Source organism: Lynx rufus, unplaced genomic scaffold (assembly GCF_022079265.1).
Source record: "Lynx rufus isolate CCGP_SWC_20201006 ecotype Redwood Valley unplaced genomic scaffold, mLynRuf1.p SCAF_13, whole genome shotgun sequence".
In the NCBI taxonomy this organism is placed as follows: Eukaryota; Metazoa; Chordata; class Mammalia; order Carnivora; family Felidae; genus Lynx; species Lynx rufus.
In genome coordinates this window covers 43,453,984-43,598,162 of record NW_025814827.1, presented here as the reverse complement: position 1 = coordinate 43,598,162, position 144,179 = coordinate 43,453,984, and the positions used below count along the sequence as shown (strand labels likewise).

The 144,179-nt window shown below is 39.1% G+C and overlaps 3 protein-coding genes and 3 pseudogenes across 12 annotated transcripts in view; 2 read left to right on the top strand and 4 right to left on the bottom strand.

The window, feature by feature from the left end:
• Positions 1-30,886: 30,886 nt before the first annotated feature.
• HNRNPC (heterogeneous nuclear ribonucleoprotein C) lies at positions 30,887-86,416 on the top strand. Of its 10 annotated transcripts, XM_047075405.1 has the most exons (11): positions 30,889-31,015; positions 31,643-31,688; positions 35,044-35,207; positions 35,538-35,563; positions 57,834-58,111; positions 63,564-63,678; positions 64,275-64,322; positions 84,730-84,890; positions 85,431-85,544; positions 85,787-85,947; positions 86,047-86,416. In XM_047075405.1, exons 5-11 carry the CDS (start codon positions 57,871-57,873, stop codon positions 86,128-86,130), a joined length of 924 nt encoding a protein of 307 aa, XP_046931361.1. In that variant the 5' UTR covers positions 30,889-31,015; positions 31,643-31,688; positions 35,044-35,207; positions 35,538-35,563; positions 57,834-57,870; the 3' UTR covers positions 86,131-86,416. The 10 variants fall into 10 exon arrangements, with proteins under 10 accessions (XP_046931368.1, XP_046931366.1, XP_046931361.1 ...); XM_047075412.1 differs by lacking the exon at positions 35,044-35,207 and having other exon boundaries at positions 30,887-31,015; positions 63,564-63,639; positions 85,790-85,947; XM_047075410.1 differs by lacking the exon at positions 35,044-35,207 and having other exon boundaries at positions 30,887-31,015; positions 85,790-85,947.
• A 13,781-nt stretch (positions 86,417-100,197) lies between these two features.
• On the bottom strand, positions 100,198-100,425 carry LOC124508181 (small nuclear ribonucleoprotein G-like; annotated as a pseudogene).
• Positions 100,426-112,419: 11,994 nt separating this feature from the next.
• Positions 112,420-113,370, top strand: LOC124508180 (olfactory receptor 5AU1). Its single transcript, XM_047074594.1, has one exon. It carries the CDS (start codon positions 112,435-112,437, stop codon positions 113,368-113,370), a length of 936 nt encoding a protein of 311 aa, XP_046930550.1. The 5' UTR covers positions 112,420-112,434.
• A 20,147-nt stretch (positions 113,371-133,517) lies between these two features.
• Positions 133,518-133,825, bottom strand: LOC124508179 (cytochrome c-like; annotated as a pseudogene).
• A 214-nt stretch (positions 133,826-134,039) lies between these two features.
• On the bottom strand, positions 134,040-134,146 carry LOC124508969 (uncharacterized; annotated as a pseudogene).
• Positions 134,147-141,808: 7,662 nt separating this feature from the next.
• Positions 141,809-144,179, bottom strand: part of TMEM253 (transmembrane protein 253) — a 2,680-nt gene continuing 309 nt past the window's right edge. The window contains exons 2-7 of the mRNA XM_047074683.1: positions 143,921-144,031; positions 143,772-143,828; positions 143,341-143,451; positions 143,076-143,222; positions 142,637-142,713; positions 141,809-141,890 (exon numbers count right to left, since the gene is read on the bottom strand). Of these exons, the coding sequence (XP_046930639.1) occupies positions 141,809-141,890; positions 142,637-142,713; positions 143,076-143,222; positions 143,341-143,451; positions 143,772-143,828; positions 143,921-144,031 (585 nt within the window). The remainder of the gene's footprint in view (positions 141,891-142,636; positions 142,714-143,075; positions 143,223-143,340; positions 143,452-143,771; positions 143,829-143,920; positions 144,032-144,179) is intronic.

Genomic DNA, 144,179 nt, shown 5'->3' with positions numbered 1-144,179 from the left:
GATAAACCTCTAGCCAGGCTTCTCAAAAAGAAAAGAGAGAGGACCCAAATAGATAAAATCACGAAAATTGAATTATTACAACAAATCCCTCAGATATACAAGCAATTATCAGGGAATACTATGAAAAATTATATGCCAACAAAACGGACAACCTGGAAGTAATGGAAAAATTCCTAAACACCCACACACTTCCAAAACTCAAATGGTAAAAAATAGAAAATTTGAACAGACCCATAACTAGTGAAGAAGAAATTGAATCAGTTATCAAAAATCTCCCAACAAATAAGAGTCCTGGACCAGATGGCTTCCCTGGGGAATTCTACCTGACATTTAAAGAGATAAATGTCTGGTAGATAATACCTTTCCTTTTCAAGCTGTTCCAAAGAATAGAAAGGGAAGGAAAATGTCCAGACTCGTTCTATGAAGCCAGCATTACTTTGATTTCCAAACCAGACAGAGACCCAGCAAAAAAAAGAGAACTACAGACCAATATCCCTGATGAGTATGGGTGCAAAAATTCTCAACAAGATACTAGCAAATCGAATTCAACAGCATATAAAAAGAATTATTCACCATGATCAAGTGGGATTCATTCCTGGGCTGCAGGGCTGGTTCAGTATTCACAAATCAATCAGTGTGATACATCACATTAATAAAAGAAAGGATAAGAACCATATGATCCTGTCAGTAGACACAGAAAAAGCATTTAGCAAAATACAGCATCCTTTCTTAATAAAAACCCTCAAGAAAGTCAGGATAGAAGGAACATACCTAAACATCATAAAAGTCATATATGAAAAGTCCACAGCTAATATCATCCTCAATGGGGAAAACTGAGAGCTTCCCCCCCCAGATCAGGAACATGACAGGGATGTCCGCTGTCACCACTGTTGTTTAACATAGTTTTGGAAGTCCTAGCATCAGCAATCAGACAACAAAATGAAATAAAAGGCATCAAAATTGGCAAAAAAGAAGTCAAACTTTCACTTTTCATGGATGACATGATATTCTAGATGGAAAACCCAAAAGACTCCACCAACAGGCTGCTAGAACTGATCCATGAATTCAGCAAAGTCGCAGGGTTCAAAATCAATGTACAGAAATTGGTTGCATATCTATACACCAATAATGAAGCAACAGAAAAAAAAATCAAGAAATTGATCCCATTTACAATTGCACCAATAACCATAAAATACCTAGGAATAAACCTAACCAAAGATGTAAAAGACCTGTATGCTGAAAACTATAGAAAACTTATGAAAGAAACTGAAGAAGATACAAAGAAATGGAAAAACATTCCATGCTCATGGATTTGAAGAATAAGTATTGTTAAAATGTCAATACTACCCAAATTGATCTACACATTCAATGCAATCCCAATCAAAATTGGACCAGCATTCTTCTCAAAGCTAGAACAAGCAATCCTAAAATTTGTATGGAACCACAAAAGATCCCAAATAGCCAAAGTAATGTTGAAAAAGAAAACCAAAGTGGGAGGCATCACAATCCCAGACTTTTGTCTCTACTACAAAGCTGTAATCATCAAGACAGCATGGTATTGGCACAAAAACAGACACATAGACCAATGGAATAGAATAGAAAACATAGAATTAGACCCACAAATTTATGGCCAAGTAATCTTTGACAAAGCAGGAAAGAGTATCCAATGGAAAAAAGACAGTCTCTTTAGCAAATTGTGCTGGGAGAACTGGACAGCAACATGCAGAACAATGAAACTAGACCACTTTCTTACATCATACACAAAAATAAACCCAAAATGGATGAAAGACCTAAATGTGAGACAGGATACCATCAAAACCCTAGAGGAGAAAGCAGGTGACAACTTCTTTGACCTCAGCTGCAGCAATTTCTTGCCTGACACATCTCCAAAGGCAAAAGAATTAAAAGCAAAAATGAACTATTAGGACCTCATCAAGATACAAAGCTTCTGAACTGCAAAGGAAACAATCAACAAAACTAAAAGGCAATTGACGGAATGGGAAAAGGTATTTGCAAATGACATATCAGACAAAGGGCTAGAATCCAAAATCTATAAAGAACTCACCAACCTCCACGCCTGAAAAACAAATAATCCAGTGAAGAAATGGGCAAAAGACATGAATAGACACTTTTCCAAAGAAGACATCCAGTTGGCCAACAGATACATGAAAAGATGCTCAACATCACTCATGATCAGGGAAATACAAATCAAAATCACACTGAGATACCACCTCATGCCAGTCAGAGTGGCTAAAATGAACAAATCAGGAGACTATAGATGCTGGTGAGGATGTGGAGAAACGGGAACCCTCTTGCGTTGCTGGTGGGAATGTAAACTGGTGCAGCTGCTCTGGAAAACAGTGTGGAGGTTCCCCCAAAAATTAAAAATAGAGCTATCCTATAACCCAGCAATAGCACTACTAGGAATTTATCCAAAGGATACAGGAGTACTGATGCATAGGGGCACATGTACCCCAATGTTTACAGCAGCACTTTCAACAATAGACAAATTATGGAAAGAGCCTAAATTGTCCATCAACTGATGAATGTGGTTTACATATACAAGGGAAAACTACTTGGCAATGAGAAAGAATGAAATCATGCCATTTGTAGCAACATGGATAGAACTGGAAGGTATTATACTAAGTGAAATAAGTCAGTCAGATAAGGAGAGAGATCATATGTTTTCACTCCTATGTGGATCTTGAGAAACAACAAAACCATGGGAGAAGGGAAGGGGGAAAAATAGTTACAGAGAGGAAAGGAGGCAAACCATAAGAGACTCTTAAATACTGAGAACAAACTGAGGGTGGATGGGGGTGGGGGAGAGGGGAAGATGTGTGATGGGCATTGAGGAGGGCACTTGTTGGGATGAGCACTGTGTGTTTTATATAAGCGATGAACACGAGAATCTACCCCCCAAAACCAAGAGCACACTTTGCACACTGTATATTAGCCAATTTGACAATAAATTATATTAAAAAATAAATAAAATAAATATGGAGAACAAACTGAGGGTTACTGGAGGGGTTGTGGGAGGGGGGATGGGATAAATGGGTAAGGGGCACTAAGGAATGCAGTCCTGAAATCGTTGCACTATACGCTAACTAATTTGGATGTAAATTAAAAAAAAACAAAATGAGGGTTGATGGGGGGTAGGAGGGAGGGGAGGGTGGGTGATGGGTATTAAGGAGGGCACCTTTTGGGATGAGCACTGGGTGTTGTATGGAAACCAATTTGACAATAAATTTCATATATTGAAAAAAATAAAATAAAACCATTTCCAAGGCAAAAAAAAAAAATTAAAAGAAAAGAAAAAAAAGTTAAAATAAATAAATAAATAAATATTTGGAAAAAAATAAAAGGAAAAAAAAGAAAGTGAGACTTATTTTATTATACATGTATGTATATTATACATATATATTATACATACATTATACATATGTATGTTATACATATGTATACACATTATACATATATCCATATTTTATTATACATATACATATTATACATATTTTATTATATATATACATATATATACATACACAAGGCGCACGGGCATGTGTGCATGCATACATACATACGTACAATGTATACATATATATACACGTGTGTGTGTGTATATATACATACATACATACGATGTACATATATATATCTTTATTTATTCTTTAGAGAGAGACAGGGCGTGAGCAGGGGAGGGGCAGAGAGAGAGGGAGACACAGAATCCGAAGCAGGCTCCAGGCTCTGAGCTATCAGCCCAGAGCCCGACGTCGGGCTCAAACCCACAAAGAGCAAGATCATGACCTGAGCTGAAGTTGGACACTCAACCAACTGAGCCACCCAGGTACCCAAAGACTTATTTTATTATAAAAAATACATTTGTTATTTCATTTTATGAATGCATATCAATGTATATTCATTTTCTGAACTATGGACATTCATGTTGTTTCCATTTTTTTGTCTTATGAATAACACTGCTATGAACATTCTGGTATAGGTCTCCTGGTACACATATGCAAAATTTTCTGCAAATTTTTTATCCAGAAGTAAAGTCCTATGTTCAACTTTACTAGATAATGCCAAGCTTTCATCCAAAGTGACTGCATCATTCATACACCCATGGCAGTGGGTAAAGCGCCCTACCTTTGAAAAAAAAATTTTTTTTTAAGCTGTCTTTCTTTCTTCTGAGAGAGACAGAGACAGCACGAGTGGGGAAGGAGTAGAGAGAGATGGGGAGAGAGTGAATCCCAAGCAGGTGCCATGTTGTCAATGCAGAGACAGATGTGGGGCTTGAACTCACAAATTGTGAGATCATGACCTGAGCTGAAACCAAGAGTCAGACACTTAACCAACTGAGCCACCCAGGCACCCTTTTTTTTGTTGTTGTTAAATGTTTATTTATTTATCTTGAGAAAGACAGTGAGAGCATGAGTAGGGGAGGGGTAGAGAGAGGGAGAGACAAAAAATCCCAAGCAGGCTCCACGCTGTCAGCATAGAGCCCAATGAGGGGCTTGATCCCACAAACCACACCAACCATAAGATCATGACCTAAGCTGAAATCAAGAGTCAGACACTTAACTGACTGAGATGCCCCTGAAAATTTTTTATAGAAGTAAAATCAAGTGAAAATAAAATCAATAGTAGCTATGATTAAGATTGAGGGGTGGGAAAGTAGGAACAAAGTTAACAAAAATATCTTAAGGTGTGTGTGGAAGCTCTTGTGGGCTGTGCTATTTCATCTCAAGTCGCCCACCTCTGCTCAGTGAGACTGAAGGACTAATTACATGGATAGAGGAATGAAACCATTCATTTGTTCTCAGCTTTTGTTGTGGTGGCATTTAGCTTTACCTCCTAAATCCACACAGTAAAACTTTTATTATAAGAATTAAGGAATAAAATTTTAAGAAGATTGAGGAAAAGAGTTAAGAGCAAAGCAGTCACTATGAAGGCTAGCAAGCTGCCCCACAATGACAGACTGAACATTGTTTTAACTCTAAAAGGTTTCCATCTTCAGGCACTGAATTTACCTTTTGATGCTGGTACCATCAGAGGTGTCCGTCTATGTCTGTACTAGGTCCTTTGATGTATTGTCCTCAGGAGATATGATGTCGTATCAATTCCCAAGATATAGGAGATCCCACAGGACACTGAAATAAATGAAAAGTCCAGTCAATTATATGCAACTTTAGGATGTCTTCTGTAGGCTGTACTTAGGTTGTAGGAGGAATTTATCAACATTTTCATGATGGTACAAGACACACTAGCATTTTGCGGGGATGGTGTTGACCACTCTTTACTAAAGAGTAAGACTAAGTGGTGCCTGGCTGTCTCAGTCAGTAGAGCATGTGGCTCTTGATCTCAGGGTTGTGAGTTCAAGCCCCACATTGGGAATAGAGATTACTTAAAATAAAATAAAATGAAAAAAATACTTTGGGGTGCCTGGCTTGCTCAGTTGGTAGAGCATGCAACTATTGACCTCAGGGTTGTGAATTCAAGCCCCATGTTGGGTATGGAGTATATTAAAAAAAAAAAAAAAGAGTAAGATTAAGCATTCAGTAATAATGATGTTACTTACTTAAAATGAAATCAATTTTTCTGATTATAGAATTGATGCATATCATTTAGGGTCATTTTTTTAAGTGTCTGCTCATCCTGCAAGCCAATGATCATTGCTTTCTCTAAGAAATAAGCCTCTGACCCCGGCCTCCTGACTCCATTTATAGGGATTGACCCTCCAGTAACCAGTTTATACTCTATGATCCAGTACCCATTGTCACTGTTCATTGGACTAGGGGTAGACAACTGACCAAACTGGGCCAATCAGATTCTCTTTCTCAGGTGGTTGGAAATGGGACCAAGAGAGTTAAATTAGCCTCTTTGGATGGCTAGAACTATTATGTCAACTTGCAAGTTCTGGTATGGCCATATTCTGCTCTGTAGCCTGAGACATAGCATGAGTGGGGGAGGGGCAGAGAGAGAGGGAGACCCAGAATTCCAAGCAGGCTCCAGGCTCTGAGCTGTCAGCACAGAGCCTGACGCAGGGCCAGAACTGATGGACTGCAAGATCATGACCTGAGCCGAAGTCGGCCGCTTAACCAACTGAGCCACCCAGGCGCCCCCACAGTGACCTTTATAAAACAATCCAGGTCATAGCATTTCCTGATTAAAATTCCCTAATGGATTTACCTTACAATTAAAATAAAATCTAAACTCCTTACCATGGCTGACACAGCCCTCCACTATCTGACCTTCTTCCTATTTCTCAGATCCATACCTTGAACATGACCTCCTCTAGCAAACAACACTCCTGGACACTGGCCTCCCCTCAGCTCCCACAACTGTCCAGCTCCTTGCCTTAAGGCCTCTGTACTTTAGAGTAATGCTCTTTCCCTTGCTCTTTACATGGCTGTTTCCATCTCATCCTTTAGTCTCTCAGCATCTTTTCCTCTGCCAAGAGGACTTTCTATGACCTTCATAACTAAAGTGAGCACTTCCTCAGTTATAGTCTGTTGTGTGTCCCTGTTTATTTCCCTTGTAACACTTACCATACTCAAAACTACCTCCGTCTTTTATATTTATTGTCTGTCTCCTCTCACTAAAATAGGAGGACGATGAAGGCAGAAAATTGGTTTATTTTGTTTACCTCTATTTCCCAGTGCTCAAATAGCTCCTGGAACATAGAACGTTTCTAATAAATATATGTTGAATAAATGAATAGATGAATGAGTAAACAGATCAAGAAAGAGAATGACACTGAGCGGCTGAGATAAGTCAAAAAGTCCTGGAAGCTTTCTGTTCTTGATTCTAGTCTTTTACAAGGCCAGTCTCTGTTCTTGCTCTTAGGTTCTGGAGGAGAGTCCAATGTCCTGTACAAAAAATACCCACTTTTTGCTGAAGCTAGCTTGACTTGTCAACTAAAGAGGCTTGTTACAAGCTTACTTTGAACTGAGAATTGTAATAGAGAAATTCTATCACTGGGAGATAATATTGATATTTGTTGATCTACTTTCCAAACAATTTAACTTGAACTGGATCATTCATATTCCGTTCTGTAATGTTTTATTTTTTTAAAACCATAATAAGTGGAGAACATTTTTCTAATGACATAATTTTAAATGAATCTATACAGATTTTATAGCATGCCTATTTTAAAGAAACCAAACAATCACCCAAAAGTTGATGTGTTTTCACAAGTTAGACAATAATCCTAAGATCAGGACAAAATGGAAGCAATCAAGGAAACCATTTTGTTTTAAAGTAAATCTCACATTTAAGTAGCTTTTCAAGTTTGCTAAATTATCTCGTCTTCCCAGCCTCCTATTGTAGAGAAGTAACATGAAGGAAAAGGTGAGGTGACTGCATTAGAGGCCTTGTTCTCTGGACCTAAAGCCATTTGTAAAAATATAACTATAGTGGAAGATGAAATGCTGTAGTTCTTTACTGAGTTCAGAGAAGACTGTCCTCATTTATGATCATTCCAAAATACACCACCAAAGACTTATAGCATGGTGGATCAACTGAAAAGTACCAAAATTAAAGTAAAAGAAGCTCCAATAAAGAAACACGGGTTCTCAGAATGCAGTAAAGAAAACCCAGGAGAGATGGTCAGTAGAGGTGTGATTAAAGGAACATCCAAATCCAATGAAGTCACCAGAGTTAATCTCTCAGGAAAAACGGATTGGAGAGTAGATATAAGTAAGGAGGGTTTATCAGTTGTTTGAACCCAATGGAATGAAAAACTAAAAGAATTACCTTGAAGTAATATTCAGAATTGCAGTGCACTGGGACAAAGGTAGGGTGAGGGAGAACAAAGAATACCCCTTTAACAGTGATAGATGCATGAAGCCAGCTCGATGACGCCAGCAATTAAAATTAAACAGCCGGCTCCTCTACCTCTGATTTTATCCTCACCTCTGATTAAATTTGGAGGGAATGAACTGTAAATAGTGGCTATAATCAAAAGTGTAAGAATAAGAAAGACATGGATTCACATCTGTCCATTATGTGTGACCAGGGACAAGTTAGTTAACCTCTTTCCTTAGCTTCCTTATCTATAAAACAGGGATGAAATACTAAACTCATATGGTTATGAGGATCCACAAAGATGATACCTATAAAAAGCGAAGCATAATGGTTGGCATTTAGTACAGGCTCCGAATCAGTGAAATGCTAACTGTTTTGTTGTGTCCACTGAACTAATCTCTGGCCAATTGGTAAGTGTACATTGTATTTATCTGTATATGTTAATGATTTATATGATGGTATATGTTATTTTCTTGTGTGTTGACTAATAGGAGTCAGTTTTCTATAGTGCTTATATACCATGTCTCTCCTCACTAGTCCATAAGCTCTTTTGAGGACACTGCTGTATACAGAGTACTTAATACAGTGCCTGGTACATGCAAATGTATAATAATTTTTCAGCAGATATTATGACATTGGATTGTAGCAGAAATTGTTTCCCTTTCTGAAATTATTTTTAATAATTTCACGAAGTTTTGTATTAATTCCCTTCCATACTCAAGAACATAGTGAAGTGAAAGCCACAGTGGTGTCTCCCACTTGAGTAGGAGAGGGGAGGGATAAGAAAAATTCAAAAATCAAGTGAAAAATCTGCTCCAAGGAAAAAAATAATCTGCTCAAAGGAATGCCAGTATCATTTCAGTAGCGATAGGAAAAGATGCTGCAAAAACATTCCCCTCTTTTAAAAATTAATGCATTAACTAGGCCTGCATGACAAAATATAGAAGTAGGATTTTAACTAGTTCAAATTGAATATGGATTGGGAATCCAAGTCTTCTCACATTATAAGGGACTAACTTTAGCAGGCCCCAAATAGTCAAGTCCCTGAAATGGGGGCTGCAGTTGGGCTCCTTTGAGTTCAAAGTCTGGAGGAAGGAAGAGACAAATTATGAAAATACCTTTATTTATTTTAAGTTTATTTAAGTAATCCCTACACCAGGGGCGCGTGGGTGGCTTAGTCGGTTAAGCATCCGACTTTGGCCCAGGTCATGATCTCATGGTTTGTGGGTTTGAGCCCTATGTCAGGTTCTGTGCTGACAGCTCAGAGCCTGGAGCCTGCTTTTGATTCTGTGTCTCCCTCTCTCTCTCTGCCCCTTCCCTACTTGCATTCTGTCTCCCTCTCTCTCTCTCTCTCTCTCTCAAAAATAAACATTAAAATTTTTTTTTAAGTAATCCCTACACCCAATGTGGGGCTTGAACTCACAATCCTGAGACCAAGAGCCACATGCTCCTCTGACTGAGCCAGCCAGTGCCCCAATAGACTTTTATTTATTTTTTAATATTTATTTATTTTGAGAGAGAGAGAGAGCATGCATGCAAGAGCGGGAGAGACAGAAAAAGAGAGAATCCCGAGCCCGACTTGGAGCTCGATCTCACACACTGTGAGATGATGACCTGAGCTGAAATCAAGAGTTGGATGTTGGGGCACCTGGGTGGCTCAGTCAGTTAAGCGTCCAACTTCGGCTCAGGTCATGATCTCATGGTTTGTGAGTTCCAGCCCCACGTCAGGCCCTGTGCTGACAGCTCCGAGCCTGGAGCCTGCTTCAGATTCTGTGTCTCCCTTTCTCTCTGCCCCTCCCCCACTCACACTCTGTCTCTCAAAAAGGAATAAATGTTAAAAAAAAAATTAAAAAAAAGAGTTGGATGCATAACCAACTGAGCCACATAGTCTCCACCACCTCCATAGACTCTTAAATACAATATTTTTACAGTGAGTGAGAGAACTCAGGAGAAGCTAATCTTTTACGTAAGAGGATAGAAACAAATGAGATGTGTAAGTATTAGAAAGAAACTTGGAACAGAGATAAAGGGAGAAATGTACAGGCTCTGTAACTGTAGCATTGGTTGTATGAGTGCTCAGAAAAGATAACCAGAATTCCTGGAATTTGGATTGAACTTAATTTGACAAGTATTACCGTGTGCCCATTTTGTGTAGTTGCTACAGGGAGAAGAAAAATTGAGCTCTTGCTCTTAGGAGATGAATAATTGAGACAAAAAATGAGAAAAGCACACACTTAACTAAGGCAAAATATAAAAAGTCAATCAGAGAAGAACAAAGCAAAATGAGAATGTAAAGAAGACTGAGATTCCCATTCACTAGAAGGATCAGATAAAGCTTTGTGGAATGGGGATTGTTGGCGTCTGGGAGAGATTTTGGCAGGTAGAGATAGAGTATCCGACACACAGAGGGCAGTCTGAATAGTGTCAGGGGTGAGCAAAGAGCAGGGTGGTCTTGGACAGTAGTGGGTAGCTGTGCTGAGCTGGAGAAAGACAGCTGTGGGAATTTAAGTGAAAGGAGGCATAGTTTGGAAGACCTTGCATAGAAGTCAGAGGAGTTTTATTCATTCTGCGGACATTTGGCAGCAATTATATATTTTGAGCACAAGAGCAGTAGGGTTAGAGCTGTGGCAGAGCTTTAGGAAGATTTCTCTGGTATTAGTGACTTAGTGAGACTGGCAGAGGGGAGGAAAGGGATACTGCTGTGGTTCAGACAAGTGGCCTTGAAATAGGAAGGAGGATGGCAGGGGGATGGAAGAGTGGGATGGATCACAAAGACACTGAGGGAGGAGAATGAAAAGTCTTGCCAACTAGTTAGATGTGGAATGGAGTCAAGAGGGTGATAGGATTAAAGATGACCTAGTGACATGATGCCTGCATGCCTGGGAGACTGGCAGAATAATATCCAATGAATAAACTTATTTTACTGTTCTCAAAACTACCCTAGGCAAAGAAATGGGAGACTACGTGTATTACATATAAACTTACAGTTCTTGGGCGCCTGAGTGGCTCAGTCGGTTAAGCATTCGACTTCAGCTCAGGTCATAATCTCACAGTTTGTGGGTTTGAGCCCCACATCGGGCTCTGTGCTGACAGCTCAGAGCCTGGAGCCTGCTTTGGATTCTGTGTTTCCCTCTCTCTCTGCCCCTCCCTTGCTCACACTCTGTCTCTGTCTGTCTGTCTCTCTCAAAAATAAATAAACATTAAAAAAAATTTTTTTTAACTTACAGTTCTTGCTTCCTCCAGAGAGTTCACTCTAAATTCTTTTCTGACTGTTCTGGTGTCCTCTGGTCCTCTAGAATCCTCTTGTCCTCCTGGCTCATTAAGAGAGGAATTAATACAGTTCTGTTCAGCTATTAAGATATTAACCCTTTGTAGAACAGAGCTTGAAGGCTGTGCTTTTTCTCTATGCATGCTGTAGCTGAAGAAAGTATAGCTACCAGATTCCTTAACGTACCAGTTTCTCAACTAAAACCAAAACTGAAAACATTTATCTGATTTGAGATTAAACAGAAATTTGTTGGTACTGGGAAAATGATCTTTAAATCTCTTCCTAAAGGGCAACCGCAGTGGGAGAATTTCTGAATCCCTGAGATCTCTTTGAAGAGAACAAACCCTGCTCCATTGGTGGAATCAGTATCTGCTCAATCCACATATGCCAGAAAGTAAAAGAATGTATATCTCCCATTTCAGTGTGATGATAGTTTCCAAACCAAACATTGGGCTGTGATTATGCAACAGAACTTGATATTTGAAAATAGATGTTCTTAAAAATTCTGCATGGACGGTCAGTGCATTCATACCATATATTAAGTGGTATACGGTCCCAATTGTCACGTGAAATCCTCTCCTTCACATACACTGTGTGTAGGCATTGGGAAATTCCATTCTGGTTACTGTCATGAAGTACAGGGATTCCCGAAAGAGTGAACTCATGATTAGTGGTCCTTGTGTGACTTCCCCTATATCCTATGAAATAATTAATAATAAATTAAATTAAATTACATTAAATTAAATTAAAAACGAAAATGAGGGAGGAGCACCTGGGTGGCTCAGTCAGTTAAGCATCTGACTTTGGCTCAGGAAATGATCTCACAGTTGATGAGTTTGAGCCCATATCAGGCTCTGTGTTAGCAGCTCGGAGCCTGGAGCCTGCTTTGGATTCTGTGTCTCCCTCTCTCTCTGCCCCTCCCCTACTCACACTCTGTCTCTCTCAAAAATAAACAAACATTAAAAAAAAATTTTTAATGAAAATGAGGGAGATAAATAGTAAGTATAGAAATAATCTAGAACAGGGGTGCCTGGGTGGCTCAGTAGGTTCAGCATCCAGCTCTTGGTTTCGGCTCAGGTCATGATCTCACTGTCCCTGAGTTCAAACCCCAAACTGGACTCCATGCTGACAGTGCTGGAGCCTGCTTGGGCCTCTTTCTCTCCCTCCCTCTTTCTCTGCCCCTGCTCTGCTCTGTCTCTCTCTCAAAATAAATAAATAAATAAACTTAAAAAAAAAAAAAAGAAATGATCTGGAACACACAAATTTCCCAGTGAAAATAAGAAAATCAACAATGTTTTCCCAGGTTTTAAGCAACAGAGTTAAAAACCGGCCTTTTTTGTACCTAAGATTCCTTCCTGCCCAAGCTATTTCACAATAAATCTTAGGTTTTCTCTCCTTTTTTGGATGATCTAACCAGAGATAATGCTGGGCAAAATTCTGAAGTAGGCTAAGTTTGTGTTTGGTGATTTTGCTCTCTCTTTTCTGTGTCTCTGATTTTTGTTGTTTTTTAAATTTTTTTTTTAATTTTTTTTTTCAACATTTATTTATTTTTGGGACAGAGAGAGACAGAGCATGAACGGGCAAAGGGCAGAGAGAGAGGGAGACACAGAATCGGAAACAGGCTCCAGGCTCTGAGCCATCAGCCCAGAGTCTGACGCGGGGCTCGAACTCACGGACCGCGAGATCGTGACCTGGCTGAAGTCGGACGCTTAACCGACTGCGCCACCCAGGCGCCCCATGATTTTTGTTGTTTTTTAAAACATTTCCTCCTGCCCCTTTCAGGCAACCAGTTACCTCCTGCTTTTTTCCTTGATATCCTCATTATATCTTAGAGTGAATTTAGACCATTTGATATTTTTTTCACCAGGATTAATGTACTTTTAAATGTGGAATGTGGGGCACATGGTGGCTCAGTCAGTTAAGCTTCTGACTTCAGCTCAGGTCATGATCTCGTGGATCCTGAGTTTGAGCCCCGAATTGAGCTCTATGCTATGAGCTCACAGAGCTAAGCCCTCCTCAGATCCTCTGTCTCCCTCTCTCTTTGCCCCTCCCACACATGTTCTCTCTCTCTCTCTCTCTCTCTCTCTCAAAAATAAATAAATAAACATTAAAAAAAGTGGAACGTAAAGCCTTGTTGTTAAAGGAATCTCAGTCATCACAAAGGAGTTGGACAGACATTTTTCTCATTACAAAAGTACTATGTGTCCATGGTAGACATGAACAGAAAAAGGAGAAACTGAAACATACTAATAATCCTATCACCCAAAGATAATCATTGTTATCACTTTAGTTTGTGTATGTATAAAAGTATACATTATATTTAAAATAAAAATACGATCTTTTTTAATATTTAAAAAATTCTAACTGTAATAAAATACACATAAAATTTACAGTCTTAACTGGTTTTAAAGGTACAGTTCAATAGTGTTAAATAATGTTAAAAAACAAAATTTGAGTAAATTTTGAAGATTTTACTTATGGGGCGCCTGGGTGGCTCAAGTCCATTGAGCATCCAACTTCAGCTCAGGTCAGGTCATGATCTCGCAGTTCGTGGGTTTGAGCCCTGCGTCAGGCATGCTGTTGTCAGTGCAAAGCCTGCTTCATATCCTCTGTCTCCCTTTCTGCCCCTCTCCTGTGCTCTGTCTCAAAAATAAATTTTTTAAAAAATATATCTATTTCATAGATGATAATATGAACTCACTGTCCTGTTAATTTGCATTTCTTTGCTCTTTAATGTGAACTTTAAAAGTATTATTACTGTTTATTTCTTTTTTAAAATATTTTTTGAGTATACACAATGTTACATGTTTCAACGATACAACATAGTGATTCAACATCTCTATACCTTATGTTTACAAGTATAGCTACCATCTGTCATCATGCAAGGCTATTACAATACCATTGACTACATTCCCTATGTTGCACCTTCTTTTCATGTGACTTACTCATTCCATAACTGGAAACCTTTTTCTCAGAATTCCCTTCCCCCATTTAACCCATCCCTCCTATTTTATGTTTAAGAGTCCCTGATGTATTAAGGATACTAAATTTTTGCACGTTTCTGCTTGGGTTATTTGTTTTAAGTGTAAGTATGTTGAAACAGATTTAAGAATGTATTCTTTAAAAGCACGGAGGGGAGCCTGGGTGGTTCAGTTAGTCAAGCGTTGGACTTTGGCTCAGGTCATGATTTCACAGTTCATGAGTTCCAGCCCCATTGGGGCTGTCTGCTGTCAGCACGGAACCTGCTTTGTATCCTCGGTCCCCTTCTCTCTCTGCCCCTCCCTTCTTTATTCTTTCTCACTCTCTCTCAAAAATGAACATTGAGGGGCGCCTGGGTGGCACAGTCGGTTAAGCGTCCGACTTCAGCCAGGTCACGATCTCGCGGTCCGTGAGTTCGAGCCCCGTGTCAGGCTCTGGGCTGATGGCTCGGAGCCTGGAGCCTGTTTCCGATTCTGTGTCTCCCTCTCTCTCTGCCCCTCCCCTGTTCATGCTCTGTCTCTCTCTGTCCCAAAAATAAATTAAAAAACGTTGAAAAAAAATTAAAAAAAAAATGAACATTAATAAAAATAAAATCATGGAAAAGTTTTATGTACTAGATCTATGCTGTTCAAAACGGTACTCACTAAGCCACACGTGCTTATTAGGTACTTGGAAGTGTAGCTAATGTGACTAAGGGAATAAATCTTTAATGTTGTTTCCCTTTTTCCTTCCAGTTTCAAAAAATAACTTTATTGAGGTATAGTTTACACATGGCTACTTCAGATGTAAAATACGATGTTTTTAAAACAATTTTTTAAATGTTTATTTATTTTTGACAGAGAAAGAGTGCGAGTTGAGGAGGGAAAGAGAGAGAGGGAGACACAGAATCCAGAGCAGGCTCCAGAAGCTCTGAGCTGTCAGCACAGAGCCCGACAAGGGGCTCAAACCCATGGATTACGAGATTATGAGAAGTAAGATGCTCAACCGACTGAGCCACCCAGGTGCCCCTACTTTAAATTTAAATTCAAAGGGCACCACACTGGCTCAGTCAGAAGAGCGTGCAATTCTTGATCTCAGGATCTACTCCCCTGTCGGGAGTAGAGACTATTTACTTACATACATATATAAAAAAGCTTTAATTTTAATTTTGAAAAGTGATACATGATTCAGTTATCGGAAACCTTACTCACACAGGCTTTATTTTACTTTTTAAAAAAAAATCTTTTAAATTTTTTTGTCTTTTGAGAGAGAGTGAGCGTGAGCGCACAAGCAGGGGAAGAGCAGAGAGAGGATGAGAGGGAATCCTAAGCAGGCTCCAGGCTGTCAGCACAGAGCCTGATGCATGCCTTGATCTCATGAACTGTGAAGGCATAACCTGAGCTGAAATCAAGAGTTGGATGCTTAACCAACTGAACCACCCAGATGCCCCACTTACTCATTGTTTAAGTAGGCTTCACACTCAACATGGGGTTCCAACTCACAACCCTGAGAATAAAAGTGGGATGCTCTACTGGCTAAGCCAGCCAGGCACCCCATGCACACACTTTGTAAGTCTTTCTTTTTCTTTTGAGGACTCAAATAAAAGGGAAGGGAGTTTTGCCAATTTAAAAATTGAATTACTTCATTTTTTGGTGTTGGGTTGTATAAATTGTTTATATATCTTGGACACTAACCCAAACCGGATATGTCATTTGCAAACATCTTCTCCCATTCAGTAGACTGTATTTTAATTTTATTGATTGTTTCCTTCACTGTGAAGAAGCCTTTTATTTTGATATAGTCCTAATAGTTTATTTTTGCTTTTGTTTCCCTTGCCTCAGGAGACAGATCTAGAAAGAAGTTGGTATAGTCAATGTCAAAGAGGCAGTTGCCTATGTTCTCCTCTAGGATATTTATGGTTCGAGGTCTCACATTTAGGCCTTTAACCCATTTTTAGTTTATTTTTGTGTATGGTGTAAGGAAGTGGTCCAGTTGCATTCTTTTGCATTTAGCTGTCCAGTTTTCTCAACACCATTTAAGAAACAGTCTTCTTCCCATTGCATATTCTTGCCTGCTTTGTTGAAGATTAATTGACCATATAATTGTGGGTTTATTTCTAGGCTTTCTACTCTGTTCTATTGATCTAAGTGTCTATTTTCGTGCCAGTACCATACTATTTTGATTACTACAGTTTTGTAATGTAACTTAAAGAATAAGATTGTGATACCTCCACTTTGTTTTTCTAGATTGCTTTTGCTACCACAAAAACAGACACTCAGATCAATAGAACAGAATAGAGAACCCAAAAATGGACCCACAAACATATGGCCAACTAATTGTTGACAAAGCAAGAGAGAATATCCAATTTCCGAATAAAGACAGTCTCTTCAGCAAGTGGTTCTCGGAAAACTGGACAGTGACAAGCAGAAAAATGAACCTGGACCACTTTCTTACACCATACACAAAAATAATCTCAAAATGGATGAAAGACCTAAATGTAAGACAGGAAGCCATAAAAATCCTCAAGGAGAAAGCAGGCAAAAACCTCTCTGACCTTGGCTGCAGCAACTTCTTACTCAACATGTCTCCAGAGGCAAGGGAAACAAAGGAAAAATGAACTATTGGGACCACATCAAAATAAAAAGCTTCTGCACAGTGAGGGAAACAATCAGCAAAACTAAAAGGCAACCGACAGAATGGCAAAAGATATTTGCAAACGACATATCAAAGATTAGTAACCAAAAATCTATAAAGAACCTATCAAACTCAACGCCCAAAAAACAAATAATCCAGTGAAGAAATGGGCAAAAGACATGAATAGACACTTCTCAAAAGAAGACATCCAGATGGCCAACTGACACATGAAAAAATGCTCAACATCACTCATCATCAGGGAAATACAAATCAAGACCACAATGAGATACCACCTCACACCTACCAGAATGGCTAACATTAACAACTCGGGCAACAACAGATGTTGGTGAGGATGCAGAGAAAGAGGATCTCTTTTGCATTGCTGGTGGGAATGCAAGCTGGTGCAGCCACTCTGGAAAACAGTATGGAGGTTCTTCAAAAAATTAAAAATAGAACTACTTACAACCCAGCAATTGCACTACTAGGCATTTATCCAAGGGATACATGTATGCTGTTTCAAAGGGGCACATGCACCCCAATATTTACAGCAGCACTATCAACAATAGCCAAAGTATGGAAAGAGCCCAATTGTCCACCAATGGATGAACAGATAAAGAAGACGTGGTATATATATACAATGGAGTATTACTCAGCAATCAAAAAGGATGAAATCTTGCCATTTGCAACGTGGATGGAACTAGAGGGTATTATGCTAAGTGAAACTAGTCAGAGAAAAGACAAATATCATATGACTTCACTCATATGAAGACTGTAAGACACAGAACATATGAACACAAGGGAAGGGAAGCAAAAGTAATATAAAAACAGGGAGGAGGACAAAACATAAGAGATTCTTAAATATGGAGAACAAACAGGATTACTGAAGGAGTTGTGGGATGGGGGATGGGCTAAATGGGTAAGGGGCATTAAGGAATCTACTCCTGAAATCAGTGTTGCACTATAGACTAACTTGGATGTAAATTCAAAAAATTAAATTAAAAAAAAAGGTTGCTTTTGTTATTCGGGGGCTTTTGTGGTTCTATACAAATTTAAGGATTGTTTTTTCTTGTTCTGTGAAAAAAGCTGTTGGTATTTTTATAGGGATTGCATTAAATGTGCAGATTGCTTTGGGTATTATGGACATTTTAACAATATTTGGTCTTCCAATTCATAAGCATGGAATGTCTTTCCATTTCTTTGTGTCATCTTAAATTTATTTCATCTTTTTTTTTTAAGTGTATTTATTTATTTTTGAGAGAGTGTGTTTGGGGGAGGGGCAGAGAGAGTCCCAAGCAGGCTCTGTGATCTCAGTGCAGAGCCCAATGTGGGGCTCTATCTCACGGACATTGAGATCAGGACCAGAGCCTAAATCAAGAGTTGGATGTTTAACCAACTGAGCCACCCAGGTGCCCCCATCATTGTTTTATAGCTTTCAGAGTATAGGTCTTTCATCTCTTTGGTTAAGTGTATTCCTAGGTATTTTAGAAAGACAAATACCATATGATTTCACTTTGTGAAATCTGTGAGATTTAAGAAAGAGCAAACAAAGGGGGAAAAAAAAGAGACAAATCAAAAAACAGACTCTCAATTACAGAGAACAAACAGATGATTTCCGGAGGGGAGGTGGATGTGAGGGATGGGTGAAATAGTGAAGGGAATTAAGAGTACACTTATCTTGGGGCGCCTGGGTGGTGCAGTCAGTTAAGCGTCCGATTTCAGCCAGGTCACAATCTCGCGGTCCGTGAGTTCGAGCCCCGCGTCGGGCTCTGGGCTGATGGCTCAGAGCCTGGAGCCTGTTTCCAATTCTGTGTCTCCCTCTCTCTCTGCCCCTCGCCCGTTCATGCTCTGTCTCTCTCTGTCCCAAAAATAAATAAAAACGTTGGAAAAAAAAAAAAAGAGTACACTTGTCTTAATGGGCACTAATACATGGAACTATTGAATCACTATTTGTGCATCTGAAACTAATATAACACTGTATGATGACTACACTAGGATTAAATAAAAAATATTTTTAAAGGGAAGAAACTTTTTTTTTAATGTTTATGTAGTTTTGAGAGAAAGAGAGACAGAACGTGAGCAGGGGAGGGGCAGAGAGAGAGGGAGACACAGAATTTGAAGCAGGCTTCAGGCTCTGAGCTGTCAGCACAGAGCCCAACACGGGGCTTGAACTCACAAACTCGTGAGATTATGACCTGAGACAAACCAAGAGTCAGACGCCTAGGGCCAAAACCAAGAGTCAGATGCCTAACTAAGTGAGCCACCCAGGCACCACAAAAAGGGAAGGGACTTTAATGATGTCTCCTCCATTGCTCAGATCTGCCAATTCAAATTCATGCTACCTTTATGATATATATATATATATATATATATATATATATATATATATATATATATATATATAAAATCCCAAATTCAGCATTTTTTTATTTCTAAAATTTACCATTTTTTAACTCCTACTATCTATTTCCACCACTCTTTAGAAAAGAGCAGCAGTCAGGGTTCTTTGGACAATGAAGAAGTGAGCAGGGGAGTGTGTTCTGAGGTTTTAGGCATCTGAGCATAAATGGAAATGATGAAAATGGCAGGATTCTGGGGGTGGAGTTGTGGAACAGGTAGTACTCAAAGATAAGAGTACACATTCTATTGGAAACGTTCCTCAGGCATTAAGAGACATCTCTCAAACTGTGTTTTAAAAAATCCCTGGGTAGGGGCGCCTGGGTGGCGCAGTCGGTTAAGCGTCCGACTTCAGCCAGGTCACGATCTCACGGTCCGTGAGTTCGAGCCCCGCGTCAGGCTCTGGGCTGATGGCTCAGAGCCTGGAGCCTGTTTCTGATTCTGTGTCTCCCTCTCTCTCTGCCCCTCCCCAATTCATGCTCTGTCTCTCTCTGTCCCAAAAATAAATAAAAACGTTGAAAAAAAAAATCCCTGGGTAAACTTTAAAGTGGTCAGTAGTGTGAAAGATAATTACTATGTAAAATATAATTTCATAACTGAAAGGATGTGGGCCAGTTCACATGGTATTTTTATAACATTTTGATGGGTGCTCACAAGGTTAATTTCTACTTTAATAGTAAAATAAGTACTAATGATGAAATGTAAGGCTTGTCAACTGAAATGTACTCTGTACGCTGTATAAAGATTAGCCTAATGAAACATTACCAGAGGATAAAATCTTGTGCTTCAGAGCCAGAAGGAGAACAGATGGCGAGTGTGTTTAAAGAAGGCTTAACCTACAAGAAACCAGATTCAGGTCATTGCTGGGATGAAAATTACAAGAGGAGCAAAGACGACAAAGGAAAAGATGGAGAAAAATATTTGGTAGGAGGGGAAAAAAACAAATTGAGGAAACAAAGAAATATAAAGTTTTTTTTTAAGGAAGTTTTTTAAGTGAAAATCTTTTCACAATATCTCCTTCAAGAGGCGAAGGGCCTATATTACACAGGTTCCAAAGCACCCCATACTTATCTTTAGTAGCACTTAATACAATTTACTATAAGTAATTAATAATTCACATAAGACTTGACTCTGTTCTGTAGGTCAGGAACCACAGCTATTTATTTATTTCTGTGTTCTTATGACCTGGCATAGTACTTGGCACAATGCTTATTACATAGCATGTACTTCATAAACATTTGTTGAATAAATGGATAGGATTTTTCCACCTTGGCAAACTATGAATAACTGTATAATGGTTGTATGCACACACTCAAGAATCAGACTTGCTAGCATCAGAATCTTAGTTCCAACAAAAACTGGCAGTGCCACCTTAGGCAAATTACATAACCTCTTTTTAGTTTCCTCATCTTTAAAACGGGGATGAGATGGTGCACCTGGGTTCAGGTCACGATCTCACAGCTCATGAGTTCTAGCCCCACGTGGGGCTCTGTACTGACAGCTCAGAGCCTGGGGCCTGCTTTGGATTCTGTATCTCCTTCTCTCTCTGCCCCTCCCTCACACACTGTCTCTCTCTCTCAAAAATAAATAAACATTATTATTTTTTTTTTAAAGAAGGGGTACCTGAGCGGCTCAGTCAGTTAAGCATCTGACTTTGGCTCAGGTCAGTAGCTCATGGTTCATGAGTTCTCGTGGTTCATGAGTTCAAGCCCTGCGGCGGGCTCTTTGCTCTGTGCAGAGCCTGGAGCCTGCTTCAGATCTGTCTCCCTTTCTTTGCCCCTCCCCCACTCCTTCTCTCTCTCTCTCTCTCTCTCTCTCTCTCTGTCTCTCTCTCTGTCTCTCTCTGTCTCTCTCTGTCTCTCTCTCTCTCTCTCCTCCTCCTCTCCCTCTCTCAAAAATAAACATTAAAAAATAAAAAAAATGGGGATAAGAAAATCACCAAATGAATTAATTTGTGTAAAACACTTAGAAAAGTACTTGACACATGGTATCTGTTCAATAAAAGCTATCTTTTATTATTTTAATTTGAAGTTAGCCAATGACACTCAAAATCAAATGCTACTCAACCTCAAAAACACTAAAGTGGATGTAATGATTTAAAATTTCTTTAATCTAACTTTTTCAAGCTTTATGAGTAAGCATTTTTCCTTGTTTATTTTTTTAATTTTTAAGCTCAGGGTTTTGCCTGTTAAGAAAAAAGGTGAGGGTGCCTGGGTGGCTCAGTCAGTTAACCGTCTGACTTGGTTTCAGCTGAGGTCATGATCTCATAGTTTGTAAGTTCAAGCTCCACATTGGGCTCTGTGCTGAAAGCGTGGAGCCTGCTTGGGATTTCTTTCTTTCTCTCTCTCTCTCTCTCTCTCTCTCTCTCTCTAAATAAATAAATAAATAAATAAATAAATAAATAAATAAAGCATTAATACATTTTAAAAAAGGATAAAAACAAGTCCTTGATTACAGATTATGATAATATTTATGTAAAAATAAATTCATACATACATTTTCTTTAGGAATGGATGCTTTTAGAGGATGGATCAAATAGAAACTTTAACTTTTTCTGTATTTCAAAGTTTTACAAAAATTACATATTCTTAGAAAAAAGAAAAAAGCTTATTTCCATATGGAAAGCTTTAAAATAATAAGATAGGGGAGAAAACACTGGAAGCCTTAAGAAGGCATATATCCAACTAAAGTGACCAATAATTTTATCAGCATGCATGAAGTCTTTTTTGTAGAATTCAGATCATCAATAATCTATTCACTGGAGTCTATATTCCAAATTCCCTTAGTATGATTTTACCCACTGCCAAAGGCATTTGCAATGAAAACAGAAATAGATATGACAAGATGCTATGACAGTCAAGCCATCAATCTATAAAATTTTGTGATTCACACATACATACCAAGTACAAAATGAGGTCCATTAATAAAAGAATTACACAACAAAAGAGTGCTATCTTGTTATGGGGTAAATAATAACTGAAATGAGTTTGAGTAGGGGTACAAGGCTTGAGGACTAAAACTATGTTATATCTGGTTTTGTGATGTCAATACATTGAACACAGAAAACACTTAAAAAATACATGAGGTACTGGTTGATTGAATAAGCAATTGAATCAATCATCATATATTCTTTGAAAGCATTAATTGGGACTTGAGTTCTGTTTTAAAAAATAGGTGGGCAACTATGTGGATGCAACTGGAGGGTATTATGCTAAGTGAAATTAGTCAGAGAAAGACAAAAATCATAGGACTTCACTCATATGAGGATTCTAAGAGACAAAACAAATGAACATAAGGGAAGGGAAACAAAAATAATATAAAAACAGGGAAGGGGGACAAAACAAAAGAGACTCATAAATATGGGGAACAAACTGAGGGTTGCAGGAGGGGTTGTGGGAGGGGGAATGGGCTAAATGGGTAAGGAGCATTAAAGAATCTACTGAAATCATTGCTGCACTATATACTAATTCGGATGTAAATTTTAAAAAATAAAGTTAAATTACAAAGTTAAAAAAAAATAGTTGGGACTATGGGGAAAGAGAATGGCCATGTGGCCTGTTGGAGAAAAAGGACTACAGGGGCTGCCTAGGCATAGGGTCTTGTGGAGGGGATAACATTGACAGGTAAGGCGGGCTCAGTCAGGGAAGAGCTGTGAATGAAACAATGAAAATGTAGGACTGAAATAGAGAGCTATTATAGGATTTTAGTGTGGGAGTCACACAAAAAAAGCAAATGCTTTTAGATGATTACCATGACAGTAATTTGCAGAATGAGCTTGGGGGACAGATTCAATGTGGGAGAAACAGAATGCAGCCAAAGAGGAAGGGTCTTGAAAGTGATGTGTAATATCTTTATCATATTTATTTTTCATATAGACTAAAGTTGCCTGTATAAGATACACTGTGAACAGTCAGAAAGGTTTCCAAATTAGTGTAAAGAATTATAAAGTAGTGTTAGGTAAATCAGGGAGCTCTGGAAGTTTAAACTTTTTTTTTTTAATGGTTATTTTTGAGAGACAGAAAGAGCATGAATGGGGGAGGAGCAGAAAGAGAGGGAGACACAGAATCCAAAGCAGGCTCCAGGCTTTGAGCTGTCAGCACAGAGCCTGACACAGGGCTCTAAACCATGAACCTGAGGTGAAGTCTCAACCAACTGAGCCACCAAGGCGCCCCTCTGTGAAGTTTAAATTAAATGCTTTTTCTGGATTCTTCAGAGACCATGTCCTCACTCTCCAGTAGGAAATGCTTATGACAACCTTGGATGATGGAGGATGCAGAGGAAGAGAAGCAATGATGATTGACTAGTAAATTCCTGTTTGACTTGTTGAATATAATAAGGTAGAGAAGTACAACGAGGGTATGTAATATGATAGACATAGAGTACAACATTCAGCTAATTACTTAGGTAAAAAGTAAATTAGGCATTTCACAGATGTTGCTGCTTTTCCTTTCTCCTCCTTCTTCTTGGCAGGTGGCTTGGAACTGGGAGGTGGGACGGTTGCAGGGGATATATTACTCTGATAATAACTCCAAGCCACATAAAGCCTTCCTCAAAGAGAATTACTTCTTGAATGGAAAACGAAAGTTCAGGGGCACCTGGGTGGCTCACTCAGTTAACTGTCCAACTTCAGTTCAGGTCATGATCTCATGGCTCCTGGGTTTGACCCCCGTGTCAGGCTCTGTACTGACAGTTCAGAGCCTGGAGCCTGCTTCAGGTTCTGTGTCTCCCTCTCTTTCTCTGCCCCTCCCCTGCTTGTACTCTGTCTCTCTCAAAAGTAAATAAACCAAAAAAAAAAAAAAAAAAAAAAAAGTTCAGTTTTGTTTTCTCTTTAGCCCAAGGTAAGGAGTTACTATTTTGTTTCCTTACCTCTTCCCCAACTCTTCCTCCACTACTGGAGTCTGGCTCCTGGCTTGCTTTCTACTATACACCACTACCAACAGAAGCATTCAACTTTAGAACTATAAGGTGTTTAGAGTAAGCAGAAGAGATCAAGGGCGCTTCCTACTTTTCATCTCGCCTACCTAGGTTTACAAAGCTTTAAAACCAGAGTCATAAATGTGTGTCTTCAGCATAGTGCTTAGTAGTTTGCCTTGTATTATGCTATTTTTGCATTGTTTTCTCACCGTTAGTAAATTCTAAGTTACTTGATGGAGGGACTGGTTGTCAATTCTTCTTGTATTTTCTAACTCTACCCCACCTAGCAAAGGGATGAACTCCTTGAAAACATAAATGGTCTCTTAAGTACTTCTCTTGCATCATATACAGTGGTTAATAAGTAGGTCGTGATAAAGATAATGCACTAAAACAGATTTCTGGTAAAATGAAAATAAGCAGGTTTTGTTAACATTTTATGGATGTATTTATTCTATGAGAACAATGAGTAATAAAACATGTTAGTGTTGTGAAAAAACAAAATTCAATTGAGTAAATTTGAAGATCTAATTGACTTCATTCAATGACTCATGAATCAGGCAGCACCATATCTAGCAAATAGAAAGGAGCTCCAAAGAATTATAGTAAGGAAAGGTTTTCAAAGGCAGAGAGCGGGTGAGATAAGGAAGACGTAAATGGCGGGGGCGGGGGGGGGGGGGGGGGGGAAGGATTATTTCAGACAAGGTCACCTTCCTATGGAGGACAAAAGGGTCTATCAGGCAGATTACCTCACTGGTGCTGATCAGGAATTTCAGAGGGACTGGTTAAGATTACACTCCTGGAAGAGAATCAAACTGCAATTAGGTAAAGTATTAAGTTTCACCTTGGTAGTGTGGGCATAGCACAGGTGATTCCATCGGGGACTGTTGTTGCTTTTTAAACAGTGACTATTTTTATTTACTTAAATCAATAGTTACATGCATTGCAGACCAAGGAAGCCTCACAGCCTCTGGGTCCCTCTGAGTAAATGCTATATAAAATATATAATGAAGAAAAGACAGTCTACCTGTATGTCCTGGGAAAATAACAATTTCTCCTGATAAAATTACTGATTAATACAAATTTCAAATACACTTTGTGTAAGATCCTGGAATATGCAGTAAGCCAGGGGAATACAGAGAGTAATATGAAACTCTGCTATCAAAAAAAAAACTTACCATCCAAAAACAAAGCCCAAAGTTAATAAAAGGAAGGAAATAGTAAAGATCAAGGTGGAAATGAAATAGAGACTGAAAAAAAAAAAGCAATGAAACCAAAAGCTGGTTCTTTATCAATTTTGTTTATCTTTTCAAACAGCCAGGAAAAAAAGAAAACTTTTTTTTTTCAAGAAAAAAAAAAGAACTCAAATAAAATCAGAAATGAAAGGAAGAAGCAACAACCAACATCAAAGAACAACCAAGGATTACAGTGAATACTACAAAAACTTATATGCAAAAAATTGTACAACCTAGAAGAAACAGATAAATTCCTTAAAATATATAATTTTGCAAAACTGAATCAGGAAAAAATAGGAAATCTGGGCAGACTGATTACTAGTAATGAAATTGAGTCAGTATTCAAAAACCTCCCCAGAGGCCCCTGGGTGGCTCAGTTAAGTATCTGACTCAATTTCAGCTCAGGCATGGTCTCATGGCTTGTGAGTTTGAGTCCCACATTGGGCTCTGTGCTGACAGCGTGGAGCCTGCTTGGGATTCTCTCTCATATTTTCTCTCTCTCTCTCTCTCTCTCTCTCTCTCTCTCTCTCCCTCTCTTTCTTTCCCCTCCTCCCGTGCTCTCTCTCACAAAAAATAAACAAAACAAAACCCTCCTCAAAACCAAATGTCCCTGACCCGGGGGCTTCACAGGTGAATTCTACAAAATGTTTAAAGAAGAGTTAATACCTATTTTTCCCAAGCTATTCCAAAAAAAAAAAAAAAAAAAATAGAAGAGCAAGGAAAACTTCCAAACTCAAGCCAGCATTAACCTGAGACCAAAACCAGAGAAAGACACCACAAAAGAAAAAAAAAAAAATACAGGCCAATATCCCTGATGAACATAGATGCAAGAATCATCCACAAAATATTAGCAATCCAAATTCAACCATACATTAAAAAAAATCATTCACCACAATCAAGTAGGACTGTGGGCACAAGGATGGTGCAACATCCACAAATCAATCAACGTGATACATCACTATAACAACATGAAGGATTAAAACCATATGATCATCTCAGTAGATGCAGAAAAAGCATTTGACAAAATTCAACATCCATTCATGACAAAAAATTCTCAACAAAATGGATTTAGAGGGAGCATACCTAAATATAATAAAGGACATATATGACGAAACCATAGCTAACATCATAAAGGACATATATGACAAAACCAGAGCTAACATCATATTTGATGCTGAAAAATTGAAAGCTTTTCCTCTAAGATTAGGAACAAGACAAGAATATCAATTCTCGGGGCACCTGGGTGGCTCAGTCGGTTAAGTGTCCGACTTTGGCTCAGGTCATGATCTCGCAGTCCGTGGGTTTGAGCCCCGCATCGGGCTCTGTGCTGACAGCTCAGAGCCTGGAGCCTGTTTCAGATTCTGTGTCTCCCTTTCTCTCCAACCCTCCCCTGTTCATGCTCTCTGTCTCAAAAATAAATAAATGTTAAAAAAAATTAAAGAATATCAATTCTCACCACTTTTATTCAACATTATACTGGAGTCCTAGCTGTGACAATCAGACAAGAGCTAAAAGGCACCCAAATTTGTAAGGAAGAAATAAAACTGTCCCTATTTGCAGATGACATGATACTACATAGAGAAAACCCTAAAGACTCCACCAAAAAAGCTGTTAGAACAAATAAATTCAGCGATGCTGCAGGATACTACGTTAAAAATACAGAAATCTGTCGCATTTCTATACACTAACAATGAACTAGCAGAAAGGAAATTAAGAAAAAAATCCCATTTACAATTGCACCAAAAAGAATAAAAGACCTAGGAATGAACTTACACAAGGAGGTGAAAGACCTATACTCTGAAAACTGTAAGACATTGATGAAAGAAATTGAAGACATAAACAAGTGGAAAGATATGCCCTGATCATGGATTGGAAGAATTACCATTATTAAAATGTCCAAACTAGCCAAAGCAAACTATAGATATAATGCAATCCTTATCAAAATACTAATAGTATTTTTCGTAGACCTAGAACAAATAATCCTAAAATTTGTATGGAACCACAAAAAACCCCAACTAGTCAAAGCAATCTTGAGAAAGAACAAAACTAGACATATCACTATCCCAGATTTCAAGATATAGTACAAAGCTATAGCAATTGCAACAGTATAGTACTGGCATAAAAACAGACACACAGATCAACGGAACAGAATAGAAAATTCCACAATGATCCCACATGTATATGGTTGATTAGTCTATGACAAAGGAGGCAAGAATATACAATGGGAAAAAGACCATCTCTTTAATAAGTGGTACTGGGAAAACTGGACAGCAGTGTGCCAAAGAATGAAACTGGGCCATTTCCTTATACCATACACAAAAATAAAATAAAAATGGATTAAAGACCTAAACATGAGACCTGAAACCATAAAACTCCTAAAAGAAAATACAAGCAGTAATCTCTTGGACACTGGCCTTAGCAACATATTTATGGATAATGTCTCCTCAGACAAAGGAAACAAAAGCAAAAGTAAACTATTTATACACCAAAATAAAAAACTTTTGCACAGCAAAGGAAACCATCAGCAAAAGAGGTAACTTATTGAATGGGAGGAGATATTTGTGCAATATATATCCAATAAGGAGTTAACATCTGAAATATAGAAAGAACTTATAGGGGTACCTGGCTGGCTCAGTCAATAGAACATGTGACTCTTGATCTCATGGTCTGGAGTTCAAGCCCCATGGTGGCCATGGAGTCTATTTAATTAAGAAAAAAAAAAAAAAAAAAAAGAACTTAGCTCAACACTAAAAAAAAAAAATCCAGTTAAAATTGGGCAGAGGACCTAAATATACATTTTTCCAAAGAAGACATACAGATGGCCAACGGACATGAAAAGATGTCCAACACACTAATCAGAGAAATGCAAATCAAAACCACAATGAGATATCATTTCATACTTGTCAGAATGGCTAGTTTCAAAAGGACAAGAAGTAAGTGTTGGTGAGGATATGAAGAAAAGAAAACCCCCTGGGGTGCCTGGTCAAGGCAGGTCAAGATCTCAAGGATTCTGGGATTGAGTGCCTTGTGTAGCACTCTGCTTTGTGCTGACAGTAAAGAACCTGCTTGGGATTTTCTCTCTCTGCCCTTCCCCCACTTGTGTGCGTGTTCTCTCTCTCTTTCTCTCTCTCTCTCAAAAATTAAACTTTTGTGATTTCACTACTGGGTATTTATCCAGAGAAAACAAAAACACTAATTGGAAAAGATCTATGCACCCCTATGTGTATTGCAGCATTATTTACAATGGCCAAGATATGGAAGTAACCTAAGTGTTCTTCAATAGATGAATGGATAAAGGTATATGTATGCATATACACACACAATGGAATATTTATAAGACATTAAAAAGAATGAGATCTTGTCATTTGCGACAACATGGCTGGGCCTAGAGAGTATTATGCTAAGGGAAATACATCAGACAGAGAAGGCAAATATCATAGGATTGCACTTATGTGTGGAATCTAAAAAATAAAAAATAGAAAGAGACTGATAAATACAGAGAACTGGTGATTGCCAGAGGGGAGGGAGTAGGTAGGATAGGTGAAACAGGTGAATGGGATTAAGAGATACAAACTTCCAGTTATAAAAGAAATAAGCCAGAGATTTGAAAAGTACAGCATAGTGAATACAGGCTACCATAATGGAAAAACATTGTTTGGTAACTATACTTATTGTGGGTGGTGAGCACAGCATAATGTATGGCACTGTCAAATCTCTAGGTTGTGCACCTGAAATGAATACATTGTCAATTATACTTCAATAATAAAAATTAAGAAAAACAAAACAAAACAAAACAACTTACCATCCAGGACAAGACTGTAAAATTAACCACAGCACTATGAGAGAGTTTCAAATGCAACCTCAGCTTGAGCTGAGGCTTCAAGCACTTGTAGGATGTTTTCCTCTGGTTACTTGTTTAAAGTTGACAATTTGGAAAATACAGAAAAGAACAAGTAAAACAAACAAACAAACAACCCAACAAATAAAACAAAAAGTGCCTGTAATTCTCCCACCAGGAAGAGAACTATGTTAATAATTGAGTATGTTTTTTTACATGCTTAGATTGTTTCCAAATTTGCTTAAAAGCATATAGCCAAAAAATTCAAGCAGTATAACAAGGCATACCACTGAAAAAGATAAAGTTTGCTCCCCAAGGGCATGTTGAAATAAATTTCTAGATCCAAGATGGCGTCCCTCCTTCCAGGTGTACCCTATAAATTCTGCTTGACCGGAAACGCTATATACCCTGTTAGCCAATCCCCAAACGTCAAGCCAGCTCTGGCCTCTAAACTTGTTTCTTTTTCCTTGACCTTTGTAAATAAGGTCAGAAATGCAACCCCAATCCTGTTTCTGAGTTGCCTCTTCTAATGCTAGGTAAAAGTCGCTGTTGCCCAAACGTCCCGGGTAGACATTGCTTGTGAGGCACCGTATTCTCCCAATCCGTGGATTGTTTTCTCTTGAAGGAAAGACATCAAGCTAGTTAATAAATTGTTTTGTCATTTGACAGGTTAACAGCTAGCTTCATTGTGAATCTCTCTGCAATTCAGAATTAATTCAAAACTAATGCATAAAACTGCATTCACTTATACATTTACCCCTTAAGATGGATACAGATGAAATCACATTATCAGGTGTTCTGCATCCTCCTTTCCTTAACTGTGTAAAGAAATCTCCCCCATTCTTAGTAGAGCTGGAGCTATTTTGATTGCGTTCATGGCTGCTATAATACAACCAGAGGGACTGGCAGGCGGTAACCCCAGGGAGTAGGTGGTAGGCCATTTCAGGATGAGGGGACTTGAGGGACCAGATTTGGATGATGAGGGGAGATGGAGGGATAAGCCAATTTGGTTGGCACTAGGGTATCAGCAGGATGACTTGAGGCCAGAGGGTGGGCCTAGTATTCCAGGCCAGCACTTTGGACTTCTTTACTTTTTGTAGTGGAAAGGAATAAGGAAGTTAGTTGGTTTGGCTGAGATATGGGTATGGGTTGTCTGAAGCAAGGCTTGACAGGCTGACAAGTGGAGCTGTCCAGGAAAGGGCTGACATTCGGGTCTAGAACTGAGAAGGGACTTGGGTTGGAAAAACTGCAGGGCTGGTTTGTTTTCGGCAGGCTGGTCCTCATTGCTCCCTTTCCTCTCTAAGAAAAGTCCTCTCTTTACCCACAATCGGTGGAGGATTCAGTAGGTGCGTCACCTTTTTCCTTGACCCGAGGCTAGGGCAGTTCCTTCCAGCCTGCTATCTAAAAAAATCCCTCAATCCTTCCCCGCCCCCACGCCGCGGGAATTCCGAGATCTGGGCGGGCCTTCTACTTGGAGATCTAAGGAGCAGAGATAGGAGAATGCGGCCGCCAATCAGACCTCCCGGATACCCGGATGTGAAGCGGTGCGCGATACAAAGACGAGTTTCCACCCAGCGCTTCGTCAGGTACAGTGACCAATAAGCACTTCTCAGATGATAAATGACAGGAAAAGTAGCCATTTACAAACTAGTTTCTCCCACGCATGTGGAAATTCTCCCGAATAGTCTAACCCACTACTGGTTGTGATTGGGCAGCGTTGTGAAGAGCAGTAGAACTGTCTAATTAGAAGCGGGAGCGAGAAAAGTCGCAGCCAATAGCAGGATTTTCGGGAGCGGGGCGGGGGCTAGGCCTTCGCCTCGGCGGCAGAGGAGACTCGGGGGCCATTTTGTGAAGAGACGAAGACTGAGCGGTTGCGGCCGCGTTGTCGACCTCGAGCAGCAGTTGGCTTCTCCACGTAGAACTCGGGAGTAGGAGATTCAGAATCGAATCCCTTCTCCCTCCCCCCTCCTGGTAAGTGGAGGGGGCGGAAGCAGGGCAGGCGCTGGGTTCCTCCCGGAGCGCGAAGGGGTGTGGGAGAGAAGACGAGGGAACCCTACCCTCGGTAGAGTAACTAGGCCCCCATTTATTCAATTTGCGTTGGGCCATTAGGTTTTATGCAGGACAGAGTTTTATAGGCCTCAGCCCTTGCGTAGATTTAACCTGGTGTCCTCTGGGCCACGATCGGCAGGGGAAATATCCTTTTTCTTTTTCGCTCTTTCTGTGTTAACGGCTGCTTCCTTTCATTTTCTACGACCATGAGGACTCCAGGAGAGATATGAAAGGGAAGATCGAGATGCTTCTTACTGCAGTGGAAGTTCCTGTAGTGTCGATGCCTCCTGTTAAATTTAAAAATTGGGCGGGGGATGGGTAAGGGTTACCGAGTAAATCTTGTACCGCAAACCTTTAAATTCTGGAGCGTGCCGCAGGGTATGAGTGGTAAATACAACAATAGATTTAACGTTTTGCCGATTACTTTTTTACACCTCTCTGAGCAATGGCGGACCTCGAAGTAGTTATTTTCAATTCTATTTTTTTTTAAATTGTGATCGTTTGCATATTAACAGTAATAATTAAAGCTGGCTTACTTTTTATCTGCAGGTTACAAATCACTTGAAATATATAAGTTAGTGGAACTTTGCTTGAGGTAGGTACTACTATCTTTCTCAGACAGAAGCTGAGGCTCTAGAGTGTCGGTTACTAGGGTCATACTAAATCAGTAGCGGAACTAAGGAATTTGACCACTAGGTTGGTTAGTCAAGTGGCTTTACCTAGCTATTAGAATAGTAGGTATTAAAAGTACTATATTTGAATCTTTACAAGAAACTAATTACAGCAACCACTAGCGGTAACTGGAAATTTCCAAACTGCACTTGGGGAAAATATTAGTTACGAGAATTGCAGCTGTTATTAATTTAACATTCTAAAATAAACTTAAAATTTGATTTTCAGGATATTCTGGCAATAATTTTTCCCAAATATCTAAATCTTTTATTAAGAAACTATTATAGTGCCTACTTTTTAGATCCTGAAATTTACTAAAAATGTTCACGAAATTTATAAAAATTACATAGGTTTCTAGGTATCACATTCACTTATCCAAGAAACCACTTTGTCTTAATACTGTGGGAAGGGGAAGATTTAGTTGATTTTATTTTTTATGATGTGTTACAAAAACTTACTAAGCAAAATTTAAACCAATACTGCAGGGTAAATTCATCCTTCAGGAAACAGAAGGTAAAAGTACTTTTACCAGGAATAATGATGCATTTGTTAATTCCCTCACTCTGTAGATACTGTAATAGGGATTAAAAGCATTGCCCATTAAAAATGTAAACGTATATTAAATGGGCTTAAAACTAAAGTTTATAACTGCAGAACTGTTAGAAATGAGATAAGGGTAGTGATTGGTTAAGTCGTTGACAAATAGAGAAATGTGAAGAATTAATATTTAATAGCAGTTATTGGTAAGAAGTGAAATTAATTGAAGGGCTCTTTTCTTGCCTTGAGGTGTTAGAAATATGGGGTTTCTTAGGATCAGCATGTACCAAGGAAGCAATTACTTTAGTATCCAGCTGGAAAGATTTGACCCCAGAATTCATGTCTGAAACAATTTTAGAGGTGTTTTTAGATTCGTAGGATTTAGTAGCATTTTCATATGGCTAAAGAGGAAGGGTTTAAGAAGGGTGACTAAGTTGCAGGTCTCCTGACCTTCTGGTGTTTCCCATGCCCGTAGCAGGGGAATGCTTGGTGGTGGTTGCTGTTTTCTTCTGTAGAGAATTTAAACATTCCTTGTTATTTGTGATGAGGTCTTCACTGGGTTTAATATAGCATGCGACTTTGTTTTGAATGGGACTGCTGTAAGAACAAAAGTATAAATCCAAAATAGTTCATTATTGTAATATTAAGGATTACACTAAGTGGTTATTGTCTAATGTGTTAACTGGGGAGTGACATAGTTAAGAGAACTAGACTTTATTCCCTATCTCCCCCACCCTCTTTATTGCGTTAGCAAATCATTTAAACCTTATGGCTTTCAGTTTTATACTTAACAAGGGGGCTTAGACATCTTACCTATTTTCATGTCTGATTTCTACTCGTAATTTGTTGTACGGAGGCTGAAAAATGTACAGAAGGTTTTATTAAAAGCAGTTTTTGTATATTAGTAATTGTTTTCTACCTTACTAACATTTTTTTTGTCTTGAAAGAGTTTCGTTAATTATCTGGAGTGCATTACTCATGCTTAATAAGTATACTCCTAGGGATCAGGGAAGATGATGATTTTGTACATATTAGATATGTTAGAGAATTGGTGAGAACTGCTAGTACTATTAGTTATTAGATGTAGTATAACTGCATGTATTTTCTTAGATAATAGAAAGTTGGGGTGTGTTAAGGGGAAAAGGATTACTATACAGTTTTTTAATTCTCTTGGTGCAATTACTATGATAGGTTATGATCTTAGATTTATTTTATAGTGCTCATACCTAAAGGGGTACCCGTTAAGCTCTCATAGTGGTTCTTAAATATGAACTGACATTAGAATTAGCGAGGGGAAGAACAGTTGAAATAGTTTTCAAGGCTCTCCACCACCAGAGTTTCTAATTAAGTCTGGTGTGGGCCCTGAGAATTTGCATTTCTAATAAGTGCCATTTGGTGCTGGTTCGCAGCCCTCACTTTGAGAATAGTCCTTTAGAAGAAGGGATCCAAACCTCCCAGAGGTTGGACAAAGTATTCTCTAGGTATAATTAGGCACTAAAGTTATTTATTTTTTTATGTGTTGATAGCTCATCTATTTAACATAACATTTTGGAAGACTTTCAGAATTGTGAATGCTTTTCATATTAACTTCTGTTTTCATAGTTTGTGTAATTTTTTTTAAAAGATTGTATTTTTAATCTCTACACCCAATGTGGTGTTTTCAACCCACAGGCCTGAGATCGAGAGTCACATGCTCCTCTGACTGCGCCAGCCACACACCCCTGTAGTTTGTACAATTTAACACATCAGTCCAAGTATAGAAGTAACTTCCTTGTCATGCCTCAACTAGTCTGCTTTGAAAAAGTTAAAATTTTAGAGGTTTAGTATCTGTTCTGTTGCTGTAGTCATTGACACATAATTGATGTAAGGAACACTTTAAAAGCTCAGCATAAGATGTTTTAGTTTACTGACATTTGGCTGAATACTGAAATGTGAGGGCAACCAGTTCCTTATTTGGTCGGAAGATCTACAATCTAATTTCAAATCTTACCTGATGAAACAGCCAATCTGGTCATGTATGTTTCAGTGGGTGTTATGTATCAGATTCTTGGATTTCATATCTTGGAATTAGCTATGTATACTGGCTTATAAACAGTGGGACCACAGAAACAAATTCCTCAAGGGCCACAATTTATTTTTCACCTATTTTACGACATTAAATATTCAGTAACTCTAATAATCTTGTCCTTCATTTGTGGTTTTTCTATTGTCAGTGAGTGGAATGATGAGCTCCTTATTTATTTTTATGATGTGCTTCTTATTTAAAACATCTTTCCCCTTTTTGTAGAATCTACCAGGTCTTGTAGTTCGATCATTTACTAGTTTTGAGAATAGGTGTCATCTCTAGTATGTATCTTCATGGTAGACCATTCCCCCTTCATAATCTTGATATTTGACTTATGCTCACTTCTTCATCTCTTTTGGCCTGGTTTTTCTATAATTTCTTTGCCCAAACTGCTGATGTTCAAGATGAACATTCAGTTGTAGATTTTTGTTTTTTTAGACCCTTTTGGGAATATAGGCATATATTTAGTAAATTTTAGTCACCTACTGATAATTGAAGAATTGTGAAGACAGTCACTGGAGGAGGGGATGGTTCTGTAGAGGCTTTCCCATCCCAGTGTAATGTTATGCTTTACCAAAATGTTTTAGATGCAGTGGACAGATGTTTCTGTCTTGGGGGTTTAGGGCACAACATTTCTGAGGAACTCTGACTCAATCTGTCCCTTCTCCTTTCACAGGGCAGCAAGGCGAACCCCATCCCTACTCACTGGAGCTCAGCTTTGATTTTTAACCTCCCTTCCCCACCCTTCCAGAACACACACATTCCCATTCCAAAACTGATTTTATAAAGACATTTTAAACATAATGATGCAACTTGGTGTGCACTACGGCAAATTTACAGGTGTTTTTTTTTTAATTGTTTCCAAAAACGGGCCTTGGATTTAAGATGTAATTTTTAAAATTTCTATTTCTATTTTTTCTGCAGCAGTTGGGTTAGAGGAGGAGGAGCCTTTTAGCCTCTCATAAACTGACCTCTCTACTTCCTCGTGTATTTTTAAGATTGATTGATGATGTGGAAAGGGCTTTGCTTGTCTGCTACTGAGAACTTTACCCTTGCGGTTTTTGTGGAAACTGCTTTTGGAGAAAGAAAAGAAATGAACTTTACTGACTTGACATTTTTGCACCTCCCGTTTTTCTAATCTGGGCTATTTTTATTTTTGTTTTTTTACAGTGAGATTTTTTTGATCTTCAGCTACAGTAAGTTATTCCAATTTTTTTTTTACATTTTTCCTGACTTTCCGCTGATTTCCTTTTTATTGTTGTTACTAGTTACTATTATTATTTATTATTATTATACTTATGATGGTGATGATGATGATGATGATGACACTGATGATTTTTAACCGGATTAAAATCGAGTTTTTCTGAATGTTCATAAGAATTTCTCCGGCCTCCTGATTGACTTTGGAGTTTTACATCTTGGGAGAGAAAGTGAAGGCATTAGCATTTTTAAGTGGATTGATCACATAAACCTTTTCTCTCCCAACCCCACCCTTGCCCTCATCCCCTTCCCCACGCTCGAAAGAATTTTACTGGCTGTTAAGTCTGTGACCTTATTTTTCCTGATCTTTAACTTAACTGTTTTAGAGCATCTCTGGACGTCTGTATTTTTAATTTTTTATTTTTGTTTTTTTATTTTTAATCTTTCATTTGTTAAATTTTTAAACTGTGCTGCAATAAAATGTGTGTGGTACTACTTAACACCTATAATGGTGATGGCATTTTCCCAGAAAGCCATCTTCCTCCTGTTTCCCTTGAAATCCCATCCTGCTTTTCCTGTACACTACTACCCCTCACAAACCACAAGCTGCAGCAACATGGATGCCCAGCCTGGAACAGCAGCAGCCAGGATGACCTGGAGCCAGGGGGGCCTTCGGAACAGATGCACACCCTTCCTGGGTGATGGTAAGAGGTGTGAGGTCCACTTGGTTTCATTGCAAAGACTAGGAAATACACCCCTTTAAGTCTAGTTGATACGGTGTAGGTGGTAGCTTCTGGAAATGCTTAGGTTGAGATTTTTGTGTATCTCAGATGTTTCCCAAGGGATGCCATCTCAGTTTTTTGTAAACTATGATGGAATTATGAGTTTTTGTAATTGGGCTGACTGAGAAATTTTGATAATTGGAAAGAGCAGCTGAAGGTTACATATACTTTAGAATGAAAATGGCTTGTTTTTATTAGCAACAAGACATGGACATACTACGTGTTTTTTTTTTCCTTAGATTATTGCAAATTAGTGTCATTCGGAGTAATCTTCCTTGGGTTGTGGATTGTATTCTGTTTATTCTTAATAAAATTTAACGTGAATCAAGCTGTAAGAAACATCCTGTAATGATAAATGCTGTCTCACTGGGAGTTTTTTTAAAAAAGGATAGCTAGGCTTTTTAATCTCAGAAAGTGAAATCTAACCTGTATCCAAATTAGGAAAGATCTGGGGCTGACCTCTTTCAGTGATAACTTGGGACCCAGCTAAATGTTGAGGAATCTGGTGTGTTCCCAAGAGTACTAGGAAGGAATGAGAACCTAAAGACTTAAGAAATTTAGCATCGTCTAGTATTTTACTGACAACAGTGGAATATTTTGATAACTCACTTTAGAGTTGCTCTAGTAGATTTTGAACTGAGGTTAAAAAGTAAAATGGTTTTTAAAGGCATTATTGAATGCTGTGTGGTACTAGGGTCATTAACATACATCCCTTGCTTGTACTAAAAGAATAAAGTCCAATTAAAGTGAACACTGAAGACATCCTCAAAGCAAACCAGAATGGGAGAAAGTTCTATGAACTGTCCTGAGGTTATACGGAACAGGAATGGAAAATTTTAATAGGTCCAAGTACTATTGATGGCCTTTATTGTAGGAAAGCTATTTTTACCTGTTAATTCTCTGTCATTGTCATTGTGTGGTTTCTATTCGCTATATGCTCTTTCCTGTTCATGCTACAAATTTATCTTGTGTTACAGTTTGGGAGATACAAAAAGGTGTAGTTCTTCAGGGACTCATAACCTTGTGAGGGAAATGTCGGTGAATGAGATGTCACCATGTGATTAAGAGAGAAACATAGATTCTATAAAAAGTATGCAAAAATGAGTAAGTACCTCATTGACTCTTAAAAGGTCAGGAAATGCTGCTTTAAAAAAAAATTTTTTTTTAATGGTAGAGTGTGCAGGCAGGAGAGGGGCAGAGAGAGATAGAGAATCTGAAGCAGCCTCTTCCCTGATCTGGGCAGGGAGCCCGATGTAGGGCTCGAAATCACAAACCATGAGATCATGACCTGAGCCAAAGTCAGGTGCTCAACCAATCTGAGCTACCCATGTGCCCCAGTCAGGAAGTGCTTCTAAGAGAAGGAACTGAAGTGAAGCTTAGAATTAATAATGCCAGATTATAAAAATTTTAATGCCATGCTAGGGAGTTTTTACTTTATCCAAAACCATTGGTAAGCTATTGAGGTTTTAAACTGGGGAGTGAGATCAGATTTTCATTTTAGAAATGTAATAGTGTGGAAATGGCTTAGAGGAGAGTGAGATTAGAAGTAGGTGATAAGATATTCAAATACACAGAAAAATAATGAGCTGGCCTCCTCAAAAGCAGTGTAATTGGGATTAGAGAGGAGCTGATGTTGGGTAAACAAAAGGAGCAGATTAGAGTTAAGAGTAGGAGAAAGCAGTTTAAATACTGCTTTGTGAGGTAGACATTTGAGTGCTTATTCTGAAAATCACTGTTAGGCTGGGGCATATAGGGATGAACAAAACATTGTTCCCTAGCCCTCTTTGTTGTTATAGCTCATTGAGCATTTTATAATCTAGAAGGAAAAGAACAGAATGAGATGATAGGAAGAGAACCAAATTTAGAATATGGAGGTGGGAGGGTGCTGCCAGTGAGAGACCTTAAAGGAATTAGTGTTGAAATTAAGATCTGGAAGTGGATTATCCTACCTAAAAGCACAGATTATTGGGAGAAAAAACTTGGCTACAGAGCAAGAAATAATTGGAAAGATAGGCAAGTACCAAGCATAGTATATAGGTCCTTGTAGGGCCACATTTAATATCTAGATTATTTTGGGAAGAAAAGGAGTCTTTTGAAGGAACTTGAGAATGCTGAGATCCTATTTCTTTGGAATTTCCTTCTGGCTATTGTATGGGGAATGTTAGTAATGAGGACAAAGTTCAAAGAGGACAATAAATTAGAAGAGTTACCAGAGTAGCCAATCAGAATGGTCACTATCTGGTTAATCTCTTAAAAAACACATAATCCAGGGCGCCTGGGTGGCGCAGTCGGTTAAGCGTCCGACTTCAGCCAGGTCACGATCTCGCGGTCCGTGAGTTCGAGCCCCGCGTCAGGCTCTGGGCTGATGGCTCAGAGCCTGGAGCTTGCTTCCGATTCTGTGTCTCCCTCTCTCTCTGCCCCTCCCCCGTTCATGCTCTGTCTCTCTCTGTCCCAAAAATAAATAAACGTTGAAAAAAAAAAAAACACATAATCCTACTTGCCCAGGTTTTTCAAATGAGTTTTTTTGGGGCATGTATTACTGAGCAGATGTAAGTTGTTTGAAGAGGGCAGGTTGATCAGATTGTAGGAATTAACTGGTTACTTCTCTGACAACCCCTTTGGTTCAGACATGATAGGATTGCTTCCCTATTTGAAAAGAAAAATGAAGTAGACACACAGTTTTTTCCTTTTGGAAGCGATAATATGGACACTTTACCATGTTTGTGTTCATCAGTGTTAAAGTTCTTGTAACCTTTCTTAATTTATTTTAGAGGGGGAGGGGGCAGAGAGAAACTTAAGCAGGCTCCATGCTCAGCACAGAGCAGGGCTAGATCCCACGACCTTGGGGTCACGACCTGAGCCAAAGTCAAGAGTGAGATGCCTAACCAACTGAGCCACCCAGGCACCCTTGTGTGAACTTTTTTAATCATCATCGTAATCTTTGTATAAGTATTCACATTTTGGAGATGAGAATATTGAAGCACAAAATTTTTAAAATTTGCCCAGTTAGACATACTTAACCAACTGAGCCACCCAGGCACCCTTGTGTGAACTTTTTAAATCATCATCGTAATCTCTGTATAAGTATTCACATTTTGGAGATGAGAATATTGAAGCACAGAATTTTTAAAATTTGCCCAGTTAGACATACTTAGTAAATGGTGACACATGGGTTTAACTCAGGCAGTTAGGCCTACAGACTTCAACTCTTAATCATAACTAGGTTGACCTTTACTTGACATATTGAAGTATTTATGGAAAACAAATCTTTATTGGGTTAAAGTTACCCTCACCCAATTGTGTTGGACCTCCATTTTTAGAGAGTGTCCAACTAAATATCGTTATATATTTTAACTTATGTTAAATGGCATAATGAAGTGTCCAAGGTAATGAATTACTTAGATGTAGCTTTGTGGTATAATTTTATAAAATATTTGGATGTGACAGTATTCTTTTGAGGAAGTAAATACACTTTAAAAGTGAGTTTTAGTCAAATAAATAATTGTATTTATGGTTTAAAAAAATACACATCCTAGAGGGTTGTGTTGCCAAATCCAGCAGTCTTTTTTAGTCTTCATCACACTTGACCAGTTGGTATGATTTAACCAGTGGAGCCACTTTCCTCCTTGAAACGTTTTTTTACTTAGCTTCCCGGTTTTTGTTCTGTTTCTGGGTCATTTCATTCAGTCGGATGATTTTCTATACCATTTATAAGCTAATTATTCCCATGGTTCCATCACCAGCCTCGGGCTCTTTTGAATGACTTGCCAATCAATCTGTTTAACTGCCTGGCTGACTACTCCCTTTAAGTGTATCAACTTAAAAGTCCAAACCTGGGCTCTTGCAATTCTCTCAAACCAGTGTTGCCTGTTAATGAAACTCCAGTTTTTATGTCAATTTAGGTCAGATGTTGGTTAGCCATCCTTATCTGTTTTCTCTCGTACCTTATCTTTGGCCTTGTGAAATACACTGTCAGTGCTTCCTTTAAAATACAAGAATTGACCCATACTGCCGTTCCTTGGTCCAGTTTCAAGCTGTCATTGTCTGGTGCACAATTGGAATAGGTTTAGGTTTTTTTGTCCCTCCCACCAGTTGTAGCTGCATTGGTCCTACTGAAATGTAATGCTTGAAAAATGTATTGCCTGAAGGAGTTTCTTCTTGAAACTCAACTAATAGCTCCCTATTTTCAGTGTTAAAAATTCACTGTGGTTTAACAAAGTACATGATCTGTTGTGCTCCTCTTTACCAATAGTGTACACACAGTATGCTCTAGCCAAGTTGCCTCCTTACTGAGTCTTGAGCACACTAGATGGTCCTGTCTCAGAGCCTTTCCTTGGAATGTTCTTCCCTGAGACATTCCTAAGATTAGGTTCCTCACTTCACTCAAAGGTCATCTCCTCACTGGTGTTTTCCCTCTCTTGGCCCTTCAGGCTTTCCCCCACTAAATACTCGAGCACTTTTTTTGACAGCACACGTATTAAGAACTTTGTCTTCTACATAAAGGTATGAGAGAAATATCTGGAAAGCTACATGTGAAAAAACATTGATTACCTCTGGGCAAGGAGGGATTTAGGGTTGGAAGGAAACTTGCTGTGTGCCTACACTGAGGAGTATAATGAGCAACACTATTTCGTTTCTAATTTAAAAACTTAAAACTCCTTTTGTAGAAATGCTTCAATTCTTCAGATTCTGTGACTGAAGTTAAATAGCTAAGGCCTATGGTAGGGGTTTAGTAAACAGTTTTGTAGTTAAGTTGAAATGCAGTTTTAAGATAGGTTTGGCTGGAGGCAACTGGGTGGGTCATCCAGTTAAGTGACTTGGGCTCAGGTCACTATCTCCTGTGGTTCAAGAATTTGAGCCCTGCACTGGTCTCTGCGCTGACAGCTCAGAGCCTGGAGCCTGCTTCATTCAGAATCTGTCTCCCCCTCTCTCTACCCCTCCCCCACTTGCATTCTGTCTCTCTCAAAAATAAATAACATTAGAAAAAAAACTAAAGAAATAGGTTTGGCTGTGGTGGAATGAGTTGAGTTGTAATTTGAGGACCTGGGTTGTGTGTTTCCTGGAATGGGCCTGTAGACAAAATTTGGAAGAACTTTGTCATTTTCTTAAAAAGTAATTCTCCAGGAGTATGCATACATAGGCTTTTCAGAAAGTCATGTCATACATACAGCATATAACATTCAAGTAGAAAAATTTCTTAATGTGAATATAATATTAACAAAATTAGATAATCTAAGAATTTTAATAGCTGCATACATTGCATACTTAAACAGTATTTTACTTAAAACTATTATTTGGGGCACTTAGGTTCTTGCCATTTTTCCCTTTTATACACAATTGAACAGTCCTAAAACTAAAATTTTATAAGTGGTTTATATTTTTACATATATGTATGTGGATATTTGATGCTGTTTCAATTTTGTGAAATATTCTTGAACTTACACAAAGGGATATAATCAGTTTCCATGAACTTGATCCAGTTTTGACAGTCCTTGTGTAATCTTGTTTCACCTATACCTGCATCTACTCCCTCTGCTTCACATTATTTTGAAGTAAATCAAGGATTTACTTTTTTGCTTGGTCTTTCTGGACTTAGAGAAGTTCTTTTATTAGAGACAAGTTTTTTGTTAATTTGAGTGAATCTTGGCATGGTTTTTCTCATAGGTGATAAAATTGAGTTCAGGGTAACAGAAGATGGTCATCTTATTGTCAGTTCTCAAATTTAGGTATAATCCCATGTTCTAGCTGCTTAGGTCTGAGTGATGGAGAATGTTGTAACTTTAATTCATTTCCTTATTAAAAATTATTTCCTAATAAAAAATTAAAATTTTATGACAAATATTATTAGTTTGACAAACTCATTTGGTGACAGCCTGACTTCGATTGATTTGATTATTTACAGTCTGTTACATTAAGTGACTGTGATTATGTATATCTATTACTGTATAAAAACTAATACATTTGATTTGACAGCTGAGTGGTTCCCCAGATCCAGCTGGGGTGTAACATAAAAAAAAAGGCACAGTATTGGTAAATACTGAAAAATACTGATTTTCCAAACACCTGTCTCCATGGTAGACTTTAAAAAGTGTATTTTGGGCACACCTGGGTGGCTCAGGTCATGATCCCAGAGTTGTGGGATTGAGTCCCGTGTGGGCTCCGCATTGAGCATGAAGCCTTCCTTTCTCTCTCTGCCTCCCCCCTGCCCCGACATGCTCTTTCTGTTTCTCTCTAAAAAAAAGTAAAATAGTATAAATTTTATAACTGAAAAGTATAATTTGTTGGAACTCAATTGCAAGATAAAAAAGAAATGAAATCCTGTGAATAAGTATCACTGACACTTTCTATCTGCTATTCAGAATATGGTCTGTGCTCCAGCAGCAACATCATCATCATCATCATTGTCATCATCATCATCATAACCTGGAAGTTTCATAGAAATACAGAATTTTATGCCCTATCCTAGAACTGATGGGCACATCAAAGAAAAGTACTGGTCTAGACCACTTGCATTCCTTATTATTGCTTACTTGTGATGTAGACATTTTGATGGGCTTTGTGGCAAGAGGGTTTTTTGGTGTTTGAGGGGAAAGTTGGGGATCACGGTATGTGAATTTGCAGTAATACAATATAAAAAAAATGTAAAAATTGAAATAATGACTCATAAATAGGATTAAGAATCAAGTAATTCAGACGGGTAATTTGATAAATGGTAGATAAGTAGTGGATACCACTGAAGCTAGTAATCAAATATTTGTCGGTGATAAATGATAGCTGAAAAGAGAAATGTTTGAAAAACATAATTTTGCCTATCAATGTGGATCTGTGACTATAATACTTATGAACATTTTTACCTTTTCCCCATGTTTAAAGAGAATATTCAGACATACAAAACAGTATTGTATATTATATTTATATATATACCTAGATTGCCATGTTACCGTTTTCTTTGAGTGTTATTTACTGAACCACTTAAGGGAAATTGCTGATTTAAGACAGATTCCTAATATTTAAAGCATTAATCTCAAGTATAAAGATACTGTTCTCTTGATCAAGAGTTCATGTGCACCTCAACCATTTTGTCACTATTATGCACATAGGTTTTCAGTGATACTAGAAATAAGTACTTCCTGTATTTTTTTTAAAGTATTTTATATATTGCATGTGTCCTTGATGTTTTAGTGTTTGGTCAAGGTTTATTGACTTTACTGAAGTAATTATGAAATGTCGCTCTTATTTCTTTTCCTGTGAAAAGCATTCTTTTACATACTCCTAATACTTGTTTGATACTTGTAGATTTGGGAACCTCTTTTTTTGAAATGGCTTAAAACATCCCCAGAATGGCACCAGGGTGGCTCAGTCGGTTAAGCGTCCGACTTCAGCTCAGGTCATGAACTGAACTGTGACTTCAAGCTCCCATTGGGCTCTGTGCTGACAGCTCAGATTCTGTGTCTCCCTCTCTCTGTTCCTCTCCCACTTGCACTCTGTCTCTCTCTCAAGAATAAGAAGATTTAAAGAAAAATTCCCAGAATGAGTAGATGTTTGTTGAAGGGGAGTTTTGCTATGTAGAAGTTAGTCTAGTTAAGAATATGATAGGTTTATAACAAAGACAGATACCATATGTTTTCACTCTTGTGGATCCAGAGAAACTTAACAGAAACCCATGGGGAAGGGGGAAGGGAAAAAAAAAGAGGTTAGAGTGGGAGAGAGCCAAAGCATAAGAGACTCTTAAAAACTGAGAACAAACTGAGGGTTGATGGGGGGTGGGAGGGAGAGGAGGGTAGGTGATGAGCATTGAAGAGGGCATCTTTTGGGATGAGCACTGGGTGTTGTATGGAAACCAGTTTGACAATAAATTTCATATATTAAAAAAAAAAAGAATATGATAGGCTTTGGGGCGCCTGGGTGGTTCAGTAGGTTAAGGGTCGGACTCTTGATTTTGGTTCATGTCATGATCTCGTGGTTCATGGGATGGAGCCTTACATCAGGCTCTGTACAGCATAGAACCTGCTTGAGATTCTCTCCCCCTCCTCTGTCTCTCTTTCTCTCTCTCTGCCCCTCCCCCACTCTTGTGTGCGCACTCTTTCTCTCACTGTCTCTCCCCCTCAGATCATTTTTTGTTTGTTTTTGTGAGAGAACAAGTGGGGATGGGGCAGAGAGAATCCCAAGCAGGCTCCACAGTGTCAGCACAGAGCTTGAAACCATGAACCAGATCATGACCTGAGCTGAAGCCAAGAGCTAGACACTTAACCCACTGAGCCACCCAGGCACCCTTCTCTCAAAAATAAATGAAAGTAGCAGCCTTCCCTTTTTTAGGAAAAACAAACGGGATTACCTGGGTGGCTCAGTTGGTTAAGCATCTGACTTCGGCTTGGGTCATGATTTCACATCTTGTGGGTTCAAGCCCTGTGTCAGGCTCTGCTGACAAGCTCAGCCTGGAACCTGCTTTTGATTCTGTGTCTCCCTCTCTGCCCTTCCCCCACTCATGCTCTGGCTCTCCCCAAAATAAATGAAAAAACACTTAAGAACAATACAATACGCTTCTAAAATGCTGAGGTTTGCTTTTTTTTTTTTCTTTTATTTTTAAGTAATCTCTGCACCCAGCATGGGGCTTGAATCCACAACTCAGATCAAGTCACATGCTCTACCCACTGAGCCAGCCAGGCATAACCTTACCCCCTTATTTCCTTAAGTCTGATGTAACTCTGACTGAAACTGACAGGTAACTATTTAATAATGCCAACAGTTGATTATGAAGGTTGAAATGTGGAGAGAAGTACCTGTCTCTGTTGGGACTACTAATGAGATACCTTGAATTTGTGAAACACAATATCCATTGAAAAATTTGGTTGAGAGATGCCCATTTTCTAAAATTTTATATAGTTTTGAATTGCTCTTTGTGGAAGGGAAGCACTCAACCATTACAACTTGTTTGTGGGGGGAGGGTGGGTTATAGAAATCTTTGCTTATTCTAGGCCAAGCTGTGCATTATAATCCTTGAATTGCAATGTTGCATTAAGCTATCTTTGCAGAATGACGAATTATGAAAGCAATGTGGTTGTTGAAGAAAAATCAAGGAAAAAGTACTTAAAAAATTAAGAATATTACTACATCCTGAGATGTCTAATACTTAGTAATTTAGATAACTTCTACGGTTGACCTTTGAACAACACAGATTTGAATTGTATGGTTCGACTTACATGTGGGTTTTTTAAAATATAAATGCAATACTGTAAGCATTTTTCTTAGGATTTAAAAATTTTTTTTTTTAGTATTTATTTTTGAGAGAGACAGAGACAGAATGCAAGTGGATTAGGGGCAGAGAGAGAGGGAGACACAGAATGGGAAGCAGGCTCCAGGCTCCGAGCTGTTAGCACAGAGCCTGACACAGGGCTCGAACTCACGAGCCGTGAAATCATGACCTGAGCCAAAGTCGGATGCTCAACCGACTGAGCCACACAGGCGCCCCTTTTCTTAGGATTTTAGTAACTTTTTTCCTTATTATTTTTAAGGAGCATGTGAACGGGGGATGGGGGGAGGTAGAGAATCTTAATCTAAGGCAGGAGTGGATCTCAAAACCATGAGATCATAACCTGAGCCAAAATCAAGCTTAACAAACAGTCACCTAGGTGCCCCTCTTGCTTATTGTAAGAATGCAGTATATAACATACACAGAATATGTGTTAATAAACTTACTGGTAAGGCTTCCAGTCAGCAGTTTTTGGGGAGTCCAGTTCCGTTTGGCTTTTTTATTGCACAGTGGGGACGTTGGTGCCCCTTGCCTCCTGTGTTGTTCATGGGACAGCTGTATAGCATGTGTGCTCCTTAGCATCTTGAACATCTCTCAATGTCAGTACGTTGTCATTTTTAAATAATTGTTGCTGCTTGTATTAATCAGATTGATGTACTGAAATTCATTAAGCCAGTCCTATATTGTCAGGCACTTATTTTCTAATTTTTCACTGTTAATATGTCCAAATCCTTGTTTGCTTCAGATGAGTTCTCAAAAGTGAGATTGAGCCAAAGAATGTGTACAGGTTTAAGGCTTTTGATTAAAAAAAAAGTCCCATTGTCCCCTGAAAATAATGGAACCAATTCATAGAAAAAATGTATAAATATGACCATTCCAAGTTTAAAATATTTTTGCTTATTTGGTAAATGAAGTATGGTAATTGATTTCATTTATGTTTTCATTATAGTGATGTTGAATTTAAAAAATCTCCTTAAACCTTTAGTAGTACTTGCTAATAACCTGTTTGTGTCCTTGGCCCATTTTTTTGTTGTTGTTGGTATTTACCAATAATAGTAAATGATGTAGTAGTAGCAGCAGCTGCAGCAGCAACACTTCCTGTGTGCCAAGCACCATGTCAATGTTTTCTGTACTTTGTTTATGCCTCCTACCTCACCAATGAGACAAATACTATCAATGATACTGATTTTACTGTTGAAATGTCTGGTTTTTGGAGGAATTGGCTTCCCAAAGGGTGGTGTACACTATTCAAAGGGGTTGACCTTGAAAGTGAAACAAGTCTGACCCTAGTCTCAGAGCTCTTGACCATTAGGATGTATTCTTTTCATGCATTTTTGTGTATGTTATTAAGAACTTGAATTGTGGACAAATAGACATTACGGTTTTTTGTAACTTTTATTTTTCGTTATTTTTGTATTTTAGTGTGGGAATGTGTTGTATTTTTATGTTCTATTTAGGAAGTTTTCGTTAGTCACTATTGCAAGTGAAATTTGGTCATGGTGGCCATGGCTTGAACTTGTGGGGATAGGTATCTTCCATTTTGGTTAAAAAAAAATTTTTTTTTGAAAACAGTGTTTACCTAAACTTTTAATTTGCAATTTTTAAAGTTACTGACTCAGGTCCTGTTCAAACCTAAACCAGGATAGGGCTGATCAGAATACAGAAAATACACAGAAGCATTTGTCAGTTGAGATTGACTTTTGGTTGTCATTGTTTTAAAACTAATGTGACATAGAAAAAATCTTGTGCTATTGAAGGAAAATTGTGTTGATCTTATTAAACTTCTCTAAGTGATTTGGGCAAGATTCCTCAGGGTATGTTGAACAAATCAGTGAAGGATATGTAATTGTAAGTGACTGTTAATATTTTAATACTTAAAATCCGAATCTGACACTTCAGGCTGAAACAAGGGTCATTGAAATAGGTCTAAAGAGGATGAGGGACGCCTGGGTGGCCCAATCGGTTAAGCAGCCGACTTCAGCTCGGGTCATGATGTCGCGGTCCATGAGTTCAAGCCACGTGTCGGGCTCTGTGCTGACAGCTCAGAGCCTGGAGCCTGCTTTGAATTCTGTGCCTCCCTCTCTCTGACCCACCCCCATTCATGCTCTCTCTCTGTCTCAAAAATAAATAAACGTTTAAAAAAATTTTTTTTAAATAAAGAGAATGAAATGGTATTCGAAGTGTAAAACCGTGTACTAGATGTAAAGAGACCCAACTCTATAGTCCTACAAATAGGAAGTTAGCATTATATTAATGAGTAAGAATTAGGTTTTACTTTATGAATTCTGCATATGTTGACAATACAAAAGTTATTAGCAGAAGCACTAGCATCTGGATAGCATCCAGAGTGTATTCCATTCTTGAAAGAGCAACCAAATTTGGGCTGCTACTATGTTCAAAGGGACATTGACAGATTAAATTGTTGCATGGGACTTCTTTCTTATTTTCACAGATGGTGAGGATAGACAACACTTTGAATAAGATTTATGTTAAAAAGAAAATTTTAATGCTAATGAAGAGACAAGGGAAGAAGGAACTAAAGAAATTAGTTAAAAGCCAGTTAGGTTTTAGAGTTGAGTATCTTTAAATTGTGGATTCCTTGACTTTGGTGGCAGTTCAAGAAGCTAGATAGATTATTAGTGAGTGAGCAAGGATGTTAGGGGATTTTAACATGTTCTGAAGAATTGTGAGGCTGTTGAACTACATGATTTAGTTTTTTCATCTTAGAGATTCTGGGAATATTTTTAATACAGGTTAAATTTAAATTTTTAAATTTAAAACAGTTTAATACAGTTTAAAATTTGTTGTTGTATTTCATTACCTATTTATACTTTGACAGGAACAATCTTATTATAAAAATGTTTATTAAAATTTGAAGGAAACATGTAAAGAAAATACTTAAAGCATCAGCAAAGATAATCACTATTAATATTTGCTATCTTCGTCCATTTTTCTGTCTCTTAGCTATGGGTGTACCTGTACATCTCTATATTTTTTTCATAGTATGTATTTTATATATTTATAGGTTTTTAGCAATGTAGAATTGTTACCATATGTAGTTTTAGAGCATTTATTTTATAAGTATTTTTCGCTTAGTTTTCTACAACATGTTTTTATTAGGGGGTTATCTAATGTTTTTTGTTATAGGGATCTATAAAAATTACAGGCGTCAAAGTTTCTCATTTTCAGTTCCAAATAGGATGACCTGAAATTAATTTAACATTGTCAGTTGCTTAATTAATCCAAGTATATAGACCTACCCGTTGCTTGGCACTTAACTTTAAGAATTTTCAGGGGCGCCTGGGCGGCTCAGTCGGTTGAGCTTTCGACTTCAATCGGGTCATGATCTGGCGGCTTGTGAGTTCTAGCCCCGCGTCAGGCTCTTTGCTGACAGTTCAGGGCCTGGAGCCTGCTTCATATTCTGGGTCTCCCTCTCTCTCTGCCCCTCTCCGGCTCATGCTGTCTCTCTGTCTTTCAAAAATAAACATTAAAAAATTTTTTTAAAAATAATAAAGTATTTTCAAAGGAACCTATAGAAACATGTACTGGTTTACTTAGCTATAGCAGAGGAAATGCCATTTCTCTTCATCCAATTGGATGATCATTGTTATATTAGTAAATCTAAGAAAAATGTAATTTTGCTATTTTCTGGGAACTTGTTAAAGTGTGTAACCTTGTATATATCATTTTCCCATTTGCCTAAACTAGCTTTAAGAAACTTTGGAACAGGTAATATTACACATGTAAAATACACCATCTGTGTTCCAGCCTTGTGCTTGGTTCTGGTAGCTGCTTCTTAGATTGCCATGTTTGTTCTCTATTTGCATTTTTTTCCCCTTCCTGAATAATTTTAAAATTCTAGGCATGATACTTCACTTAGGAACTTGAACGTGGCTTCACCTTGTAAGAAGAAAGATAGTATGTATCATCACATAATTATCAAAATAATATATAATATTCAATATTCTCTTGTGTACAGTCCATAATAAAATTCTCTAGTTGTCACCAAAAAATGTTCCCTATCCAGTCAAGGTTCATACATTGCTTTGTTAATCTAGGAAAATCCTTCCTTTTCCCTATTTTGTATGTATGTATTTATTTTTGAGGAGTTTCAGTCATTTTTATTGTTGTATAATGTCTCTACAAACTTGAAATTGATTGTTTCCGTATGTATAGGTTCAAGTATTTTACCAAGAATATTGCATAGGTGATGTGTTTGTTACATCAACAGGCATATGTCAGATCAGTTGGTTTAAGTGGTGGCATTTATGTCTCCCATTGTAAAAGTACATTTTTCCTGTTAAAATCGTATTCTTTTTGGTAATACTTTGAGATCATGTAAATCCTGTTTCTACTCAAGCTTTTGCCCAGTGATTTTAGCATACATCAGTAGTCGTCTGAATCAATTCTTAAATTGATGTAATCTTTACCAATCTAACAGTTTTAAGAAGTATCTTTAAAATTTTTCATTTCAGTATGTTTTTCTTTAAAACATTTGATTTTAAATGATTTATTTTGAGTTTCCTGCCTTTTATTTTCTCTTCATACTTTTTGGGACAATTGCATATATAATTTTTTACATTTAAATTTTGACCCATTTATAATTTATTTTGGTGTACTGAGTTTGTTTTAGATGGCTGTGTGCTACCATTTATTGAATTATCTATTTCTCCCTATAATTTATAATATCTTGAGTATTCTTAGTTTAATTCTTAGACATAGCAGTTAGAATAGCTTATCTAAAAATGGCTAGCGTCCCTTTTTGTGACCTGAAAATGCCTTAAAAATAAAGTATACTGTTCTTTTTGCAGACAGATGGACAGTTCATTGTTGGCCAGAGGGAAATAATTTAATGCAATAAAGATAACAGACAGAGAACAAAGAAAGGGGGCCAGATTGAGTAAGAGGGAACCAAGAGGGACAAGTGATTTATAAAGGGGCAAAATAAGAGCTTAGGATTGTTAAAGGAGGACAACTTAGTGCAGATGATGACACTCTAATTGGGCAGAGAAATTTATAGTATCGGAAAAAGAAACTTTGTCAAGAAATTGTGAAAGGCGGTGTGAAGTAGAAAATCTTTACACTCCAGATTTAGTCATGTATTTTTAAAAATGCCAACTCATTGCTGCCATCTAGTGATACTTTCTTTTTATATTGAAAGATGGGAAATAACATTAGTCATGTATCTAATTTGAATTGGATGTGTAGGGTAGTTAAAGGGTAATAAAGAAAATTTTAAGGCAGAGTTCTGAATTTTCTAGTTTGAGGCAAGTTATTTTTCCTAGTATGATTTGACATCTGATAAGCCATACAGATGTTGTCTTTGATTTATTTTTTTCTGGAGTAAAAGGTAATGTGCTATGAGCAAGTTTCAACGTGATTAGTCTAGGTGTATAGGGTAAGCAGGTAGAGGTTTAGCTGAAATTTTTTTTTTGAGCAGCTGGCAAAAGTTTATTAGAATATAAGATGGGAAAAGAAGAAAATAGTATGAAAGCTCTCTTTACAGAGAGGGGACATTCAAAAGTGAGGATTGGCTGAAATCTTAAGTAGAAACCTTATGGCTTGTGTACTTAACTTTCTGCTGCTGGGATTTTTGTTTGTAGTAAATATGCCTAAATATTACTACTGTGATACTAAACACAGTCTGAATGAGTGGCACAGTTTTGTCAAGCATTTATCTTTCCAGTCCTTTTCCACTAAAGGTACAGTTCTGGTGTCCCAGACGTAAAAGCAAGGGAGCTAAAGTCTTGCTTCCAGTTATAAATTTGTTTTGGGCCAGCTCCCAGCAAAGTCAAGGACCTTCATAACCTATGTTTTTGGGCCATTTGAAACTCTTCATAATCAGAGAGTGTAATCTGCATCTCCCCTTGCTGCTCCTCTTCCCAGCAGAATTTACTTGACATTTAATGTGAACTTGAGAGATGGAGTAGTCATTATAAACATCTCCCAAATTTTTAGTTAGATTGGCAGTCCCAAGTTAGGTTGGTCTCAAGAGGGCAAAGAATCGGGATAGTGCAAACCTGAGAATGAACAGTTGAAATAAAATTTGACAGGTTTGTTTGCATTCCAAACAGATGGAGATTTTATTTACCTTTTTTTTTGGTTTTAGGATATAATTGGAATGGCAGGAGTGTGAATAGAAACATTTCTGTATCCACAAGTCTTAAATATTTCTCCATCACTGCCACTAAAATCTCTTGGTTTTATTGCTTCAGCATAAAGCCTATGATCAGACACAGATCCTTTGGTGTAATGCAATAAAGGTAACTGAGTACTCCTAGTTTAGATTTACTTACCAGATAAAACACGCCTTAGATTCTTTGGGATAAAAATATATATGTAAAGTATGTAGTATGCAAACACCTGCGTGCATGTGCATCTGTGCTAGTTATGAGTGCTACAACCCAGAAAACCTTTAGGAAAATGTTCATTCTTTCCTTCCATTGTATTTACTGTGTTCGAATTCTGCTCTTCTGGAAACCAGATCTATTTAAATCTTCAGCAGTGAATTACACAGGATGCAGAGTATCCAGGGAACATAATCATTTCAGAAGTCTACCCTGTTCATTTTACTTTTTTTTATATAAATTGTTTTAAATGTTTTTATTCATTTTTGAAAGAGACAGAGCATGAGTGGGGGAGGGGCAGAGAGAGAGGGAGACAGAATGGGAAGCAGGCTCCAGGCTCTGAGCTGTCAGCACAGAGCCCGATGTGGGGCTTAAGCTCACGGACTGTGAGATTGTGACCTGAGCCAAAGTCAGACACTCAACCGACTGAACCACCCAGGCGCCCCTCATTTTTTACTCTTTGAAACTAATTTTAGGAAAGAACCTTTTTTATTCTGTGTAACTTTTATTTATTTAGATGTTTAAGAATGAATTTGACTTAGAAATGAGTTCTGTGGGGCGCCTGGCTGGCTCAGTTGGAAGAACATGCGACTCTTGATTTTTGGATTGTCAGTTCAAGCCCCACATGGTGTATAGAGATTACTTACTTCCCTACCTACATACATAAACTTCTAAAAAAATTTTTTTTCTGATAACGCCTGAAACTAATACAACACTATATGCTAACTAACTAGAAATAAAATAAAACTTTAAAAAAAATGACTTCTCTGAGAACACTTTAAAAAAATTTTTTTTAAGTTTATTTTTGAGAGAAAGATAGGGCATGAGTGGGGCAGGAGAGACAGAATTCAAAGCAGGCTCCTGGCTCTGAGCTGTCAGCACAGAACCCCATGTGGGGCTCGAACCCACAGGCCATGAGATCATGACCTGAGCTGAAGTGTGGATGCCTAACTGACTGAGCCACCCAGGAGCCCCTCTCTGAGAAAACTTTAAGGATGTTACTAGACTAATTTCATCTATGAGGAATTACAGAACATTTAGAATGTGCTAGCAACTTCTGGTTGTCAGAAAAATGGGAGAAGTTGTGGAATTTATAAACTAGCTTGAGGAACTAGACTATGAAGGTCATAATAAGCATTAACCAAAAGCAGAGTACCCACAGGACAACATTTTAAAATATTATTGCTTTATCTTTTGTAAGCATGTGACTTTTATGTGAATAGTTTATATGTGCTTCCTTTTACCATACAGTTATATATGTTGCTTTTCGACCTAAACATTTAATCATAATTCCCCACATTATTTAAAGTAATTGCCAGATTTTTCTCTTTAAGTTTTTTTGTTTGTTTTTGTTGAATCTCTACACCCAATGAGGGGCTCAGGCTCCACCCTGGGATCAAGAGTTGCATGCTTTCCCCCACTGAGCCAGCCAGGCACACCTAAAGTGATGTGCAGATTAGTCTAAAGACTGTAATTGCTGGTAATTAGAATGCTGAGTTAAAAATTAAAAATCTGCTGTACAAAAATGCATGTAGAATATAACATGCTGTAGATATTTGTAAGGTAAAACAAAAGTTAACTTGTTCTCCCACTGCTTTTATACTGAAATCTGATGTATGTCTTGAAGACTGTAGCATTTGGATCTGATTATTTAAGCTAGGCAGCACTTCCACCCATATCTTCTTGCCTAGCACTTATTTTTAAAAAGCTAGGAGAAATCTGCCCAATGAGGAAAAATTACTCAAGTGTGAACCTTTATGACCCATAATGTAGCCTCAAATAAATTAATTTACATCTGTTCCATTTCTGTTAGGTCGAGAAAAATAATGAGGAAGCAAAACCTCTAATGTCTAAAGTCCATAAAAATACAACTCTGCCAACAAGGTTTGCACCTTGGAATGACCTGTGACAGTTGAGAAGTAAATGAAACAACATATTTAAGGAAAGAAAATGCAGTGATAAAATTTCATACCCAGCAAAACTGACTGACAAGTATAGACCGCATAGGCCAACTGTTAGTAACATGTAAGAACTGAGAAAATATTCTCATGAATTCTGAGTAATACGTTAGAGATAAACCTGAGATACTATAATTTTAAGTCATGGTAGAATTTAAGCAGTAATATCACAAAAAAGACGTGTGTGTGTGTGTAATTGCACTAAGAGTATGAAATTATGGGAAATCCAGACTGGGAAACGTGAGGTTGAATACCCTGTACTCTTCAAAGAAGTTGTTTTGAGTTAAAGGGATGGAAGGGGAACATATCTAAAAGAAGCCATAAAAGACACATCAAATTCGCTTTAATGGGTAAGACTACTAACTAGGGATATACATAAACGTGATAGAATTATTTTGAAAAGAAAGTGATTATGGCACACCTGGGTAGCTCAGTCCTTTGAGCATCTGACTTTTGATCTCAGTTCAGGTCTTGATTTGAGGATTTTAAGTTCGGGCCCTGCTTAGGGCTCTGTGCTGGGCTTGAAGCCTTCTTCACAAAAAAAAAAAAAAAGCAATAGTTAACTTTTGGAGGTTGGAAAGGGATTGAGAATGGAATGGTGCACATAGAGGGCTTCTTAGTTTTGAGATTTTGTAGAGGCTCTGGTACCTAGAGATTTTTACAATAGTGCCTTGTACTCACCCACACTTGGAACAGGAAACACACTCTGTTTCAACTGCTTTTCTTAAAATTGGTTCCCTTGGCTATCCAGTAAATGGATATTTGGGGATTCTTCAATTCCTGAGTCTATTTCCCCCACGTGGGCTGTTGCATGGGCCGTTGGCTTCCTTACCGGCCTGGCATTTTGGCATTTTCATTGGGGTACCTTGACACTAAAGCTCACTATCTAGTTGCTTTTATCTGGGGATTCAGAAAGATCAAAAACTATGCTCTGCTGTTGGTGCTTTCTTTTGAGAATCTGTTTTTTCCCAATAGTTTCTTTGCATTTGGGATATTGGTCACTATCCATCCCTTCCTCCCCAACAGAGATTTCAGGGGTAAGGTACCTTAAGGATTAGAGGTAGGGTGAAATGTGAACTGAGATAATTTGTATTTGTGAAATTTGTAAAATTTTGGGGAATCTGTTCCTCTCTTCAATAATTTTTTTTTTTTTTAATGTTTGTTTATATCTGAGAGACAGACACAGAATCTGAAACAGGCTCCAGGCTCTGAGCTGTCAGCCTAGAGCCCTACATGGGGCTCAAACCCACGAGCTGTGAGATCCTGACCCAAGCCAAAGTTGGATGCTTAACTGACTGAGCTACCCGGGGCCCTTTCAATAAAATATTAAACACTAGTATTACTAGAGTGTAAACTCTGAGGAATTGTAGCTGTTGCTGTTTTTCCTCTGAAGTAGCCTTGATAGCTCGTACTTCTCAGATACATGTTCAGTGAAAAAATGTATTTATTTGTACTAACCCTTTTTTTTTTTTAGGAAGATGTGTTTCTCCTTGAACCAGGATTAATGAATCTTTGTGGGTTCATTTGTCTTTACTATTGCTCATATTTTGATTAAATCCTTACAGTGAGTATGGGCATTGAAAGCTATACCATTCACTTTAGCCAAGCCTTTGAAGTTGAGGTCAATATATTATTTTTCTGTTAACAATTCATGATTCTTGTAGCAAATTTAGAAACCATATATAATCACCTAAAAGATAAAATCATATTCTTAAACTCAGAGATGGCACCCAAAGTTACCACCTTCTTATTTGTGTCTGGATGTTTCTTTACTGGCCTTTCCAAATGGAGTTGCTTAAGAATTAATCCGTAATGCCCAGTGGCATTCTTTATATATATAATGAATTCTATATTTCTAGATTGGTACAAGCTATATACCTACCATCTTTGTGAAAATTGGAGAAACAGTCATATAAGTCCATTTGTTTTGTGGTTCCAAGGAGTATATTTGAAGCAGGCATTAATGTCCATTGTTTGGTGGTTTACCCTCTTGTTCAGTATACTGATAGCATGTAGAACCATCCTCTTTTCCCTTACAGGTAATTTCTAATTGAACCCAGGAATATTTTTTCCTGTATTTATTATTATTTACCATAACATGTAGAATATATGTTTGTTTCTCATGAAAAACATTTGTAGAAACCTGGCTTAAGTTGTCCCCATTTACAATAATAGGAAACTTTAATAGCCAGCAGTAACATTTGAAACCAGTTACGCCTTTCATTTCATTTTTGTTTATGGTGTTCTAAGGCTTTCTGGCACTCACACTTAGAGTTGAAAATGTGTTCACGCACGACTCTCACGACTGCTGTTTGATAAATTTTTATTTCTTAGTCTTAAAATTTAAGAACTGTTTATAAAGCTATAATTTAGAAACCAAAATCAAATAAAGACAATTTCTTGAATTTTAGAATGGCTAGGAGGGAAAAATGGTTTTGGCAGCTTTAAAATCAGTACTGTTTGTGGGGCGCCTGGGTGGCTCAGTCGGTTAAGCGTCCGACTGGCTCAGGTCATGATCTCATGGTTTGTGAGTTCAAGCCCAGCATCAGGCTCTGTGCTGACAGCTTGAGGCCTGGAGCCTGCTTCCGATTCTGTGTCTCCTCCTCTCTCTGCCCTTCCCCCACCGGTGCTCTGTCTCTATCAAAAATAAATAAATGTAAAAAAAATTAAAACAGAAATCAGTACTGTTTGAAAGGACTAGGTGTTTTAAGGGTCAGAATATTAGTGGTCCAAAAAAAAAAAAATACCAGTGGTCTGTATAAATGATGTTGTACTATTTTGTTAACATACATATATAGAATATATTTTTACATAATCCATGAGAACTAGTTTGTCATGATTTCTCCTGAGGATTGGAAAGAGACTGATATCTGATTTGAGTTTCAAAAGGATGAATGGGGAAAAATTAATCTTAAGAATGTTACTCTAAATCTAAAGTGGGTTCATCTTCAGTTTGGTAGTTGGAGTGGGAAGGGGCAGCAGATAAAAAAGCTTAAAGAATGTCAAAACTTTTCTCACATAAAAAAAAGACCTAAGATGGTAGTATCATGAATCTCTATGTAATTGTGATTGAACCTTTATAACATACATAAAGATAATTTTTGTTTTGAAAAAGTCTGAGGAAAGTAGTTTTCTTGGTCCCCTTTTGATTCATGCAGTGTTTACTTACTAGTTTTATCATCATCATCATCTAGTAGTAAATGTCCCAACTGTATTTTGTAGATTATCACATAAAAGTAAAGTAGGTCAAGAGTCAGTACATTGTGTAAAGTGCTAGTACTGATACTGGAGATACCTCTGGCATATTATAAGTCAATTGAAGTACCTGGAAATAGTTCCAGAGTGAATGAGTTGGGTCTATATATTGCTTAAGTATAATAAGGTTAATTATACTTGAGGGTGTGAGCTGCCCACATTTATCTAGCTAAAGAATGGTTGTTTGTGGGCAGAATTCAGAGTTTTATGTATCTTTGGAATAGTTGAGACTCGTTTTAGTAATAGCACTGTGCAAGAAGGTGGAGTTCTTTATACGTGGCAAGGAATGGTTAGGTTAGTATGAGGGGTAAGGTTAGAAATCTGAGAAGTTTGTAGTAGAAAGCTTAAGGATTTCGAATTTGCTTCAGGACTTTAGAACAGAGATGGTCACTTAACAATTAATAATGTCCGTGATTGTGTTACTAGTAGTCTCTGAAGAGGACCCCCCCCCAGCCCCTCATGGGATAGACTTGGGGAAGAGGGAGCTAAATTTTTATAAGAATACATATATTCAGGAGCTCTCCTCTCTAAAACAGATAACTTGCTGCTATGACAGTCCTTTTGGTTGACTGATACTCTAGTCACAGTGGTTCAAAATAAGGAGTAGAAAGTTTCATCGAGGAGTATTTTGTTTTTATCTCCTTTTCACCTGAACGCATTTTTTTTCCTTCCAGCTTTTCGGCTTTGTGAACAACCGTATCATCAAAGACCATGGCAAGCAATGTTACCAACAAGACAGATCCTCGCTCCATGAACTCCCGTGTATTCATCGGGAATCTCAACACTCTTGTGGTCAAGAAATCTGATGTGGAGGCAATCTTCTCAAAATATGGCAAAATTGTGGGTTGCTCTGTTCATAAGGGCTTTGCCTTCGTTCAGTATGTTAATGAGAGAAATGCCCGGGCTGCTGTGGCAGGAGAGGATGGAAGAATGATTGCTGGCCAGGTTTTAGGTAAGATCTGGGTTGAATTAATTTTTTCATTGATTGTATAATTCACATACCGGTCATTTTTCTTTTTTTAATGTTTATTAGTTTTGAGAGAGAAACAGAGACCCATGTGCATATAGGGTACTGGTAGAGCGAATCCCAAGCAGGCTACATGCTGATAGTGTGGAGCCTGACACAAGGCTCAGTCTCACAAACTGATGTCATGACCTCATGAGCTGTAGTCAAGACTTGGACTCAACCATCTGAGGCACCCAGGTGCCCCCAGATCTAGATTTTTCTATTCAAGCTTCTGTTTTTCTGTCCCTTTTCCATTAAGCTAACAGTCAAAAAATGTTAGGGTTGTAGGTATAATTGGCTAAGGATTTTATTCCATTTTGTGTAGCAGAGTTTGGATAAGCTTCAGTTGGCAGTCTTGAGTAAGGTCAGGAGAATAGGAATGACGTGTTACATAAGGAACAGTTGCTGCCTAATAACTGTGTCCTACCATTCACAGGAGGGATGAGGTGAAGACAATATAGCTTAGTCATTCTTGAGCTGTGGAGCCGGGTGCTTGGCTCTGCACTGGCGATTCATAACTGTGTATTGGGCAGTCTGCATAGCTTGGCTGAGCCTTAAATTTTCTTAGTTTTTAAAAACTGTGCCTCAGAGTTTATTATCTATTCTTACCTGAGGTAATAGTACTTTGGTGTTATCAGGAATTTGTCTTAGTTGAGATGATTCATGAGACGCTTCAAGTATAGTCTAGCATGTTACACTTAATAAAAGGTACTTATTATTAAATATATTTCAGCATTAGCACAAAGTGGTTTTGTCGTAGGTGTTAGTTTTCCCAATAAGTGTCTGCTCTGATCTAGTATGTTCAGATATTTTAGAATGAGATTTAAGGCCTATTTAATAATAGTTTATATTCTAAACTTCAGAAGATTTCATTACATATTAAGACTTAGCACATAAGTCTTACAGAATTTCATCTCCTTGAATAGTTTTCTAACAACTTACCAGTTGCTAAGATTTGCTGTCAGAATCATAGTAATTTTATATAGCTTATATTTTCTTGGGTGTGAATAATATTAGGGAAGTTGAAGGGTTCAGTAAGAGAAGTCAGTTTCTCTTTTTTTTTATGAATAAAAAGGAATAAGCACATATATTTTGAATGCCACATAATGGCTAGTGGCATTGTTGATACTGTGGTTATCAATTTAACAATTATTTAGGTTTATACAGTTTATAGCAGTTCATAATTGAGAACTTAGTTTTCTGATGATTCCTGTAGAGGCTTATTTAAGTTTTCATTTTGTTTTCAGCATTTTCAGGACTTTGTATTCAGTTGTATAATGTGCAAATTTGAATTCCAATTTAAACATTTTAATTTCTAACTGCCTTCCTCTCCAGGTTGGAGTGGGTTCTTTCCTCCTTAAGTGTATTCATGTTGGTGATTTTCCCTCTAATACTAGATAAAACTTGAGCATTTCATAATGATTGTAGCATTTAATAAATACTTTATATCGTGATTTATTGTAAAGCTTCAACAGCTTTTTAGACTATTTTGGATGTTTATGGTTTTTCAGTGGCTATTTCATGAAAGCTCTTTGATTTTAGAATAAAAGTTTAGTGTAATTTGTATTTCACTTGTAAACCCTTTTCAAATGCTGTTTTAGAAATCTTAACCACAATGGATTGGGAAAGAAAAATATTGGAAGTTAGAGAACCTTGTAATCCTTGATATTGAAGATAAAAGTAACAGTTTTAATTGAGAATACATAAGAAATTTCCATACCCACTTGTCCTATATTCAAACTATAGGAAAACTCAAAGTATAGGAAAACTTTGATACCTGTAAAATGGGTGTGGTGGCAAAAGTGAACTAAAACAGTTTTCTATCATAAAATGAAGTCAGGTTTTTTTATGATACTTGTTTATTTTTTAACGGTCATGGAAATTTACTAATACAAAAATAGAAGAATTTAATGAGCATGTGTGTATGTACATCTCACCTGTGTTACCAACCAGATACCAACATTTGACTAATCTTGTTTTCGTCTGTTGTTTCTTTTTTTTCCCTTTTTTCTCTTAAATTTTGTTAGAGTCAAGTCTCTTTTTAAGACTCCAGCATATATTCAGCAGACTGGGACTTTTAACAAAATGCAAACCACACTGCCCTTATCACATACCAAAATAAAGCCTCCCAGAAATTCCCTAATGCCATCAAATAATTCATTCCATGTTTAGATTTCTTCCTTTAGAGTCTGAAACTTTTATTGTTATTATTTTTAATGTTTATTTTGAGAGAGAGAAACAGTGTGAGTGGGGTAAAAGGGCAGAGAGAGAGGGAGACACACAATTCAAAGCAGGCCCCAGGCTCTGAGCTGTCATGTCAGCAACAGAACCCCACTCAAACCCATGAACCTCGTGAGATCAGTGACCTGAGCCAAAGTTGGATGCTTAACTGACTGAGCTTTCCAAGCATCCCTGGTCCCTGGTTGCAAACTTTTTTTTTTTTAAGTTTTTGTTTTGTGGTTTGTGGTTGGTTTTTTTTTTTTTTGTTTTTTTTACTTTTTATTTTTTTGAGAGAGAGCTAGGGGTAAGGGCAGAGAGAGGTGGGGACAGGATCTGAAGCAGGCTCCGCGCTGAAAGCAGAAAGCCTGATGTGGGACCAAACCCACGAACTGTGAGTTCATTAACTGAGCAGGGATAAAAGTCAGACATTTAACTGACTGAGCCATTCAGGTGCCCCTCAAACTTTTTTTAAATAACTTGATTAATTCAAATCAAGATCCAGTTCATGTCTGTATGTGTGTTTGATTAATTCCCTCTTAGATGTTTTTAAATCTGAGTTTTCCTGTCCTTCTAATTTAAAAAATGTATGACATTTAATTTGTTGAAGAAAATGTGTTCCACACTGTGTACTGATTGATTCTTTGTGGTGTCATTTAATTTGTTGTTTTCTACCTCTGTTTTGTGTAATACTGCCACATCTAGAGCAGTGCTGTCCAATAGATGTGTAAGAGAATATATACTTAAAACACATCTGAATTCAGACTAGCAGCTTACTTCCTTAGACTGCAGATCTAGAGGCTTGATAAAATTCAGATACTGTTTATTTTGGTGAAAATATTACATGGACCGTGTTCTGTGTTTTATATTATACCACATCAGGTGACCTAATGTGGTCCCATTTTTAGTGATGTTAAGGATAATTTGTGGGTTCTGAGTTTACATCCTGACACATCAATGATAAGGTTTCCCATCAGTTTTTAACTTTAATGGTGATTATCCATTGATGATTATTGCCTATGTATTTCATTAGGGCTTGCAAAATAATTTTTCTAACCTGATATCTAGCAATCATTAAATATAATCATTGCTTAATAATATAAACTCTTATATTTTAGCTTTTTTTATTTTTGTTTTTTTTAATTTTTTTAACGTTTACTTTTTGAGAGAGTGAGAACACGGGAGCAGGGAGGGGCAGAGAAAGAGGGAGACACAGAATCCGAACCAGGCTCCAGGCTCTGAACTCAAGAGCCGTGAGATCATGACCTGAACCAACGTCGGACACTTAACCCACTGACCCACACAGGCACCCCTAGCCTTTTTAAAAAAAAAAAAAAAAAAAAAAAAAGCTCTAGGGGGTGCCTGGATGACTTTGTGAAACCTCCAACTCCTTAATTTCTGCTCAGGTCATGATCACATGGTCGTGAGTTTGAGCCCTGTATTGGGCTCTGGGTTGACAGTGTGGAGTCTGCTTAGGATTCTTTCTCTGTTTTCTCAAAGTGGATAAATAAAAAAGTAAGCTCTGTTCTACACCCAGCATGGGTTGAAGAACTCGCAACCCCAAGTACAAAAGTTGCATGTTCTACCAACTGAGCTAGCCAGGCATCCCCATAAACTTATATTTTAAATTGATACATTTTCGTGCATTGCAAATCATTCCTTAGAACTTAAAATATTTCTTCTGTGGCCAGTGGATCACCTTCAAATTGGTTTCTATGTCCTTGAGACCTTACTCTTGTAATATTTTATTGCATCTTTAACTTTCTGGCATCACAAGATATTTCAGGTCATCTGATAGATTTCTTGACCTAAATCTCGATTTGCCCCTTTTTTCTAGGAGCCTTGGCTCCTTTAAATGGCACTTACATAGAAACCATGATCTGTACACTGAGAGTGTTTATTATTGTTGAATTTTTAATAGCTTCTGTCTAGTTTCAGCGGGAAGAATAGGAGCACCTTGGTTTTTAGAAAACAAAACATAATTTTATGCATTGTGCCACAGTTTTAAAATAACTACGCCTATTAGGTTTTGTTTTCTGTTTTGTTTTGTTTTGTTTTTTTACCAAAATTAAGATTATTAAAAGCAATTTTAGCTTTTAGTTTCTTTTTATTAGTATATATCCTATTCTGGATATCAACATAGTACTATAGTTTAAATCATCACTTGAAATAATTCTTCTATAAGGTTGTGTAATTAACATGATACATAGTTTATTGGTTTTGTTTTAGAAAATTTTTAAAAACTACATTCTCAACAATAAATGTTAAAAATTAAAAATGAGTTTAGTGAACTAAGAACTGAAGATTATTCATAAATTTAGTGGTGCTCAGCAGATAGTGTACTGAAATTCTGTTTTTCAATTGGTCATTTGATGAACTGAGTTTTGGAGAGCTGGTTTTTGGCAAATGTATTCTTATTAGAATAAGAAAGCAATCAATTCTTTTGTTAGACAGTGGGTAACGGTAAACAGCTGGCCATGTTGGAATATGTGTTTTAAAAATGACGAGGCATATGGAAACTAGGGCTTTTCCTTTGTTCCCTTATTTTCCTTTTCTTTTTGTTCATGTAACAGTTGCTCAGCAGTTTAGTCTGCATAATATATATTTTTTTAATGTCTATTTAGAGAGAGAGAGAGAGTGCAAGCTGGGAAGGGGTAGAGAGAATCCCAGGCAGGCTCTACGCCCAGCACAGAGCCAAAGTAAAGAGTTCGACACTTACCCAGTTGAGCAACTCCACGTGCCCCTGCATAGTATTTCTTAACCAATTTTTATTCATCTTTACAGCTGATTCTGTTTGTAAGGGGAATGAAAATCTGAGGGCACCATACTCCATATTCATGAATTGCTGTATATTTTATGTCTCTGAGGTCACTCACTCATTCCTAATATATGCTCTGAATAGTGAGTTTTAGTGGCAGTTGAGGGTAGAAGGTACCAAAGACAAACCTAATGTTTTATGTATAATGAATACTTTGTTACAGAACAGAGGACAAAGGAATGAAAGACTAAGTCTTAGCCTTATAAAAATTCATGAACCCCTTTTATCTAAGGAAAGATGAGATACGGTGTTAGTCCTTTGTTGACTTATATACTGTGTACGCATTTTAAAACTAGTTTAAGATATATCCTACCCCACCCAGAGTTGTCATTAAAGTTTTTGTCTTTGTTTTTGCTTTTTCAGATATTAATCTGGCTGCAGAGCCAAAAGTGAACCGAGGAAAAGCAGGTGTGAAACGATCTGCAGCGGAGATGTACGGGTCAGTACCAGAACACCCTTCTCCGTCCCCTCTACTCAGGTCCGGAACTTTATTATTTATAACTGCATTGTGTCCATCAGTGGGCATCTTCTCTATCTGTTTTCTGGATGTGGGGAGGGTTAACTGTAGTATGTTTTATCTGTGTAAAAGTGATGCTTTATTAATCTTGTATTAGTATACCTCCTTTTCGCCCATTTCCCAGAGAATTATTAGAATTCCCTGAGGTTTTTACTTAGTAAAGAGCAGTTTGATATTTTTAACATAAAATGAAATCCTTCAAGAGGAATTGTTTAGTTTAAGAAGCTGGGAAATAAGAAAGGGAAGGAGGGTAGCATAAGAATGTTTGGTTTATTGTTGTATTTTTCAGTGTTCCTGTATTAGCTGTTAATGTTGTATGTTGAAATTGTAGCATACTTGTGCCTAAATTTGCAAATTGGCTGCTGCATGTCCAGTGGCCTCTAAAATGATTGAAATTTTAGTGATTTGTTTGAATGATTGGATATTATTCCATGCTAATCTCTTGATCTGTTTGTTATGATTGGTTTTGCATGGTTTTTGTTTTTGTTTTTCCCATCTACTGTTGTAAATATACATCAGCAGCTCCAAATTAATCCTTTTTGGTATTTGTTTTTCAGCTCCTCTTTTGACTTGGACTATGACTTTCAACGAGATTATTATGACAGGTATGTTAAAGGTGTTTTGTTTTGTCTATTCTGGTTAAAAGCCATTTAAGTAAGAATCATTTTATTTTTCAATTTTGTAACAAACATTCCCTTTTGTAGTAATGAGCAATAAGCAGGTTGTCAGAGTCCCCCCTTTATAAACAAAATGAAAAATACTTTCTTACAAATTGTCAGAGGTAGATGAGGGTGGTGTTTTTGTTAGTTTCAAAGAATCAGTTTATATATGGTCTGGGTATATGGGGACATGTCCATTGTTTTGTTTGAATATGTATGCCAGATAGAGAAGTAAGGATTCATTGACTGCTAAATGAGGAAATAGAACTTAATTAGCATTTCCATGCTCTCTTCATTTTGTCCCTGTCACATACTTGCCATTTGGCTTTGCTTTGTAGGGGATTACAACAAATTTTTTTTTTTTTTTTTAAGATCCCTAAGTCTCCCTTGAGTAAACCAACTAATACAAAACAGGATACAGTGAGCATACGTAAACGAATTAACAATATGCACTCCAGACACCTGTGTTGTTAGCTCAATCGGTTGATCGTTCGACTTGATCTCCACTCAGGTCATGACCTCATGGTTCATGGGATTGAGCCCTGTGTGATGCTCTTTGCTGACCGCTTAAACTTAAAAAAAAAAAAAAAAATCCTCTCCTTGAAGGACATTTTAAGAATTTGTGTTAGGAGGTAAAAGGTATTGAAGACTTGCAGACTGGGGATGGTGGTAACACCTTTCTAAAAGACAAGGAGGTTGGAATAATGGTTGGAGAGTGTGTGAGTGTGTGCGTGCACGTGCATGGGCACATACCTTTAGAAAAGCAATATTATTTGTTGGAGCATGCTGAGAAATAAAATAGGAATATATGTGGATAGGCATAGGTTATGGAAGGTTATGAATGATTTAGACCTGCTGATACAGGAATTAGTTCTTGGGGAATGATATAATACACAAAAGATACCAGTATCATACTAGCATTCTGATAACAGTTTTCATTAAAATTTAAAAAATATTAGTTTTTTGGTTTCCTGCTTTTAAAATTATGCATCATATGGAAGTGTATGGTGTATGCTGATACATTGGACTTGATCTAGTATAAATTTTTCTTTGGTGTTTTTCATCTTAGGATTTCAGTATTCCAATGATTAGTATAATGTTAATATATAAGAAAATTAATTAAATTTCTGCTTTGGGAGTAAAAGTAATAGCTTTCTTGATTTGGGAATAGCTTTTTTTTTTACACATGAAAAACTTTTGAACTGAGTTGATGAGTCATGCTAAGGCAGTTGGGTAAAGGATTATCAAGTCAGCCAGTAAATACCTGTGTAAAGATCTGAGCGTGTATGTTTTTTCTGTTTGAGAAATATATGGGCTGCGGTAAGCTAGTCATTAATAGGCCAAAAAGAATTAAGAATGGAAACATAGTTTGGGCCTACATTGTTAAAAGTGTTTGAATGCCATATTAAAATTGTGTGAGTATTCTTTGTGCATCATCAGTATGGCTATTTCATTTGTCCTTAGTGATTTCTTCATATTTTTATGTCTGTTTATGTTTGAACACATGTTTTGAAAACCATGATGATTTTCATATTTCGGAAATACTAAAATACAAAAGATGGCAGTTGAGAGATCTGGGCATCTCTTTGCTCCTAAAAATGGGTGACTTCAAGGGACAGAGAGAGACCTAATGAGTTTATCTGAAGCAGCTGCCCTTTACTCTCTTAAAAAAATACTCATGCCCAACTATACCTGTAGGGATTCTTATACATATGGTCTAGATAGATGCTTGAGTGTTGGTGTATTTTTCGTAATGCTTCTCAAGAGATTTTGATGTCAAAAGGTTGAGAATCCTTGATTAAAGGATGAGGAAGTAGTTTTGTTTCTTTGATTCTTACCCTATTTCTTTGTCTATGAATCTCTTTAGAAAAATTCTAATACATTTATATATTTATGTATAATTTCTGGGATATCCTGGACTCTGGCACAAAAAACTCCTGTTTTAAATTTAGTACATAGAGAATTAACGTGTACAATCCTAACTTCATGACAGTAGTCCTCTAAAGTTTTACTTTTAGTTGTCTTGGTGAGGCAGCAAAACATTGACCATTTCTATCATGCCACTATAAGTATGTTTGGAAAAGATTTTTTTGAGTGAGGAATTTTGGATGAGTTAAGGTATCAACAGCAAGGAATAGTAAGGAAATTTAGATGTTTGCAGAAATACCTTCAAATTTCTTGCCACTGCTCTTTGATCCTAAAAATTAGTGGCGGTGCCACTGTTGACCTCATTCTTCAGTTTTTCAAGAGGCAAGAGAATACCTTTAATTACTCTGGTGTATTTGCTTGGTATTAATAGAGTTTCAGTGAAAAGTAGTATTTTCTTCCATTCTAATCTCAGCCAATGGAAAAAGCCTTATGATGACTGATGGAGCAGCCAGGTAGTAGCTGGTAAAGAGCAGATTCAAGTATAGTACTGAGGTCTATAATGAGAAAATACATTTAGTCAGGCATAGAGAAACTAGTCAGGAAAATTGCATTAGAAAATCTCACTGAGGGGTGCCTGGGTGGCTCAGTTGATTAAGCGTCCGACTTCTTCTGCTCAGGTTATGATCTTGCAGACCATGAGTTTGGGCCCCGTGCCAAGCTGCGTTTTGACAGCTCAGAACCTAGAGCCTGCTTCAGATTCTCCCTCTCTCTCAAAACTTAAAAATAGGATTAAAAAAAAATTTTTTTTAAATCACACTGAGAAGTCATTCTGAAGATACTTATTTGGAAAGTTAAGATTTGTATTAATTGTCATAACAACATAGTGGTCCTAAATCAACTATGTTGGATTCTTTATTGAAATAGGTTATTGATAATGGCTCTGAGATGAGCTGAAAGCTCTGAATCTTCCTATGTAAATGGGTTAAATCAGTGTTTATTTAAACCTTTTAGTCATACCTTTAAGAACATAAGATTCACACAAATATTTCAAGACCTGAAATCGGCATTTCTTAATTAGCTTTCTGGGATCTTGAGTTCTACTTATTTTTATGGTAGAGAGGTAGCTGATCTGGAGCCTATAAAAAAAGAACAATTGAAGAATCCAAAGACCTAATATTTAGCAAAGAAATTTTTGACTGAAGTCCTATGTAATCTCAAGTTTCTTATCCCTAATATGGAAATAATCTTACTAATAGAGTTGCTATGAAGACTAATGGAAACATGAAAGACTAGAAATTGCATTATAAATGTGATGACTCGCAAATATCATAACTGTTTACAACCAATCAATAGAATTCCCAGTCTTTAGAGCATGAGGATTCATTCCTGTTAATTATCAAGATCTTCACATTTCTTATATGCAAAGTTGCTGCAAGTTACACTTCCAGATTATCAGAACAAAGGGAATTGTGGATACCCCTCCAATCCTCTTCCCCAGAAAACTAACATCTCTAGCATACTCCAGTTCTCTTTAGGTGTGACAACCGTCTTCTCAACTTTAATGCATATTGAAATGCTTAGTATTTTCTAGTGTTTTCTGGACCTCTTTTTAATGGTTAAAAGATTGCTTTTATAAACATAATCACACCACCATACTTAATATTAATCTCATCAGTTTTTCATAGATCTCATTTTGTGGGTTATACTTTGTGTTGTTAAGCATGTTTCAGTGCCACCTGTATTTGTGAACTGGTGGATAGATCTGCAGGCTTGATCAGATTTCAGGTTCTATCTTCTTTTTCTTTCTCACCCCCCCCCCCCACATGAGGGAGTGTGTTGGGAGTAGTGGGGAAGGAGCCCAGAATACTTCATAGAGGTATTGTGCACTTTAATCATTAACCTGATTTGGCAGAAATTTTAAGAATACAGGAGGCATTGGGTGTTTTATAAGAAGAAACACTTTAGATATCAGGAAATAGATAATTAACACTTTTGTTAAAATTAGAGTCACTTGGTTTTTATTGTTTTGTTTTGAGAGCCCTCTCCTACCTGTGTTGTATTTTGTTTGGGGATGTGTGATCAAGACCCAAGGATTGTAAAATACTCTTTATCTTTAAAACTGGAGGGCAATCAAACTTTAAAACTTAAACCAAGTTACTTATATTTTAGTATTTTGTCTCCTGAGGGAGACAACAGGATCAAATTCTATAGCCTTAATGCTGCCACCTGCACTGCAGTAATATTACTGATTTTAATTCAGGGTGTGGGTGGAAAAATGCAAAACTGTTACCTGTGATCATTTTTTTTTTTAACATTTATTTTTGAGAGACAAAGCACCAATGGGGGAGGGGCAGAGAGAGAGGGAGACACAGGCTTCAGGCACCGAGCTGTCAGCACAGAGCCCGACATGGGGCTTGAACTCACGGACTGCGAGATCATGCCCTGAGCTGAAGTCGGACGCTGAACCGACTGAGCCACCCAGGCACCCCTACCTGTGATCATTAAAGCTTACTGTAGTGTGAATGAATTCTTAGTACATTTTTTGCTGTTGGCATAACAGGAATGCTGCTGTTTTTCCAACGTTAACTACGTGTATTTTGTTAATATTTTAGCATTTTTACAGTTAACAGATTTTGCATCTTTTTTTTTTTTTTTTTTTTTTTTGAGAGAGAGTGAGAGCACAAGTCGGGGAAATCAAGAGTTGGATGGTTTACTGAAGTGAGCCACTCAGGCACCCCCAGATTTTTCATCATTAAGATGAAATTATTATTATTAGTTTTTTTCCCAAAAGTTACCTCTTTCATTAGGTAGGTCTGAATATTTGGTCTGTCTTTTGTTCTTAAGACCATTCCTAATTTTATAGGCTTTGGAAGTTTGGGGATGAATTTTTTTTTTTTTTTTTTAATTTTTTTTTCCAACATTTATTTATTTTTAAGACAGAGAGAGACAGAGCATGAACGGGGGAGGGGCAGAGAGAGAGGGAGACACAGAATCGGAAACAGGCTCCAGGCTCTGAGCCATCAGCCCAGAGCCTGACGCGGGGCTCGAACTCCCGGACCGCGAGATCGTGACCTGGCTGAAGTCGGACGCTTAACCGACTGCGCCACCCAGGCGCCCCAGGGGGGATGAATTTTTAACATAAAACTACTGATATATGTGGAACTACCATATTAGATAAATGTATTAATGTTTGACAGACACTGTCAACTATTTCATGTATGCTGTAAACTCTATTATACATAGTTTAGAATTACCTAGAAATTCATTAACCAACACATTTTTCTGATAGGATAGAAGGCCAAAAGTAGCTTTTTGTTTTAGGATGACTATTCGTGGGCTTCTATGTATAAAACAAAGGGAATTACATAAGTCTTGCCTGTGTGCAGAACATACTATTTGTTGATTTTGAAAGCCTGAAAACCTGGGGGTGCCTGGGTGACTCAGTTGGGTAAGCTTCTGACTTCAGGTCATGATCACACAGTCTATGAGTTCAAGCCCCACTCGGAGCCTGGACCCTGTTTTGGATTCTGTGTCTCTCTCCCTCCCTCTCTGTCCCTCCCCCCGTTGTATTTTGTCTCTCAAAAAAAAATCAACATTTAAAAAAAAAGTTTTTTTAATCCTGAGAACCTGTAAGATTCTAGCAGAGATCCAGTTTTTGTTGTGTCCTGTTGAGAATCATGTTGCTTCTAGGAAAATTGTTGCTAAAGGACTCCTTATGTGAGCAGTTGCTTTGAAATACTTAGAAGTGATTTTTCAAATTCTTTAAGTTTTATTTATTTACATAATTTCTACACCCAACATGGGGCTCGAACTCACAACTCTAGGATCAAGAGTTGCATGCTCTTCCGACTGAGCCAGCCAGATGCCCTGTTTTTTAGTTTCTTAAAATGTATTTTTAATTTTAAGGTTTACATTTGTGTCACAAAGATTTAGTGTTTTCTTAAGTATAAAACCGTATCCATTTTTTGAAAAATTCTGGAATTCTTTAGATTTTTGTCAGTTGTAGTCCCACTTTTCTTTCCCTTACAAGATCCCTGATGAAATTATTCTCAAATTACATAGTGGTAATGATTGCAGAAGTTTGTGTGTGGAGGGTGTTTTTTCTATGGTATGTGAATCATATGTTAATATAAATTGGAAAAAAAAATACTCCATTATGGACAGCCAAGTAATTCTTTCTCAGTCATTTCTTCTATAGAAACTTGGGAGCACAGAAAGCAATAAGGGTTTATTAGGTTTGACAGTAGGCTACAGTTAAAAGTGAAGACACAATAAACCTAGTAGCAAAAGATGTGGTAATAAGTAACTTATCACACATTACGTATGGGCCATGAATAATAATGTAAATAGTGTATAAGTGACTGGACTGTAAAAGTTCTTACATGAGAGCTTTTTCAGAGTGCTAATACTGCTTCATATCTAAATATATTAAGTAAATATGCCATCGCACCATGAATAGAAAGGAATGGAGTACATCAACTCACATCAAATACAACACATGGATGACAAGCAGTATGTTATCCAATGAAGAAGCTATTGTAGGAAGGACAATATTATACAATGAAGACAGTGATGTGGAATTAATATTGGCTGTTATGTGTCCTGCATTTGTACAGGATTGTGTCATAGAAAGACGAGTTGTGTTTCCCGTTGTGGAGCTCTGAGCTCTCTTCACATTTAAAGATCCCCAGGTAGTTTCACAAAGTGCTATTTTTGAACTTATCTTTGATACTAAGTATCAAAGGTTTTGAGGCAGATAGATTAAAGGTACAGTGGTAAATATCCCTGGTTGTATTTGGAGAAACAGCCTGGTATAATTGGAAAGAGTGGTTGTTGTAAAAACCTTTTATGGTCTATTAGGGAGTTGTGTCCTGCAGGTAGAGAGGTCTTAGAAACTGCTTCATGGATAGAAAAGAGAAAGTGGAGGGAAAAAAAAGATGTATTAAGTAGTTAACATTGTAAATGTTGGAATGGAGAAGGAGGTACAGGAATTTCTGGGGTAGACTGGTCTTGGTATAATTTATTGAGTTTAAAGTTAAATGTTTTGTAGGGAGAAAAAATGATGTATAGCAGAGATCTTTTATGACTACAGTTACACCATTAAAGGTTACATGAAAGGGATGTTGGAGGGTTTGAGTTGTTTGAATTTTGGGGAACAGTTTTACTGTTAATATTTATGTTAGAGCTCTTTTTTAGGAACGTATCCTGGTAGACTGTAGAACAGCAGTTGAGGTGAAGTACAGTTGTTAGGGGAGTTTCCTTTGAAATGCAAGACAGGTGAAAGCGGCTAACAATCATATTAAACTAATATTTACCCCTTATTTGTTCTAAGCACCCAGTTTTAGGTTTTGGTTAGTAAGTTAAAGAAATACTGACTTACAGGAGCACCCAAATGGCTCAGTAGGTTAAGCGGCAACTTGGCTCAAGTCATTATCTCCTGGTCTATGGGTACAAGCCCAGATTGGGCCCTGTGCTGACAGCTCAGCCTGGAGCCTGCTTCAGATTCTGTGCCTTTGTCCCTCTCTGCACCTCCTCTGCTGCTGCTCTGGGGTCTATGTCTCTCTCAAAAATAAATCAATATTTAAAAAAAAGAAATACCACAGATTAAAGGATACTTCCACCCCCCCCCCCATGTTCTTGGGATTAGTGGGGCTGTCATCCTGCCTCCCTCCCTTTTTCCATTTTTCTGATATTCCCGAGTAACACTAGACCTGAAGGAAGAACACCTGAAATATTTTAGGTTTTGAAGAACTGATTTAGACCATCTGCTTGGAAAGGCATGTGATTCAGAGATAAGAGGGTTCTTAGCTACTTGGAAAAGCTAAGGGACACCTCTGCAGATGTGATTTTAAGCATAAGGTGAAATTTTGCATTTGCTAAGAGCCCTTCTGTTGGTTTTATCTTTTGCATGGAAACCTCATTGCCAGGAAGATTTTAGTTGAGGACATCAATTAGTACAAGTATACTCTCAACATAAACCTGCTGTTACTGACTTAAAATTTTGACAGTATATTCTTTATTTCACTTCGCTTTCATTTCGGGTTGTTTATGTTTGTTGTGTCTTGGACTCTTAATAACTAGGTGGGAGGTATTTCTTTTGCAGGGGAAGCATTTGACTTGGTCAGAGAATCTGCTATATGGCTCTGAATTAAGTGGTGTTCTGGTTATGACCTCTAATGCAAAATTAGCCACTGCTGTTTTAGGATTCTACTTCATGATATTCTTAATCCAGGTAGACTTTGTCAAGCTCCTTGACAGCGTTTTTTTTTTTCTTTTTTAAAAATGTAGCTTTATTGAGACAGATGTATAATATATAACATTATAAAATTCATTTTAACGTGTACAATTCAATTTAGTATATTTAGAGTTGTGCAGTCACGATCATGATTTAATTTTAGAACATTGCATCACCCCAAAAATAAACACCTTACTTATTATCAGTCATATCTATTCTTCTATCCCTAGGCCTGTCAACTACTAATCCATTTTCTATCTATAGATTTGCCTATTCTGCACATTTTATATCAATAGATTCATATAATATTTGTCTTTTATGGCTGGTTTCTTATACTTTCTAGTTCATAATTCATCTATATTTTACCATTTGTTAGTACATCATTCCTTTTTATATTCCATTTTTATGGGTGATAACCACATTTGGTTTACCCATTCATCAGTTGCTGAATAATTTGATATGTTTCTACATTTTGAATAATGCTTTTGTGGACATTTGTATGTACATTTTTGCATAGACGTGTGTTTTCATCTGTCTTGGGTACATACTAAGAGTAGAATTGCAGGCTGTAATGGTATTTCATTTTTAACCTTTTGAGGAACCTGCCATACTATCTTTTCAAAGCAGCTGTACCATTTTGCATTCCTGTCAGCCATGTATAAAGGTTGCACTTTTCTTCACATCCTTGCCAACACTTACTTTATTACCTGTCCTTGTTATTTAACTATAGTAGTTCAAGTTTGAATAATGTTATCCCGTTGTGGTTTTGATTTGCATTTTCTTACAAACTAATGACGTTGAGGGGCACCTGGCTGGCTTGGTCAAAAGAAAGAGCACACGACTCTTGATCTTGGGTTGTGAGTCCATGCCTCACATTAGATGTAGTGTTTACTAAAAAAAAAAAAAATAAAAAATTATGGTGAGTAATCATGGGCTTATTGGATATCTATTTTTAGAAAAATGTATTCAGATCTTTTGCTTATTTTTATATTGAGTTTACTTACTGAGTTGTAAGGCTTCATATATTAAAGATACAAGTCTTGATACAACATCCAATACTGACATTTTTGATATTTATTATTACTGTTTTTAGTTTTTTATAGTTTCACGATTCTGCTTTGTGATCACAGGAGATGTGTTAACTACCATTTTATACAAAGAACCTTTAGGTTTATTTAGTTTGAGAGAGCAGGAGAGGGACAGGAAGAGAGGGAGGTGTAGAGTATCCCAAACAGTCCCTGTGCTGTCAGCGCAGAGCCCAACACAGGGCTCAATCTCAAAAACAGTGAGATCATGACCTGAGCTGAAATCAAGAGTCACTCTGGTACCCCACAAATGAATTTTGAGCAGTGTTTCAATATGAGAATTGTAATGACTGAGGACTGCTCTTCAGGCAGGACGTTAGAGAACCCAGACTGCAGTTTTGAAATAAAGCTACAAGGAATTTGAAGGAATATCCAGGAAATCAGTCTTTCAGGGAAAGAAAGAGAGGGTACCCATTGATACATAGGATAAGATGATAATCTCCTCTTAAAGACTGTAATCCCAGGAATAAGAGGAAAAGGTCCACCAAATATAGTTTGACTTATTCAGGCAGATCAACTTTTTTCCCAGGACTTTATTACTTTATAGTAATAAATGTGTTACTATTGTGAGATTGATGGGGCTTAAGAAGGGAAATAGGTTTAATATTGTAAAAAACATATATAATTGAAAGAGAAAGTTACTACTGGAATTTTTTTTGTGGGTGAATTCCTTAACAGCAGGTATGACCTGATAGTCTCATCACATCCCATTATAGGCACAGGATCTGATTTTTATTTTGGGGTAGATTATTTAGCTTTTCCAATAGTTTTCGTACAGCTGGGGGAGAAGCAGATTAGTGCTTTTGGCTTTCCAGCTATAAAGATAGGTTTGATTTGTTGCATGCTGATAGTGTGATTTGTGACAAATCTTTCCTAGAGGCTAGTTTAGGAGAGGCATTGTTGTGTTCACCAGGGATACTATAGTGGAAAATAAATGGTCTCAGAGAAGGTAGGTTGAACACATAAAAGCATGTTAAGGCATCTTTAGCTTTTATGAAATGAGATGAGAAGCCAGTGGGGAGAGTTGAACTGAGGAGTGAGAGGATCTTATTTGTATTGTAACAGGATTAGTCTGATTGTAGATAACAAGTGGCTGATAGAATTATCTAGATAAACAATCATTTGGGAAAGGACCCTGGGAGGTAGACTTGGAAGTGGTAAGTAGTAGGTGAATTTTGAAGTTAATAAAGACCAATTCACTTACACATCACTGTGAAGGCTAAGAGAGGAATCAGATGTCACCAAAGTTTGGCCTGCGCAACTAGCGACTTGGAATTTGCAGAAATAGTGATAGAAGAACATAGGGGAAACTAGGTTGAGGAGTGACTATCACAGATTGGCCATTGACATGTTTATTAGACATGTTTATTATTGAGAGATGTTATATAGACAGTTGTTTATGTGGAGAGATAGTAGTTGTCTGCTCGTAGGTCACAAAACCACAATACTGGGTGAGTAGAGACAGAAAATAGAGATCATTAGAGCACTGCAACTATTAAAAACTAGGGAGATGAGGGGCGCCTGGGTGGCGCAGTTGGTTAAGTGTCCGACTTCAGCCAGGTCACGATCTCGCGGTCCGTGAGTTCGAGCCCCGCGTCGGGCTCTGGGCTGATGGCTCAGAGCCTGGAGCCTGTTTCTGATTCTGTGTCTCCCTCTCTCTCTGCCCCTCCCCCCGTTCATGCTCTGTCTCTCTCTGTCTCAAAAATAAATAAACGTTAAAAAAAAAATAAAAAATAAAAAAAATAAAAACTAGGGAGATGAGGAGTGAGTTCAAGTGATTGAAAAATGCCATAAAAAAAAGCTGGGGCATCTGGGTGGCTCAGTTGGTTAAGTGTCCGAGTGCAGCTCAGGTCATGATCTTGGGGTTTGTGGGTTTGAGCCCCACGTTGGGCTCTGTGCTGACAGCTCGGCGCCTGGAGCCTGCTTCGGATTCTGTGTCTCTGTCTCTCTCTGCCTCTCCCCGACTTGTGCTCTGTCTCTATCAAAAATAAAGAAAATGTAAAAAAAGAAAAAAATTTTAAAAAGCTGGACAAAATCCAGAAGCATGAAGTGTCCCAGCTGTGTGAATATGTATTAAAAGAGTAGAAGGATGAACTACAAATGTTAAGTAATATGAAGATCGAGAAATGCGGGGATCATTGGTGACTTGACAAGGGTAGGTTTGGGTAATGGTAGGGGCAGAAATTTTACAAAGAAGTTCGAGAATGGAAAGAAATTGAAGACCTCAATAGGATACCTTTTTATGTATAGCAGAATTTACTCTTTCAGTGTATTATTTTAACAAACATAGTATATTCAAGTTACAGTATCTACCAGGATATCAAGATACAGATAGATCATGCTTCTCACAAATTCACCATGAAACTCTTTTTCTAGTCAGTTTCTCCACCCTATTCCTAGCAACCACAAGTCTGTTCTCAGACAACTCCTTAAAGGAAATTTCATTGTAAGCAAAAGAAGTGTACCCTTTGACCTGGATGTAAATTGAGAATATAGGAATGAGTGGTCTTACATGTTCTTAACATACAGTTTATAAACAATATTTGTCATAAATACTGTTTTGTAATTTCAGCTTTATTAAAAAAAAATTTGACAACACCTACAGTTTATTATCTTTGGGAAAGACCCAAAGTGATATGTGGGGAAGTGTATGTGTTAACATTATGACAAATGAATAATGTTGTAATTTTCGCGGAAATTGTGTCAATTAAAGATGGTCACCTGGATATAAAGCTTCATAAGCAGAAGCAAAGACAGATTAAAAATTTTTTTTTTAATTTTTTTTTTAATGTTTGTTTATTTTTGAGACAGAGGCAGACAGAGCATGAACAGGGGAGGGTCAGAGAGAGAAGGAGGCACAGAATCTGAATCAGGCTCCAGGCTCTGAGCTGTCAGCACAGAGCCCGACCTGGGGCTCGAACTCACAGAGTGTGAGATCATGACCTGAGCCGAAGTTGGCCACCTAACTGACTGAGCCACCCAGGCGCCCCTAAAATTTTTTTTCTTAACATAGTCTTGGATCCGGTACTGTTTCTGAAAGGATTGATCAAAGCAACCTTACATATTGCTCAGATTATTTTTCATTTAGAAAGTTTTGAGATGAATTTTCAAATTGTCTTTCCTGGAAACCTCTGGTTTTGTGTTAACAGCTTTCCAAATGAATTTGTCAAGACAAATCACTGCAATTTTAAGATGCAACTTTTTACTTTTTTTAATATACAAAACTGGATGCATCCTGAAATGAGTATGTGCAATTAATTTTTTCCTTCTCTTTGAGAGTTGCAAATAAATCAGTCAAGCAATTTTTAATCAAATGTATCTTTGAATTTACAAAAATACTCGTGTTAAACCAACAATTCTTTGTGAAAGAAGATTGTAGAGCCAGTTGTTCATTGACACCTTTGGTTTTACGTATACAGGGGCTGTCTATGTATATGTCTATATTGTAAGCAGGAATGCATGTGGTGTTCTCAGCCTTGATCATTGTTCTTTGGGTAGTGTTCTTTAAAAAAAAGGTAGTGGGGCGCCTGGGTGGCGCAGTCGGTTAAGCGTCCGACTTCAGCCAGGTCACGATCTCGCGGTCCGGGAGTTCGAGCCCCGCGTCAGGCTCTGGGCTGATGGCTCAGAGCCTGGAGCCTGTTTCCGATTCTGTGTCTCCCTCTCTCTCTGCCCCTCCCCCGTTCATGCTCTGTCTCTCTCTGTCCCAAAAATAAATAAACGTTGAAAAAAAAAAATTAAAAAAAAGGTAGTTAGGTAATCTTTGTTTTCCTTTAATTACAAAATAGTTTTTTTTTTTTAAGTTTTTAACGTTTATTTATTTTGAGAGAGAGCGCATACCTGCGTGAGCAGGGGAAGGATAGAGAGGAGAGAGAATCCCAAGCAGGCTGATACTGTCAGTGGGGAACCTGTTTGGGGATTGGTCCCTTGGGGCTTGATTCCAGGACTATGAGATCATGACCTGAGTCCAAATCAAGAGTTGGACGCTTAATCCACTGAGCCACCCAGCCATTATATATGAAATGATCCTGTGCAGCATACTGGTTTGTCCTTCCGTCCCTTTACCATTAATATGAGTAGGGCTTGCTGTTTTTCCACTGTCCTACAAATCTGTATCCTTAATGGGCCATTGGATAAAGGCAACATGAAGAAAGTTAAGGAATACAAAGTACAACCATGCAAATTTATATTGGTAATTGGCACTCTAAACATAAATTGTATTAGGGAAACATTTAACAGTTGCATTCACTTCAGTCCTTCTCTGAAGAAGACTCACTAAGGCAGCATATTTGTGGAAAAACTACTTGCTACTAAGGTTTAGAAATTGTCTCTTACTGGGCCTCCTGGGTGGCTCAGTTGGGTAAGCATCTGACTCTTGATTTTGGCTCAGGTAATGTTCTCACAGTTCGTTAGTTCAAGCCCCACATTAGGCTCTACACTGACAGTGCAGAAGAGCCTGCTTGAGATTTCATTCTCTCTCTCTCAAAATAAATACACATAAAAATGATTTTAAAATTATCTTACTTTAGAAATAAAACAAGTTATAAAAATTTAGCTAGTTGATTTAGTTTTAGGCACAAAAGCAAGCATTCTTACAACATGAAAGGTTTTTTGGGATCTGTTTTTGGTATGACATAGTTTCATATTTACATTTTAATGTAAATCTGAATTAAACGCATTACAGGTACATTTTTAAGCCCCCCCCCCAATTTCTTACATAAAGCAAAGTCAGTGGCATACTCATGTATTTATTTAAGTTTGTTTATTCTTGAGAGAGAGGGAGAGAGAAAGAGAATCCCATGCAGGCTCCGCACTGTTAGCATGGAGCTCGAACCCACCAACTGTTGAGATCATGACATAAGCTGAAGTCCAGTGCTTAACCAGCTGAGCCACCCAGGCGCCCTATCAGTAGCCTACTCATAAGTCTTTGAGATTTAAATAAATATATACTATTGAAATTACATTAGGATGAACTTAAAGTTTTTTTTCCTAAATTCTTAAATTCTAGTTGGTTAAACACAGTGTAATACTGGTTTCAGGAGTAGAATTTAGTAATTCATTACTTACGTATAACATCCAGTGCTCGTAACAAGTACCCTTGATACTCCTCACCCATTTAGCCTACCCCCCAAACTGCCTCCATTAGCCCTCAGTTTGTTCTCTATTGTTATAAAGTTTGCCTCCCTCTTTTTTTCCCCCTTTGCACATGTTCATCTTTTTTCCCTAAATTCCACATGAGTGAAATCATATATTTCTCTTTCTCTGACGGTCTCTGTCCATGTCATTGCAAATGGCAAGATTTCATTTTTTTGTTTGTTTATTTTGAGAGAGAACACACGTGGATGAGGGGTAGAGAGAGGAAGAGAAAGAATCCCAGCTAGGCTTCCCGCTGTCAGTGTGGAGCCCAGCATGGGGCTCAGTCTCATGGTTCGTGAGATCATGACCTGGGCCAAAATCAGAAGTCAGACACTTAACTGAGTGCTCACACCAAGACACCCCAGGATTTTTTGATGGCTGAGTAATATTCCAGTGTGTATGTGTACCACATTTTTATTGATTCATCAGTCAGTGGACACTTGGGCTCTTTCCATAGTTTGGCTATTGTTGATAATGCTACTATAAACATCAGGGTGCATGTACCCCTTTGAATTTGTATTTTTGCATTCTTTGGAAAAATACGTATTCGTGCAATTGCTGAATTTTAAGGTAGTTCTATTTTTAACTTTTTGAGGAACGTCCTTACTGGTTTCTAGAGTGGCTGCACCAGTTTGCATTTCCACCAGCAGTGTAAAAGGGTTCCCCATTTTCCACATCTTCACCAACATCTTTCGTTTCCTGTGTAGTTAATTTTAGCCATTCTGACAGGTGTGAGTTTGTACCTCATTGTGGTTTTTTGATTTGTATTTCCCTGATGATGAGTGATGTTGAATATATTTTCACGTGTGTGTTAGCCATTAGGATGTTGAGTAAAAATTTTGGTTTTTAGTTATTTGTGTACATGTTAAAATGAATTTTATGCTACAGTGTTTAATTGTGCATTTAAGGTAACTTGATTATGTTAATTCTAGCACATTAAAAATGAATAACATGATTTTATTTAATTTATTTTTTTTAATAACATTTTAAAAGTCTGAGGGGTTGCACTGTCTGTAGTCTAGTGAAAAAGTTTTCGTAGTCTTAAAGATAATGGAAAATAGTTATCTAAATCATTCAAATATGTTTTCATAGAAGCTCTTTTTTTTTTTTTTTAATTTTTTTTTTTAACGTTTATTTTTGAGACAGAGACAGAGCATGAACGGGGGAGGGGCAGAGAGAGAGGGAGACACAGAATCGGAAGCAGGCTCCAGTCTCTGAGCCATCAGCCCAGAGCCCGACGCGGGGCTCAAACTCACGGACCGTGAGATCATGACCTGAGCTGAAGTCGGATGCTCAACCGACTGAGCCACCCAGGCGCCCCCATAGAAGCTTTTATAAAAAGTGGGAAACAGAGGTGCCTGGATGGCTTAGTTGGTTAAGTGTCTAACTACACTCAGGTCATGATCTTATGGTTCATGAGTTTGAGCCCTGGGTAGGTCTCTGCTGACATCTTGGAACCTGCTTCAGATTCTGTGTTTCCCTCTCTATCTGACCCTCCCCTGCTTGCTTGGGTGCTCTCAAAGTAAAACATTTAAAAATTTTTAAGAAAAAAAGTGAGAAAGAAATATTCTTTTCAAATTCTCAAAGATACCAATTGCTGAAGGCTTTGGTTCTTGAATAGTTTTTAAGATTCTGGTATTCATTAGTATCAGTCATCTTGTGTAGTGCAACGCTTAGCTTCAGTCTACACCATCCAAAGATAAAGTAAAATTTGTAAAGTCCTTTTCTACAAAACCATGCAGAATGTAATGTAAGGCGTGTATTCTGAAGGTTTACCCTGGATAAATCATTGGGAAACCTGTAGTTAAAGTTGTAGATTGTCATAGGAGAGTACACTGACAAGAATCAAACTCAGGACAGTTAATAGGTCTTCACTTAGGGCTTTAGTTTAAAAAAACTAAGTGAATTGTTAGTGTGCTAGTTTCTGTGTAGAGTCATTGTGGGTACAGAGTTTGAGGTATCTGTCATCAACTAGTAATTACTGGAACTAGGATGGAAAAAATCTCTTTTGGCTCTTAAACTCTATACATAATATTTGCTATTGTGTCACATTGATTTCCATGGTTTCATCTAGATCTGTCCAATAGATTACTTCTATTTATTCATCAGGATTTTGTTCCTGTCACTTTCTTAAGATCATGCCTTTTGTATAACATGGATTGTACATAATTTCCCCTGTATTTCTCTAAATTAAAGCACGTTTTGAGGTGTCTAGCTCATTCAGTGGAGCGTTATGACTCTTGGGCTCATGATTTTGAGCTCCATGTGTGGTGTAGATTACCTAAAAAAATTTTTTTTTAGTGAATTAGAGCACATTTCTTAGAAATGAGCAGTCATTTTAGATTTGGTCCTGATTTGCTTAAGTAGAATGGAAGATTCCTCTCGTTTCTGCCTCAGTGATTTTTAACCTTATTGGGAATAGGTACATTTGTAGAATTTTAGCAGTTTCAGAGATGCTTACACATTCCAAAGCCCAAACAACATGGTAGCCTATAAAATCAATCCTAGGAAAATCAAAGGTAAGCAGGAAGAAACACCATCTTGAAATCCCATTATAGATCATAATGAAGCAGAAGAAAATACCTAACACTTGAATGACTTTTTTAACATATTTGTGGGCCTAAGATATCTGGCAGTTATTTCCAGAATTGATAATTTGATAATTAATATTAACCTAAACCATCATTTTTAATCTATCTAAATTTTTAAGGCCTGAAGGCAGGTGTGGTACATTAAATAAATTCAGGAGAATATAGATATTTACTAATATATTCTAGTTGTTTCTGCTTTGGTAGTGATTGAAATTTAATACTGTTAATCAGGGTTTTTGAGACCCAAAGATCACTTTTACGTCTAAGCATTTAATAAGCTTGACTCTCTAAACTTTATTTAAGATTTTTATTTTTAAGTAATCTCTACATCCAACATGGGCTTAAACTTAACCACAAAATCAAGAGTCACACGCTAGGCTAAGCCAGCCAGGCGCCTCTATAAACTTTTATTTTTATTTTATTTCTTTAAAGTTTATTTATTTTGAAAGAGCAAGAGCGAGCAGGAGAGGGGCAGAGAGAGAGAGAATCCCAAACAGACTCCATGCTGCCAGCACAGAGCTGGCTGGACCTGGGGCCATGACCTGAGCCAAAACCAAAAGTCTGACACTTAACCAACTGAGCCACCCAGGCGCCTCTGTAAACTTCTAAAGGTTATTTATTTATTTTTGAGAGAGTAGGGAAGGGGGAAGAGAGAGAATCCCAGCCTAGAGCCCAATCCAGGGCTTGAACTCATGAACGGAGATTATGACCTGTGCCCAAATCAAGAGTCAAGACACTTAACTAACTGAGCCACCCAGGCATCCCTAAACTTTTATTTTTAATAAATGACTTGTTAGGCGTATGTTTTGCTTAGAGATTAGGACAGAGTTCCTTTGTCTTACCTGTTCAGATAATTAGCTGGCTCATGTGTGATCAGAAGTGATTTAGGTTTTTTTTTTTTTTTTTTACGGTATTTTAATTACCTTTTTATTCTGGCTAGATTTTATACCAACACTTAATGTCCAGATTGCTGGTTTATGGGGCAGTCATAACCCGTTTAGGGTTTCTAGTGCTTTTTCCTTTGGTAATAGTGAAACTTCTGTGAAGGCTTTTTAAGGACTTGGGCTTTATCAATTATCAGTAGGGGATCAGCACATGATGTTGATCTTAATCAGGTTTTCTTGTGGGGAAAATGGTTACTTAAATTTGTAGCTGGTTTTTGAAGGTGTCATATTCAGCTTTGTATTTCCTATCCCTTTGACCTTGAGGGTTATCATAGTAGGTATGGTTTTCTTCTCATGTTTTCAGTCATACACTTTGAGATTTTACAAGGAAGGTCTACTTAAACTTACTTCTTCCTTAGAGTTTTTCAAGAGTTCATTTTTGTTTGAGTAGCAGTTAAGTTCCATGGCACTAAAAGCCATTCAGCACTAACAGTTTATCTTCCAAAATACACTTTTGTTCTGAAAATTGGAGCATTTGACTTGAAAACTGCATTTCTTGCCTTACTTTCATTATCGATTTACCTGCATTGAGTGAAATTGTATATTTCCAGTGCGGTGAAGTATAAGGAATGTGAACTGGCCAGGTCTTTGGTTTGGAGACTTGTGCCAATGACAGTGAGTGGGTTGGTTAGGAGGGGTAGGTTAGATCTCTGAATCCAACAGGATTGGGCCATGAGTTGTTCCATGCCCAAAGATAATGGATTAACTCACCATCATTGACTTGAAACTGCTTTTAAAGTATCTTCTTCCTCATTAACAAAATTGTCTACTGAGCAACAACCTCTGTAGAAGCACCAATACCTCCCTACCTTCTAAATCATACATTTTCTTATTTCCTGGAGCTCAAACATAAAAGTGATCCTTAAGGGGTGCCTGAGTGGCTCAGTCAATTGAGCATCCCACTCTTGGTTTCAGCTCAGGTCATGATCCCAGGGTCTTGGGATTGAGCCCTGCACTGGGCTCTGCACTAAGTGTGGAGCCTGCTTAAGATTCTCTCTCCCACTCGTCTTTCACACTCACGTTCTCTCTCGAATAAAAAATTGCTTTTAATAAAGCTTAAAAACAAGAATTATGAGCACTTCAGTAACTCTTAACATCATTTTTCACTTGGCAAATCAATAACTGCTGTGTTTCAAGGGTGGTCTTGACTGAAAACTGCTTAAGTGAAAATTTAGTTGTGCCCTCACTTGTTTGGCAATGTACATGTGCTCTTTCTTAAGTTAGGAAAATGTTCCTGTGATAGCTGCTCCTAGGAAAAACTAAAATACTACTATGTTAAAGTATAATATGAAACATTTTATATTAAATTGGGTTGAGGAGAAGAGAATTCTCTGAAAGACCATATAAAATCACTGTTTTCACTACCAGGAGGATTGAAACCTTAGAGATTCAGAGATTAGCCACTAATGAAGTATATTAGAGAGAGAGTCCACATATATGAATTACATAATTTTAATACATCACATTTGCTCCTTAAAACTTTGGAAGTTAGGCAGAGCAGCACTTGGTGTGGGTAGTTTTCGTAGAAAACTGGGCCTTGAAATTAAGTTAGTTACTAAAAAGGTGCAGAACTAGAATTGTAAGATTTTTTTCCTACTGCTATGTCGTACCTTCTTATGCTGCCACAGTATTTTGTAAAAATGACATGGAATGTAGAGATTTTCTAAAACTGATACCCATGGAAGAAGCTTTTTGTTGTGCTTTGAATTTTCTCTTTACAAATTGTAGAGCCATACTTCCCCAATAGAAGAACCAACTGAGCAACCAGTATCTGTATTTGAGAGCTGAATGCATGCTGGGCATTGGATTTAGGCACTAGTGAATAGCAAATAAGACAGACAATATTCTCCATCTTGTTGTAACTATGAGTACATCTTATGTTTAAATGTTGTTAGAATTGATCATGGCTTTTTATACACAACAAACACATTTGAATGGCTCTTTGTTTTTATAGTCCTAAGCTGCTTAATCTTGGCAGTTTTGTGTGGTTCAGTCTATTATCACAAACCAGTTAGCAGTAATGATTTATCTGTATAATTCTGTGGATAATAAAAATCAGGGATTTAGCTAACAGTAAATATAACACTGTTGGCAGACACCAGTAATTGCAATCCCTTCTTGTGAGAACTTTATTTGGGATTGTTTTTATGTTTGTTTTTTGAGTTATATATTATGTGTTGTGTTACTATGTATTGTAACATGTATAAAAAGAGATCAATATAGACTATTCATTATAAAAAGCAGTGCTTTATTGATACTGCCCTAATACAAAGGAGGTTTTTATGTCCATCCCTTAACTATCCTTGGGTATGCATCTTCTTGGAGTAGTTGCAGTATTCAAAGCAGCAAAGAAGAAAGGTTTGAAGTGGACTTTTGAATGAAATTAGCCAAAAGAAACAAATAGACAATGAATATTATTCTTGTATAAGATCACTGTTGGGTCTTGCTGACTTAATTTTAGTTGTGAAGGAATTCTGTTTTCTTTTTATCCAATAGGATGTATAGTTACCCGGCACGCGTTCCTCCTCCTCCTCCTATTGCTCGGGCTGTAGTTCCCTCAAAACGCCAGCGTGTTTCAGGAAACACCTCACGAAGAGGCAAAAGTGGCTTTAATTCTAAGAGTGGACAGCGAGGATCTTCGTCCAAGTCTGGAAAGTGTATGTATTACTGCAGTTTTGTGATTCTGCTATTTTCTTGTGTTGAAATAGGGAAATTAGTGCAGCCAGTAGTCAATTTTTATACAAATAGCTCCGCATTATTAAAACAGTGGAAGAGGAGAAGGCAGTGATTCAGGGGCCAATTTAGACTGCCTTCTATAAGTTACATAAATTACAAGGCCTTGGTAATTTGAAAAAAGTTGCTAGACTTTAGGGAGCTAACTAAGCATTTATAAATTTATGAAATGTGTAGGTCAGTAAAAACAGTACAAAAAATGCTTTCAAATATAATTGAGGTCTTTAGCGGGCCTACAAAAGTAAGATTCTACTGCTAAGTGAGCAGGCATATTAGATTTAGTTTTTAGCTACCAGCTATAAAACCGAGGGTCCCCACATTACCGGGAGAATATGGTCCTGGCTCCATTTCTCCCCAGTGATCTTCTGTTGGCTACGGCCATATGGTTTAGCTGGGGATGAGTTTGGCAACAGGTAGCTTTCTGGTATAGTTGATTCTAATCTAGAGTTTTGTTTGTATTAAAGTGAAAGGCGATGACCTTCAGACCATTAAGAAGGAGTTGACCCAGATAAAGCAAAAAGTGGATTCTCTACTGGAAAGCCTGGAAAAAATTGAGAAAGAACAGAGCAAACAAGGAGGTAAATGGTTTTCCTGCTTGTTGGGTATAAAGTTGGGTTAGCCACCTAAGATAGTTGAAGGTATATGTTGGAGTAGTGGGATATAAAGCAATTGAATATGAAACTTGGGGAGTTTGAATTGGGAAGGGCATTTGTGTGGGAGGATTTAGGTTTGTGCTGCAGTTCTATGATCATTAGTGGGGATTGTCTACATCCTGTGGACATTACTTGCCCCTAGACAGACTTGTCCTTCTCATCCCCAGTAGAGATGAAGAATGATAAGTCAGAAGAGGAGCAGAGCAGCAGCTCCCTGAAGAAAGATGAGACTAATGTGAAGATGGAGTCTGAGGGGGGTGCAGATGACTCTGCTGAGGAGGGGGACCTACTGGATGATGATGATAATGAAGATCGGGGGGATGACCAGGTGAAAACCACGGGAAAGGAAAGAAAGAGGTGGTGGAGGGGGGATCAGGGACACATGGAGTGCCTCTAACTCCATCCTATTTGTGTCTGTTTCTCACAGCTGGAGTTGATCAAGGATGATGAAAAAGAGGCTGAGGAAGGAGAGGATGACAGAGACAGCGCCAATGGCGAGGATGACTCTTAAGCACATAGTGGGGTTTAGAAATCTTGTCCCATTATTTCTTTACCTAGGCGCTTGTCTAAGATCAAAATTTTCACCAGATCCTCTCCCCTAGTATCTTCAGCACATGCTCACTGTTCTCCCCATCCTTGTCCTTCCCATGTTCATTAATTCATACTGCCCTGCGCCTAGTCCCATTTTCACTTCCTTTGACGCTCCTAGTAGTTATGTTAAGTCTTACCCTGTAATTTTTGCTTTTAATTTTGATACCTCTTTATGACTTAACAATAAAAAGGATGTGTGGTTTTTATCAACTGTCTCCAAAATAATCTCTTGTTATGCAGGGAGTGCAGTTATTTCCATTCATACATGAGCTCAGTAGTTGTGCTTCCCTAACTGCAAAGGCAATCGCTTTAGTTGAGTAGCACCTGAGAGCAGCTTTGAGTTAGAGGTATGTGTGTTATACCCCACATAAGAGTGCTTATGTGGGGATGTTCAACACAAATGTAACAATGTATTTTTGTGAATGAGAGTTGGCATGTCAAATGCATCCTCTAGAAAAATTAGTGTAATAGTCTTAAGATTTGTTTTCTAAAGTTGATACTGTGGGTTATTTTTGTGAACAGCCTGATGTTTGGGACCCTTTTTTCTCAAAATAAACAAGTCCTTATTAAACCAGGAATTTGGAGAAAAAAAAGAACCTGGTTTTTTATTTTTGTAGTTGATAATTGTTTACTTCCAATTCTTTGTTTCACAGCGGCTTCCACAAAACCCTTAAAATGTACTAAATATATTTTTCTTTGAGTCATAGTCATTATGCATACCAACATACACTACTCAAACGATGTATCATTGGGGTGGGTATTGTGTTAAGGAGACAAGTTACTTAAATTCTTTTGCAGAATGGCTCTTCTTTCCAAATGAAAAGGTTTGGGAACTACATTAAGCCTTTTCATCAATGTTTTGTGGTCCAGTTGGCACCCTTTTTGAGATTTTTGTTGTGTGCTAAATTGTTTTCTCCTTAAATACATGAGGCTCAGACATGTCAAGATTTTTGGAAAATTGAAACAACTGGAGAACGAAGTTTCTTTTTTCTCCCATTTTATCCTTTTAATTGATATAGTCCCAGTTGCTTCCTGGATTGAGTCTGTGCCTCACTGTTACTAAAAATAGGAAAGCTCTTTCTTTACTTCTCTTCTATAGTATATAATAACCTTGCAAGGTTACTGAGAACATGTATTTTACTTTAAATTGGTTTAATCCCTGTAAGTAATTTTTGCGCCTTTGCCAATATGATTAAATTGTTGTGATTTTTAGTCACGATACTAATTAGCACCCAAACTTCTAAGGACAGATTTATTAAACAGCTTCTAGATTTGTGATGTTTGCCTAATCCTGAAAGGTCCAGTTTATTTATATTTTATACTTCAGTTTCCAGCCGAACAGGACAAAAACATGGTTAGTTTAGACTACTATCATTCACACAAACCTTGGATTCCCCAGAAAAATTGTTGCAACAAGGCATTTGTATCCAGCCTACCAGAAGTCCTGTCCTATTTATTAGAATTCCATAAATCGTTTTATGTAACAGGTGACAAAGCAGAAAAGAAGGAAGAGCTGAACTATGGACTGCCTTTGGACCTCATGTCCACTGTACGAAAGTAGCTTTTTACCCACCCTGTTTCTGATCTGACATGATTTCATGTTACACAAACTCCCTTTCGGCACATAACTCCCAACAAGAAAATAAATTGGATGCTTAGAAGAAAGGGACACGGTTCTAAGATGTTAATAAAACCTGTTTAAGGTTATAATGTTAGCCATCAGTACTTAAAAGATAATAGACTAGTCAGGCCAGGCCTAAAAATACCTACTTTTATAATTTCGTATGAAACCAAATATTGAAAGAAACTGCAGAAAGCTTAGAGAAATGATCATATGCTGTTAGAAAACATATACACATAGGGTTATTGATACAATGCCAAGAGACCTCTAGTTTATCTTGATGGGGAAGAATCATTTCATACTCGAAGATCCTCTTAGAACAATACTGTAGAATTCTATAGTCATAGGTGTACTCTTTTAATACTTTGAAATATAGTTCTATATCTTGCAATCTGATAAAATGGATAGATTACAAACTTGTTTTTAATCATCGTCTTACCACCGATCTAATGAAGGTTTATAGTCACTGTTACGTTACTTAATTTTGGGCCCCAGGAAAGAGATTGGAGTAATTTTAATAGAAATCTAGGCAGAGCAAGTGGTGGGCTTGGTTAGCAGTGCAGGTAAGGATGAAAAGCTTGAGTTTCAGACTCAGCTAATTGTTTAGAGGGAATTCTGGGTAACGAGACAATCTCAAATTCCAGGACCGTAAGCTATTCAGTAGAAGTAAGATTTAAAACCGTAAAATATGGTGATGTATTTGTTGGGTATAAAATTCAGAATAATGTTTTCCTTTTTTCCCCCAATATGCCAAGAAATAAAAGAAAAAATAGCTTGGAAGCTTTTAAGAATGGTTGCCAGCCAGGAATTGATTAAGAAGGTAGATGACTTAAAATGAAATCTTTGAAACTTTTTTTTTTTTTTTAAGAGTTTTAATTTTTTTTAGAGAGAACAAGCAGGGGAAGGAAGAGGGTGAGAGAGGATCCCAAGCAGGCTCCACACCCAGTCTGGACCCCAATGTGGGGCTCTATCTCATGACTAAAATCAAGAGTTAGATGCTTAACTGAGCCCCCTAGGCTTTGAAACATACCTGATACCCAATTTTTAATGGAGAAACTTCTTTGGAGTTGACTGGCTAAGGTAGTTTCAAGTTTCATCTGAAAACTGCAAGGATTATTAGTACTATTCAGTACTTGTTTTAAAGCCTCTGTTTTACAGAGGGAACTAGGCATAACAAAATAGGAAAATGTAAACAAGAACAACAGGATTATGGTAAATTGGAACCAGGGAATAAACAAGTCAAATGAATATTAAAAATGTAATGGAAGGAATAGAAAAATAGGCATCATTCCAGCCATACAGTAACCAGAAGGTCGCAAAAAGTCTACTGGATGACTTCTAGCAGATTTATGCAAAAGAATAGCTAGGAGAAGCAAAGCCCATGGATATGATATGCAAAGTAAAGAAACAGAACTGATGAGACATGGTTTTAGACAACGTAAATGAGGTATGTTATGGAAGTAGTTGGGAAATAGGAAATAGCTGTGTATTTAATGAGATCAGTTGAAAGCTATACTTAGTTCTGAGCACATGTAGCTGACCTGTGACAGCATTGACTGACTAATGATGAACTAATGAATATTATTTTTAGGAAAACCAGAAAGCCTCATCATTGTGTGGCCTAGGAGAATGAAGGATTTAGCCATATCTGTTGACCTTTTTATTGAATGTGAGGGAAATTCAGCTGCACCAGTGTCAAATGGGGTTTGAGTTTCTGGACCCTGGTTCAGATCACACCAAAAATTGCAATTCAGTGGAGTTCTAGATAGATTTAAGGAAAAAAGACACTGTGATGAGTTGAAGCCAGTTAACAATAGTAGACACACAGATAAGACATAAAATGAGAGCGACCAGTAAATGAGCTACATATAATGTGCAGAGTATGGGCTGGTAAGCAACTATAAAGAATTTCATTTGCCTTATCAATGCTGAATCTCATAGAGAACAGGTATCCTTTACACTGTGTTTGACAAATGGGGCATTATGTTGGAGAATTTTTAGTGTTTGGAAAGACCTTAGGATAAAGTGAAAATCTGCCCAGCTTTTCTGTACAGAAAAGGCTAGATTTTAGATATATATGTGACTGGGATGACAATTCCAAATATTTAGAGGGGAGACTAAAGTAGGAGTGTTGGGAAATACCTATTTGAATTTTAATCAAATTAGTCCTAATAAAGAAGGCCTCAAAACAATATATGGTTCATAAGTAACTTTCAAGTTAATCCAAAAACTTAAAATCCCAATTTGGAAAAGCAAAACCTATTTAAAGCCCTGTTGAGAGCTAGTCAGCCTCCCCCACCCCGCACTTAAGTCAGAACTACAATAGAAAGAAGGGACAGTATAATGGAGTGCAAAAAGGCAAAGCAGTTACATAAGAGAAGCTCAAGATTTGATTGTGCAAAATGACTCCTGCAGGCTGGCCTCTTTCACAAACAGTTTTAAAATAATTAGTTGAGTGGATCTCAACCTTGGTTGTGCATTAAAATTACCAAGGGAGCTTTTAAAATCCTGACACCCAGGTGTGCATTCCAGACCAATTAAATCTCTTCAGGTGGGACTTAAGTGGATTAAGAGAAGTGCTTACAGTAAGAAAGTATGGTAGCAACACATTATTTTAAAAAATGAAAGTGTCAGGTGAAAGGGTGAGAGTGTACCTGCATTGAAATCTATGGCCAAAGTATAGAAATCACTGAAGAGGGGGAGGTGTCTGGGTAGGGTTATAAGTTGAGAAAAGCTAGGGCCAGAAGACAGACACATGTTAAAGTAAGCCCAATTTTATCCATCCACCATTCTTAAAACTATTGCACTGTCCAGTAGAACTTTCTGTAATGGAATTATTTCATAATGCATTGACCAATATGCTAGCCCTGTGGCTGCCACCCTTGAAATGTAGGTAGTGTGACTAATTGGATTCTAATTTTTACTTTTTTATTAGCACAATGCAGGGTATGGGCAGAGGGAGAGAAAGCAAGAATCTTAAGGGGCTTGATCCCACAACCCTGAGACCATGACCTGAGCTGAAGTCAGAGTCGGATGCTCAACCGACTGAGCCACCCAGGCGCCCCAAATTTTATTCATCTTTAATTTAAATAGCCACAGGTAGCATGTGGCCAGTTTGTTGGATAGTGTAGTGCTAGAGAATACTGAGCAGTTTTCAAACAAGTACAGATGACTCAGTGAACAACTGTGACTTTCCAAGTTGTTTCATGCCCCGAGTTCATTGAAGATATTTCTAGGCCTTAAGCCCTACAGTATTCAAGAGTATGAGGACATCCACAGCTGCAAGTTTGGTCTGCCAGCTTCATTTAGCAATGCTTCTCGCAAGATATAATCTTGTCAGGGGGTCCCAAGGCATCCATCCAAGCATGATGCTGGGCAAGCATTTAACACAGTCTTACTGATTTTCACACAATCCCATTAGATTAGATTATATAATCCAATATATATATAGGATTATATTCCATATATATATATATATATATGGAAGTCTGTGTTTCAGAGTTTCGGATTAAGTGCCTTGTTGAATGCCCCATAATTATGTTAGCGCCAACATTTCAACCTGTGATCTGACTTGACCAAGGATTTTGGACCTTAGGAGAGGAAATGGTATCTTTGAGCTTACATCCTGAATCCCAAAAACTGACAACTGTTACCAAACCAGGATAACAGACTTTAGGATCCCAGCACTCTCTTTCTTAAATTTAACAAAAGAAGAAAAATATCGTTACAATTTTTCTCTCGATTCTGTACACTGAATACTAGGAGGGATTCATAGACCTAACAATTACAACACATCTTATTGAAAAACACCTGGCTAAGAATATAGTCTCTCTCACCCGTTTTCCTTAGCTCTTCTTGGGTAACCCAGAGGCACTATTTTAAACTATTCTATCTCAAGCAACAAACTTTACAAATACCTTGTAAAAATTATTTTCTTCAGGATAACACTCTGATTATACAACTTTGACCCTGTATCTTTATGCCTGCAAGGTCCATTAGAAGCACCTGGCAGTGTCATTGCAAGAGTGTCCTTAAAAAAAGGCTTGATCTTTACCCCAAAAGATTTATTAATGTGAAATGGTGTTCAATGACAGAGGTTGAGGTACTGCTGCAAACTTACAAGCCACAATGAGTTTCTGGTGTGAATTTGGGACATAAGGGACCCCCTTGCCCCCCCGGCAAAAGTTTGAGCCTGAGAATCTACCTGTCGAGTTCAATGACTCAGAAACCCCGTGCCCATTTCCAGCTTGGTTAACAGCTTTACTAGTTCCCATCCAGACTTAAAAAATCTTCCTATGGATCATAAAGTCTTGGAGTCTGATAACCTTTTGCCTATTTTGTCCCTGCCCTAAAGGATACTTGCTTTAGAGAGAGATGAGACACTTAAAGACCCTCTTGGCCCTCCTGGAGGAGGGATTTACCAGAGGGCTTGTAGTGGAGCCAGGTGGTCTGCTAGATGAGCTAGAGCCAGCTGCCAGCCCACCCTCACAGTATTCCTCTCCCTACTCAGAACCCATGATACTACATTTTGTTAGTTTCCTCATCCAGTCAAACCTGCCCTTTCCCCAGAACTTTACGTGGACTCCACAGAAGCTGTTCTATAGTGGCAGCTAGGTCATTCACAGGGTCCTGGAAGCTGCCGGGGTGTAGTTGCCAGAAGGTTGTCTGCTTAACTGCTGGAAATACTGCAGTGGTCTGCTCTGTCCTTAGCAGGTCCTTCATCCTGGACTGACCCTCAGCGTTTTTCCAGCTAGATTCTCAGTGTCTTGGGCAGGAGGAACAGCTCTTAGAATCTACTCCCTTGTGGGAAGTCTAGAAGCATCCTCACTTGCTCACTGTTATTTGACCACCTGTGGAGATAGCTTCAGTGTTTGCTGTCAGTGTTTTCATTCCCTCTCACCTGGGCAAACAATCCTGATTCATTACCCTGGTGGGACCCAGTAACTACCTGGCTACATACCCAGGGCCTTGCCATCTCCCTACCTCTCTGAAGCTTAACCTGTCTTGTCCTCTTAAGCACTCACCTAAGTGTAAGGATACACATCTTCCCTTTTAAAATATTAACCCTCCAGCACAGTCCCTCACTTTGTGAAGGAGTCTGCAGTCTTCACACAAATGGCTCAAAGGTTTATTTTCCTTAGATCTCTACAGACCTTGGGAGGCTTTGTCTCAGCTTTGGTGTATCTGAGGAGTCCTGTTTTAACTTTTCCCACCCAAGACGGCAGCCTCCTGCCTGCCCTTTATACACTCATTTTTCTTGCCTTCCTCGCAATGCCCGTTGGATGTCAGTGGTTTCATTACCGCATTTCCCCACTCCTGCCCTCTTGCAACTTTGGTAGTCTTCAGTCCTCCCCTTGAGGAATAGTTGTACTTGGCTTCAGAATAACAGCAGCTTCAGAATCTCCTAGGCACAATTCAGTTGCAACATGATCACATACCACTTTTCCTAAGAAGAAATATGCTAGTGAAACAAAAATAACCAAGTTTAACAAAATGCATATCCCTGTATCCAGCTGAGGTAAACACATGGTTCTATTTGCTGTTAAGAAATGCCATATTTTATTGCTACTGGTAGAACTCATGTGCCTCATAAATGTCTGTTCAATCCGTTTTCCTTTCTCTCCACCTTCACCTACCATCATTCCAGTCCAAGCTACCATCACCTTGCCTCTGGTTTACTGCAGTACCCTCCTGTATACCCACAGCCACTGTGATCCTTTTCCAGTCACTTCCGCACAACAGCCATAGTGATCTTTTCAAAACACACCTATAATCATGGCACTTCTTGGTTTAAAAGCCCTTCTGGCTTCACTTGCCTTACGATAACGGTAAAACTTCTTACAGTCTACACAGGCATAAATGGTCCTCCCTTGACCATCTGTCCAGCCTCTCTACCATGTGCTCCCTTACCTACCTTGTCCAAATTTTCTTTTGTGCCTCTTACTCCCCATGGTCACTCCCCACACCTTTGTCCATTGGGGTCCCTAGTTAACTTCTTTTCATCCTTAGAGTTCAACTCAAGTGTTGCTTCCTCCAGGAATCCTCCCCTGCCTTTCTTAAGTAGACCAGTAGGCTCTCAGAGAACCAGTAATCTCTTTGTAGCACAAATTACAGTCACACTCATCAATGTGTATGATTTCTTAATTAATACGGCTTTCTTATTAGAGTGGCACTCAGAGCAGGAACCACATCTATTACTGTTCACCAATATATCTCAAGTGTTTCACTGTGTCTGAAACTTAGAAATAGGCTCAATGAATGAAAACGGGAAGTGGAAAGGTGAAGTGGGGGAAGGTTAGCTCTGGGTAGGGCAGTATTGGAAACACAGCCTGAATGCCAAGCAAGGTTGAAGAACTGACTGTACAACACACCTGAAGGAATGTTGTAATGCTTTGGGCCTGTCCCAAGGAGATGCATTCTTGCAGGTGAATTTCAGTGCCCCTGCTTTCATTGTAATATTTCACAATCCTTTCCCTGTGCCTCCAGTAAATCCCTAATAATCCATGTCTGGTTGCCAAGGATATGAGAGAGTGCATTGTCCAAGAAAGATGCATATGCTCATTGAAATTAACCTCTTTTAATACCTGTAAGTCCAGTTGCCCTTACAAAGACCACTGTACCCTTAATGAGTTGCTCTCTGACCCAACACCTGTATTCTTTAATTTTTTAAACTATACATATATAAAATGCATGCATTTTAAGCATACAGCTTCATGAGGATTTACAAAATGAACATGCCTGTTTAATTAAACACCACCTTGATCAGGATATGGAACATTACCAGCACCCCAGAAGCAACCTTCATGCCCCCTCCAACCATTACCCCACTAGGTAACCACTATTTTGACTTCTATCACCATAGATAGGTGTTGTTTGTGAACTATACATAGATGGAATAGTACTGTTGAAGTTTGGGCTCCCCTGGGAGAAACACTTGGATGTAGTTTATGTGGGGAATGACTCCAGGAGACATGACTCCTGAGGAAGTGGAAGAGTGAGACAGTTAAGAAGAAAAAGCCAATATAAAGGTGTGTTACTGAGATTAGGTACATAATGCTCAGAGTTTTCTGAAGGATGGGGTAACAGGAGGCTGGAATATTTATCCACTGGCTCCTGTTCCCCATTGATAGAGGGATGCCACAGCAGGGGTTCACTTCTCTGCAATTTTGGGCTGTAACTGATCTTAATCAGCTCCAACAGCATTGAAGGACATTTGGATTGTTTTGGTTTGAGTAATATTGCCATGAACATTCTTGTACCTGTCTTATGAGAACACATGTACACATTTGTACATATTTCTGTTGGGTATATATATAATCGGGTGGTATTGGGGCATAGGTTATGTGTGTATGCAGCTTTAATAGATATTGCCAAACAGCTTTCCAATGTGATTGTATTAATTGATATTTTCACTAGCTGTAAATGAAATTTTTCATTGCTCCACATCCTTATCAGCACTTGGTATTGTTAGTCCTTATAATTCTAGTTTTTTTTAATGAGTGTGAGTGTGCCTCAGTTTGCTCTTTGGTAAACTTTTTCCTGTATAATTTACATACACAAAAGTGCACAAATCATGTGTACAGCTGTTACTTGTCACACACTGAACACACTCACAAAAAATAGCAAGAAATCAAGAATTGAAAAATCACCAGCACTACAGAAGTCCCATGCATGCATGCCCTCTTCTGGCAACTTATACCACCATCCCAAAGGACATCTATTATCCTGACACCATAGATTCTTTTTGGCTGTTTTTGAGCTTCAAATAAGTGAAATAATATATTATGTGGGGTTTTTTTTTGTCTATCTTCTTTGAGTCAACATTATGTCTTTTCAATTCATCTATATTGTTGCATGTTGTAGGTGGTTCGTTCATACTGTTGTATAATATTACATTATACAAATATACTGCAATTTATTCATTCTGTGAGTAGGCATTTAGACTGTTTTCAGTTTGGGCTATTATGAATAAAGCTGCTATGAACATCCTAGAGCATGTCTTTTTTTGAACAAATGTGTCTATTTCTGCTGGGTATAAAACTAAGAATGAAATCACTAGAATAAAGAATATTATCCCATACCCTTGCCTATCTGCTATTTTCCAATTTTAGCCATTCTAGTAGGTATCCTAGCAGTGTCACATTAATTTTTTCCCCCCTTGGGGCTCCTGGGTGGCTCAGTCTGTTAAGCATCCAACTCTTGATTTCAGTCTTGATCTCATGGTTCATGGGTTCAACCCTCGCATTGGGCTCTGCACTGACAGTGTAGAGGCTGCTTGGGATTCTGTCTCTCCTCTCTCTCTGCCTCTCTCCCACTCCCACTCTCTCTCTAAATAAATAAACATTAAAAAATATTTAAAAATTTTTTTTCTTAATTTTTTTTTCTTTCCTTTTTAAAAAATCAGCTTCTAGAGGCACCTGGCTGGCTCAGTCAGAAGAGCATGTGACTCTTGATCTCAGGGCCCAGAGTTCAAGACCCATGTTGGGTGTAGAGATTATTTAAATAAATAAAGGTTTAAGAAAAAATAAGCTTCTAATGTTGGAGTAACATTTGGTTTACATAAAAGTTGCAAAGAGTACAGAGAGCTTTTTGTCTACCCACCCTCGAGTTTTGCCTAATGTTAACATCTTAATGCTACCATGGTACATTTTTCAAAATTAAGAAACCAACACTGGCACATTACTATTAAACTCCAGACCTTATTCAGATTTCAGCAGTTACTACATTCACTCATGTTGGTGGCGGGGGGTGGTTCTGCACAATTTTATCACCTGTATAATTCATGTAATCACCACCACATTCAATATGCAGAACTGTCCCATCACCACAAAAGAACTCTTATACTATTTATCATTGTACTGTGTCCCCCATCCTCCTACAACTGTTCCTATCCCTTGTAAACCACTAATCTGTTCTTCATTATAATTTTGCCATTTCAAGAAGTTCTATAAATGACATCATACTATGTAACCTTTTGAGAAGGGCTGTCCCACAGACACCCACAGCACAGTGCCCTCGAATTTCATCCAAGTTGTTACATGTAACAATAGTTTGTTCCTTTTTATTGCTGTGGATGTACCAATTTGTTTAACCCATTCATCTGTCGAAGGACATTTGCAATGCTTCCAGTTTGGGGCTATTACAAATAAAAGTTGCTATAAATATTTGTGTATCAGTTTTTGTGGACATAAGTTTTCATTTCTCTGGGATAAATGCCCAGGGGTGTGGTGATTGATGAGTGGCATGGTAAGTATATGTTTAATCTTCTGAGAAATTGCTAAACTATTTCCCAGAGTTGCTGTGTTATTTTACATTCCCACCAACAAGTACAAGAGATTTAGTTTCTCTGCATTCTTGGCAAGATTTGAGATTGTCACTACTTGCTTTTTTAAAAAAGTAATCTCTATATCCAATGTGGGCTCGAACTCAACCCTGAGAGTAAGAGTCACATGCTCCACTGACTCAGACGACCCAGGATTGTTGCTAGTTTTTATTTTCACTTTTTTTTCAGGCTTATTTACTTATTGTGAAAGAGACAAAGACAGCGTGAGCATGGGAGGGGGAGAGAGAGAGAGAGACAGAATCCCAGGCAGGATCCGCACCTCAGTGCAGAGCCCAATGCGGGGCTCAAACTCACAAAACCTGAGCTGAAACCAAAAATTGGACGTTTCACCGACTGACCCACCCAGGTGCCCCTATTTTCACTTTTTCAATAGGTATGTAGTGGGGATTTGTTTTCATTTTTTTGTAGTTTTTGTTTACTTGTTTGCATTTCCCTAATGGCTATGATATTGACCATCTTTTCACGTGGTTGTCTGCCATCCACATATCCTCTTTGGTGAATTGTCTGTGAATGGCTTTTTTCTATGTTATAATTGGTTTGGTTTTTTTTCACACTGCTGAATCTTGAGGGGTGCCTGGTTGGCTCAGTCAGTAAAGCATGTGCCTCTTGATCTCAGTCATGAGTTCAAGCCCCACACTGGGTACAGAGCTTACTTAAAAAAAGAAACTTCTGAGGGGTGCCTCTGTGTCTCCCTCTCTATGCCCCTCCCCTACTTGTGTGTGTGCACTCTCTTGCTCTCTCTCTCTCTCTCTCTCTCTCTCAAAAATAAACTTAAAAAAAAGAAACTGCTGAGTTTGGGGAGTTATTTATATATTCTAGAGACAGATCCTTTGTCAAATGGTTTGCAAATATTTCCTCTCATTCTGTAATTTTTTTATCTTTTTATTATTTTATTCTATATTATTTTAAGTTTACATCCAAGTTAGCATACAGTGCAATAATGATTTCAGGAGTAGATTCCAGTGATTCATCCCCTATGTATAACAACCAGTGCTCATCCCAACAAGTGTCTTCCTTAATGCCCCTTACCCATTTAGCCCATTCTCCCACCCACAATCCCTTCAGCAACCCTCAGTTTGTTCTCCGTACTTACGAGTCTCTTATGTTTTGTCCCCCTCCTTGTTTTTATATTATTTTTGCTTCCCTTCCCTTATGTTCATCTGTTTTGTCTCTTAAAGCCCTCATATGAGTGAAGTCATATATTTGTCTTTGACTATTTTAACTTAGCACAATACCCTCTAGTTCCATCCACATAGCTGCAAACATCAAGATTTCATTCTTTTTGATTGCCGAGTAATACTCCATTGTTTATATATACCACATCTTGTTTGACAGTGCTGCTATCAACATTTGAGTGCATGTGTCCCTTTGAAACAGCATACCTGTATCCCTTGGATAAATACCTAGTAGTCCAATTGCTGGGTTATAGAGGAGTTCTATTTTCAATTTTTTGAGGAACCTCCATACTGTTTTCCAGAATGGCTACACCAGCTTGCATTCCCACCATCAATGCAAAAGAGATCCTCCTTCTCCGCATCCTTGCCAACATCTGTTGTTGCCTGAGTTGTTAATGTTAGCCATTCTGACAGGTGTAAGGTGGTATCTCGCAGTGGTTTTGATTTGTATTTCCCTGATGATGAGTGATGTTGAGCATTTCTTCATGTGTCAGTTGGTCATCTGTATGTCTTCTTTGGAGAAGTGACTATACACGTCTTTTGTCCATTTCTTCACTGGATTATTTGTTTTTTGGGTGTTGAGTTTGATCTTTATAGATTTTGGATACTAACGCTTTATCTGATATGTCGTTTGCAAATATCTTCTCCCATTCTGTCCGTTGCCTTTTAGTTTTGCTGATTGTTTCCTTTGCTGTGCAGAAGCTTTTTATTTTGATGAGGTCCCAATGATTCATTTTTGCTTTGGTTTCCCTTGCCTCTGGAGACGTGTTGAGTAAGAAGTTGCTGCAGCCGAGGTCAAAGAGGTCTTTGCCTGTTTTTCCCCTCTAGGACTTCTAGGATTTTGATGGCTTCCTGTTTTACATTTAGGTCTTTCATCCATTTTGAGTTTATTTTTGTGTATGGTGTAAGAAAGTGGTCCAGGTTCATTTTTCTGCATGTCGCTGTCCAGTTTTCCCAGCACCAATTGCTGAAGAGACTGTCTTTATTCCATTGGATATTCTTTCTTGCTTTGTCAATAATTAGTTGGCCATATGTTTGTGGGTCCATTTCTGGGTTCTCTGTTCTGTTCCATTGATCTGAGTGTCTGTTTTTGTGCCAGTACTATACTGTCTCGATGATTACAGCTCTGTAATATATCTTGAGGTCTGGGATTGTGATGCCTCTTGCTTTGGTTTTCTTCTTTAGGATTGCTTTAGCTATTTGGGGTCTTTTCTGATTCCATACAAATTTTAGGATTGTTTGTTCTACCTCTGTGAAGATTGCTGGTGTTTTTGTTTTGTTTTGTTTTGATAGCGGTTGTGTTTGTTTTTTTATCTTAGCAGAGCCTTTTGTAGAGCAAATGTTTTTAAATTTGATGAAGTCCATTTTATCAATTTTTGTCTTTTATGGATCATGCTTTTTTAAAAAAAATTTTTTGAGAGAGAGAGAGCACTAGTAGGGGAGGGGCAGAAAGAGGGAGACACATAATCCAAAGCAAGCTCCAGGCTCTGAGCTGCCAGTAGAGCCCAACGTGGGGCTCGAACTCACGAACAGTGAAATCATGACCTGGGCTGAAGTTGGATACTTAACTGACTGAGCCACCCAGGCACCCCAATCATGCTTTTAAGTGTCATTTCTAATAACTCTTTACCAAGAACTAGGTCCTGATGATTTTCTCCTATGTTTTCTCTGATAAACTTTATAGTTTTATCATTTACATTTTTTGACTATTATGAACGTTTATTTAGCAAAAAAAAAAAAAGTTCAATAAGAAAATGCATAGCCTGATTTTTATTTTGTAGTAAAACAGTTGCTAGGAGAGGGGACATGTGGAAGCAGTTGGTTTCTTCCGGTAAACACACCCATTGTTTATACTTGTCCCAAGACTTCTAACATGATAATACTATTTCTTTGAATTACCACCATTCCAATATTGTTCTGTTGCCCACTAGTGCCATCTCCACACACTGATCTATCACAAGATTCGTAAAGGGATCAAACCCCAGCAATATTCCTTGGACATCTGCCACCATTTAATTTCAATGATAATTTCTTGTCTATAAATTTTTCCAACATGGGAGCGTGAGCTTTGCTCATGGTGTCTACCTCAAAGATGCCTCCTCATTTACATTTTTTTAAGTTTATTTATATTGAGCAGGAGAGGGACAAAAAGAGGGAGACAGGGCATCCCTAGCAGGCTCCATGCTGTCAGTGCAGACTCACAAACTGTGAGATCATTACCTGAGCCAAAACCCAGAGTCGGACAAATAACCGACTGAACCATCCAGGCACCCCTCTTTTACATCTATGATCCACTTTGTTATTTTTTGTATAAGATGTAGGGTTTAGATTGAAGTTTTTTTTTTAATTTATTTTTTACCTATGGTTATTCAATTGCTCCAGCACCATTTGTTGAAAAGACTATCATTCTACCAGTGACTTGTTTTTGCACCTTTGTCAAAAATCAGTTGGGCATATTTGTGTAAGTTCTATTTCTGGGTTCTTTATTTTGTCCCATTGATCAATGTATTTATCCACCTGTCCATACCATGTTTTTGTTAACTGTAAATTTGGATAAAACTGTCTTAAAATTGGTTAGAATGATTCCTTCCACTTTATTATTTTTATATCTTGATCTTGTATCTTGCAGCCTCACTGAACTCTTATTCTAGGAGTTTTGTTGGTTAATTTGTTGGTAGCTTCTTTGAGAAAGGAAATTTCTCAGTTCACTGAGAATTTTGTGGATTCATCTGCCTAGATAGTCATGTCAACTGGAAAAAGGGATAGTTATAATTCTTCCTTTCCAGTACGGATGCCTTTTGTTTCCTTTTCTTTCATTCTTACACTGGCTAGGATTTCTAGTACAATGATGTATAAGGATGGTAAGAGCAGATATCCTGCCTTGTTCCTACTTTTAAAGGGAAAAGTATTCAGTCTTTTACCATAAGTATGATGTTAGCTGTAGGTTTTATTAGGCTAATTTTCCTCTACTCCTAACTTTTTGAGAAGTTGTTTTTTTTCCTCCCATGAATGAGTGTTGAATTTTGTCAAGTGTTTTTTGTGCATTAGATGATATTGTGTGACTTTCTTCTTTAGCCTATTAATATGGTGGATTCTATTGACTGCTTTCCAAATGTTGAACCAATCTTGCATCCCCAGAATCAATCCCATTTAGTCATGGTGCATAATTCTTTTTATATACATGGTTAGATTTTGTTTGCGAATATTTTGTTGCAGACTTTTGTGTCTATATTCATGAGGGTGTGTGTGTGTGTGTGTGTGTGTGTTGTTCTGGTTTTTGGTTTGGGTTTGGTGTGCTTTGATATCATGGTAATACTGACTCCATTAAATGATTTGGAAAGGATTCTATTTTCTTGAAGAGATTATGTAGAACTGGTGTAATTCTTTTCTAAACATTTGGTGGAACTAGCCACTGAAACCATCTAGATCTAGAGATTTATTTGTAAGGATTTTTAACACTAGGAACCCAATTACCTATTATCTATTTTGTATTGAGCGATTTTTATAATTGTTTTTATTTTTTAGGAATTGATCCATCTTATCTAAGTTGTTGAATTTATATGGGTAGAGTTGTTTGACCTATGCTCTTATGATTCTTTTCATGTCTGTGGGCTCTGTAGTGATTATCTACTGTTTCAATCTTGATATTGGTAACTTGTGTCTTTTTAATTTGTCAGTCTTGATAGAGGTTTATTAAGATGGTTGATTTGTTCAAAGAGCCACATTTTGTTCAGATTTTTATAGTTTTCTATTTTCAATTTCATTTTTTCTGCTCTTATCTTTATTATTCCCCTTTTTTATTTTTTTAATATTATTTTTTAAATTTACATCCAAATTAGTTAGCATATAGTGCAACAATGATTTCAGGAGTAGATTGCTTAATGCCCCTTACCCATTTAGCCCATCCCCCCTCCCACAACCCCTCCTGTAACCCTCAGTTTGTTCTCCATATTTATGAGTCTCTTTTGTTTTGTCCCCCTCCCTGTCTTTGTATTATTTTTGTTTCCCTTCCCTTATGTTCATCTGTTTTGTATCTTAAAGTCCTCATATGAGTGAAGTCATATGATATCTGCCTTTCTCTGACTAATTTCGCTTAGCATTTTGACCTGAGCTGAAGTCAGACCCTCTAGTTCCATCCACGTAGTTGCAAGCGGCAAGATTTCATTCTTTTTAATTGCCAAGTAATACTCCATTGTGTATGTATGTATATGTGTGTATATATATATATATATATATATACATACACACACACACACACACACACACACACACACACCACATCTTCTTCATGCATTCATCCATCAATGGGCATTTGGGCTCTTGCCATACTTTGGCTATTGTTGATAGTGCTGCTATAAACTTGGGAGTGCATGTGTCCCTTTGAAACAGCATACTTGTATCCTTTGGATAAATACCTAGTAGTGTAATTGCTGGGTCATAGGGTATTTCTATTTTTGGTTTTTTGAGGAACCTTCATACTGTTTTCCAGAGTGGCTGCACCAGCTTGCATTCCCACCAGCAATGCAAAAGAGATCCTCTTTCTCTGCATCCTCACCAACATCTGTTGTTGCCCGAGTTGTTAATGTTAGCCATTCTGGCAGGTGTAAGGTGGTATCTCGCAGTGGTTTTGATTTGTATTTCCCTGATGATGAGTGATGTTGAGCATTTTTTCATGTGTCAGTTGGCCATCTGGATGTCTTCTTTGGAGAAGTGTCTATTCATGTCTTTTGTCCATTTCTTCACTGGATTATTTGTTTTTTGGGTGTTGAGTTTGATAAGTTCTTTATAGATTTTGGATACTAACCCTTTATCGGATATGTCGTTTGCAAATATCTTCTCCCATTCCGTTGGTTGCCTTTTAGTTTTGCTGGTTGTTTCCTTTGCTGTGCAGAAGCTTTTTATTTTGATGAGGTCCCAATGGTTCATTTTTGCTTTGGTTTCCCTTGCCTCTGGAGACGTGTTGAGTAAGAAGTTGCTGCAGCTGAGGTCAGAGAGGTTTTTGCCTGCTTTTTCTTCAAGGATTTTGATGGCTTCCTATCTTACATTTAGGTCTTTCATCCGTTTTGAGTTTATTTTTTTAATCTTTATTTATTTTTGAGAAAGAGACAGCATGTGAGCAGGGGGAGAGCAGAAAGAAAGGGAGACACAGAATCCAAAGCAGGCTCCAGGCTTTGAGATGTCAGCACAGAGCCTAAGGTGACGCTCGAACTCATGATCTGTGAGATCATGACCTGAGCTGAAGTCAGACGCTTAACTGACTGAGCCACCCAGGTGCTCCAGTTTTGAGTTTATTTTTATGTATGGTGTTAGAAAGTGGTCCAGGTTCATTTTTCTGCATGTCGCTGTCCAGTTTTCCCAGCACCAGTTGCTGAAGAGACTGTCTTTATTCCATTGGATATTCTTTCCTGCTTTGTCAAAGCTTAGTTGGCCATATGTTTGTGGGTCCATTTCTGGGTTCTCTACTCTGTTCCATTGATCTGAGCATCTGTTTTTATGCCAGTACCATACTGTCTTGATGATTACAGCTTTGTAATACATCTTGAAGTCCAGGATTGTGATGCCTCCTGCTTCGGTTTTCTTTTTCAAGATTACATTGGCTATTTGGGGTGTTTTCTGGTTTCATACAAATTTTAGTATTGTTTGTTCTAGCTCTGTGAAGAATGCTGGTGTTATTTTGATAGGGATTACACTGAATATGTAGATTGCTTTGGGTAGTATTGACATTTTAAGAATATTTGTTCTTCCTATCCAGGAGCATGGAATCTTTTTCCATTTTTTGTATCTTCTTCAATTTCTTTCATAAGCTTTCTATAGTTTTCAGTGTATAGATTTTTCACCTCTATGGTTACATTTATTCCTAGGTATTTTATGGGTTTGGGTGCAATTGTAAATGGGATTGATTCCTTGATTTCTCTTTCTGTTGCTTCATTGTTGGTGTATAGGAATGCAACCGATTTCTGTGCATTTGGTTTTTTGGTGGAATGTTTGGGGTTTTCCATATAGAGTATCATGTCATCTGTGAAGAGTGAAAGTTTGACTTCCTCCTGGCCAATTTGGATGCCTTTTATTTCTTTGTGTTGTCTGTTGAGGCTAAGACTTCCAATACTATGTTGAATAACAGTGGTGAGAGTGGACATCCCTATCTTTTTCCTGACCTTAGGGGGAAAGCTCTGTTTTTCCCCATATAATTTCCCTTCTGCTTGCTTTGGGTTTGTTTTGCTCTTTTTTAGTTTCTTAAGATATAAGCATTTATTACTATAAATGTATTTTTCTGCTCTGCTTTAGCTGTTTCCCACAAATTTTAATATGTTGTATTTTAATTTTTATTCAGTTCAATGTAATTTTGATTCTCCTTGAGACTTCTTTTTTATCCATAAATTATTCATATTTGTTTTGTTTAAAGTTCAGGTGTTTGCATATTTTCCTATTTCCTGTTCTCTTATTTATTTCTGGTTTGTTGCAATTATGATTAGAGGACATATTCTGTACTATTTCGATTATTTTGTTTGTTTGATTTATTTGAGAAAGACAGAGAGTGAGAACAGGAGTGGGGGAGAATGGCAGGGAGGATAGAGAGAAAGAGAGTGAGTGAGAGAGAGAGAGAGTGAGAGAGAGAGAGAGAGAATATCCTAAGCAGGCTCCATGCTGAGCATGGAGCCCAACATGAGGCTTGATCCCATGCCCCTGCGATCATGACCTGAGCCAAAATCAAGAGTTGGACATTTAACTGACTGAGCCACCAGACCCCTCTCAAGTATTTTAGAGTTGCTGAAGTTTGTTTTATGACCCAGGATATGATCCATCTTGGTGTATGTTCGGATGCTTAAAAAGTATGCCTATTCTGTTGTTTAGTGGAGTGCTGTATAAATTTCAATAAGATCCTATTGGCTGATGGTGTGATCCAGATTTTCCATATCTTTTTTTTTTAAGTAGGCACTAAGCCCAAGGTGGTGGTCAAACTCATGACCCTGAGATCAAGAGTTACATGCTCTACCAACTGAGCTAGCAAGGTGTCCCTCCATGTCCATGTTTATAATCTAGTAGATATATACAGTGTTTAGAGAGGGATATTGAAATTTCCAACTATGATTGTGGACTTACCTACTTATTTCATATCTATCAGATTTTGATTTGTGCATTTGGACCTCTATTGTTTGGTCCATACCTATTTAGGATTTAAAGTTAACACTAACAAATGGCAAGTGGGAAACGTAAAACTTAAGGCATTCTCAGGACGGCATTGTCTCAAGATGAAGTTGAAGAAGACAGTAAATTTTGTTAAGACCATATAAAGATACAGGACGCCTGGGTGGCTTAGTCAGTTAAGCATCCAACCCTTGATTTCAGCTCAGGTCATGATCTCATGGTTTGTGAGTTCAAGTCCCACATTGGGCTCTGCACTAACAGTGCAGAGCCTGCTTGGGATTCTCTCTCTCCCTCTCACTTTGCCCCTCCCCTGCTCGCTCTCCCTCTCAAAATAAATAAATAAGCTGAAAAAATAATAACAAATTTTTTTATCTTAAAAGAAAAAAAAGACCATATAAAGATCCAAGGTGGTGGTACCTCAGAGATTAGTTCAGTCAAACAATAGGGTTTCTAAAAAGCTCACAGGTATTGTGCCTCAGCAGTCTCAGCAGAGGCTCAAGGAAGAGAGTTATCTCAAAGACATGTATTAATGCGATTTTTGTCTAGCAGACAAATCCCAGTAAGATTCAGAGAAGTTTTTAAGAGAATAATAGTGGCAGAACCACTACCAGCTTGAGCTGTAGAACAGTAGAAAATAAAACGAAGTGTTTTGATTCGCCAAACTTCTTCAGCCAGGAAGCAAACCACGAAAACTACTCAGCCACAAACACAGGCTAGTTTTCAACGTTTATTTATTTTTGGGACAGAGAGAGACAGAGCATGAACGGGGGAGGGGCAGAGAGAGAGGGAGACACAGAATCGGAAGCAAGCTCCAGGCTCTGAGCCATCAGCCCAGAGCCTGACGCGGGGCTCGAACTCCCGGACCGCGAGATCGTGACCTGGCTGAAGTCGGACGCTTAACCGACTGCGCCACCCAGGCGCCCCAACACAGGCTAGTTTTCATATATAGGAGAGTTCAGTGAGCAGAACCGTGATCTCAGAGGTGGAGCCAGGAACCACAGAGAATTTCCCAGGACTTGAATCCTAATCAAGGAATTGCCAACAAGTGCCTACTGGCTTTCAGAATTTCTATGACTCAATGACTTTTGTGTACCTACCTTCCCTTACCCCCCATCTTTATTCTATAGTAGTTATCCCATCTCTGTCCTGCCATTATATGTTGTGAGTGTAGAAGCCAGATGTAACTTGTGTGTTTAGCTCATCAGTCTTATGACTGAGAGGAATTGTACAGGAGGAATGCTGTGTAACTCTACCTAATGAATTTCATCCATACCTGTACCTGATTTGGATGATGTGATCATGGACTTGAGCTAACACTGTAATGAGATGTGACTGTGGAGGGCCTTGAGAGCAGATGAGTGTATTTTGCATGTAAGGTGGACATGAATCATTGAGGGCCAGAGGGCAGACTGTGATAGCCAGTCTTCAAGATGGCCCCAAAGATTTTCACGTCCTGGTATTGATACCCCTGTGTTGTCCACTCCCACAGTGAATAGGGCCAACCAGTGTAACCAATAGGATACTGTGGAAATTACAGTATATCACTCCCAAGTAGCATAAAATAATAAATTTATTAATTTAACTAAGTTGGGGGAGAATTTGTTGTATGGCAATAGGTAACTAACCCAGTGATCAACCAATTTACTTACATATCATTATAAACTCATGGGTTTAAGCATATCTGATAGACTTCTAAATATTATTGTTAAATACTTAAGAATAGCTACTAATAGAAAGAGAAGAATCAGTGGAAGGGGGAAAAAGTACACTGAAAAACAAAGAGGGGCACTTGGGGCTCATTCAGTTGAAAGTCTGACTTTGGCTCAGGTCATGATCTCAGTTTGTGAGTTAGAGTCTTGCATTGGGCTTCCTGCTGACAGTGTAGATCCTGCTTCAGATCCTCTGCCCCCCACTCTCTCTGCTCCTCCCTCACTTGCACGCATGCTCTCTCTCTCTTTCTCAAACATAAAAATAAACCTTAAAAAACTAAATAAAATTTAACCCAAAAGGAAATAAAAATAAGGTCAGAGAATGGGAGAGGGAAGCAAATTGGAAAAAGTATGATAAATAGAAAAATCAAAGTGAGATGTAAAAATAAATTCAATGTATATCAAAAAGCCCCGAAAACTAAAAAAAAAGCCAAGAACCAAAACCCCCCAATCTCACCAACATAAAGACAGAGATACTCTGAATGGCTAAAAGAAAAAATTCCAGATATATGATGTTTACAAAGGCCACACCTAAAACTTTGAGTGTTGGTTCTCAAAATGATTTTAATGAGTGACAAGCCAACAGACTCAAATAAAGGACACAACTTCCTTAACCATAAATAAAGGATATGAGAAATGAATTAAATGATACTTGCATAGAGAAGACACAGAAGCACTCTATCAATGGGACAAGTATCCCTGGCTTTCAGGTCTCCATTAAGGTATTCAGCTGCCTATGATAGCATCTGATTGGGGTGAGGATCTTACCCCATTCTTCACAAAGTTGCCTTTGAGGGGGTTTGTTTGATTTTTGCCTAGTCCATACCAGCTTTTCTGGTAAAGCCTGAAAACATTACTGAATGTTTACTCTGTGACAAAGTACATCTGAAATCAGTTTTCCAGGCATATCATCATCCTAGAAAGACCCAGATTTCAGGTCTGCTTGGGGAAATTCTGCAAATATAATGGCACAGAAAAGTTGCAAATAAAAAGAGTAAAGGTAATGAAAAAGATATACCATTCTAGTAGTAATCAAAACTGTAGTGACAGTTTTTCTATCGGAAAAAGTGTATTTCACAGCAAAAAGTATCAGCAGGCACAAAGAAAGTAATTTTATAATAAGTGGGTAAATTTATCAAGAGGACATAACAATCTTAAATGTTTATTTACCTAATAAAGAAACTTCAAAATACCTGAAGCAAAAAGTAAAGAATAAGGAAAAATAAACAAACTCACAATTATAGTTAGAGATTTCAATATACTCCCATTTCAATCCTTGACTGAACAAGTAGGCAGAAAATCCAAAAGGATATAGTAGACTTGAACTCTATCAAGCAAGCTGACCTGATGATTATAGAACACTCTACCCAAGAACAGCAGAATATACATTCTTTTCAAGTGAACACGGAGTGTTCACCAAGATGGAACATATTCTGGGCCATAAAATGAGTCACAATAAATTCACAGGCATTCAAGTTATACAAAGTATGTTCTTTGACCACATGCTACTAAATTAGAAATCAATAATGGGAAGATCCCTGGAAAATCCCCAAATATTTGGAAACTAGTATACATCTTTAATTTTACTATGATCTTAGGCAGGAAGGTCCTCAGCCGTAGTCTAGGTTACAGTATACATTGGTAAAATGGCATACAAGAACACCAAGAATACTTCGTCTTCCACTGTACTGGAAGTACAGATAATAATTACATAAGAGTTAAGTTTAGGGTCAATAGAGAACAGTCTTTGGGGGCTAATGATGAACATATTGGTAGGGATCTCGTGTGGATCCATTCTCTCCATTCCCAGTTTCCCAATCACCTTATTATTCCTCAGGATAGAGGCTCTTGGAGAGGTTACTAACTTTGCCAACACATTAATGGGTCTACCTGGGGCCAATTATTCTCACTTCCTCAGCTGTCTCCTAAACCCTCATCGGTGAACACATCATCCTCCCCAGCTGTGACCTACTAGGCTGCCCAGGGGAAGGGATGTCTCTTCTCAGGACAGGATCAGTTGAGGGGATGCCTTGGGGAACAGGGCTGTCTTCCTCCCATCACCACGTGAGAGGTTAAAGTCAGTAGCATCTCTGATCTCCAGATTCAGTCTATGTACCCAGTAAATCTGGTTTTGTCTTTATGGTTTTTCTACCGAAGGCTTGTGTTCTGACCCCCAGAGCAATAATAGCTTTGCCATCAAGTCATATGCTTTACTTGAAATAAAGTATTTGCTTAAGAACATGTCAAGCAACTTTGAAGGAGGAAATTCTTCTGGTGTTTGATTATCATCAGGTAATACTTCGATTGCTGGAAATTGATGACTATTGATACACATTTAGGAAGAAAATGACCAAGACAACTATCCTACCCACGGTCTGATTTTCCAGGACACAGAGGATTCCAGTAGGTTAGAAAAGGATATTTATATGTGGCTCAGGAGGATCTGTCTGTTCCTGCAGGTACCCTATGGTTTAGTGTTTCTTGAAGTGTGGTTCAGAGATCACCTGTTTCAGAATCACCAGATTTGGGCCCACAGGATCAAATTTTCTGAGGTTGGGACCTGGATCTGCACATATAGCAAGCTCCTCCAGTGAACCTTGGGAAGGGCACCTTAATGTTTAAGAACCACTGTTTGGGGTCATCATTGCTCAAAGAGACGCACTAGCTGCTTCCTTTGGCAGCCTTTTCTCTATCTGTGCTCCTGCTCTGCTATCCCAGGGAGGAGGGCAAAGAGGCAAGAGTAAATAAAGCCTCTTACCTACTCCTCCCTCACCTACAGGCCCAAGGTATTGGTTCTCACTCCTAGACACTCCCCTCCCCAGCCTATTTCCATATGATAAGACCACCCTTAAGTTTTCTTCCTAGTTTTCATTCACAGGTACAAACTGTAGCCAACAGAAATAGAGGCTATTCCAGCATCCTTTGAAAAACTGTCAGAGATGTCAATTTCTTCACAATCCCTCGCTTGGTGTACTCTCTATGTTCAGAATAATTTTGAATTTAGTGCAGAGTGGAGAAGAGAGATAAGAGGGGAAAGCAGAGGGGAAGAGAGAGAGTGGACTTAAAGCGAGTAATAAACCTGGAGCCTCTGATCGGCTATCCCTTGTATTACCTACCACCCTACCCCATCCCATCCCACCTCTGGACCTCATCTATGCTCTCCTGATAATTGGTCACATTCCTACTTGACTTAGCCTTGTCCATCCTTTTAATCACAGAATCAGAGATACTTGACCAGTTACCCACACTGAAACAGTCTATTGAGGAAAGATGCAAAGCTGGATCTCAAGAAGTCCTATTCCACTCTTAACAACCACCTCTCAACTTCCTTGAAGTTCCTGTAAGTTATTCCATCCTGAGATTTTTAGTCACTTCTCTGAAGTCCTTGTAATTTGCCTTGAAGCTGGGTTGGCTTTTGAAACCAATGGAGCCAGTGACATTTGCAACCCAAATCTAGGGCTGCGCACATTCCTGAAATAATGGGGTGTATTACAAACTAGCAGCTATTGGGTTAAGAATGGCTGAATGTTACACCTCAGTGACATCAAATCTATCATGGAGTTATGCTCCATGTGCTTTAAAAGAAGTTACCAATGCTCTGTGTTCAAATTTGCCCTCTTATATTTTGAGCATCTCAGCTTTAGTAGAGTGTGTGACCTCTTTGGGCATTACAATGCTTTCTTGTCACCATTCACAGTACTCTATCAATGGCCACAGTGCCTTCATTACCTACTTGACAGTCAAAGTTAGTTGTTTATATGTTTAGAATCTTCTCCTGCCCTGGTAGTTTGATGATTCTGGGAACTTTGCTAGTGGGATAAACTAGAATCTTTGCCTGCTGAATTCAGCTCTCCTCTCCCAAATCCTCCTAGTATCTTCCGTGGTGTCATTCACATACACTCCTCAGGGCAGGAGGAGGGGGCTCACTTACGCACTTTTCTGTCTTACCCAATTACATCTGGCTTCAAAGTCTTCACAGCTGAGTGTCCTCACCTAAGACCATGGAGCTCTTAACTGACTTAACTGACTCCAGAACCCAAAGGTAATTCAGCAACATGGTGGCAGAGCAGCCAATGGAGGGGAAAATAGTATGGTGTTTATTTAGGTAGTGCACCCATGGCCTTGTTCATTCTCTGAGTAGGAAAGGCATTTTATTTACAGAGCTTTACAGAGCTGTTCCTTCCCCTCTGGCTCCAATGGCTTCTGAGTCCAGGATGAACCTGTTTCCTGGCAATGACTGGTGACTTTGTAAAGGACGCTCCCAAGAGCAAAGTCTCAGTTTGCTCTTCAGAGCCCTACATCATCCCCATGTCTCCACATCCCCAACCCTCATCACTGTGAGAACTCACAGTAGGGTTTGGCTTGTGCCAAGTTCACAGAGGCAATTTTATAGCTGAGCCAAGAAATCACCCCTAACTCCCCTAGAATATTCAGGATCCTCTGAAGGCCTGTTCAGTCACTCCTGCTTAGTACAAGTGTCTCTGTCTTGTATTGTTTGGTGGTGGGTTGCTTGCCAAATTTTGTCATTGTTTCATTTTATTTATCATATTTAGTTATGTGCTAGGTCTGTCTCTCTTGTGAGAATAATCAAAGCTAACATTCTTTGAACTTTCTTAGCCTGCCAGGCTTTGTTCAAGTGCCTTTGCATGGATTAGTTCATTGGATTCTTTCAACAGTCTTTTAAGATTAGTGCCATTATCCCTATTTTACAGATGAGAAAACTGAAATCAGAGAGGTTAAGTAACATTCCCAAGATTACACAGCTAGTTAGTGGTGAGGTCCCAGCATGGAAACTTGGCAGTCTGATGCCAGAGCCTGAGTGCTTTAACACAAAATATACTATCTCTAGAATATAAGCTCCCTAAAGTCAGACACTTTTGTATTGCTGACAAGAAGAACACAGAGCTAAGCATATGGAAGACTGTCAACAAATATTTGGTAAGTAACTGCTTCATTATTGAGAACTTCTTAAGGTCACTGAGAGACCAAATGGTATATGTTGCTTTTCTATTTTTCATTGCTGCTCTAGTAATGCTTACAGACTATCCAATCAACCAAGTAGAGAAGACCCTCTCTATGACCGAGTTCCAGCTACAAAGGACTTTTTCAGCGAGACCAGTCTTCAGAAGGCTGTCCTTAACCAAAGCAGAACTAAATCCAGTGAGAGCCCCTGAGGGTTCCACATCATTTCTGGTAGTCCCCTCTTTACACACCAGAGCACTGGAGAAATATGGAAGGGGCAAACCTGAGCCAAGAGATTGAGTTTGAGCTCTTGGGCCTCACCAGGGACCCCCAACTCCAAAGGTTGCTCTTCACGGTATTCCTGGGCATGTACACCATCACTCTGCTGGGAAATCTGATCATGTTCCTTCTGATTCACGTGAGCACCCCTCTGCATACACCTATGTACTCTCTCCTGAAGAGCCTCTCCTTCTTGGACTTCTGCTACTCCTCCACGGTTGTCCCTCAGACCCTGGTGAACTTCTTGGCCAAGAGGAAGGTGATTTCCTATTTTGGCTGCATGGCTCAGATGTTCTTCTACGCAGGTTTTGCCACCAGTGAGTGCTATCTCATTGCTGCCATGGCCTATGACCGCTATGCTGCTATTTGTAACCCCCTACTCTACCCACTCACTATGTCTCCTGAGATCTGCCTGTCTCTCATTGTGGGCTCCTACGGTGCAGGATTTCTCAATTCTCTTATCCACACAAGCTGTATCTTTAGTCTGAAGTTCTGTGGTGCCCATGTGGTCACTCACTTCTTCTGTGATGGACCACCTATCTTGTCTCTGTCTTGTGTGGACACCTCGCTGTGTGAGATCTTGCTTTTCATTTTTGCTGGTTTCAACCTTTTGAGCTGCACCCTCACCATCTTGGTCTCCTACCTCCTAATCCTCATCACCATCCTGAGAATGAACTCAGCCCAGGACAGGTTCAAGGCCTTTTCCACCTGTGCTTCCCACCTCACTGCTGTGTGCCTCTTCTATGGCACAACACTTTTTATGTACCTGCGCCCCAGGTCCAGCTACTCCTTGACTCAAGACCGCATGGTGGCCGTGATCTACACAGTGGTAATCCCAATGTTGAACCCCCTTATTTATTCTTTGAGAAACAAAGATGTGAAGGAAGCTTTAAGAAATGTTTGGGGCAGGAAAATAATGGAATGATCTTCTCAACTCATTACCACATCCTTCCTTCTTTCCTTCTTTCTTTCTTTCCTTCCTTCCTTCCTTCCTTCCTTCCTTCCTTCCTTCCCCCCTTCCTTCCTTCCTCCCTCCCTCTCTGTCTTTTTCTCTCTTTCCCACATACCTTTAGAAAGCCAAGGGAGGGAGTCTAGGTGGCTCAGCCAATAAGCATCTGACTTTGGCTCAGGTCATGATCTCATGGTTTGTGAGTCCAGGTTCCACATCAAGCACCCTGCTTCTGGTGAGCCCCACTTCTCTTTCTCTTTCTCTCTCTGCCTCTTGTGGGATTCTCTCTCTCTGCCACTCACTTACCTGCACGCGCGCTCTCTCTCTCTCTCTCTTTCTCATAAAAAAAAAAAAAAAAAAAAGCAAGCAAGCAAGTCAAGGGAACTTTACCAGTTGGCAGTTGTGGTGCCAACCTGTGCACATTTGCTCACTCCCTGCTATGAATGACCGGCATACACTCTGGTCAGCCGGTGCTTCTGCATCTACTTTCCACACAAAGAATTGTTGATATCATAGAGACTAAACACAGCTGAGGGTGTCAGCTTGTTGCATAATTGGACCATTGGCAAGACTTAGTCATGACTTTGTTCAGATGCTTCACTCATATTTCCGTGTGTGAGTATTTTATTATTAGAAACTGATGTTTATATTCCTCATAATAAAGTCTCTCCTTAACTAAGTTGAAGACTTTGACTCCTCCCCTCCTTTACCATCTCCTCTTTGTAAAAACTGACTTTTTTTTTAATGTTTTAGTTTTGAGAGACAGAGACAGAATGTGAGTGGGGGAGGGGAAGAGAGAGAGGGAGACACAGAATCTGAAGCAGGCTCCAGGCTCCAAGCTGTCAGCACAGAGCCCCACGCGGGGCTCGAACCCATGAGCTGTGACATCATGACCTAAGTTGAAGTCAGACACTTAACCGACTTAGCCACCCAGGAGCCCCAAATGTATAGATTGTACCAATTTCAGTTGTACCAAATGTATAGATTTGTTTGGGAGAATTCACATCTTTAGGATACTGAATTTTTTTTATGAACATGCTTTATCCTTGTACTTATTAGGTTTCTTTAGTGTCTTTTATTAATGCTTTATGACTTTGTTCATAATTTCTCCCTATCCAGAGACCTCATATCTTTGCTTATCTATGTAATTTATATCTAGTATTTTTTAAAGTTTATTTACTTCAAGAAAAAGAGAGCATAAGCATGGGAGGGGCAAAGAGAGAATCCCAAGCAGGCTCCATGCTGTCAGCCTCAGAGCCTATTCTGGGGGCAGTGGGGAGAAGCAGGGGGCAGCTCCTCTTACCTGTTTCTTGCAAACCCATCCAGAAATATTCTATGCATCTCTGGGAAATCACACCCCCAACACACACTCAAAAATGATAATATTGTATAGCTGGTGCTCAGCATCCAGATTTTTTCATTTAACAACATGTATGGATTGTTTTAAATGCTTATTTATTTTAGAGAGAGACAGACAGAGCACAAGTGGGGGAGGGGCAGAGAGAGCAGGAGACATAGAATGTGAAGCAGGCTCTAGAATCCAAGTTGTCAGCAGAGCCTGATGTGAGGCTTGAACTCATGAACCATGAGATTATGACCCGAGCCTAAGTCGAATGCTTAACCAACTCAGCCACCCAGGTTCCCTTAACAATGTATCTGTTTAAAACCTAGTCCAGAGCCCAGATGGCAGAACAGCATGGAAGTTTTGTGTGTGTGTGTGTGTGTGTGTGTGTCCTGCGTCCATGAAATACACCCAGATCAACACTAAACCATCCTGAACACCTAGAAAACTGATTTGAGGATTAACACAACAATCTGCACAACCTGAATCACAGAAATCAGCAGGTATGAGGCGTAGAGAGGTGAACTGGAGAGAAGCTGCAGGGGCAGGGAGCTGTTTTTGCATGCAGATCGAGGATGGAGACGCCAGGGAGATTACAGGAAAATCACCTCCCTCAAAATCAGCTGGAGAGAAAATGGAAAAGTGGAAACAGCCGCAGGGACCGAAAAGGGAGAAAGGAGAAAGGAGAGGGTTTAAGTTCCATTAAGACTCTATAAACGGGGAATGCAGAGCCTGAAACTCCACAGCTCAATACCTGGTGGTGTGCTGGTGGGAAGGGCGAATCCCCAGGAGCAGAGTGAAGTCCAATGGTCTTCAGGCCACGTGGGGAGAGGCGGTTCCCCTGCTGGGAGGACATCTGGTAGATGTGTGGCCCCCCACAGGAAAAGGCCCCAGTGGGCCTGGGAGAACAACCACATTCACCGGTGCTGGAACAAGGTCGTTGGCGGTGAAGCCTGGTGCCAGATGCGTGTTGTGATTTTCCATAATCCCTGAAATGCTGCTGCTACACAACTGCGTGAACTTTTTCTGGGATGGGCTGGCGCCCAGCCTCAGTCTCTGGGCATCAGCAGCAGCACAGTCCCATAAATGATCCTGGGTGCAGCCGGCACTGGCCATTGCTCGTTGACACCCTCCTACAGAGGGGCAGAACGGGTCAAAACCGCAGTCCCTCAGAAGTGAGGGGTCGGGAAACACAGCCGCATCTGAGATAAAACTCAGGAGGGAGGTGCTGCCTAGCAACCTGACAGCTTGGTCATGTACAGTGTAAAAGCGGGGAGTGGACGAAAGCCGGAGACAAAGGACAGGTGTGCGATTGCTGGTCCCGGGGAGAACGGAGTTCAAATACTAGAGACTGAGTAGTTGCGTGACGCCATTTTGACCACTCCCGCGCACGCGCATACGCACCTACAAGCACCGCAACAATCCGCCCCAGTAAGCTAAGCAGCGCCATCTAGTGGAGAATGGAGCCGTTACACTAAGCCCAACCCAACTGGGCCAACCTCTCTTCGGAACACGTCTCTCCGCCTGCTTCATTTACGGACTATAAAGTGCTTCATAGTTTGACTTCTAGGGGAAAACAATGTAATTTCAATCATATTTAAGTCTGTTCGCTGGTCTGTCTATTCAATTTTTGTTTTTTTTTCTTTTTCATTTCTTTTCTTTTTCTTTAATGCAGAAAGAGAAAATATTTATTTCTGTTTTTGATTTTTATTAAAAATATTTTTCCTTAGGGGCACCAGGGTGGCTCAGTCGGTTGAGCGTCTGACTTTGGCTCAGGTCACAATCTCACGGTTTGTAAGTTCAAGCCCCACGTCAGGCTCTGTGCTGACAGCTTGGAGCCTGGAGCCTGCTTTGGATTCTGTGTCTCCCTCTCTCCCTGCCCCTCCCTCGCTCATGCTCTGTCTCTCTCTCTCTCTCTGTCAAAAATAAGTAAACATTTAAAAAAATTTTTTTTATATTTTTCTTTAATTTTTTTCTACTATAAGTTTTACTTTTTCTGTAAATTTTTCAAATTCTATTTTACTTCCATCACTTCATTTTATTCTATTCCTTTGTATTCCTTTTTTCAAATTTTCAAAAGTTTTCCTTTTTTTAAATTCCTTTTTCTTTAATCTATCAAGCTCCTTTCAACACCCAAATCAAAACACACCTAGGATCTAGAATCATTTTATTTGATTTGTGTGTGTGTGTGTATATGTGTGTGTGTGTGTGTTGTTTCTAATTTTTTAATGTTAATTTTTTACCTTATTAATTCCTTTTCTTCCTTCAAAATGATGAAATGAAGGAATTCACCCCAAAAGAAAGAGCAGGAAGAAACAACAGCCAGGGACTTAATCAACACAGATACAAGCAAGATGTCTGAACAAAATTTAGAATCATGATAATAAGAATACGAGCTGGGATCGAAAATAGATTAGAATCCCCTTCTGAGGAGATAAAAGAAGTAAAAGCTAGTCAGGATGAAATAAAAAATGCTATAACTAAGCTGCAATCACAGATGGATGCTGCGGCGGCAAGGATGGATGAGGCAGAGCAGAGAATCAGCAATATAGACGACAAAGTTACAGAGAATAATGAAGCAGATAAAAAAGAGGAGGACTAAGGCAAAAGAGCATGATTTAAGAATCAGAGAAATCAGTGACTCATTAAAAAGGAACAATATCAGAATCATAGGGGGTCCCAGTAGATGAAGAGAAGGAAAAAGGGTAGAAGGGTTATGTGAGCAAATCATAGTGGAAAACTTTCCTAACCTGGGGAAAGACACAGACATCAAAATCCAGGAAGCACATAGGACTCCCATCAGATTCAACAAAAATCAACCATCAACAAGGCATATCATAGTCAAATTCACAAAATACTCAGGCAAGGAGAGAATCATGAAAGCAGCAAGATAAAGAAAGTCCTTAACCTACAAGGGAAGACAGATCAAGTTTGCAGCAGACCTATCCACAGAAACTTGGCAGGCCAGAAAGGAGTGGCAGGATATATTCAATGTGCTGACTCAGAAAAATATGCAACCAAGAATTCTTTATCCAGTAAGGCTGCCATTCAAAATAGAAGGAGAGATTAAAAGTTTCCCAGACAAACAAAAATTAAAGGAGTCTGTGACCACTAAACCAGCCCTGCAAGAAATTTTAGGGGGAAATCTCTGAGGGGAGAAAAGAAAAGAAAAAAAAAAAAAGACCAAAAGAAACAAAGACTAGAAAGGACCAGAGAAAATCCTGAGGAACTCCAACTCTACAAGAAACATAATGGCAAAAAATTCATATCTTTCAGTACTCACTCTAAATGTCAATGGACTAAATGCTCCAATCAAAAGACATAGGTTAACAGAATGGATAAGAAAACAAGACCCAGGGGCACCTGGGTGGCGCAGTCGGTTAAGCGTCCGACTTCAGCCAGGTCACGATCTCACGGTCCGTGAGTTCGAGCCCCGCGTCAGGCTCTGGGCTGATGGCTCAGAGCCTGGAGCCTGTTTCCGATTCTGTGTCTCCCTCTCTCTGTCCCTCCCCCGTTCATGCTCTGTCTCTCTCTGTCCCAAAAATAAATAAACGTTGAAAAAAAAATTAAAAAAAAAAAAAGAAAACAAGACCCAACTATACACTGTTTACAAGAGACCAACTTTAGACCTAAAGTCACCTTCAGATTGAAAGTAAGGGGGTGGAGAAGGATTTATGATGCTAATGGTCGACAAAAGAAAGCCAGAGTAGCCATACGTATATCAGTCAATCTAGACTTTAAAATAAATACTGTAACAAGAGATGAAGAAGGGCATTATATCATAATCAAGGGGTCTATCCACCAAGAAGATCTAACAATTGTAAACATTTATGCTCCAAATGTGAAACACCCAAATATATAAATCAATTAATCACTAACATAAAGAAACTCATTGATAATACCATAACAGTAGGGAACTTCAACACCCCACTTACAACAATGGGCAGACCATCTAAACAGAAAATCAACAAGGAAACAATGACTTTGAATGACACACTGGACCAGATGGACTTAACAGATATATTCAGAACATTTCATCCTAAAGCAGTGGAACACACATTCTTCTCCAGTGCACATGGTACATTCTCCAGAGTAGATCACATACTGGGACACAAATTAGCCTTCAACAAATACAAAAAGATTGAGATCATACTGTGCATATTTTCAGACCACAACACTATGAAACTCAATATCAACCACAAGAAAAAATTTGGAAATGTAACAAATACTTGGAGACTAAAGAACATTCTACTAAAGAATGAATGGGCTAACCAAGAAGTTAAAGGGGAAATTAAAAAGTACATGGAAGCCAATGAAAATGATAACACCACAGCCCAAAACCTTTGAAATACACCAAAGGTAGTCATAAGAGGGAAGCATATAGCAATCCAGGCCTTCCTAAAGAAGGAAGAAAGGTCTCAGATACACAACCTAACCTTACACCTTAAAGAGTTGGAAAAAGAACAGCAAGTAAACCCCAAATCAGCAGAAAACGGGAAATAATAAAGATTAGAGCAGAAATCAAAACAAAACAAAACAAAAAACCCAGTAGAACAGATCAATGAAACCAAAAGCTGATTCTTTGAAAGAATCAACAAAATTGATAAACCACTAGCCAGTTTGATCAAAAAGAAAAAGGAAAGGACCCAAATAAATAAAATCAAGAATGAAAGAGGAAAGATCACAACCTACACAGCAGAAATAAAAACAATAATAAGAGAATATTATGAGCAATTATACGCCCAATAAAATGAGCAATCTGGAAGAAATGGACAAATTCCTAGACATATATAAACTACCAAACCTGAAACAGGAAGAAATAGAAAATTTGAACAGACCCATAACCAGTAAAGAAATTGAACTGGGAATCAAAAATCTCCCAAAAAGATTCTCCAGGGCCAGATGGCTTTCCAGGGGAATTCTACCAAACATTTAAGGAAGAGTTAACATATATTCTCTTGAAGCACTTCCAAAAAATAGAAATGGAAGGAAAACTTCCAAACTCTTCCTATGAAGCTAGCATTACCTTGATTCCATAACTAGACAAAGACCAAACTAAAAAGGAGAACTATAGACCAATTTCCCTGATGAACATGGACGCAAAATCCTCAACAAGATACTAGCCAACCGGATCCAACAACACATTAAAATAATAATTCACCACGACCAAGTGGGATTTATACCTAGTATGCAGGGCTGGTTCAATATCTGCAAAACAATCAATGTGATTCATCACATCAATAAAAGAAAGGACAAGAACCACATGATCCTCTCAATAGATGCAGAGAAAGCATTTCACGAACACATTATCTTTTCTTGATAAAAACCCTCAAGAAACTAGGGATAGAAGGATCATACTTCAAGATCATAAAAGCCATATATGAAAGACCCAACGCTAATATCATCCTCAATGGGGAAAAACGGAGAGCTTTCCCCCCAAGGTCAGGAACAAGACAGGGATGTCCACTCTCGCCACTGTTATTCAACATAGTACTGGAAGTCTTAGCCTCAACAGACAACACAAAGAAATAAAAGGCATCCAAATAGGCCAGGAGGAGGTCAAATTTTCACTGTTCGCAGATGACATGTTACTCTATATGGAAATCCCAAATGATTCCACCAAAAAGCTACTAGAATTGATCCATGGATTCAGCGAAGTTGCAGGATATAAAATCAATGCACAGAAATCGGTTGCATTCCTATACACCAACAATGAAACAACAGAAAGAGAAATCAAGGAATCAATCCCATTTACAGTTGCACCAAAAACCATAGAATACCTAGGAATAAATCTAACCATAGAGGTGAAAAATCTATACACCGAAAACTATAGAAAGCTTATGAAAGAAATTGAAGACACAAAAAAATGGAAAAATACTTCATGCTCCTAGATAGGAAGAACAAATATTCTTAAAATGTCAATACTACCCAAAGCAATCTACATATTCAATGTAATCCCTATCAAAATAACAACAGCATTTTTCACAGAGCTAGAACAAACAATACTAAAATTTGTATGGAACCAGAAAAGACCCCCAATAGCCCATGTAATCTTGAAAAAGAAAACCAAAGCAGGAGGCATCACAATCCCGGACTTCAAGATGTATTACAAAGCTGTAATCATCAAGACAGTATGGTACTGGCACAAAAACAGACACTCAGACCAATGGAACAGAATAGAGAACCCAGAAATGGACCCACAAACATATGGCCAACCAATTGTTGACAAAGCAAGAAAGAATATCCAATGGAATAAAGACAGTCTCTTCAGCAACTGGTGCTCGGAAAACTGGACAGTGACATGCAGAAGAATGAACCTGGACCAGTTTCTTACACCATGCACAAAAATAAACTCAAAATGGACGAAAGACCTAAATGTAAGACAGGAAGCCATCAAAATCCTTGGAGAAAGCAGGCAAGAACCTCCATCACCTCGGCCACAGCAACTTCTTACTCAACAAAACTCCAGAGGCAAGGGAAACAAAAGCAAAAGTGAACTATTGAGACCTCCTCAAAATAAAAACTTTTGCACAGCAAAGGAAACAATCAGCAAAACTAAAAGGCAACCAACGGAATGGGAGAAGATATTTGCAAATGACATATTGCATAAAGGATTCATATCTAAAATCTATAAAGAACTTTTCAAACTCAACACCCAAAAAACAAATAATCCAGTGAAGAAATGGGCAAAAGACATGTATAGACACTTCTCCAAAGAAGACATCCAGATGGCCAACCAACACATGAAAAAATGCTCAACATCACTCATCATCAGGAAAATACAAATTAAAACCACAATGAGATATCACCTCACACCAGTCAGAATGGCTAACATTAACAACCCAGGCAACAACAGATGTTGGTAAGGATGTGGAGAAAGAGGATCTCTTCCGCACTGCTGGTGGGAATCCAAACTGGTGCAGCCACTCTGGAAAACAATATGAAGGTTCCCCAAAATACTAAAAATAGAAATACCCTACGACTCAGCAATTGCACTATGTGGTATTTATCCAAGGGATACAGATATGCTGTTTCAAAGGGGCACATGCACCCCAGTGTTTATAGCAGCACTATCAACAATAGCCAAAGTATGGAAAGAGCCCAAATGTCCATTGACTGAAGAATGGATAAGGAAGAAGTGGTATATATATATATATATATATATATATATATATATACACACACACACACACACACACACACACACACACACACAATGGAGTATTACTCGGCAATCAAAAAGAATGAAATCTTCCCATTTGCAACTATGTGGATGGAACTAGAGGGTATTATGTAAGCAAAATTAGTCAGTCAGAGAAAGACAAATATCATATGACTTCACTCATATGAGGACTTTAAGATACAAAACAGATGAACATAAAGGAAGGGAAATATAAATAATATAAAAACAGAAATGGGGACAAAACAGAAGAGACTCCTAAATATGGAGAACAAACTGAGGGTTACTGGAGGGGTTGTGGCGGGGGGGATGGGCTAAATGGGTAAGGGGCATTAAGGAATATACTCCTGAAATCACTGTTGCACTATATGCTAACTAACTTGGATGTACATTTAAAAAATAAATTAAATTAAAAATAAATAAATAAGTAAATAAATAATTAAAACCTAGTCCATATTAGTCATTATAGATCTCTTGTTCTTTTTTATAATTTCATTGTTTGGATATCCCATCATTTATTTTACCAGCTCCCTCTTTCATGGATATTTAGGTTGTTGCAAATCTTTTGCCATTACAAACAATGCTGGGAGATATGCAGTTCCTGACCAAAAAGTATACACACTTTAAGTTTTGGTAGTTATTGCCAAATGGCCTTCCTAAAAAGTTGAAGAACCAATTTATTTATTGTTTTTTTAATTTTTTTAAGTTTATTTTGAGAGGGAGTGCATGTGCACATGAGTGAGAGAGGGGCAGAGAGAGAAGGAGAAAGAGAATCCCAAGCAGGCTGTACAGTGTCAGCACAGAGCCCGACACAGGGCTCCATCCCATGAACTGTGAGATCACGACCTGAGCTGAAACCAAGAGTCGAATGCTTAACCAGCTGAGCCACTCAGGTACCCCTTGAAGAACTAATGTATATACCCAATAGAGTGCCTGTTTCCATTCACAGTTTATGCTCTAGAAATATGACCTATTTGAATATCCCAGAGTACACCATGCTTCCTCAAACCTTTTTTCTTGGCCTCATACTTGTGCTCTTTGCCTGTAATATTTTCCTTCCCTTTGTTTTCTTGGGAAAATCCTACACATTCTTCAAGTTCTTTACTCAAATGTCACCTTTCTGTGAAGGCTCCTTTTGCCAAGGACCCTATACTCTCAATAACCTTGTACATATCTCTATTAAGGGATGTGATTATCATCATTTACGATATTATAATTATAATAAAATAATGTTTATTCTCTACTAGAATGTAGTGAGAATTTCTTTTCACTTTTATTTCTAGTACATAACACCATGTCTGGCTTAACCACCCAAGTATTTGTTGAGTTAATTAAGATGAATCTTAATCAACAATGCATTCCAGATCCCTTCCCAGGGTGCTAATTATTGCATCGATGACAGTAAATCAGACTTCTATAAGTTGCGCAGTTTGGAGGTTAAAAATATCTCTATGCCAATCCCTCCTTTCAATAACAATGTAGTAACCTCCTCCAATAACTACGGGAGCCAGAGCACACTAGTAACTACTCAGATGGCAAATTAGCTCAGGTTCCTGGCTCTTTCCTCTAAAATCAATCCTGAAGAAAATATAAAGAGGAAAGCACAGGATCCAGGAACGAACCACCATAACTACACCCTCTATGAGACACTGCTGGGGAAGTCACAGTGTCTTGAACTGGAATGTGTGCAAAGAGATGGGAGAAGATGAGGGGGAAGAGAGTAATAGAGTCAGCAGGCTATGCTCTGGGAAGCAGTGAGAGATTAGGTGGAGAAAAGCCTCCTAAAGTCTGCTTTCTGGTACAAACTTTCTGTTAGAAAATAAAATAAGTCATGGGGCACCTGGGTGGCTCAGTCTGTTAAGTGTCCGACTCTTGATTTCAGCTCAGGTCAGGAGCTCACGGTTTGTGAGTATGAGTTTTGCACCAAGTCCTGCTTGGGATTCTCTCTCTTTCTCCTTCTCTCTCTGCCCCTCCCACACATTCTCTCTCTCAAAATAAATAAATAAACTTTAAAACATAAAATAAAATAAGTCACAGAGAGGAAAAAAAAAGTACAGCAGAGGAAACATAGTCAATAATACGGTGATAAGGTTGTGTGTTGACTGCACTTACTGTGGTGAGCACAGAGTAATGTATAGACTTGTTGAATCATTATGTTGCACACCTGGAACGAATATAACACTGTATGTCAGCTATAGTCCAATAATAAATTTTAAAATATTTGCTTGCTAAAAAAAAAAAAAAAAAAAGCTCTCTCTTGTCTTTTTGCAGGGTTGTTTTGAGATAGACAATCATTCCTGCCCCTTCACAGCAACATGCTAGACCGTTGAGGGTGGTACTCATGGGGCTGTCTCTAAGAACTGCACAATACTCCATGATTTTATCTGTTATTCTGTTATCCATTCTACCAGGGCTGCACACCACTTTGCCTCCAAAGTCCCTGCTACTATTCTAGTCCTTCAAATTCTTTCTTTCTTTCTTTCTTTTAATGTTTTATTTACAGTAAAACCTTGGATTGCAAGTGACTTGTTCCCCGAGTGTTCCACAAGAGGAGCAAACATTTTTAATAAATTTTAATTTGATAAACGAGCAATGTCTTGCAATACAAGTAGTATGTGATGTCAAACGTCACATGGTCACAACTGAGCCAATGGTTCTTGAAATTGGCTTTGATATACAAGTGCTTTGGATTACAAACATGTTTCCTGAGTGAATTATGCTCATAAAACAAGGTTTTACTGTATTTTTGACAGAGAGAGAGAGAGCACAAGCAGGGTTGACCACGGAGAGAGGGGAACAGAGGATCCGAAGCAGGCTCTGAGCTGATAGCACTGAGCCTGATGCAGGGGTCCAACCCATGAACTGAAAGATCATGACCTGAGCTCAAATTGTCACTCATCTGACTGAGCCACTCAGGTGCCCCTCAAGTTATTTCATTTTCTGTTTAATTCAGCCAGTTAGTTTCTGATATTTGTAACTATTAACCCTGACTGTTAGTGGAAACAAGTCTGGAAGGAAGGAAAGAGTTAGGAGGTCATTATTATAAACCAGGTGATGACGGTGTGGGGAAGAATGTTGGAGGAATAAGAGATTATTGGATTGGGAATATATTTTGGATATAAAGGAGACAGAATTTTCTAAAGGATTGGATAAGGAAGAGGAAGAAAATAAGGTAACCAAGGATGACTCCTGGGTTTTTGGCTAGCACAGCTCTGTGATTGGTAGCGCCATTTAATTGAAGTGGGAAAGACCGAGGGAGAATGTTTTCCTAAGGGTAGAAATTGGAAGTTCTGCTTCGGTCATGCTCCACTCCAGATTCCTGTTAGACGTCCACACAGAGATGATATACGAGCCTGGGGTTCTACACAGAATCACATCTGGAGCTACAAGCTTATGGGATCAGCAGCAAATAGAGTATTTAAAGTCATAGGACTGGATGGAATCATTAGGGAAATCGTATATATAAAGAAGATGGCCATGAAATGAAGCCTGAGGCAACTGATATTTAGATATTGGGAAGAGAAGGAGGATCCAGAAAATTTAATATAAGATATGAAAAGATAGAAATAATTAGTGAACTTGACAAAGGCATTTTCATACGGTTGTGTGGAGAAAAGCCCGGGCTTTACTTCCTTTTTCCCTCCTTCCAACTTTCTCTTTCTTCCTACCTGGAATGCAGATAAAATGCCTAACGCTACTGTAGCCCTGTTGGGTCGTTATATGCACTTGAGAATGGAAGTTTTGTGCTAAAGATCTCGGAGCAGGAAGACAAAGGGCCCCTGGGTCCCTAGTGACAACATGGAACCATACTATCTACCTCTGAGCCTCCATCACATAAAGAAACACAAAACTTACCTTTTTAAAAAAAATGTTTATTTATTTTGAGAGAGAGAGAGAGAGAGTGCATGTGCGAACAGGGGAGGGGCAAAGAGAGAGGCAGAGAGAATCCCAAGCAGGATCTGTGCTGTCAGCACAGAGCCCGACATGGGACTCGATCCCACAAACTGTGAGACCATGACCGAAATCATGAGTCAGACACTTAACCAACTAAGTCACCCAGGCGCCCCAAACCTTATTTTATATATGACCCCAATTTAGGTTTCCTGTTATATGAGACTAATCCTAATTCACACTGACATAGGAGAGCAAAGAAAAGAGGCAATGTCCCTACAGAAACAAAGTTATTTAAAAAAAGGGGGGGAGATACTATAACATATTTCTAGGCTGATAGGAATAATTATACAGAGGAAGAAAAGATGATGTAGAAGAGAGAAGGTATAATTAGAGGAGCAAAGCAAGTGAGGAAGGAAAAGGGGTTGGAGTCCCATACACAGATGAGGGGATTGGCCTGAGATTGTATAAGGAGAGAAGACAGACAAGTACAGGCCCAGGCAGTTTGATAGCTTTGGTGAGGAAGAGGAAGTAGTTTTCAACTGGATTCTTCTATTTTCTCAATAAAATATAAAGTGAGTCATGAAGTTACTTTAATAATAGTTTATCTGTAAAATGGAGATAATAGTGCTTGCTTCCAAGGGTTAATGTTCATGTATTTAGGTCACATACAGTATATAGGTCACGGCTAGGTTTGCTGTACTGAAATCTCCAGGAGGCCTAATTGCACAGCAAGAAATGACACTCGAGGGGTGACTGGGTGGCTCAGTTGGTTAAGTGTCCAACTTCGGCTCAGGTCATGATCTCACGGTTTGTGAGTTCGAGTGCCGCATTGGGCTCACTGCTGTCAGTACAGAGCCAGCTTTGGATCCTTTGTCCTCCTCTCTCTGTCCCTCCCCCCTCATGCTTGTGCTCTTTCTCTCTCTCTCTCAAAAATAAATAAACATTGGAAATAAAAAAAAAAAAAAAGAAATGACACTTGGAAGTAACTAATGCTTCCTATGGATTTTGTGACTAGGTTATATTTCTAGGGCATAGAATAGATTATATGAACCTGGAACTCAGGTGTTAGTTAGGGTGATGAGCCCTGACATTCTCTCCCAAGTTTCAAAATGGAAGAAAGTTCTGTTGTTCCTGGCCCTTACGGTTGAGGTCGCTGAACTTTGGGCACAGCCCCATGAGAAACAAGGGAAGGTCTGGGAATCTGCTCCAACTTTTTCCTCATTCTCTCATCCTCAAGGTCCTTGAACTTTGGCCAACCCTCATTGTCTGTTCTAGTCTAAGTGGTCACTTTGTAATTTGTATTATCATCTGAGTTGACGTAATTTGTTGGGGAAAATAAGTGACTGAAATAGTGCACCAAATCAGTTAGGTCTTTTATCAACCCTCCCTTCCAGTTCTCATAAAGTTCTCTCATGCTTAGAGGCCATATAGAAAAAGTCACACCGGATGTGAGAATCCTTAGTCAGCAGTGTGGCACTCTAGCCAACTCAACCCTGCAGTGGACTGGGAACTCTGCCTCCCCCGATTGACCATTCCTACCTAATATTAGATGAAAACCTGTCTCCAGATTAGCTTTGAACCACTGGTATTAGTCTACTTCCGGAGTCACACCGGTCTTCATATATGGTGATCACTTTCATCTCTGCAAGTTTTCTTTGCAGGCTAAACAACCACTAAGCCAGTGTTTTTCAATATGTGGTTAGTGGATATTTTACTTCAGAATCAACTTTACAGTTTAAAAAAAAGAAAATTCTTGAGTCCTAACTTCTAAAGACTGAATTGGTATCTCTTGGGGTAAAGCCCCAGAATTTGCACTTAAAAAAAAATTTTTTTTAACATTTATTTTTGAGAGACAGAACATGAACAGGGGAGGGGCAGAGAAAGCCAGAGACACAGAATCCTAAATAAGCTCCAGGCTCTGAGCTGGCAACACAGAGCCGGATGCCTGGCTCGAACTCGCAAACTCTGAGATCATGACCTGACCTGAGATCATGACCTGACCTGAAGTTGGATGCTTAATCGACTGAGCCATCCAGGCGCCCCCAGAATTTGCACTTTTAATTAATTTAGCAATGGATTCCATGCACTCTGATGTTTTAGGACCATTGCACTAAAATGCATGAGCCAAGGGACCATGCTACTCTTGTCCACCACTGTAATCTCCACACCCGGCACAATACGTGCAATGTAGTACTCAACAATTATCAAATGAATGAATGAATGAATGAATGAGTGAGTGAATGAATGAAGGAGTGAGTGAATGAGTGAATGAATGAATTACAGCAAGAGGCTGTGATTATTCCTTCAGAAACCACGTTCCCTTTACCTTATGTCAGGCAGTGGTTCTCAAACATTTTGATGTCAGGATCCCAAAGAACTTGCCTTAGAAAATCCCAGAAAAATGCAAGACTTTACAAACACATATTCTATTGGCCATTAAAGTGGATGACGTCATCGCACTTCCTGTAGCCTCTGGAAAACTCTAGGTACTCATAAAAGAATGAGAAAAAAAATATTAGGGTTATTATGAAAATAGTTTTGACCTCCAGGATTTCCTGAAAGGACTACTTTTAGTGAACGACTGCTGGAAGGGATGTTTTAACCATCAAGGCGGTATAACATGGTGGTTAAGTGCATGAACTCTAGAGTAAGGACTGCTGGATGTGATTGGCTCTTTCACTTACCAGCTGGTGACATCAGTGTGTGACACTACTCGACCTTCCTGTGCTTCATTTTCCTTATCTGTAAAATAGGGATAATAGTGCCTGCTTCTTAGCGATGTTATGAGAATTAGGTGAGTTAAAACACTGTAAATGCTTAAGACAGTGTCAAGCACGTAGTAAGCATGACAAAGGTACATGTAAATATTATTATTAGAAATGTAGGTCGGGCACCTGGGTGGCTCAGTCGGTTGAGTGACCAACTCTTGATTTCCGCTCAGGTCACGATCCCAGGATTGTGGGATTGAGACACACATTGCCCTCTGCCTTAAGTGTGGAAACTGCTTAGACTTCTCTGCTTCTCTTTCTCTGTCTCTGTTTCTGCCCCTCTCCCCCATTCTTGCTTTCTCTCTCTGAAAAAAAAAAAAAAAAGAAAGAAATGAAGGTATTAGGTATCATTAGTAGTAGCAGTAGTATAAATGCTACATAATTGCTCATAACTGTTATTTTCTCAGGCCCCTTCCAAAGGCCTTTTCATGAACACAGACCACATTTGCAGCCCTTCTGTCCTGCAACCCAGTGGCCAGCTATAGTCAGAGGTCACAGTTTGACCACAGGTTTCTAACTGCTTCTCTGACTTGTTTTGAAATTCCCGGGTGCTGTCTGTCACAATTGCTCCAAAAGCAATTTCTCCTCTGCAGCACTGAATATGATTTGGTTGCATCCTCGTTCTTTTTGCCTTTGCCTTTTTGAAAGGTACTTCTCCCTCACAATAATGACATTTTTGAGTCTGTGAGTTAGCTATGCAAGAGGTTTATTTTTTTTTTCTTTCTAAGCACATGCTTACTTGTTTCTGAATATTCTCTTCCATTTTCAGTGTAATAGTTTCCAGATTCTTTGGTGTTATTTACCTTTAAAACTTTACCTTTTGGAGGTGCCTGGGTGGCTCAGTCAGTTAAGTGTCTGACTCTTGGTTTCAGCTCAGGTCATGATCTCACAGTTCATGAGATGGAGCCCCATGTTGGCCTCTGTGCTGATGGTGAGGAGCCTGCTTGGGATTCTGTGTCTCCCTCTCTCTTTGCCCCTCCCCTGCTCATGCTCTCTCTTTCTCTCAAAAATAAGTAAATAACTTTTAAAAATTTTTAAAAGAAAGATCTCAACTGCCAAGATTATATAAATATATACCTATATTTCTTCTCATATTTTTATGGTTTTGATTTTTTTCATTTAAGTGGTTAATCATCTAGAGTTTATTTTGGCTTAAAGTCAATGATAGAAGTATAACTTAATTTATTTGCAAATGGGTATTCATTTGTTCCAACATAATTTATTGAAAAAAATCATTTCTTTTAAGATTTTATTTTTAAGTAATCTCTACACCCAGTGCGGGGCTTGCACTTACAACCCTGAGATCAAGAGTCCCATGCTCCACTGACTGAGCCAGGCAGGTGCCCTGAGAAAAATCAGTTTGTAATTAACTGACTGTTGAGAAATAGTGCCATGAAAATATATTAAATCTCTGTATATACTTGAGCTGTCTTTTTAAATATATATTTTTAAGTAAGTTCTATACCCAACATGGGACTTGAAATCAAGAGTTTCATACTCAACCAACTGAGCTAGCCAGGCACACCCACTTGAGCTCTTTTTTTTTTTTTTTTTTTTTTACTCTATTCTGTTCCATTCATCTATCTGTCTATTCTGGCGCCAATACCACACTGTTTTAATGTTTTTAATCTTTTTTTTAATGTTTTATTTTATTTTTGAGACAGGGAGAGACAGAGCATGAACAGGGGAGGGTCAGAGAGAGGGAGACACAGAATCTGAAACAGGCTCCAGGCTCTGAACTGTCAGCACAGAGCCTGACGTGGGGCTTGAACCCACGGACCGCGAGATCATGACCTGACCCGAAGTCGGCCGCTCAACCGACTGAGCCACCCAGGTGCCCCTTATCTTTATAATATATATTAATAGCTGATAGACCAGGTCTCACCTTGTTACTTTTTGTTAGAAGCTTTCTCTTTCCTTTCCTCTCTTCCTTCCTTCTTTTCATGATCATTTGTTTATTCTTCTAGAAGCACTTTACAGCAACCATTGAGAACAAAGTGAAAAACTTGAAGTAGCAGCTGTGGAAACTGACAGCTGCCAATAGTAGTATTATGGTGTATCCTTTAAGATCTAGTTGCAGTTTGAGATCACGAATTTGTTGTGGCACCAGCTGCCACATTTGAATGATTTTCTGCAATGGCATTATTATTGTTAATGTTTCAGCAGACTGAATAAGTCAGAATATTGCACGGGAGCTTGTATGTTGAGTAGAATGCCTTTTAAGGTTCCTTCTGGCTTAGTCTATTTATTCAGTAAATATTGAATGTCTCCTATACGTCATTCACTTGGCTAAGTTCTGAGGTCTTAAGGACAAACAAAATGTTTCTCACTTCAAAGGTGGACACATAAATGATACTTTCAATTGTAGGGGAAGAAAAAACTTCTCTATCCTCTTAGGTTTAGTAGCTGGAGTTTGCAAATTAGATTGACATATGGGGCGCCTGGGTGGCGCAGTCGGTTAAGCGTCCGACTTCAGCCAGGTCACGATCTCGCGGTCCGGGAGTTCGAGCCCCGCGTCAGGCTCTGGGCTGATGGCTCGGAGCCTGGAGCCTGTTTCCGATTCTGTGTCTCCCTCTCTCTCTGCCCCTCCCCCGTTCATGCTCTGTCTCTCTCTGTCCCAAAAATAAATAAAAAACGTTGAAAAAAAAAATTTAAAAAAAAAAAAAAAAAAAAAAATTAGATTGACATAAGTCAAATTAACAGGATAAAAGGCATACAAATTTTTATGTTAATATTTTAATTTTTATGTGCACAGAGGGCTTTCATAGAGAAGAGATGGAGACCCAAAGAGGAGATTAGATACAAAGCATTACATACCATTTAAATTTTTTTTAATGTTTATTTTTGAGACAGAGAGAGGCAGAGCATGAATGGGGGAGGGTCACAGAGAGAGGGAGACACAGAATCCAAAGCAGGCTCCAGGCTCTGAGCTGTCAGCACAGAGCCTGACATGGGGCTTGAACTCATGGACCAAGAGATCATGACCTGAGCTGAAGTCGGATGCTCAACCGACTGAGCCACCCAGGTGCCCCATTACATACCATTTTAATAAAGAGTCAGAAATTAGGGGACCCTGGCTGGCTCAATCGGAAAAGCATGGGACTCTACCTCGGGGTTGTGAGTGCGAGCTGCACGTTGGATATAGAGATTACGTAAATAAATAGAACTTTAAAAAAAAAGTTTGAGATTATAATTGACAAGACAAAGGAAAGGGGTTTGGGCTTCGAGGGGAGGTAAATTGTAGAAAAGCAAATATATGGGGGAAATTGATGGAAGATAAGGGTTATTTTAGTAAGGTTTGTTTGTGCAGACCCATCACAGTGGTGGCACTCCGTCTGCAGTGATAATGCTAGTCTTTCCTCCTCCTGCTCAGGGAGAGGGGAGGGGAAGACCTTCACAAAGGGAACTTTATATCCCACTTTAAGGCAGATGGGGGAAGGCAGAGAGTTCTTTCTGAGTTTGCTGCTTCTTATTTGCCTTCAGCTCCAAACAATCCTTATGCCGATGTGGCATATTCTGATCCCCTTCACAATAAAATGTTGTAAGTATAGAACTATGCATAGAGCACTAAGGCAGTATTGAACAGTATAGTCTGGGTGCTAGTGGGAGAGGTCAGGGAAGCTTCCCAAAGTAGGTGAGTATGGAACTGAGTCTTTAAGGATCAGTAGCTGTTGTGAAGGGCTGTTGTAGGGCTAGGACTAGGTACAACAGCTTGAATAACGCAGGTAAGAAAGAAATATATGCACTGGGGGCGCCTGGATGGCTCAGTCGGTTGAGTGTCCGACTTTGGTTCAGGTCATGATTTCACGGTTCATGGGTTCAGATCCCACATCGGGGTCTGCGCTGACAATGCAGAGCCTGCCTGGGAGTCTCTCTCTCTGCCCCTCACCCTGCTTGCTCTCTCTCTGTCTCAAAATAAATAAATAAACTTAAAAAAAAAAAAAGAAATATATGTGCCCAAATCAGATGTTCTGACTTATTTTTTCATGATATGGCTTTCACCTCCTACTAGTGTTTTCATTTATTTATTTAATTTTTTCCATGATCTGTGATTTTGTTTTTAATTATCTTAAGCCTTAACACATAATTTACAAATTTGTGTTGATGACATATCTCCTCTACTTTAACCCACGAGTTGGCAATAGCCATTACCAGTCATACATATATATGGTAATTCCACAGTTGTGTTTTAAATAGCTGTTTAGAAGACAACCCCAAATTATAACTTCGTAAAGAATTCACAAGCCAAGCCTGCTGCTATACCTTATACCTGAATTTTAAAAGCATCTGACCTTACAGATCATCTATAAAATGTGAGAATTGCTAATATTCTTGATTTAATGTTATACATTAACCACACTAAAATGCCTTTCATTAAGCAAAAGGCAACACTTTAAATGGCATAGTTAAGACTAAAAAGATAAAGTCGACATTGCCAGCTTATCTTCAGCCCTTGCCTTTAACAGGCTAACAAACAACTTGAAACACAGCTGAGTCTTGCTGTTCTGATACAGTGAAGGGATTTCCTTAGTATTTAAATATATTAATATAATATAAATCTATTTTATATAAATCTAAATATAAAAATATAAATCTAAATATATACATTTGTATAAATCTAAATATAAAACCAATCTCCTGTAAGTTTAAACATGGAATTTACCATCTCTGTGAGAAGCTGAACATTATTAATTAATTCCAATCTATTTTTCGAAGGGGAAAATGGGGACAGCACTTGCTGAACCAGAATTACTATCAAAGTTTAAAAAGCTGATCATATTCATTTAACCACAAACTAATCTTATTTAAATCAGGACTGTCCAAAAGAAATAGTCCATAATCTGAATTCTGGTGTATGAGATCAATTTAAATATGGTACACATAAAAAAAAAGTCATGAGACATTTTTGTTTTGTAATAAATAAGGCAATCGCCAAATATTACTCCTTAGTAGCTTTTTTGAGATAAGCTATCAAGTCTGCTCTTTCCCCTGCCTTCTTAATGCCAGCGAAGATCATTTTTGTTCTAGAATATACTTCCTGGGATTCTTCAAGTACTCTATCAGTGTCTCCTCTCCCCAGGTGACTCCTTTGTTCTTGTTGGCATCCGTGTAAGAAAATGCAGGAGCTTGACCTGTCTTTTGCCCAAATAAACCATGGAGATTTGGCCCAGTCTTGTGCTTGCCTCCCTTTTCCACAGTATAGCACTGAGCACACTTCTGAACAAAAATCTTGCCCTTCTCAAAGTGACCCAATTTTTTTTTAACGTTTATTTATTTTTGAGAGAGGGGAGAGAAAGAGAGTGAGAGTGGAAGAGGGGAAGAGGGAGAGGGAGACACAGAATCTGAAGCAGGCTCCAGCCTCTGAGCTGTCAGGCTCAGACTCTGGGCTTGAACTCACGAACTGTGAGCTCATGACCTTAGCCGAGGTCTGATGCTTAACCGACTGAGCCACCCAGGTGCCCCTCAACATCACCCATTTTTCCCATCCAAGTACTAACCAGGCCCGACCCTGCTTAGCTTCCGAGATCAGACGAGATCGGGCGCGTTCAGGGTGGTATGGCCGTAGACCATCACCCATTTTTAAATCACTCTTTGGTCGTGCATGAAATGAAGGTGCCTGCTCATAAACCATGGGCCCTGCTCTCTATTTATTTCTTATTTAAGTAATCTCTATGCCCAATGTGGGGCTTGAACTCAGAACCCTGGGATCAAGAGTCGCCAGCTCTACTGACTGAGCTAGCCAGGAGCCCCCCCTACTAGTGTTCTAATTGTTTTGCCTTCTCAGTAATGTCTGCAACAAACAGCACTGACCCCCACCCTCCAGCCCATCACTGAGTCAATACTGTCATTGTCATCATCATCATCATATCATCATCATCCCTGGGCTAATCAAAAAGAAAATAGTGAGAGGCCTAGGGGCACCTGGGTGGCTCAGTCAGTTAGGTGTCTGACTCTTGATTTTGGCTCAGGTCGTGATCTCACAGTTTGTGAGATCGAGCCCCGAGTCAGGTCCCGGGCTGACAACATGGAGCCTGCTTGGGATTATCTCTCTCCCTATCTCTCTCTCTGTCCCCTCCCCATTTGTGTGTATGCTCTCTCTCTCTAAAAATAAAAATTAAAAAAAAATTAAAATTAAAAATAAATAAATAAAAGAGTGAGAGTAAGAGGGTGAAGTGCAAAGATAGGGTGGAAGTGTCTATCATAAACATTAAAATTTTTTTTTAAATGTTAAGGCTGCATGCCAATGCCACCTTCCTCAGATTGCTGACACTGAAGAGTGAAGGGAGAGGATGTGGGAGATGGCACTGGAAAGGCAGACAGGGGCCAGGTCATAGGGGTCACTGCATCATTTTTAAAAACTTGAATTTGGTGCATCTGGGTGGCTCAGTGGGTTGAGCATCTCGCTCTTGATTTCAGCTCAGGTCACAATCTCACAGTTTGTGGAATCAAGCCCCAAGTGGGGCTTTGCGCTGACAGTGAGGAGACTGCTTGGGATTCACTGTTTCCCTCTCTCTCTGCCCCTCCCCCGTTTGCTCTCTCCCTCTCTCTCTCTCTCTCCAAATAAATAAATAAACATCTAAAAAAATAACAAAATAAAAAAACTTGGACTTGATTTTATAGGTGATGGGGACAACTGAAGGGCTTTTAAGCAGGGAAGCCATGTGGTCACATTTGTGTGGTTACATGGAAGATGTATAGGAGAAGGACAAGCCTGGAGGCATAGAAACTTTATGAAGCTTTTCCTGTGGTCTAGGTGAAGAAGTGAGGGCTTAAGGTGGGGCAGTGGTGAAGGAAAGAACTGATTCAAGAGCAGGAGGAGAATCTATAGAACATGGGGAGCATTTGGCCATAGGAAATGAGGGAGAAGAGTTTAGCATGCAGCTTGTGTAACCAAATGAAAATATCAGTTAAGACAGAAAATTCAGAGGAGGAATAAGAGGCGGACAGTGGGGGTAGGATTTCAGGCTTGGGATGTGCAATATGGCTCTTGTAGGCCTTTGTACGTCTCTTCTTTTTCAGTATAAGAATCTGGGTGAAGTTAGACATTAAGTTCTTGAAATCTTATATCTCTCTAAGGCATTGGTTTTCAAGGAGGAGGCTGTTTTGCTCCCCAGGAGACATTGGCAATGTCTGAGACAGTTTCAATTGTCACAACTGGGGGAGGGGGGGAGGGGTGCTATTGGTATCTAGTGGTTAGAGGTCAGGGCTGCTGCTAAGCATTCTACATTCCCCAGGACAGCCTTTCACAACAAAGAGCTATCTGGTCCAAATGTCAGTAGTCAGGGTTGATAAACTCTGTTCTAGAGACTAGAGGAATCTTTTACACCTTACTTTACAATTTTGCCCAGGGCCAGGCATTCAAATTAGAGAGGATGGATGTGTCAATTAAAAACATCACCATTGATGAAAAACCAAATCCTACTGTTGTAAAATAAATTAGAGGTCATCTGTTCTTTTTTTTTTTTCATGTTTATTTATCTTTGAGAGAGAGAGAGAGAGAGAGAGAGAGACAGAGCATGAGTGGGGGAGGGGCAGAGAGAGAGGGAGACACAGAATAGAAGCAGGATCCAGGCTCTGAGCTGTCAGCACAGAGTCTGACACGGGGCTTGAACTCAAGAACTGTGAGATCATAACCTGAGCAGAAGTTGGACACTTAATTGTCTGAGCCACCCATGCACCCCAAAGGTCATCTGTTCTAATCATTCAGTTGATATATATATATATATATATATATATATATATATATATAATATATATATATATATATATATAATATATATATATATATATAAATGTTTATTTATTTATTTTGAGAGAGAGAGAGAGAGCATGAGCAGGGGAGAGGGGCAGAGAGTGAGAGAGAATCCCAAGCAGGCTCCACACTAAGTGTGGAGCCCAACGCAAGGCTCAATCCCACGACCCAAAGCAGGCTCTGTGCTGACAGCAGAGAGCCTGATGAGGGGCTTGAACTCATGAGCCATGAGATCATGACCTAAGCCAAAGTCAAACGCTTAACCGACTGAGCCACCCAGGCATCCCCAAACAAGAAAACTTTATAAAGGCAAGGTAAAATAGCCAAGAATCAACAAGGAGAACTTATTAATTTTGTACAGAATATAGGAAAAGTTTCTAATGAAAATAAACCGAAGATTCAGATGATAAGTAGAATAAAAAATAACATGGAGTATAAAATAATGAAATAAGGCAGAAAAAATATACACAAAGAAGGAAAAACAAAAGAAATGGAAGACAACTCCCATTAAGTAAATAGCATCTGAATTTTCAAGAGAAGCACTACACACAGATGGCTTAGTAGCAAGCCATCTAGTGTGAGGCCCTAAGAAATTATACAAGGAGGCCCTTCCCCCTGAATTTGTATACTGGGGGAAAGCTGGTTAAAATAAACACCAAGGGTGTCCTCTTCCTCCTCCCCTTCTAGGGTTAGGGGTAATGGGGTTGTGGTACAATCAGGGCTCTCCATAAAAAGGTGAACATACAGAAAGTATACGGGAGGGGCTAACATGAGGGGCAGTTCTACACATTTGCTTTAACAACTGGAATGTTTTTAATACAGTATTATAATGAAAAAAAAATAGCACCAACTAAAAGTGTTTTCTGCCTTTCCCCTCTTGCAGAGTCACTGCTCAGTCACAAGTAGCCCAGATTCCCTGTATCCTAGAGAGGGGCCTCTGATCAGTACAGGGCACAGATCCTGTCTTGTTTATAGGAAACGTTGCCTCACACTGACCGCCCTGCCTCTGTCCTGCTCAAACCCGTCAATCAAATACCGAACTTGGAGGAGCATGGGCTGGGCAAGCCAAGATGAAGCGTGGACACAAAGCAACACCGAATGGGCCTAGCCAAGAAAAAGGAATCCAGAAACCCAACGGGGTAATCTCTCCTCGCTGAGATTAAGAACATCCCAGCCCTGGGATGGTCGAGGCAAGAGGCTGCGGATCATTCATCCGACCAGGCAGGCGAGGCGATCTCCCATTACTCCTGGGTAGTTGACGGTGGCTCAAGTCCAGCCCCGCAGAGCAGACACGGAGGCCTGCTGGGGTGAGGAGGACACGGAAGGGCCCTGCGCCTCCCGCCTGCTCGCCGCGTCCAGGTTCCCCGCCAGGCCGCGGTGCCTCGACCCTGGTGGACCCGCTGCAGGGGAGGGATATGGGGAGCATCTCGCTGCTTGAAGAGGTTCTTTCTCCAACTGAACCCCTGCCACACGCCATTACCTTGCGGGAAGGCTCTTTGTGAGACCTCGACCCGGGCAGCCAAGAGGCCACGAGATGGCAGCAGAGGACACAGCCCAGCACAGAAACCCTAAACCATTTGCAAAAGCAGATATTTGATTTGGGAGATACCGTCTGTTGTCTATAATCTTGTATTCAAGGCCAGAAAAAAATGACTGAATTTCAAAGAAATGAGGGCAAAATTCATCAACACGGAGAATTTCTCAATCACCACAGAATTCAGCTGCATATGAAGCCACATGTGAATCGGTCATTTCTACAGTGCTTAAAGCAAGGGATAGGGGTCAAGGCCTTGAAAAACTGACGTCAGCAGGAACCTTGTCACAGTCACTTCTTTCTGTGAAGTTCCAATAGGCAGTAATTCAAGTAAAATATGAGTGACTTTCACAGAGGCTGCCAAAGTGATAAGGGTGATTGCTGGGAAGCATTGTAGCAAAGCAGAATGCTTTCCCGCAGCAGCCAGGACTCTGGAGACAAGCAGTGTGGGGGAGAATAATGAAGATCACAGGATGTCTCAGACCATCTTCATTCGCAGCTGGGAGAAGATAATGCATATGGAAGGGGCATTAGTAACACTGAGACTAAATCTCTGATCTTCTGACTTCTCATCTAATCATCTAATGCTCCTTCCATTCTAACCCCTCACCTGCCCCCAACACCAGTTGTTAAAACTAAAAATATCTCTAGACATTGCCAAATAACTCCTAGTGGGCAAAATGCCCCCTCCCTGAGAACTAATGCTGTAGAGAGATATTGATTTAAAAAAAAAAAAAAGAAAAAAAAGGTTAAGAACACAATGTCTCTCCAAGAGTCTTGAATTTCAGAAAAGACCTCGAAGGCCTACAAGAAGTGTATTGCACACCCAAAACCTGAATTCCCATCATATGTTTGAATAACAAGGAGACTAAAATTGAAAGACTCTAGGCTGAATCTGATCCTCAATTTGAAAAGAAAAATATTGTTCTCAACATTGAAAAAATTAAAAAAAAATTTTTAACGATTTATTTATTTATTTATTTATTTATTTATTTATTTATTTATTATATTATTTATGTCTCACACGAGAGACAGAGTGTGAGCGGGGAAGGGGCAGAGAGAGGAAACACAGAATCTGAAGCATGTTTCAGGCTGTCAACATAGAGTCCGACAGGGGGCTCGAGCCCACAAACTGTGAGATCGTGACCTGAGCCAAAGTCAGACACTTAACTGACTGAGCCACCCGGGCACCCCTAAAATATTTTTTTTAATGTTTATTTATTTCTGAGAGAGGCAGAGAGACAGAGACAGAGAGAGAGCATGAACGGGGAGGGGCAGAGACAGAGGGAGACACAGAATTAGAAACAGGCTTCAGGCTCTGACCTGTCAGCAGAGTCCTATATAGGACTTGAACTCACGGACCGTGAGATCATGACCTGAGCTGAAGTCGGACGCTTAGCCGACTAAGCCACCCAGATGCCCCTCAACATTTTAAAATCAGAAGAGCTCACATTTAACAAGTTAGGATTTCTGACTTTTATAGGAAAATTGGAACTATGCCAGTACCAGGCCCACAGTCCCACATTTGCAATAATTGGGTAGAGTGGAGTAAGGGTAACTGAGGGTAACGTCTTTTTTTATTTTTGAGAGAGAGAGAGAGAGAGAGAGAGAGAGACACACACACGGGGCGGGGGGGGGGGGGTGGTAGGGTGTGAGAGAATCTGCTGACAGTGTGGAGCCTGAAGCTGGGCTCCATCTCATGAGCTGTGAGATCCTGACCTGAGCTGAAACAGAGTCCTCTGCGTAACCCACTGAGCCACCCAGGCGCCCCAGAGGGGAACATCTTGAAGTAGAATGTGTGCTCTCTGGTTTGCTACAGTTGCCACCAATCCCTGTTACTTCATACTCTATCTCTTTCACTCCTTTACGCTACTCCATAACCCTGTAGGCAATTTATTTTCAGCCTCTGGAGTGCCTTGTAGTTTCAAAGTATTTTTCCATGTGTGATTTTATTTTAGCCTTGATATTCCAATAAGGCAGAGACGATAAATACTATGATTATATCCTCCATGTAAGCAAAATGTAGTTCCAAAAGGTTGACTTTCCAAAATGTACACAACAAAACAAGAATCTAAAGTTCCGGGCTCCCAGTCCTATTATTTTTTTGAAAAGTTTCTATGAAGAACTGCATTTGGGGGTGCCAAGCTGGCTCAGTGGGTGGAGCATGCAACTCTTGATCTGGGGTCTCTGAGTTCGAGCCCCATGTTGGGTGTAGAGATTACTTAAAAAATAAAATCTTTAAAAAAAAAAAAGAACTGCATTTAGTGGTTCATGTAAAAAAAAAATTAGAGGTAGATATAGGCATAATTGCTGGAATGGATGAGTTCCAGCTGCTAAGCTGTTCAAGAATCACCACAAATGATTTAACATTTTTCATTTTAATGAAATATTTCTGCTTCACTTCTTCCAGACATTTGAAAAGATTGCCCTTCTAGCCCTCTTCAAGTTGGGTGTGGCTATATGACTGGCTTTGGCCAATGAAGTGAGTCAAAGTGGTGTATGTCCTGTTGAGGCAAAAGCATTTAAGAGCCCATGAACAACTCATGCTTACTTCACTCGGGTGGGGGTGGGGGACTCTAAGTCTCATGGGGATTTAGGTAGGATCTCAAAATGGTGGTGCTCTAACAGCTTGGGTACCTTGAGTAACTTCTAAAGAGTAGAGCTCACTGCCAGACTACTCTAGACATGTACTGCGAGACCAACATTTGTGGTTGAAAGCCATTAAGACTTGGGCATTTTGGGAGCGCCTGGTTGGCTTAGTATGGAAAGCATGTGACTCTTAATCTCAGGGTTGTGGGTTCAAGCCCCACTCTGGTCACAGAGCTTACTTAAGAGAAGAAAAAAACTGGCGCATTGTTACCAAAGCCTAGCCTAACCTGACTGATAAGGTTCATTTGTACAGTGGTTGAGCTTCTCCAAGAACCAGAATTCCTAGACTTCTGATCCTATCACTAAAAGCTGTCAATCCTATCTGGAAGACACAGTGAAGTGTGTGTGTGTGTGTGTGTGTGTGTGTGTGTGTGTGTGTGTGTGTTTACCCCCAATTTCCTCATCCACCACCATCTTCTGACTTTGAAGAAAATAATTTTCGGAGTCTTGCACACATAAGCTCTGCATTATTGTGGCGGTTAGACTGGGAGGAGAAGGGGGAGGCCCAGATCTTGTTTTCTCCATTCAAGAGCCTAATTCCAGAACTGTCTCCACCCACTAGTACTCACACAACCTTGTCATAGGGCGACTATCACCACTCCCAAGGTGTCACAAACAGGAGCTCTGCCGCTGGCACCACTGCAATGTCAGGGCAAGGCAGCCAGGCTGCGCTCTTTCCTCACTGATGCCTGGGCTTGACTAAGTTCGGAGAAGCAGCATTCTCTAGGGAAAGAAGCCTTCTCAAGTGGGAACAAAAATGAGTGTGAGGCGCACACCCATCCTGGGCACTATGTGAATTTGGGGTGAGTTCTCTTAGTACTCCAGCTGTGCTCAATTTCTAGTTTCTCTAGCGGCTGGTGCTACTGGGTCTCCCAGTTTTCCTGGGCTTTTCTCAAGCCCACTTGAGCTTGTCATCTTTGCACACGTGCAAAGGTCATAAACTGTGGGGGTTGAGCCCAACCAGAGCTTCAGCAACCGGACGCAGCCGGGATCAAAGGTCGGCGGGGCTGCGAGAGGCTGAGCCTGCGCAGTCCCGCTCCCGCCTTGGAGAGAAAGGGTGGGAGCAACGCGGGCTCGTTACACCGGCGTGCTCGCAAGAGGCGGGAAAATTTTAGCTCGGGTCGCCGCGTCCTTTCCTCTTCTTGCCCGGTCCACCCGTCTGCCCCACGCGCCTGTCCTCGTCCGGCACCGGGGCCCGAAGGGAGGGGGACGAGAAGGGCCTTGGGCTTCTGACTCATCATCTCCAACCCCTTTCTCGCGCGCGCTCCAAGTCTCAGGACTCTGGATTTGGGCTCTATGGGAGGGGGCGCGGCGCCAGCATTTGGGGCACGCAGCTTTGCCGAGGGCCAGCTCCCAGCCCCAGCTCGTCCCCGAAGCTGCCAGAGGGAGGGCTGTGGACCCACAGTCAGCTCTCAGTTGCCGTGATTGGGGCCGTGGCGCCCCCGCGCAGGATAACCCGCCCGGCTCCTCCCTGCACCCAGGGCCAGTGGTCGCGTCCGAGGAAACTCTCGGCTAGGCCCCGACTTACAGCGCCTCGCGTCACTCAGCAGATGCACAGCGCCCCCATCCCGGAGGGAAGGCTCTTTATTTCCCATCAGGCCAGGGGCAGAGGGGCATCCTGGGACTCGTAGTCTTTGTTAGAGTAGAAGGGACCGGGATCGAAAGAGAAAACTAAAGCCCCCGTGGATTGACTTCCAAGAGTGGGCGCATATGGGAACCCGGGCTTGGAGTATGGGATTGTGAAATGTGGAAAGAAGAGAAATAAGTGAGATGAGACAGATGCGAAGCTGTATGGGGAGGCTATGGGTAAGGAGGGGAAGGATGGAAGGGAGAAGTGGGTACAGCTGAAAGTTGGCTTAAGGATGTCCTGCAGGCGGGCAGCTTTTCAGGCTAGTGAGGTGAGGGAATACTCTGGTTTAGGTATAGCTTCTCCTAGCGAGGAAGGGAAGAGAAAGGGGCCGAGTCCGAATGAAATTGAAGGCACTCCACTGGACTTCATGTAGGTCTCAGAGGACTGACTCCATCTAGCTTCTGAGTTCTGTGGAGTGGGGACAAGAGGGTCTGGAAACTGCTCCTGACGGGTAGCAGAGCAGGACTTCTCTGCCTCCCCTCGCCAGCTCACTCATTTGTTCCATTTGCTGTGCTAGCCACCGTGGGGCCATTCTCCAAATCAGCAACTTCCTCCAACTCAGAGAGACCCTAAAAGCCAGATAGGTGTGAGGGGAGCAAACTGTAGGGGTGAGAAAGGGGGGAATCCCAGACAGAAACAACTTCCTCCTGTTCTTCCATTTTTTCTTGTTCCAATAGTCCTTCCTTTTAGGCAGCTTCCTAACGCTGTCCCACATTTCTAGTCCCAGGCATTTAGATGCCCAGCTCCCTCTTACCCACCACTATGAGAGAAACGTCTAAAACCAGAAAACCAGTTTCTGGCTACAACTCCTTCTCCCTCTCCACCTCCCACCAACCCCATGGTTTTCCCTTAAGTGCCACTGACCACAATAGCCAGTGAAAAAATCAGCTACTAGCTAACTGCTCCATACTGTCCTCCAAGCCCTGAATACCTCCTGCAGCTCCTGGTAGTGCAGACTCTGGGTCCGGCAGCATCCTGGCTTCCTCTGGCTCAGCAGGAATAGGGAGTGTGCTGAGAGGAGCACTCCCCCTAAGGTGAAGGTCTCAGCGCTGAGCTCCACCACCAGCAAGCCAGCCAGCTGCAGGTAGACAGGGCTGAGAATGCTACAGGGGACCCAGCACCTGTTTGCTCTTGCCCCTTTCCCTCTCCATCTCCTCTTGCCTCCTCATCCTCCCACCTTCTTTATTCACCCATACCTGGGAGGGGGCAGTTGGGGCAGGCCCCAAGGCTGTCTTCATCACCTCGACCACCACCACGATGAAGCCCAAGATCAGATTGAAGATGTTGAGTATCATCATGGCCTGCACCTGCCAGTAAGCCAGCTCAGCTCTGCCCAGCCTAGGGGACTCATTGCAATCCCAAGCCCCACCTACAGCCTAGCCCCAAAACAAAACTCAGCTCCTATTCCTCCACCTCCAAACAGGGCCATCAGCCCTCTAACTTTCTTGCTTTCTCTCCTTTTAGGCCAGTCAGGGGCAGAGAGCTGACAGGATTAGTTAACATCTATCCACTTCCTGGGCTGAGTCCTGCGTGTGTGTGTGTGTGTGTGTGTGTGTGTGTGTGTGTGTGTGTGTGTTTGGTGGGGGGCAGTGTTGGAGAACAGTGCTGTATTCTCTTCCCCTCTCACCTTCCAGAGGCGGGGTGATCTGCGCAGCTCAAGGGTAACCATCCCAGTGAGGAGACCCTGAATGTTGAGAAAGGCAAATGTTGAGCTCTGCCCCATTGGGGAGGGGCTTCCAGGATCTTCCTTCCGCCCTTCCTTGTGGTGGGTCTTACCAAAGCTCCAGGCACAAGTGGCAGCGCCGTGGCCATGTGACAAGCAGAATTCAGGCAGGCAACAGAGACAGCAAAGGGCATCACAGCCACAGCCAGCCATAGCTGGCTCACCTGGAGGCCAGACGCAGGGGAGTTGAAGGGGATCCAGAGATCAGCAATTGGGAGGAATGCATGTTGGCAGAAAGTAGTCAACCAAGGACAAGTAAAGGAATGGGATATTATTTAATATTTTCTGCCTCCTGTCCAATTTTAGTTACTT

Excerpts from the sequence above, each read along its gene's own strand:
- LOC124508180 (XM_047074594.1), top strand. The coding sequence starts at position 112,435 with ATGGAAGGGGCAAACCTGAGCCAAGAGATTGAGTTTGAGCTCTTGGGC.
- HNRNPC (XM_047075408.1), top strand. The coding sequence starts at position 57,871 with ATGGCAAGCAATGTTACCAACAAGACAGATCCTCGCTCCATGAACTCC. Across the intron at positions 58,112-63,563 it reads GATTGCTGGCCAGGTTTTAG|ATATTAATCTGGCTGCAGAG; the intron begins GTAAGATCTGGG and ends TTGCTTTTTCAG. Across the intron at positions 84,891-85,430 it reads TTCGTCCAAGTCTGGAAAGT|TGAAAGGCGATGACCTTCAG; the intron begins GTATGTATTACT and ends TTTGTATTAAAG.